Raw genomic sequence first — 137,465 nt, 5'->3', positions numbered from 1 at the left:
AACGACCTTTCTAGCAACAACTTTACAGATCCTTTACTTATTGTTAAAGGAATCATCAGAACAATTCTGATATGCCTGAATTTACGATAAGAGCTACTGTTATAGACCTAAAGACAAATGTAAAAATCTTCACATTAAAAATTGTAAAAAGAAAGTAATAAACAAGGATGACAACATTTATAAAGCAATTCTGACAAACATGGAATTTATATTGTATACAGAGGTTGATATGGTTTTATTACCACCTCCACCCCCCCCCCCCCCACATCTTTAGGTTATATAACCCAACCATCCCACCTCCCTCTCCCCAGATTTAGTTTTTATAATTATTTTTTATAATATTTAGCAACTCCTACTTTAATTATTCTTGTTTATGTTATAACATGTGATAGGAGAGAATGCAAAAACACACAGTATGTAGGAGAAACGGGGAAACAGCTTAAGGAAAGATTCAAACACAACATTCAGGTAAAAACTGAAACAAGGATAATAACTTCCATAGAAGCAAAGCAAGAAAAAAGCAAGACGGTCAGACAAACAATACAAATTGTAGAAGTTATTAATAAAGCTAAATATTTTTTAATGGAAAATTTTACAGATCCTTTACTAATTGTTAAAGGAATCATCAGAACAATTCTGACATGTCTGAATCTACGATAAGAGCTACTCAGACTGTCAAAAAACTTCACTTTTAAAAATCGCAGAAAGTAATAAACAAGAATGTTAACATTTATAAAAGCAAAGCCGACAAACATGGAAAGACAGCATTCATGTTTGTGTACAGAGGTTGATATGGTTTTATAACTCAACCACCACCCCCCCCCCTCCCCAAATTTAGTTTTCATAATTATTTTTTATAATATTTAGCAACTCCTCCTACTTTAATTGTTCTAAATCAATGATAAATGGGTGGAGTTAGAATTTAATATTTGAGGCAGGGGAGTAAAATGAGGGATTTCAAAGTTTAAACACACCTTTACCCCCATCCTAGGACGTATATGAGTTATGGCGGTAAATTTAAAAAATGCATTCATATAGAACTAGAAATAAATTGTTATCAAAGAAGAAAAATATTAATGACAACATCTATAAAAGCCAAGCTTAAATAAACCCAACTATCACAAAAATCAAGGAATCTAAAGGGATAAGACAATGGTCAATAAAATTAATGTACATTCCCTATGATAATGCACATAATTACTCCTTCTGTAGATTAAAATTAGTTTTTAAATGATTGAACACTCAACTTAAAGATTCGCTCAATCAAAATTAACTAATGTTGAGCAAACGAGTGAGAAAACATAAAACTTTGGGGACCACTGAGAAAAATCTACAATCTATATTATTTTCTTATCATTCATAAAAGCGAAGCTCTGAAACGGTAGGACAAACAAACATAAACGCAGAAGAATAATATTGTATGTAAATTTGTTGCAAATTAAAGAATACATATTTTTAGAACTTGATTTTAGAAATGCTTAAATAATGGTTGTTATATTATCTAAAAATAAAAAAAGATTCTGGCTTCAAATTATTTTTGATCATTCAGAATTACATGAAGCTACTCTATAATACCAAATGTCCGTCTGTTTAGATATAAAATTGGCAAGAAACATATGTAAAATTATGAATGTATAAATGATAGTGTTAGATGTATTTATGGCAGTTACTTTAAGCATAACTGTATTTTTTGGCATAAATTTGACAAAAGACCCATCTAGAAGTATTTTGCTGGTTGTAGAAACGACATGATATAAGATTTGTGAAAGATGGTGGCTCAAACAGGACAAATGTAACGTAGTCTGTACAATAGTTAACTCTTGTTTAATATAAAAACCTCACAAAAATCTCCGCCCATTTACTTAACCACAATGCTCAACGCTCCTAAGCACTAACCCAACTTACTTAAGTTAGGTTAGGTAATGTTAAGTAGCCCCACAGGGTTAAGGCCCCCGATATATGGATGTTGTCATTAGGTCTTTTGTAGCCACACCACATTTTAGCAACTTTGCAACATATACAATTTTATTTACACTTATACTACTAATATTCTGCTTATTAAGTTCTAACAAGAGTGATGTTCATTTGTTAATGTATCTGATTTGTTTTGTGGATGTTTTCAGACTTGTTATATGACATTTACAATAAAAGAAAGAATATTATAAAAGATTGTCACATTATGTACAGGGATACTAATATACATTTATCATATTACTAGAACCAGTCATTTAAATCCTATAAGGTGGAGTGCTTTTAGAAACCATATTAATAGGAAACTTGTTTTCTTTGTAACATTGCTATCTATACTTTATGCATTTTTATTTGTTATAAATTAATCTGAAAATAATACATCTACATTAGACAATTATTTTATTTACACTACAAGATAATTAAACAAATAAATGATTTTCTTCATACTGGAAAACAATAATATCAATCATGTAAAAAAATCATTTAACAGCAATTAAAATGTGGAGATACTGTAAATTAAAGTGTAAAGTAATACATTTTGAAAAATTAATAAAAAATTGCAACAAATAAAGATAAAATGCAGATTTTTATTTGTATTGCGCATTTGTATAATAATTATTTGTATCCTATGACAATTAAAACTTTATATTTCTATTTTATGATGAACAATATCAATAGTATCAATTCTATCTTCATCATAATTTTGTTCACAAGAAAGAGGATCTTCCATTTCTTGTTTGATATTTTCTTCAATATTGTCTGCTCTCATCTGGATAGAGAGAGGATCTTCATCAAATATTTCTTCTTCTTTAATTTCTTCTTTAACATCAACTTCTTCACATTTTATGAAACTAATAGAAACAGAGGGTGGAACTGTATCATTACAAGTTTTCATCATTTCTAAATGTCCGGGGGATTTTTTATGTCTTGCTAACTCTGAACTAGAGACATAATGCTTGTCACAAAGTTTACATGAGACTGGTTTCTCACCTGTATGGAATCTTTTGTGGTGAGTCAAATTACTACTAGTTGTAAAAGTCTTTTCACATTGATCACATGAGTATGGTTTCTCACCTGTATGCATTCTTTTGTGCTGAGTCAAATTACTACTAGTTGCAAATGTCTTTTCACACTGATCACATGAGAATGGCTTTACACCTGTATGAACTCTTTTATGGACAGTCAATTCACTATTTCGAAGAAATCTTTTTTCACATTGATTACATGAGTATGGCTTCTCACCTGTATGGATAATTTTGTGTTTAATCAAATCACTATTAACAGAAAATGACTTTTCACATTTATCACATGAGTATGGCTTCTCACCTGAATGAAGTCGTTTGTGATTAGTCATATCACTATTACGAGTGAAAGACTTTCCACATTGATCACACGTGTATGGTTTCTCACCGTTATGAATTTTCTGTCTAGTCAAATCAACTTTCCGTGCAAATGTTTTTTCACACTCATCACATGGGAATGGTTTCTCACCAGTGTGAATTCTTTTGTGATATGTCAAATTACTTTTTTGAGAAAAGGTCTTTTCACATTGATCACAAGAGTATGGCTTCTCATCATTATGAATCGTTTTATGAACTGTCAAGTTACCACTAGTTGTAAATGTCTTTTCACATTGATCACATGAGTAGGGTTTCTCACCAGTATGAACCCTCCTATGAACAACCAGGTTAGATTTATCTTTAAAATTCTTTTTACAAATATCACAGGTATTCATGCTGGGTTATCTTCTCTTAATCTCCTGAAATTATTTTTATGAATTAGTTTTATAATATTAATTAGTTTTATTAATATTTAATTAAAAATATTAACTGATAAAATTTTTTTACAAAAGGTAAAAACTTCCGTAGAATCTAGAAAAAAAATAGTAAATTCTAAACAAAATTGTAAGTAAATTTGTTGCCATATTGCTGAATTACAAGATACTATTTAAAAACATACTTACATATTTAGAACTTGATTATAGAGATTGTTCCTTGTTGTAATAGGAATCAGTATTCCAAAAATACGATGAATAGAATAATTTTACGCTTTCTAAATAGTACTACTACAGGAATCATCATGCCAAGTTTGAATTCAATAGGACAATTCGTATATGACAAAATTAATGAAAAGAGCAAACCGCTCCAGACGGACTGATCCTAATTATAGAAAAGATTTGCTTTTAAAAATCAGTATTGAATAGCATAAGAGAGTGGGTTTAAGAGAGATCTCAATTGCAACAAAAAATCCGCCATAAATTTATATTAAATATCTTCTAAAAATTTAATATAATTCAGAGCATTACAAACAGACAATGTAAATTAGATATTTGATGCTTATTGGAATAGGGAATCTTTACAAACAAAAATTCAACAATCTAACTTGAATATCATCTGATCATCTGAGAAATTCATATTTCCCACACTCCATTTCTTTCTAGCATATAGATGGACAAAAAGACGTCGAAAAATTAATTATTGAGTAATTAGCTTGGCATACTAAAATTCAGGAGAAATGTTTTTAAAAAAGAACTTAATTAGACCATAAACACACAAGAAAAAGGATGACATCATAAACATCCATAAAAGCGAAATTCTGTAATTGTTGGACAAATGAACACTTGTAGAGCGTCAGAACTGAATATGTAGAACATAAAAATGTATTTAAGTTTATTTTTAATTAAGTAAAATTGTTGCAAAACTGCGGAAATATAGGATACTGTTTAAGGATATACTTACATTTTTAGAACTTGATTATAGAGATGATTCCTTATAACATTGTACCTTGTTGTAATAAGAATCAGTATTCCAAAAATCATATGAACAGGATAATTATAACAAATAAAAATTTTAAATGAGCGTACGGACATTCTGGTAACGATTAAAGAGTTGCTAAGTCTAAATTGTACCTAACTGTTATAGGAATCATCATGCAAAGTTTGAAATCGATAGGACAGTTTTATCATGTATGAATCAACGAAAAGAGCTGACTGTTAAGGACGAACGGTCCGACCGTAAATGTAGAAAATCTTCACAATTAAATATATAAATACCTTATAATATAAAGTAAAGACGTTGATTAAATTATCAACCTAAATCATAAATAAAACAAAAACTAAATCTCCGCCCACTTACTTAAATATGATACTCAAATAGGACTCCTCCCACTTTTAATCAGGAACTGGACAAGCATTGTATTTGTTAAAAGGTTGTAATGTTAAATTATAATGAATAAAGATTCTGGCGGCAAATTAATATTCATCATATTCATGCATTATTTGATGATATATTATACATTTTTAAAATATAAATATGTTATTTTGTCAACATGTAATATAATTTAGCGACTCAAACAGAATAAATATGAACTTAATACGGACAGACGGTCAAAAGTGGAGAAAGGCTTTGTACGCAAAATATGATTTGAAATTAAAGTACCTTTCATGAGTTTATTCCACAATCAAAATTCCTCTATCTGTATAATGGATTTCTATCTGTTCACTGTGAATGTTAGTTGCTGACTGACAATGATACAATTGTCAACCTAAATCATAAACAATAGTTATATCTACATAAACTAAATCTCCGCCCATTTACTTAAATATGATGCTCAATGCGCGGACTCCTCCAACTTTTAATCAGAAACTGAACAAGAAAATATGATATGATGTTGTTTTAAATAAAGGGAGGGAGGAGACATTGAGCTGATTATTACACTAGTCCCTAAAGTTTTATAATTATGTTTTCTTATTCGTTTGACAACTCTAGGGACTATAAATGCATTCTGATTGGTGGATATATTAAGTTGAGTGTCCAAACGTTTCAAAAATTGATATCTACAGAAGGGATAATTTTGTGTCTTAACATTCGGGATGTGCATCAAATTATCGGCCATTTTCTTATCCATTTATATTCATGCGGGTAATTAGGAAGAAAAATATACTAATTTTTAAAATAGGGAAACTATTCTTCATTTACATGAAATAGTCTGTTTAGAAAGGTTATAAAGGTGTATAAACTGACAGATAACAATATTGTAGATTTGCTTTCCATATAAAATATGATATGAAATATAAACAAGATACCCTTACATTCTTTTAAAAAAGTAAAAGGATGTCTGTTTGTTCCAAAGTATCTCGCTAACCGCTGAACCGATGTGATTCTTCTTTACAGATAGCTTCTCCGACCGATGAAGGTGCGGCAAGGGGCCCGACTGTTAAGGGTTAATGAAATTAATCACATTTACCTGATTTATCTTAGTTATTTATTCAAATGAAGGCTGGAAAAATTCAAATTTCATTTCATTGTTATCCATTATCTGAAAAAAATTAAAAGGTACAAAAAATGATAAGTTTTGATTTGGAAAATAGAAAAAAATATTTTAAACCAAATAATCTTCAATAACCAGCAAAAATAGATAAATAATATTTACAGATTTTATAAAGATAAAGTGAGTGTTTGAAGGGGGGAAGTTTTGCCACTTCCATTTACTCCGTGATTATCAGGCTACGTAAGGGGGGGTTTTTTAATGCAACCATCTCGTAATCAATGTATAAATGGCACTTAGAATTCGAACAAAAAGTTGGAAAAGTAACGGCTGGCAGCTGGCGGCTCAGCCGCTTAGCCGTTTTTTGCCTATTTTCAGGGCAAATTCATCATTAATTACGTAGGAATCAACTTTTAAAAACATATTTTTGGTTTAATTCATGTTACATGATAACAATAACCATTTTTTAAATTTCTAGTACCAGCTGCTAAACGGCTAAAACCGGCTAAAAACGGCTGGGAGCCGCCAAGAGTATGAAGCGTAGATAGGGCATGTGACATGTCTCGGGGTAGGTTTTTATGGTTGCTGAGCTCAAAAATGCTACCAAAAATAGTGGCGGCCCATCCATATGGCAGCTGGGTAACAGCTGCAGCTCAGCTGGGAGCGGCCAAGAGTAGAATCAGTAGATAGGGCTTGTGACGTGTCTAGGGGTAGGTTTTTATGGGTGCTGAGCTCAATTCTACTACAAAAAATAGAAGCAGCCTATCTATATGGCAGCTTGGTAATGGCCGCAGCTCAGCTGGGAGTGGCCAATAGTAGAATGAGTAGGTTCAGCTTGTGACATGTCTAGGGGTAGGTTTTTAGGGGTGCTGAGCTCAAAAATACTGCTAAAAATAGTGGCCGCACATCCATATGAAAGCTGGGTAACGGCCGCAGCTCACTTTTAAGCGGCCAGGAGTAGAATGAGTAGATAGGGCTTGTGACATGTCTAGGGGTAGGTTTTTATGGGTGCTGAGCTCAATACTACTACCAAAAATAGAAGCAGCCCATCCATATGGCAGCTGGGTAACGGCCGCAGCTCACCTTAGAGCGGCCAAGAGTATGAAGAGTAGATAGGGCTTGTGACATGTTTAGGGGTAGGCTTGTGAAATGTCTATTGCCTAGGGGTAGGTTTTTATGGGTACTGAGCTCAAAAATGCTACCAAAATTAGTGGTGGCCCATCCATATGGCAGCTGGGTAAGAGCTGCAGCTCAGCTGGGAACGGCCAAGAGTAAATTGAGTAGATAGGGCTTGTGACGTGTCTAGGGGTAGGTTTTTATGGGTGCTGAGCTTAATACTACTACCAAAAATAGAAGCTGCCCATCAATATGGCAGCTGGGTAACGGCCGCAGCTCACCTAAGAGCGGCCAGGAGTATGAAGAGTAGATAGGGCTTGTGACATGTTTAGGGGTAGGCTTGTGAAATGTCTATTGCCTAGGGGTAGGTTTTTATGGGTACTGAGCTTAAAAATGCTACCAAAATTAGTGGTGGCCCATCCATATGGCAGCTGGGTAAGAGCTGCAGCTCAGCTGGGAACGGCCAAGAGTAAATTGAGTAGATAGGGCTTGTGACGTGTCTAGGGGTAGGTTTTTATGGGTGCTGAGCTTTATACTACTACCAAAAATAGAAGCTGCCCATCAATATGGCAGCTGGGTAACGGCCGCAGCTCACCTAAGAGCGGCCAGGAGTATGAAGAGTAGATAGGGCTTGTGACATGTTTAGGGGTAGGTTTTTATGGTTGCTGAGCTCAAAAATGCTTCCAAAAATAGTGGCAGCCCATCCCTATGGCAGCTGGGTAACAGCTGCAGCTCAGCTGGGAGCGGCCAAGAGTAGAATCAGTAGATAGGGCTTGTGACGTGTCTAGAGGTAGGTTTTTAGGGGTGCTGAGCTCAAAATACTACCAAAAATAGGGGCGGACCATCCATATGGCAGCTGGGTAACAGCTGCAGCTCAGCTGGAAGCGGCCAAGAGTAGAATCAGTAGATAGTGCTTGTGCCGTGTCTTGGGGTAGGTTTTTATGTTTGCTGAGCTCAATACTACTACAAAAATAGTGGCGACTAATCCACATGGCAGCTGAGTAACGGCTGAAGCTCAGCTGAGAGCGGCCAAGAGTAGAATGAGTAGATATGGCTTGTGACGTGTCTAGGGGTAGGTTTTTAGGGGTGCTGAGCTCAAAAATACTAACAAAAATAGGGGCGGCCCATCCACATGGCAGCTGGGTAACAGCTACAGCTCAGCTAGACACGTCACAAGCCCTATGTACTCATTATACTCTTGGCCGCTCCCAGCTGAGATGCAGCTGTTACCCAGCTGTCATATGGATAGGCCACCACTATTTTTGGTAGTGTTTTTGAGCTCAGCACCAATTAAAACCTAACCCTAGACGCCTCACAAGTCCTATGTACTCATTCTACTCTTGGCCGCACCCAGCTGAGCTGTAGCTGTTACCCAGCTGCCATGTGGATTGGTCGCCACTATTTTTGGTAGCAGTTTTGAGCTCAGCAACCATAAAAACCTACCCCTAAACATGTCACAAGCCCTATCTACTCATTCTACTCTTGGCCACTCCAAGGTGAGCTGCGGCCATTACCCAGCTGCCATATGGATGGGCGGCCACTAATTTTGGTAGTATTTTTGAGCTCAGCACCTATTAAAACCTAACCCTAGACACCTCACAAGCCCTATGTACTCATTCTACTCTTGGCCGCTCCCAGCTGAGCTGTAGCTGTTACCCAGCTGCCATGTGGATTGGTCGCCACTATTTTTGGTAGCAGTTTTGAGCTCAGCAACCATAAAAACCTACCCCTAAACATATCACAAGCCCTATCTACTCATTCTACTCTTGGCCACTCCAAGGTGAGCTGCGGCCGTTACCCAGCTGCCATATGGATGGGCGGCCACTATTTTTTGTAGTATTTTTGAGCTCAGCACCCCTAAAAACCTACCCCTAGACACGTCACAAGGCCCATCTACTCATTTTACTCTTAGCCGCTCCCAGCTGAGCAGCGGCCGTTACCCAGCTGCCATATGGATAGGCTGCCACTATTTTTGGTAGCATTTTTGAGCTCAGCAACTATAAAAACTTACCCCTAGACATGTCACATGCCCTATCTACTCATCATACTCTTGGCGGCTCCCAGCCGTTTTCAGCCGGTTTTAGCCGTTTAGCAGCTGGCACTAGAAATTTTCTAAATGGTTATTGCTATCATTTAACATGAATTAAACCAAAAATATGTTTTTAAAAGTTGTTTCCTACGTAATTAATGATGAATTTGCCCTGAAAATAGGCAAAATACGGCTGAGCCGCCAGCTGCCAGCCGTTACTTTTCCAACTTTTTGTTCGATTTAAGGAAAATAGACCTACCAAGGATTACTCATGCAAAATTTCAGATCAAAATTCGAATTCTAAGTGCCATTTATACATTGATTACGAGATGGTTGCATTAACCCCCCCCCCCCCCTTATGTTTGACAATATAACCTAAAAGTAAAGTTTTATCCCAAATAACCTATGGCCTGACATTAACATAAATAATGATGGGGTAAGTGAAAGTGGCAAAATTTTATATTAAAAATAATACAATATTTACAAAATTAGGTATTTCACATAAGAAAACCAATTGTTCATCATATTTCAATTTTATGTTCTACGATATCAATACAATCTTTATCCTCAATTTCTTCTCCTTCTATTTCCTGTTTTATAGTTTCTAAAACATTCTCAGCCTTTATGTTTATATAGAGAGGATCCTCATCAAGAGTTTCTTCTTCTTTTATTTCTAGTTTAATATTAGGTTCACCACAATCTACAAAACTGGAAGAAGCAGAAGGTGGAACTGTATTCTTAGCAGATTCTAACTTTTTGAGATGTTTAGCTGATTTATAATGTATTTTCAGATTTGTACTATTGGAAAAATATCTCTGACATAATTCACATGAGAATGGCTTCTCCCCTGTATGTGACCTCTTATGCACAGTTAAATTATATTGTCGTGAGAAAGTCTTATCACATATATCACAAGAGTATGGCTTCTCTCCTGTATGAATCCTCTTATGGACAGTTAATTCACTTTGTTGTCTGAAAGCTTTTTCACATGTATCACAAGAGTATGGTTTCTCTCTTGTATGTATCCTCTTATGGAAATTTAACTCATTATTTGTACGGAATTTTTTCTCACATGTATCACAAGAGTATGGCTTATCTCCTGAATGGATCCTACTATGCATAGTTAAAGCACCTTGTTGTGAGAAAGCTTTTTCACATGAATCACATCTGAATAGGTTATCTCCTGAATGGATTCTCATATGTCTTGTTAATTCCCATTGGAAGGAGAATTCCTTGTGGCAAATATCACACGGCAACATGATGGATTGTTTATTGTACTCGCACCTAAAATAAAAATTATTTGTCACAATTTATGAGTGGAATGGATTCATAAAGTTTTTTCATCAATTTCAACTTCAACTTAAACTATTCAATTTTACAAAAAATAGTAGGTGCATAAATTTCATAAAAAAAATATATATATATGTACATTGCAATGTAACAAAAAACAAGTTTTGATTTGAAAAATAAAAAAAATATTTTTAAATTGGTTTGGCTTTGCTCAATAGGTATATTGTGAAAAAAAAGATTAAGTACCTATTCTCATAAAGTAACAATTCATTAAATATTTGAGATAAGAATGGACGTTATGACTTTGGTACTTTTAGTTGGTTAGAGTAGAAACCAGGGGATGTTGACATTTCATTTCAAGATTAAAAAAATTGTTGAGTAAGTATTTAACTTTGTAATAAGAATCTTTCACACAAACAGCGTGCAATTTCTTTCTCATCATTTCTTGTTAATATAACTAAAGAATTTTTAATAATTTGAAAATTTGATTTTTTCTCAATAATTTTTCTCCTTGTAACTAAATCCTGTTGGAACTCTTTGGCTACTGCGAGACAGACGCTGTAGCTTATAAAGATAGTTGCACTGCAAAAAAGAGAAAAACCGAGTAAGCAAAAAGAGATATTTTGTTCAAATATCTTAAAATGAAGTGAGTAGCTCACTAATAAAATTAAGATTTAGCTTGCCTCGCTGGGGTTAGTTGTAAGGGGAAAATTAAAAATTTATCTTAGCTATTTATTCAAATGAGGGCTGCTAGAATTATACTTTTATTTTATTGTTATCCGTTATCTGAAAAAAATCCAAAGTTCCAAAAATAATTTTAATTTGCATAGAAAAAATATTAAAACCAAATAATCTTAAATAATCCTCAAAAGTAGAAACATAATATATATAGTAAGGGTTGGGAGGGGTTGTTTTATACCACTTTCACTTTCTCCGTGATTATTAGGCTAGGTATTAATGTTTGACATTATAACCAAAAAGTAAAGTTTTATCCCAAATAACCTATAGTCTAACATTAATATCAACTCTAATAATGACGGAGTAAGTGAAAGTGGCATAACTGCTTTTATTAAAGGAGTGGGGGGGGGGGGGGAGAAAGTAAAGTACCTTTCATGAGCTTATTCCAGAATCAAAATTCCTCTGTGGATTTCACTCTGTTTTCTGGAAATGCTAGTTGCTGACTGACATTCATTCAATTATAAACCTAAATCATAAACAATAAATCTCCGCCCATTTACTTAATCAAGATGCTCAACTCGTGCTCCTAAGCACTAACCCAACTTACTTAAGTTAGGTTAGGTAATGTTAAGTAGCCCCACAGGGTTAGGTCCCCCGATATATAGATGTTGTCTTTAGGTCTTTTGAAGCCACACCATATTTTAGCAACTTTGCAACAAATACAATTTTGTTTACACTTATACTACTAATATTCTGCTTATTAAGTTCTAACAAGAGTTATGTTCATTTGTCCATTTATCTGATTTCAGAACTTTGTTTTTATGAATGTTTTCAGCCTTTTTATATGATATTTACATTAAAAGAAAGAATATTATGCAAGATTTTCACAATATGAACATGGACACAAATATCTATTTATCATATTTCTAGAATCATACATTTAAATCCTATAAAACAACCGCTGCCACAGAAAACCTGTATAGTGTATATACCGCCGATCTTTTACTTTTTCTTGCTAAATTACACAAATTTGAATTATTTAAGAAAATTCTATTATTTCCTAATCAAGTTGACCTTTCATTTGCACTGGACACTTTTGATTTTTGGATTTAAATGTCAGGCGAAAATATATGGAAATTTTTAAAGAAAATAAAATTTGTCTCAAATCATTCAAAATTTGACGGTTTTCGGCAGGAGCGGCGGTTCGGCCGCAATTTTTCAAAAATACATGTTATACCCCAATTAAAGCAACTGTCTTACCAAATTTTACTCATCTACTCCTATATCAAAGTCTTAAAACACACACCTTTACGGAAAATACGCAAAAATAATGGCCTCCTTTGTCATGATATATGTAGGATGAATGTAAACTTAAACCAATGCATAACAAGAAATTAAATTACCTTTCATGAGTTTATTCCACAATCAAAATTCCTCTGCGGATTTCTCTCTGTTCACTGTGAATGTTAGATGCTGACTGACATTAATACAATTATCAATCTAAAATATAAACAATAGTTAACTATTATTTTAAATAAAACTAGCGGCTTCGCCCCTAGCCTCTAGGGGCTTTGCCCCAAGAGGTGATGAAAAAAATAAATATTTATTGTTTTTAGTGAGAGAATGTTGCTATTCTTTCTTTCAAAATAAATGATGGAATAAAAAAATAATAAAGGGCAGCCTGCGGCAGCCTGTAGCAGAGCAAAATAAAAAATAAGGGGGGGATTTTTTTGTTTTTGGGGGGGTTGGGGGTGTCCGACCCCCCAAGAAAATGGCCTAAAACCACCACAGGACCAGTAGGTATATTCCCTGAAGAGTAGAATCCGATCGGTTCAGTGGTTACCGAGTTCTTAAGGGACAGACAGACAGACGGACAGACGGTCAGACGGACAGATATCAAGCTACTTTGTATTATAGATAAAAAAAATCTCCGCCCATTTACTTAAATATGATACTCATACAGCACTCCTCCCAGTCCCTATTTTAATCAGAAACGGGACAAGTAAATACTTTTGTTAATGGTGTGATGTTAATTATATAAAAATTTTGTCGGAAATTATTGTTTATTATTCATTATTACATGAAAAGGTTTTTTAAATATATGTATGTCAATATTCGAACAATCCAAATATTAATATTGATGAAGCCCCTAGAGGATAAGGTGGAGCCTTAAGTATGATTAAAATTAAATGACCTGTGCATTTAGAAACAATATTGGTAGGAAATTTGGTTTCTTTGTAACATTGCTATCTATACTTGGTGCATTTTTATGTATTATAAATATTTATCTGAAAATAATATATTTACATTTGATAAAAATTCTATTACACAGAAGCTAATAAATTAATGATTGTCATTATGCTTAAAAACATCAAAACTATTCACAGAAAATTAAAGTAAAATAAATCATAGTTAAAAGGTAAGTTGTATACAAAATAAAAAAGAGAGATAGCATTAAACAAGAAAATTAACATATTCATTTTAATTCAAACAAAACATGGATTTTTGTCCAATAGTTAATTTGTAGTGTTTGACATATGAATATAAAATATTTTTAGGTTAGTTAGTAAAAAATATTTAAATACCGCCGCTCCCGCTGTTCACCGCCATTTTCCGCCGCCGCAAAGAAACAACTTGTTCTCAAATGATTTAAAAACATATAATTCGTCAAGAATTGTAAAAAACATGTGGCGGCGGCGGCTAAAAACGGCAGTGAACGGCGGCAAATCGCCATTTTTAAGTTAATCTTTTTTTAGTCCAAACGCAGTAAATAACGAGTCAGTACTTAAACAAATTAAGATATGATTGCGGATATTTAACGGTTAAATTTAGATTTTGATTTTATTTAAATTGGACTTTAATCCTGTCTCTTTAAATAAACATTTGTATCCTATGACAATTAAATCTTTATTTTTATGTCTTATGATGAACAATATCAATAGTATCAATTCTATCTTTATCATAATTCTGTTGACAAGAAAGAGGATCTTCTATTTCTTGTTTAATATTTTCATCAATATTGTCAGCTCTCATCTGGATAGACAGAGGATCCTCTTCAAATATTTCTTCTTCTTTAATTTCTTTCTTGAAATAAACTTCTTCACATTTAATAAAACTAATAGATACAGAAGTCGGATCTGTATTATTACAGCTTTTCATCATTTCTAAATGTCCATGACATTTATTATGATTTGATAGGGCTGAACTAGAGATATAATGTTTGTCACAAAGTTTACATGAATATGGCTTCTCACCAGTGTGGATCCGTTGGTGCTTAGTCAAATCACAACTTCTGCTAAAGGTCTTTTCACATTGATCACATGAGAATGGCTTCTCTCCTGTATGGATTCTTTTGTGGTGAGTCAAACTACTACTAGTTGTAAAAGTCTTTTCACATTGATCACATGAGAAAGGCTTCTCACCTGTATGAAACCTTTCATGTTTAGTCAAATAACTATTATCAGAAAAAGATTTTTCACATTGATCACATGAGTATGGTTTCTCTCCAGTATGAATTCTTTTGTGTTTAGTCAAGTGACTACTAGTTGTAAATGTCTTTTCACATTGATCACATAAGAATGGCTTCTCTCCTGTATGAACCCTCATATGAACAACCAAAGAAGATTTTCGTGTAAAATTCTTGTTACAAATATCACAGGTATTCATGCTGGTATATCCTCTCTCAATCTCCTAAATAAAATTGATATATTCAAACACAAAATTAATGTATTCAAAGACAAAATAATTGTAGCAATTAAAAACTACAACAAAGATGATAATTCCATAGAAGCAAAGCAAGAAAAAAAAAAGACGGCCAAACAAACAATAAAAATTGTAAAAGTCATATCTAATTCTGATATGCCTTAATTTACTATAAGAGCTATTGTTATAGACATACAGACAAAAGTAGAAGGAAAGTAATAAACAAGGATGTTAACATTTATAAAGGCAAAGCTGACAAACAGAGGTTGATTGGTTTTATCCCCCCCCCCCCCATCTTCAGGTTATATAACTTAACCTCTCCCCCCATCCCCCAGTTTTCGTTTTTATAATTTAAGAATATTTAGCAACTCATCTTACTTAATTGCAAAATTACAGTAAACTGTTTAAAGGACATACTTACAATATTAGGATTTGATTATATGATTTCTTATAATAATGTACCTTGCTGTAATAGGAATCTGTATTCCAAAAATCAGATGAATAGGATAAGTGTAACACATAAAATTTTAATGTCAGAAAAGGTTAAAAATCAACATGTTTTAAATGGACGTACAGACATGATTATACAGTTGCTACGCTTTCTGAATCTTACATAAATACTACAAGAATCACCACACCAAGTTTGAAATTGAAAGGACAATTCTAACATTACTAAATTAATGAAAAGAGCTGACCGTTACGGACTGACGGGCCGACCATAAATATAGAAAATCTTTGCAATTAAATAATAAATATACAAATACCTTATAATATAAAGTAGATCTGTATAATGGATTTCTCTCTGTTCACTGTAAATGTTAGTTACTGACTGACTTTGATTCGATTATCAACCTAAAATATATACAATACCTAGTTAACTCTTGTTTTAAAACCTCACAAAATCTCCGCCCATTTACTTAACTATGAACTCAATGCGCGGACTCCTCCCACTTTAAATCAGAAACTGGATAAGCAAATATGATATGGTGTTTTTTTCAATAAAGATAATGGCGGCAAATTCAGGGAGGGAGGAGACATGGAGCTGATTATTACACCAGTCCCCATGGTTTTATAATTACCTTTTCTTATTCGTTTGGCCAACAACTCTGGGGACCATAAATGCATTCCTATTGGTGGGTATATTAAGTTGAGTGTCATAACGTTTTAACTAAAAATTGATATCTAAAGAAGGGATAATTTTGTGTATTAACATTCGGGATGTACATCAAATTATGGCACAATTCAAAGGTTATTAGAAGTGTATAAACTGATTGATAACAATATTGTAGATTTTTTTTTTGCACATAAAATATGATATGAAAGCAATATACCTTTACATGAATTTTTATAGAAAGCTCTGAAACGGTAGGACAAGCGAAACTTGTAGAGAGTCTGAACTGATTATCAGAAAAAAATGTATTAAAGTCGTAACACAAATATAAAAGTTGGTAAAAACTTGTATAAGAGCAGTTTGACCGCCTTGGATATTTTATACTTAATTATGCTTCATATTGATGGGAATGTTGACAAGAAGTTTCAGTCTTTATAGGAGACAAGAAATTCACGCTTCAATAAAACGCTTCAGAGGGACATACAGATTTCAAATTATAGGAAATATAACTATTATACATATATAGACGGACTGATGTTCTAGCCCTACTATAGTCACAGTTAAGATTTTATTGTTTACTCACTTAGACGGACATACCAATAACAGGATGTTGACGTTCGTAGTGCCATAGATTGGTTAGAAGATTCTAAAACTAAAAGATCCATCCCTTATTTCTACTATAGCCAAAGTTAAGAAATTTATGCTAACTTACTTAGACATTGGAACGGATGTACCAACATATGTGTGTCTAAAAAGAATAACCTGTGTGTTTGTAAACAAAATAGAAGAAAACTTCTTTCTTATTGATATCTATACTCTGTGCATTTTTATTTGTTATTAATTAATCTGAAAATAATATATTTACATTAGACAGTTAAAATATTTAAACTACAAGATAAATAAACAAATAAATGATCTCTCTTTATACAAAAAAACAATAAAATAATTCACATAAAGAAAAACATTTAACAGTAATGTAATTAAAATAAAATGGAGACAGGATTAATGTGGAAATCCTGTAAAACCAAGTGTAAAGTAGTGTATTTATAATTTAGACACATTATAAAAAAAAATTAATATTTGCATATTAATTGAAATAAACACTTTAGCTACCTACTTATAAATGAATTACAAATTGCAACAAATAAGATAAAATGCAGATTTTTGATGTGAAAAAAAGATTTAGATTTTTATTTGAATTGAGTATTAATCCTGTCTCTCTAAATAAACATTTGTATCCTATGACAATTAAATGTTTATATTTTATGATGAACAATATCAATAGTATCAATTCTATCTTCATCATAATTTTGTTGACAAGAAAGAGGATCTTCTATTTCTTGTTTGATATTTTCTTCAATATTGTCAGCTCTCATCTGGATAGAGAGAGGATCTTCATCAAATATTTCTTCTTCTTTTATTTCTTCCTTTATATAAACTTCTTCACGTTTAATTAAACTAATAGATACAGAAGTTGGAACTGTATTATTACAGCTTTTCATCATTTCTAAATGTCCAGTGGATTTTTTATGATTTGATAAATCTGAACTACAAGCAAAATGTTTGTCACAAAGTTTACATGAGTATGGCTTCTCACCTGCATGGATCCTTTTGTGTTTAGTCAATTCACCACTTTGTTTAAATGTCTTTTCACATTGATCACAAGAGTATGGCTTCTCACCAGTATGGATTCTTTTATGGACAGTCAAGTTACTAGTAGTTGTAAATGTCTTTCCACATTGATCACATGAGAATGGCTTCTCACCTGTATGGATCCTTTTGTGACTAGTCAATAAACTATTACGTGTAAATGACTTTTCACAATGATCACATGAGTATGGCTTTTCACTAGTATGCATTCTTTTATGGACAGTCAAGCTGCTACTAGTTGTAAATGTCTTTTCACATTGATCACATGAGTATGGCTTTTCTCCTTTATGAATTCTTTTATGGGCAGTCAAGTTACTTCTAGTTGCAAAGGTCTTTCCACATTGATCACATGAGTATGGTTTCTCTCCAGTATGAATTCTTTTATGTACAGTCAAATTACTAATATTAGAGAAAGACTTTTCACATTGATCACATAAGTATGGCTTTTCTCCTGTATGAATTCTTTTATGGAGAGTCAAACTTTCATTACGAGAAAATGTCTTTTTACATTGATCACATGAGTATGGCTTCACACCATTATGAATTCTATTGTGCTTAGTCAAATTAGCAATTTGAGAAAATGTCTTTTCACATTGACCACATGAGAATGGCTTTTCTCCCGTATGGAGCCTCATATGATCAACCAAGTGAGATTTCTTTGTAAAATTCTTGTTGCAAAAATCACAGGTATTCATGATGGTATATCCTCTCTCAATTTCCTGAAATAATATTTTAATTAATAAAAACATATAATATAGTTTTTCCAATATTTTCAAATAAACACAATATTCAGGAAACTGAAACAAGGATGACAACTTCCATAGAAGCAAAGCAAGAAAAACAGACGGCCAAACACGCAATAAAAATTGTAAAAGTCATATCTAAGTTGTTGTCAATAAAGCTAAATAATTTTTAAAGAACAAACGACCTACTTTAACAATTTTACAAATCCTTTCCTAATTGTTAAAGGAATCGTCAGGAATTCTGATATGCCTAAATTTACGATAAGAGCTGTCATAGACATACAAACAAATGTAAGAAAGTAATAAAAAAGGATGTTAACCTTTATAAAAGCTAAGCCCACAAACAGAAGTTGATACGGTTTTATTACCCCCCACCCCCCATATTTGGGTTATATAACTCAACATCCCCCCCCCCCCCTCCCAGATTTATTTTTTATAATTATTTTTTATAATATTTAGCAACTCCTCCTACTTTAATTGTTTTAAATTAATGATAAATGGGCGGAGTTAGAATTTAATATTTGAGGTTGGGGAGTAAAATGAGGTATTATAGTTTGGGGTAAGCACCCCTTTACCCCCAACCTAATACGTCTATGATTGTTGTTGTTGTATTGGCTGCTCATAGTCCATTTTCGTGTCCAGGGTCGTCATCAGTAGGTGGGGGAGGGGAGGCTTATGGGGGGGGCTCTGGAGGGGGGCGTTGAAGAGGAGGGAGGCTGGTGAAACTTGGGTGTGATGACAGGAAGGCAGCTACAAGGGCGGGATTATGCCAGAGGTCAATGGGATTAAGGTTGGTGGGGTTATTAGGGCAGGAAAAGAGGTGTTGGACAGTTTCAGGGGTGGGATTGTTGGGGCAGGATGGGCAGTTGGGTGAAAGAGAAGCGTTGATGGAATGCAGGTAACTTTGGAGCTTAGGACAATAATTGGATCTCAATTGGGAGAGGATGGTTCTGTAGTGCCTAGGAAGTTGGATCTCAGAGGGGTTGATGTTGGGAGGGGCGTGGTTAAGGACAGGATTAGGGGGATAGGAATTGATTGCTTGGGTAACTGTAGAGGTGTGGAGTCGGGAGATGGTGGATTTGTAATTTGCAGGGAGGAGAGTGTTCTCAGGGGTGAGAAAAGGTTGGAGGGTCGGGAGGAACATGGATTGGAGGGTGGATTTCTTGGATCTAGGACCAGGAGGGGTTGTGACATTGGGGAAGGATGGGTGGGAAGGGCGGAGGGAGGAGGCCAGGTACTGGGAGCATAAAAGGGAAAGGTGGTTCCGTACTGGTAGGATTTTAGTTTCTTGGTGGAGGTGGCTAATGGGGGATTTTTTGGTGGAACCAGTACAGATGCGGAGGGCTTGGTTTTGGAGGACTTGGAGTTTATCAATGTTGTTTTTGGAGGTGTTGGGAAACCAGACAGGACAGGCATAGGTGGTGATGGGGCGGAGGAGGGTGTTGTAGGTGGTGAGGAGGGTCTCCTTCTGGTGGCCCCATTTGGTGCCAGCCAGACATTTAAGGATTCTGAGGCGGGAGGAAATTTTAGAGGAAATGGTGGAGACATGGGAACTGAAATTGAAAAAGGTGTCAAAGGTAACTCCAAGGATTTTAGGGGTTTTCTCAAGGGGGAATGTGGAGCCGTTAATTTGGACTTGAGGATGGAGGTTGGATTGGTGTTTGCGGTCAGGAGTGAAAAGGGTGACAGTGGATTTGTTGGGGGCGATGGAGAGGCCATTGGTGGAGGCCCAGTCAGCGATTAAGGAGAGGTGGGAGTTGATGGATTCAACTGACTGGGGGATGTCAGGAGATGAGTGGAAGGAGTTGAGGTCGTCGGCATAGGAGGAGGTGGTGGCGGGGGGGTTGTGGGGGGCATCTGCTATGTAAAAGTTGAAAAGGACGGGGGAAATAACAGAGCCTTGGGGGACACCAGTGTGGACAATTCTGGGGGAGGAGTTGGTGTTTTGGTAGGAGCAGAAGGCCATCCTGCCACGCAGGTAGCAGGATAGCCATCTGATGATGTTTGGATGGAGGTTTGAGGAGGAGATTTTTTGGAGAAGGAGGTGGATTGGGATGCAATCAAAGGCTTTGGAAAGGTCAATGGATGCTACGGTTGTGCGGCTGGGGGGGAGGTTTTGGTTGAAACCGTTAGCAATGGAGGTGGAAAGATTAAGGAGTGAGGATGTGGTAGAGTGGAGGGGTTTGAAGCCATGTTGAGAGGGGTGGGTGGAGAGGGATTGTTTAAGGTATGGGAGAAGGAGGCGTTCAAGGACTTTAGCTGCAGGACAGAGGAGGGAGATTGGGCGGTAGGAGGTGGAAAGGTCAGGGGGTTTACCAGGTTTGAGGAGGGCAATAATATGATTTAAGGCGGTAAATATAAATAAATACATTCACATAGATATTGTTATCCTACAAGAAAAAACATTGATGAAAATATCTATAAAAGCCAAGCTCAAATATGAAATGAAATGAAATATTTATTTTATGACACATACAAAAAAATATATATACATTACATGGTATAATCACAAACAAACAATAAAATTGATCATGATTACTTATAGTTTAATAATAAAGATAATAGTATTCACATTCAAAATTCGTGTCAAAGGACTAATTAATCTCTCTCGAGGTAATATTAAGTAGCCTTTGCAGATAAGAAAAAAATGATAAAAAAATATATTAGATAACATGAAGCTTAATTATTTAAAATAAGAACTTACGCATTATATATGATGGGGATTATAATGTGGAATTGTAAGGAAGGGAATTGGAGGGGAAAGTAACATGATGTGTGTTTGTAATATTGACTAAAAACATTTATAATTAATATGAGGGGTAAATCAGTGAAGACTTGTAGAACAGACAGAATAAATGTTTTACATTCTTAGGTGGCAAGAACGGCAAGGAAGTCTATAACATGTTATGTCTATTTTTGCTAGAAGGCATTTTTTTAGCTTACTCTTAAATTGATTTAGGTTTAAGGCATTTTTTATATTATCACGGTCTTCAAAACTGTTCCATATCTTTGGAAATGAACAAATAGGAAGCCTCTCTACTAAGTTAATTCGAGAAAAGGGGATAGTTAAATTATTATTGTTTCTCAAAACGAAGTTACCATTTAATTCACCTCGTCTAGGCCACATATTATTAAAAGACCTTGGCAACAAATTATTTTTGTACTCATACATAAATTTTAGTTTGAAGTAATGAGCTAGAGATTCAAAGGGTAAAATATTGAGATTTTTAAATAAAGGACTAGAATGGCTATAGTAGGTTGCTTGCTTAATACATCTCACAGCCATTTTTTGTTTAGTGATTATGCCAGTAAGATTTGTGGGTGATGCACATGAGTAGATAAGGATTCCATAAACTAAATGACAATGAAAAATAGAGTAATATAGAGCTTTGAGAGCTTTTTCAGTAAGTAGACCTTGACATTTTCGGAGACAAAATAATGATTTAGAGAGCTTTTTGTTTAATTCATTTATATGAACCTTAAAATTCAAGGCTGGATCCAAATAAATACCCAAGAATTTTATAGCTGGAATATCACTTTCATGGTTGACAAAGTCAATTCTATGTCTAAGTAAAGGGTTAGGGTTAAGGGTATTTGGATCATTATCATCAAAATATAGATTGATTTCATTCCATGGAATAAGGGAGGGAGTAGGATAAAATATAGTGAATTTTGTTTTGTTGGGATGTAAAGACATTTGATTAGCCCTAAACCACTGGGAAATATTTTTGAGTTCTGCATTAACAAATTCAACAAGCTCATTTAGGTTTTTACCAGAGGCTAATATAGTAGTGTCATCACAGAAAAGTAGGACTTTTAAAAGTGTTGACTTAGGCAAGTCATTAAAAAATATAAGAAACAAAATAGGACCTAATATGCTACCTTGAGGCACTCCACTATCTATCTCTAATGGATCAGAGTCAAAAAGGCCAAATTTAACAAATTGATTTCTATCTGTTAAATATGATTCAAACCAATTAAGCAAGTTCCCATTAATACCAAATTTCTGTAGCTTCATAAGAAGAGTATTTTTAGGCACACAATCAAATGCTTTGCGAATATCACAAAAAATTCCAATAGTATACTCCTTATTATTCATAGCTTTACTTACATGATTGAGTAAATGAATCATAGGATGATATGTTGAATTATTTGCCTGGAATCCAAATTGAAGTTCATCAATAAGATTATTATCAGAAAGATAAGCTTGCAAATTAATGGCAATGAACTTTTCTAGAATTTTTGAAAAAATAAGAAGTAGAGAAATTGGCCTGTAATCATTAAGATTGAAAGGATCTCCGCCTTTTTTGAAGACAGCTGTTACTTTAGCCATTTTGAATTGTTCAGGTACAGAGCCAAGTTCAATTGATTTATTGAAAATATGACATAAAGGATCTAGAATTTGTGAAACGACTTTTTTCAATAAAAAAGATGATATTCCAAGGTAGTCACAGGATTTTTTTAGGTCAAAATTATTAACAATTTCAGTTATAATTGCAGGTGTGATTGGGGGAATGTTAAATAGGTTGCCAGATTCTTCAAGATAAGAGTTAGGGGATCTCTCAGTAGGGGGTATAGCCTGTCGAATGTTAAAAGCAATGCTAGAAAAATGCCTATTAAATGCCTCTCCTATGTTCTTATCACCAATGATCTCATTACCATCAACAATAATCTTATTAGTTGAAAATTTTCTTTTTGAATTCAAACCAGCGACATCTTTAATAATTTGCCAACTCTTTTTAAGATTGTTTTGGTTGGAGACAAGTAGATTACTATAATATAACTTTTTTGCAGTTTTCAGAACTTTGTTATACACGTTTTTATATTTAGTATACAATTCCTTATTTTCAGTTGTTGGAACTTTTGCTAATCTAGATTGTAATTCAAATTTCTTATTCCTAGACCTTAATATGCCTTTGGTCATCCAATTTTGGATCATGTGGTAGTTTTTATTAAATCGAATTTCCTTAACAGGAATATTTCTCTCAAAAGAAGCTTGAAATAAATTTTGGAAGATAGCATAGCTTTCTGTGGGGTTATTTTTGGCATAGACTTCATTAAAAGACAAATTACTTAAGTCATCTTTAAAGCTTTCAATATTAACGTCAGAAAAATCTCTAGTGGAAATTACTTTTGGGTTTGTCTTATGTTTATTAGTGCTAATAAAATGAAAAGTTGAGAAATGGTCGCTCAAATAAGTAGTTATTACTCCAGAAACCATTTGATCCTTAATATCATTTGTCCAGATGTGGTCAATAAGCGTAGCTGTATTGTTATGGGCTGAGACTCTTGTAGGGTTAGAGATCAGCTGCAGGAAGCCAGCGCTAAAAAGCATGCTGACAAAATCAGCTGTATAATTATGTACATTATAAGCAAACAAATCTAAATTAAAGTCTCCACAAAGAATTGCTTTACATTTTCGCTCCGTGATAGAGTCTAAAATGCCTTGAAAATGTTCCAAAAATAACTCTATTTGCATATTAGGTGTAAGATTGTTTAACCCAGTGCTAGGGGGTCTGTAGAAATTACCAATAACAAGTTTTTTCCTGTTGCTAAACTCCAATTCTATGAACAAACTTTCAATAATTTTTTCATGAAAAATAGAATACTCATTTAGAACAGAAAAATTTAAAGATTTGTTAATATAGAAAGCTACGCCTCCACCCACAAAAGTTGTTCTTGTTTTAAATAGAATAGGATGATATAAAGATATTTCAAAAATGGATGGAATAACAATGGAATAACATTCTTGTAAACAAATGATGTCAAAAATAACCCCTTTCTCTTTCCAAAAATGAATTAGATCAGAAAGGCTAGAAAATTTAGAATTAATAGATTGAATATTCAAACTGAGGATAGAAATGTTTTTTGAATTTTTAAATTTTTCACAAAATTTATCAGGAGAATAGTATGAGCTCTGTATGTCTAATTCTCGATAAATATCAACCTCTTCATTTTCTTCAAAAAGCAATCTGTGAAAATTGTTGTTACTTAGATTGTCTGTCCCAAATCTATGAAATGATTCATTCATTTATAATAAATCCAATGTATGAAGAAACAATATACAAACACACAAACCAAAAGTAAGAAAGGATAGAGAGGGGGTGCAGGGAAAGGAGGGACTGGATAGGGGTGGGAAAAAGGGGGGGGGGGTGAAAGTCATAAATACATACAGGTGTACAAGGGGTGTAGGGGTTGTAAGAAGGGTAGGAGAATGGGAGGGGGTAGGTATAGATCTTACACTTCCGGTAATACGGACAATTTTTACTATTTTTCATATCCTATATTTGGGGTGTCCAACAAATTTTAAAATATTAAAATCATTAAAGAAAAACAAATGTTTTTTAGAAGAGGTATAAAAGATAGTTTGTATGGTACTGAATAAAATCCTAATTATTATAATAAAATATTTTTTTATCTAGAGCTAAAATTATTGTATATTGAGAAAAAAACAGAGGAATCAGATAAGAATTAATGCTAAATTTAGGAGATAAAAATAGGGTTTTTTTATTTAAAAGAAGATTCTTGTAGGAGTATGTTGATATATCTAATCTTTAAATGAATTTACATTAAAGGTAGAGCAGGCAAGATCATTATCATTTGGCAATAGACCTTCACCTTTTGTAGCTCCATTCTTTACCTCCTGCCAGCTGCTTTCCCCTGAATCCTTATGTTCTCCTTGGGCTCCACCAGCATGCTGTCCATCCCGACCAGAAAACTGTCCACCACGCCCTCTACCACGTCCTCCAGGAACACCTCCACGTCCACCAGGAACACCTCCACGTCCAGCTGGCACTCCACTACGTCCACCATGTCCAGATGATTGGCTCCAAGGCCCTCCATTGCCTCTAACTGGGCCCTTAGATCTCAGTTGGCGATTATTTGTAGGAAGATCTGCTCTACTTTTTCTGGAGGGTGATGAGTCATTGTGGGAGGCAACAGCTTTGTCAACCTCTGCTGTGGGATCTGTCCTTATATCCTCAACAAAGAATACCTCTGAGAACCCAGCTCCAGTTTCGTTAGACTCCTCACCTTTGCTGTCAGCCAGAGAGAATCTCAGGTTCCCATCAAATGCCCAAGCAGCCTTAACCCTAGGGTCTTGTTTCAAGGCCATCAGATATTTATGGTTCATTGCTGTAAGATCAGGAAATGCAGAATAAAATTTAACACCCATTGTTGTCTCTGCTGCCGTTGGATTTGGCATAAATTTTCTCTTATATTTGAGAAACAGATTTCTCATATACCTTGACATGAATCTTATGATGATAGTTCTTGGAAGATTATCTCGTTTTTTACCAACAAAATGACCATTTGAAAGGAGATCAAAAACTTTAGGAACAGAGTCAATCTTTGTAGGGCCCCATTCTGTGTTCACATCAGTGTCTTCAGGCTTTGGGGTAAGCTTTCTCAGCACAGGCTCAATGATAGCATTGTAGGCAGTAGTTATGCATGCCGCATCAGCTCCCACTTTCTTAACTAGCTCAGAAGAGACAGATAACCCATGAATTCTAATGGTCCAATTGCGATTATACTGCTCATTACTGTTGCAGTATAACTTTAAATCACTGCAACATTTTTTGAGGTTTGACTTATCCAGAGATATTTTTGAATCACTTTTGTTAGCATTGCATAACAGTTCTTTTAGTTTTTCTGGCGTCACTTTATTGTCAATGAGAATTTTAGTTAAATCCCCAATATTACTATCACTTTGTTGTTGTTCAACTTGATTTGTAGCCATTGTTAAAATAGAAAATTGTTGGACACCCTGTCACCAATAATTTCTATTTATAGGTCATACGGGATATGTTTATTACACGTCCGTTCAGTCTGGCGGTCAACTATCAACCAGACTAGTAGAAAAATGGCCAATAAATGTATGAGCATTCCCTATGATGATGCACATAATTACCCCTTCTATAGATTAAAATTAGTGGTTGAAACAATTGAACACTCAACTTAATGAATCAACTAATCAAAATTCTCTAGTGTCTCCAAAGTTGTTAACCAAACAAATAAGAAATCGTTATCATAAAACTTTGGGGACCATTGTAATAAAACAACTCTTTTTTGAAAAATTTTAATCAAAGCAGTAAATACAGACCAACACATCAATTGATATATAGAGTAGGTGCAAAATTAGGAAATTGACATCAAATTTTTACAAACATTAATAAAACAAAAATGACATCATTCATAAAGGCAAAGCTCTGAAATGGTAGGACAAACGCTAACATATAATAGACGTCAGAACTGAATAAGCCAAATATAAAAGTCTAAACAAAATTGTAATTAAATTTGTTGCAAAGCTGCTTAATAAGATAAGAACTTAATTATAGAAATGATGCCTTATAAATTTGTACCTTATTGTAATAGGAATCAGTATTCAAAATATCAGATGAATATGATAATTACAACACAAAGAAAATTTTGTCAGAAGGTTAAAATTCTACATGTTTCATATGGACGTACAGAAATTCTGGTAATGATTATACAGTTACTACGCTTTCTAAATAATACCTAACTACTACTGAAATAACAATATAAGTTTGAGATTGAAAGAACAATTCTAACATGACTAAAATAATGAAAAGATCTTACAATTTCGGACAGAGGTACAGACGGACTGACCTTAAACATAAGCATTGAATAGCATAAAAGAATGAGTCTGCAGTAATGACATAAGACACAAAAATATAAAAATACCTTAAAATATAAAGTAGATCTGTATGATGGATTTCTCTCTGTTCACTGTGAAAATTCGTTGCTGACTGACATTGATACAATTATCAACCTAAATTATAAAAAGTAGTTATATTCATTGAAATTAACTAAATCTCCGCGCACTTTTTATCTGAAACTGAACAAGCAAATATGATATGAGGTTATCTTAAATAATGATAATGGCGGCAAATTTAGGGGGGGAGACATTGAGGTGATTATTACACTAGTCCCTAAGGTTTTATAATTACGTTTTCTTTTTAGTTTGACCAACAATTTTGGACACAAAAAATGCATTCTGATTGGTGTGAATATTAAGTTGAGTGTCCAAACGTTTCAACTAAATATTTATACCTACAGAAGGGTATAAATAATAGGGGATGTAAATCAAATTATCTGCCATTGTCCCTTTATATCCCTGCGAGAAATTAGGAAGAAAAACAAACTAAATTAACTTTAAAATAGGGAAAATATTCTTTATTTATATGAAATCGGCTGTTTTAAAAAGAACATAATTCAAAGGTAATTTGATGCGTATAAACTGACAGATAACAATATTGTAGATTTGCTTTCCATATAAAACATAATATGAAATTAAAACAACATACCCTTACATCCTTATAATAAAGTAACTAGATGTCTGTCTGTTCCAAAGTATCTCGCTAACCGCAGAACCGATGTGATTCTCCTTTACAGGGTAGCTTGTCATAGGTCCTGGGAGGGTTAATAAATAATTTGAAGGAGGGTACAACCAACCTCCACCCCCTTTCCGATTAAGGGGGGGGAAGGGGGCCCAATTGTTCAGGGTTAATGAAAGTAATCAAATTTACCTGGTTTATCTTAGCTATTTATTCAAATGAAGGCTGCAAGAATTCTCTTTTCATTTCATTGTTATGCGTTATCTGAAAAAAAATCAAAAGGTACAAAAAAAGATTTTGATTTGCAAAATAAAAAAAAATATTTTTAACCAAATAATTTCAAATATCCAGCAAAAGTAAAAAATAATATATACAGAATTCATATAGATAAAGTAAGTGTTGGGAGAGGGGGGGGGGGGGGTTGCCACTTTCACTTACTGGGTGATTATTAGACTAGGTATTAATATTAGACAATATAACCTAAATTAAAAGTTAGTTTTATCCAAAATAACCTATAGTCTAACTTTAATATCAAGTCTAATAATGATGGATTAAGTGAAAGTGGCAAAACTCCCCTCCCCCCTCCCATTTTATTTACATTAAAAATAATACAATATTTACAAAAGGGGGGGGGGGGAATGTGGTGACTCGTGCCACGACATACCAGCAATTTTATTTTGGGTGCTACTCCCTTAGTTTTAGAGATAATTGGATGAAATCTTTTGGGCTGGGTCTGTAATCACCCCAACTACTGGTATCTTTCAAAAAAAAACGGCGGCGGGACCGCCGCTCCCGCCGTCCGCCGCCGTTTTCCGCCGCCACCAAAAAATTTTTTTTTTTTGCATTTCTCGCCGAATTAGGCAATTTGGAATCATTTGAGACCATGTTATTTTTTTCAAAAATTTTTCCCCTTACAAGCAGCCCTGCGGGGGGACATTTTTTTCAAATTCTCGTATATCAAGGTATATCTTAAATACAGTACTTCTCCTGTGATTTTGAAGATATTGAAACAAAATCTTTTTGGGTTGGTAAGTAAAAAATATTTGAATTTGAAGAAAATGGCGGCGGGACAGGCGGGACCATCGCTCCCGCCGTCCGCCGCCGTTTTCCGCCGCCAACAAAATTTTTTTTTTTGCAATTCTCGCCGAATTAGGCAATTTGGAATCATTTGAGACCATGTTATTTTTTTCAAAAATTTTTCCCCCTACAAGCAGCCCTGCGGGGGGACATTTTTTTCAAATTCTCGTATATCAAGGTATATCTTAAATTCAAGGTATGCGGCGGTTTAATATTCTTTGTTTTAATATTTTTTACTGAACCATAAAAAGATTTGTTATAATATCTCAAAAAGCAAATGAGAAGCCATTAATTTAAGATATACTATGATAAACGAGAATTTGAAAAAAATGTCCCCCCGCAGGGTTAGTTATAAGGGGAAAAATTCGGCGAGAAATAAAATAAAATTTTTTTTTGAGTGGTGGAAAACGACGTAGGACGGCGAGAGCGGCGGTCCCGCCGCTGTTTTCCGCAGCCGTACCTCTGCCATTAGTTACTGACCTACCTAAAAATATTTTGTTTCAATATCTTTTAAATCACAGGAGTACCTACCACTGAATTTAAGATATACCTTAATGTACAAAAATTGTACATTTGAAATAATGACAGTCTCCCCGCAGGGATGCTTGTAAGGGGAAAAATTTTTGAAAAAATAACATGGTCTCAAATGATTCCAAATTGCCTAATTCGGCGAGAAATGCAAAAAAAAAATTTTTTTTTGGCGGCGGAAAACGGCGGCGGACGGCGGGAGCGGCGGTCCCGCCGCCGTTTTCTTAATTCAAATATTTTTTACTTACCAACCTAAAAAGATTTTGTTTCAATATCTTCAAAATCACAGGAGAAGTACTGTATTTAAGATATACCTTGATATACGAGAATTTGAAAAAAATGACTTAAGTCCCCCCGCAGGGCTGCTTGTAAGGGGACAAATTTTTGAAAAAAATAACATGGTCTCAAATGATTCCAAATTGCCTAATTCGGCGAGAAATGCAAAAAAAAAAAATTTTTTGTTGGCGGCGGAAAACGGCGGCGGACGGCGGGAGCGGCGGTCCCGCCGCCGTTTTTTTTTTGAAAGATACCAGTAGTTGGGGTAATTACTGACCCAGCCCAAAAGATTTCATCCAATTATCTCTAAAACTAAGGGAGTAGCACCCAAAATAAAATTGCTGGTATGTCGTGGCACGAGTCACCACATTTCCCCCCCCCCCCCTTTGTTATTTTACACAACCAATTGTTCATTGTGTTTCAATTTTATGCTCTACGATATCAATACAATCTTTAACCTGACTTTCTCTTTCTATTTCCTGTTTTATGCTTTCTTCATTATTCTCAGCCTCCATGTTGATAGAGAGAGGATCCACATCTAGAGTTTCTTCTTCTTTTATCTCTGTTTTAATTTTTGGTTCCGGATGTAAATATTTGTGGATACTTAAGATTTCTTTGGATTTAAATATTTTAAAACAAACATCACATGAGAAAGATTTTTCATTTGGAACTTCACTACAAGCAACAAAAGCAGAAGTTTCAGCCATCATCTTAATAGTGAGAGGATCTTTTTCAAGAGTTTCTTCTTCTTTTATTTCAAGTTTAATATTAGCTTCACCACAATCAACAAAACTGTTAGAAGCAGAACGTGGAACTGTATTCTTAGTAGATTCCATCTTGTTAAGATGTTCGGCTGAATTTTTATGTCTTGTCAAGTTTACACTGTAAAAAAATTTCTGACATAAATCACAATAATCATGGTATGGTTTCTTTCCTGTATGGATCCTCTTGTGCTTAGTCATGTCACTACTGTCTGAAAATGCCTTTTCACAAAAATCACAATTGAATGGCTTCTCTCCTGTATGAATTCTCAGATGTCTTGTTAAATTATCACTTTCTGAAAATGTCTTTTCACAAAGATCACATTTAAATGGCTTCTCTCCTGAATGAATTCTCATGTGTTTTATTAAACTACTATGAACCTAAATACATGTTAAAGACAAAAATTACCCTGAAAATTATACAAAAATGTTTTTTGGTGTGTTAAAAATCTATTTTAAAATCCTGATTTCGAGGATGATGACCTTTAAGATGACCCTATTGGTAATGATAGTGAGCCAAATGTTATCAAAGTGCATGTATATGATGACAGCTTATATATTAAACTATGATCCAATTGTTGTAGTCATAGCAGCCTACAGCCAAGCAGTATCAAAAAAGAAAAAAATTGCAATTTTATTTACTTCAATTCATAAGGTAAATACTGCAGTTTTTAGAAGATGGTTATATTTCTTGTCGGAAGGCTCCATTGGAGGCTGCTATGACTACAAAAAATGGTACATAGGTTATTAGACAAGTTGTTGTAATGGGCATATACTTAGATAACATTTGGCTCACCATCACCACCAACAGGAGCATCTTAAAGGTCATCATACTCAAAATTAAGATTTTAAAATCAATTTTTTTAAAACATAAAAAAAACATTTTTGTATACTTTTCAGGGTAATTTTTATCTTTAACATGTATTTAGGTTCATCCATAAGACTGGGGATCAGCAGCTGTCCTCTAAAGTGATAGGGATCGAATTTATTTTTTTCAAACATTTCTTATTTAGAAAAATCATTAATTTCTACCTTATACTATATTTCATAATAATTAATGCATAAATCCCTTAAAAAATTATTATCTTTTTAGAATCAATCTTTAAAAGAGAAGAAAAGTGCCGAAAAACCTTTTTTTTATTGCTTTGTTTTGGATTTCCATATTATTTTTGTTCACCAGTATTTCCCCCAAATGCTGTTTTTGAGATCTTGTGCTATATTGGTGCTGATTATTAAAAAAATTACAGCGGAATTTTGTAACCAAAAGAGGCATCTACATTTCATATTTATTGTAAAATCATCCTAAATGAATAATAAAGCTGCTATTTTGAAAATTCAGATTTGCATATTATGTTTGTTCGGGGTTTAATAAAAAAAATGTGTTTGTTGATTGTGAAGCAGAAGTAAAAAAAAATAGAAAGAGAGAAAATTGCCTACCAGAAGCTTCACTATAAAAGAGGAATGTTTGTTATAGGTTATTAATGTTATAAGAGAAAAAAAACAACGGTATAAGAAATATATTATTTTCGGATCTTAGTCTTCACTTATTTTTATGACGAGAAAAAAGTTTCTAGATTTACCTGTTATATTATTTTATGTAAGCTACCATTCGCGCATTTTTGTTTTCATTTTGTATATCTGAAAAAAATAATAAAATTTAAGATATGAAAAAATGTGAAAATTTTAGTTTTTACTTTATTCAATTCAAAACAATTATTCATTTCTAACAATATAAATAGTATACATTTGAATCCTCACCAAGATTCTGAATTGTCTCTTTTAAGTTTCTGCAACATTCTTATCCAACGTGGTGATAAAAAGAGGATCTTCATCAAGAGTTTCTTCTTCTTTTATCTCTAGTTTAATATTAGCTTCACCTCAATCAACAAAACTTGTAGAAGCAGAAGCTGGAACTTTTTTCTTAGTAGATTCTAACTTCTTGAGATGTCCAGCTGATTTTTTATGTCTTTTCAGGTCTGAACTTAATTTATAAGATTTCTGACATAATTCACAAGAGTATGGCTTCTCTCCAGAAGGTGGAACTTTGTCTTTAGTAGATTTTAATTTTTGCTGATGTTTTACTGTTTTATTATGTTTTGATAATTGTGAACTTGTATTGCAAGATGTATTGCACATTGCACAAGAATATGGTTTCTCGCCTGTATGAATCCTCTTATGGACAGTTAAAAAACTTTGCTTTGAAAAAGCTTTTCTACATGTATCACAAGAGTATGGCTTTTCTCCTGTATGAATTCTCTTATGAAGAGTTAGCTCACCATTAGTACAGAAAGTCTTTCAACATGTATCACAAGAGTATGGCTTCTCTCCTGTGTGGATCCTCTTGTGTTTTATTAAATTACATTTCTGTGTAAATGCTTTTCCACAAAAATCACATTTGAATGGCTTCTTACCTGTATGAGTCCTCTTATGGACATTGAAAACACTTTGGTGTGAGAAAGCCTTTTCACATGTATCACACGAGAAAGGCTTCTCATCTGTATGGATCCTCTTGTGGTCAGATAGATGACTTTGTCTTGAGAAAGTCTTTTCACATGTATCACAAGAGTATGTTTTCTTTCTTGTATGAATCTTCTTATGGGCAGTTAATGTACCTTGTTGTGAGAAAACTTTTTCACAGGAATCGCATTTGAATGTCTTCTCTCCTGTATGAATTCGCATATGCACTGTTAAGTCTCTCTTTATAGAGAATTCCTTACAACAGATATGACACTTGTTCATGGTGGATTATTTATTGTTCTTGCACCTGTAATAAATAATATTTGTGTAGAATTTCAAATAATAATTCCAATCTTCATTATCTTTATAATCCACACATTTTATGAATTAAAGATTTATTAAAAACTCTCCTCCTTAAATCCATACCTTATTTAGTATAGCCACTCTATATGTTGGATGTGACTGCACAACTCTCTTACATCTAATTCTTATGTCACTTTCTCTTCTATCCACTCACATGTACATGACAATAGAATTATTACTTGATCTAGTTTTGATGTGTTATTACATGTTCATCTTTAGCTTTTATTCGCAGATATGGCTCAGTGGTTTAACGCCTGCTTATCTGTTGGGGAGGTGTCGGGTTCGAATCCCCAGACCGCATCAATACTAAAGATGTAAAAATTAGTACCTACTGCTGCTCTTTCAGGCGTTAGAGATTTGGAGTAAGAGTAGGGGGGAAGCCTTAGCCCTAAATCATGGCATGGTACACTAATGATCGAAAAACTTTGCTCAGTCATAGGTTGACTGAAAAGTCCCTGTGGACTAGCATTGTATAGTAGCTAGCTAGTGTGTTAGTGGCGTTTGTTAGTTCATCTACTGGGAGTCATCCTTGGATACTAGGTTGACTGAAAAGTCCCTAGAATTTGATGTGACTTCATTGTGTCGTTGTCAAAACAGCGCCACGTCCTGTGCCTAGGTTGCATTTAAAGTCGCAATAATATCGTGACAAAAATCACGAAACCTTAACTTACCATCCATAAGGTTGAAGTGTAAATTACCCACAAGCCCTAATTAAAGTGTCAAGGGAAAGGATGCAACTCGAATCCGCGTCATACCAAAGTCGTCAAAAATGGTACCTACCTGCTCTGTTCGGCACAGGACATCAAAGAGTTTGAGTAGGGGGAATGCCTTAGCCCCAAACAGGCGCAACTCACTACCATGCACAGTTAGGATCTCAAGACAAAGATCGTGCAATCAAAGGGTTGGTTGTCTTTAATGTACTGTACAACGGGTATGAGGTGAAGGACCAAGAGTCTGGCCTTGAGTTGACAAGTTGACTGTTCAGTCCAGGTACAACTCACCCACACGACATTAACATTAGCTTTTATTCATAATACTTACTATAGAAAAAAAACATCCCAAGCCCCAACTGTTTGAATATTTTGATTACTGAAAACTAATTCACTTCTATTACAGACGTACAGACAGACATCCTACATCATTATTACTAAGATTTCAAAGATTCAGCTACATATAATATTTATATTATGGAAAGCTATTTTACTTTTACTTTGTAAACTCACACGCGTTTTCTTTCTTTTTATAATCTTAGAGTCTCAATTCATTTTATATTCAGTCTGAAAAAAGATATAATAATAATTTTACAAGTAACACAATTCTAATAATGAGATCTGATTAATTAAATGTAAGAAAATGAGAAATAATAAGAATTAGAGATGGTAGACAGACCTTGCTCAATAGGATAAAAAAAAATGTTTAAAAAGAAACAATTTCTATACAATTTAGTTGAAATATATTCAATTTTTAAATTTTATCTCAATTAGTATTCCTCAATTTTAGGTTAGGGTAAATTGGGTATGTATATGTATAAGGTAGCCCAACAGGGTTAGGGCAACGGAGATTTATGTTTAAACAAGGATGACAACATCCATAAGTAGCGAAGCACAAAAAATAAAATCATAGTTGGTAATACGTACAAGTACAGACTGGCCAGCCAATTTTGAAAATAAAAAACGTACATAACGTACACAAAAAAATACGTTACATACATATAAAAAGTAAAAAACGTACAAAAAAAACGTACATTCCTAATAAAAATAAGTTAAATAATTTCCTAGTTACCTATTATCAATACATTTAAGTCTACTAGCAGCTACCTGTAAAGGAGAACCATAGCGAACTGACAGACACAAGATATCCTATTACTCTATTTAAAAGAACTAGCGTCTACGCTCCTAAAGGCCTCTAGGGGCACTTGAGAAGGGTAGAGTTGAATTCAATAAAAAAAACATGGATGACAACATACATAAGTAGCGAAGCTCAAAAGTTATTTATAGGCATCTGGAAAACAAGGATGATAACATCCATAAAAGCGAAGCTCTGAAACGACATGACAGACGAACATTAACTTTTGTTGAGTGTCCGAACTGAATATACAAAATATAAAAATATAAGGTTTGACAAAATTATACGTAAATTTGTTGCAAAACTTCTTAAATACAGAATTCTGTTTAAGGACATACTGACATTTTGATACTTGATTATAGAGATGCTTCGCTCATATTATTGTACCTTATTGTTCAGTAATCAAAAAATCAGATCAATCGGATGATTTTATCACATAAAAATTATTATTAAAAAAGTAAAAAAATCAACATGTTTAAAATGGACGTACGGACATTCTGGTAACGATTATAGAGTTGCTACGCTTTCTAAATCGTACCTTACTACTACAGGAATCACCATGCAAAGTTTGAAATCGAAAGGACAATTCTAACATGCCTAAATTAACGAATAAAAGCTAACTATCTCGGACGTACGGACGGACGGATGGACCGACCCTAATTATAGAAAAGCTTCGCTTTTAAAAATTAACTTAAAATCAGTGAGCAATTAAAATTCATTTTTGGGGGGGAGGAGGTAGTTTTTTTTCTAAAGTCAATTTATCTTGGGAGGGTGGATGGTGATACTCTTCCCCAAAATAGTTATAAAACTTCCAAAAACCTATGAGAAGCTATCCTGTTAAGGAGAACCATATCGGTTCTGTGGTTAGCGAGATTCTTTGGTTCAAACAAACAGACATCCTGTTATTATGTACAAAGTATATCCTATTATAAGGACCAGCGACTACGCCCTTAGAGGCCTCTAGAGGAACTTGATTAGGGGGGGGGGGGAGTTGAATTCAAAAACCCATTTTTTTATTTAAAAATAAAAAGTAAAAAACAAGGATGACAACAACAGTAGCGAAGCTCAAAAGTTATGGATGGAAATCTGGGAACTATATAAACTATAGAGTAGTGTCGTAAAAAATAAGCATTTAACTTATTTATATAAATCACAAAACCTTTTAAAAATATATAATAACGTGAAAATCTAGGAATAAATTCAGCCCCCCAATAAATAAGCAAATCTCAATGAAATTTAGTGGAAGTATTAAGAATGAAAACTAATTCAATCCCTGAAAATTACAACCCTCTATCAAGAATATGAGTAGAGAAAATCACAAAAACCTATACATCTAGGAATCGATCTAGCACTGCAACAAATAGAAAAACCTTAAAGAAACTTTTTGAAAATATGTAGAATGTGAATTTATTTATTCCCTGAAAATTTCAGCCGTCTATCTTGAATAGAAGTCGAGAAAACCATGAAAAAAAGAAAATCTAGGAATAGATCTAGCACCCCAACCAAAAGGCAAATCTCAATGAAAATATGTAGAATGTGAACTTATTCAATAAAAAAACAGGAGCCGAGAAAATCACGTTTCTCCGATAGCATAACGTTCTAACAAAGTGATTATAGAGTAGCTTCGCTAATAAATTTTTTAGTGAGGGAGGGGGGAGTAGACCACCCCCATTTCTGATTTCAATTTTAAAAAGAAAGAAAAAATAGGGGAAGGGTGGTAATTTTTTTCTAAGAGTAATTTCTCTTGGGAGGGTGGTTGTACCCTCTCCCAGGACCTATGAGAAGCTACCCTGTAAATAAGAACCATATCAGTTTAGCGGTTAGCGATAATTTTCGGTACAAATAAACTGACAGAGAGACATACATCCTGTTATTACGTACTAAGTATATTCTATTAAATAAAATAGTAAGTTTTTTGTCTGATGCTTAAGATTTTCATAACTACTTCACACAGTTACCGAGATGGCTTTAGGCCATTTTTCTACCATTTTGAATACAGGTTCTTGAAGGGATATGGTAGGACAGAGAAAATAGCCTACAACCTCACAAAGATCATGTCGGTTCAGCAGTTAGCGAGATTCTTCGTTACAGAAAAAAAGGATTTATAGGATAAACATATAATAGGATATAGGGTTATTTTGTCTATTGCTAAAGATCTCAGAAAATACTAGTCTTTAATACAAAGTAAATCAATGTCTGTCTGTCTAAAGCTTAAGATCTTGGTAACCGCTGAACAGATTGGGTTCTAATCTTCAGGGAATATATCTACTGGTTCTGTGGTAGTTTTAGGCTATTTTCTTGGAGTGTGAGAAACCCACCCCCCCCCCAAAAAAAAATTAACCACCCCTCAATTTATTTTTGTAAACTAATGCAAATCAGCAGGGTGGGGGAACCCCCACCGCACCCTGGGGCGAAGCCTAAATGAAAAAAATAATCACAATCTTTTTTTATTTTTTTTTTTTTTGACAAATTTCCAACAAACGATTCTATAAAAGAGGGGACGAAGCCTCTAGAGGCTAGGGGCGAAGCCTCTAATTATAGTAGAAAGTAAAAAGCTTTAAGTGTCCCTCCCCCAAAGAAAATAGCAAAAAAACATCACAGGACTATTAGGTATATTCCATGAAGAGTAGAGCCCAATAGGTTCAGTGGTTACTGAGATATTAAGCTTCTGATATACAGACGGACAAGCAGACGGACAGACATCATTCTACTTTGTATTATAGATAATATACTATTTTTGTAATAATTTTTGTACAAATACAAATAAATATATAAATACTTTTATACTTATATTTGATTCTTATTCTTTAAAAACTGAAGATACCAAAAAATAAGACTTCTTAATCCTAAACTGAGCACCATATGATACCTCGGAAAATTTACCCAAGTATATACCTAAAGAATTTGAAAAAAAATTTCGTAAAATCTATTAAAGGGGTAGTTGCATGAAATGCGTTTAAACTTGAATTTAGTCAACTGCATATCTCTTTCTGTTCAATAGTTTAAACTAAATCTATAGGACATATATTTCAAATCCATAAAGAGGACTATCCACGAACCAGAGCAAGTGATTCTATGCATCTTCCAGCATTGACCCATAGTATTTTTTTAGTAAACATACTAGGTTTATGTTTAATATTTGCTTTATCGACTTAAAGTTAGGTTTCACCATGGTTTTATATGGAAAAAACTTTGAAATGTTCACCATTGTTTGTTGCAATATTATCGAATGTTTTGATGTTTAAACTGTTATTTAAAAGCTTTGACACAAAATAAATTATTGTGATTAAAAATGTATATATTTAGAAAAAGGGTTGGTAACTTGTAAACAGTTTACTTAATGTACTTTTGCAATTTACAACATTTGACGCTTTTCTGCAGTGTTGTTATATTTTGTCCTTTGAACTCAACAAAGCATTTGATGATATTGCTTTATAGGGTGTCCCATAGTGTAGTGGTTAGCGCACTACGCTTTGGTTGGGAGAAACCGAGTTCAAGTCCCTCCATAGACTATGCACTTGGTTGACAAATGCTGTCGCAATTTGTCAAATTCACGCAACCTTCCCTGAGATGCCCTAAGGTTGTAAGGGGGGAGATTTGTAGAAAGTTAGGATTCTACATATCAAGCAAATTATATCATGCTTTCCCTCGTCCATGCTCCTCATTCATATGAGAGCGCCATTAATTAGGGTGGCTTAATATGGAACACCTGCCATAACTCTAGGCCAGGGTGATGTAATAATTGAGTAGCTTCCACGAGAATTGCGGGTCAGCTTATAACGTATCATAGAATACACCCAGCTGTGCGCGAAGCTTACCAATCTATGATTGGCCAAAGGATTCTCACCTCCAATCTCCATGTGCATCTGAATCCTAACTTCAGAGAATCATGGCTACAAACAACAACATGATATTGCTTTAAAAATTGCTTTACATTTCAAAGTTTTTTTCATATAAAACCATGGTGAAACCTAACTTTTTAGTCGATAAAGCAAATGTTACACATAAACCTAGTATATTCACTAAAAAAATACTATGGGTCAATGCTGGAAGATGCTTAGAATCACTTGCTCTGGTTCGTGGATAGTCCTCTTTAAACTGTAAGTTCTAATAACATATATGCATAATTTACCTACATATTTTTGTTCTATGAATATTGAAGATATTATTGAATTTATTTGATATAATACACCTATTGTTTTTGCAAAAATTTTCTTACAAAACATACAAATTACTTTTCTACTAATATTTGATTCTTATTCTTAAAAAAAACGTAAAACGTACAAAAATACAAAATATAAAATACGTTACGTACACATCTCAATATAACGTCCAGAAAGTACTCAGATTCGATACGTTACGTACAAAACGTACACTCTGGCCAGTCTGCAAGTAGATTTAAAGTGTAATTATTAATTGATTTATTGGAGAAAATAAACACGAAGCCCTGTTTTATTTTGTATAATGATGACAATCAAAGTAAATAACATAAAAGATGCTTATAACAATGGGAAAAATTATTTTGATACTAATATCCCAAAAAAAGTTTTAAAATTGGACTAAAAACACCAAGATATGCAGACTGGCCAGCCAATTTTGAAAATAAAAAACGTACAAAACGTACACAAAAAAAATACGTTACGTACGTTAAAAAAAGTAAAAAAACGTACAAAACGTACATTCCTAATAAAAATGATGTTTATATTTTCCTAGTTACCTATTATCAAAACATTTAAGTCTACTAGCGGAGAAACACCATAACGGACCATAGCGGACTGACAGACACAAGATATCCTATTACTTTATTAAAGAGAACTAGCGCCTACGCTCCTAAAGACCTCTAGGGGCACTTGAGAAGGGGAGGGTTGAATTCAATAACCCAATTTTTTTTATTTTAGATTTAAAAAGAAAAAGTAAAAAACATGGATAACAACATACATAAGTAGCGAAGCTCTAAAGTTTTATATAGACATCTGGAAAAATTTAACTATAAAAAAATCAGTGAGCAATTAAAGTTCTTTTTTGGGGGGAGGAGGTAATTTTTTTCTAAAGTCGATTTCTCTTGGAAGGGTGGATGGTGATACTCTTCCCCAAAATAGTTATAAAACTTCCAAGAACCTATGAGAAGCTATCCTGTTAAGGAGAACCATATCCGTTCAGCGGGTGGCGAGATCCTTTGGTACAAATAAACAGACATCCTGTTATCTATAATACAAAGTAGAACGATGTCTGTCCGTCTGTCCCTTAAGATCTCGGTAACCACAGAACCGATTGGATTCTACTCTTCAGGGTATATACCTATTGGTCCTGTGGTGGTTTTAAGCTATTTTTTGGGGGGGTGGGACACCCCCACCCCCCCAAAAAACAAAAAAATCAACCCCCCATTTTTTTTTTTTTTTTTGGAGATATCCTTGGTCCTTTTTTTTGTAGGAGATATCCTTAGTCCTTTGTAGAAGATTTCCTTTGTAGAAGATTTCCTTTGTGGAAGATTTCCTTTGTAGAAGATTTCCTTGGTCCTTATTTATTTTTTTTTTACGAATTTCACCTTACACTTTTTTTGATCACCTCTTGGGGCAAAGCCCCTAGAGGCTAGGGGCGAAGCCGCTAGTTATGTACAAAGTATATCCTATTATAAGGACCAGCGACTACGCCCTTAGAGGCCTCTAGAGAAACTTGATTAAGGGGGAGTTGAATTCAAACACCCAATTCTATATTTTTTATTTAAAAATAAAAAGTAAAACACAAGGATGACAACATCCTTAAGTAGCTAAGCTCAAAAGTTATGGATGGAAATCTGGGAAAATAAATAAACTAGGCATAGAGTAGTGTCATAAAAAAAAACATTTAACTTAACCAAATAAATCACAAAACCTTTTTAAAAATATATAATAACGTGAAAATCTAGGAATAAATTCAGCCCCCCAACCAATAATCAAATCTCAATGAAACAAAGTGGAAGTATTGAGAATAAAAACTTATACAATCCCTGAAAATTACAACCATCCATCAAGAAAATGAGTAGAGAAAATCATAAAAACCTATACATCTAGGAATCGATCTAGTACTGCAACAAATAGACAAACCTTAAAGAAACTTTTTGAAAATATGTAGAATGTGAATTTATCTATTTCCTGAAAATTTTAGCCGTCTATCTTGAATAGAAGTCGAGAAAATCACAAAAACTTGAAAATCTAGGAATAGATCTGGCACCCCAACCAAAAGGTAAATCTCAATGAAAATATGTAGGATGTGAACTTATTTAATCAAAAAACAAGAGCCAAGAAAATCACGTTTCTCCGATGGCATAACGGACTGAGAAAGTATTTATAGAGTAGCTTCGCTAATAATTTTTCTAGTGAGAAGGGGGGGGGGGGGTGGATTAGACCACCCCCATTTCTGTTTTCAATTTTAAAAAGAAAGAAAAAATAGGGGAAGGGTGGTTATTTTTTTCTAAGAGTGATTTCTCTTGGGAGGGTGGTTGTACCCTCTCCCAGAACCTATAAGAAGCTACCCTGTAAAGGAGAACCATATCGGTTGAGAGAGAGCCTTCGGTACAAACAAACAATTAGACAGACATACATCCTGTTATTACGTACTAAGTATATCCTATTATATAAAGTAGTAAGTTTTTTGTTTGATGCTTAAGATTTTCATTACTTCTGAACCGATTGATTTCAATTTCAGGGAAACTTCACTCAGTTACCGAGATGGTTTTAGGCTATTTTTCTACCATTTTGAATACAGGTTCTCGAAGGGATATGGAAGGACAGAGAAAATAGCCTACAACCTCTCCCAGATCATGTCGGTTCAGCAGTTAACGAGATTCTTCGCTACAGAAAAAAAAGGATTTAGAGGATGATACATATCCTAATATATAGTGTTTTATGCTTTTTTTGTCTGTAACGAAAGATCTAGCTAACCGCTGAACCGATATGGTTCTCCTTTACAGTAAAGCTTCTTACATACTCTGAGATGGTTTTAGGCTATTAGTTTTTAGAAATAAGTCTGGGTATGGTTTTAGGCTATTTTTCTGACATTTCATATTCCTTCGAATATATAGCCCCTAGATGCTAGGGGCGCAGCCGCTAGTAATAGGATATAGGGTTATTTTGTCTAATGCTAAAGATCTCAGAAAATACTAGTCTTTAATACAAAGTAAAACAATGTCTGTCTGTCTGAAGCTTAAGATCTTGGTAATAGCTGAACAGATTCGGTTCTACTCTTCAGGGAATATATCTACTGGTCCTGTGGTGGCTTTAGGCTATTTTCTTGGAGTGTGGAAAACCCAACCCCCCAAGAAAACAACCACCCCTTAATTTATTTTTGTAAACTAATGCAAATAAGCTGGGTGGGGCCGAAATGAAAAAAAAATCATCACAATATCTTTTTTTCGTTTTTTTTACTAATTACGAACAAACGATCCTATAAAGGAGGGAACGAATCCTCTAGAGGATAGGGGCGAAGCCGCTAATCCTAGTAGTAAGTAAAAAGCTTTAAGTGTCCCACCCCCCAAGAAAATAGCTTAAAAATATTCCCTAAAGAGTAGAACCTAATAGGTTCAGTGGTTACTGAGATCTCAAGCTTCTAAAAGACAGACGGACAAACAGACAGACAGACATCATTCTACTTTGTATTATAGATAATATACTATTTTCGTAATACTTTTTATACAAATACAAATACATATACAAATACTTTTATACTTATATTTGATTCTTATTCTTTAAAAACTGAAGATACCAAAAAAATAAGACTTCTTAATCCTAAACTGAACACCATATGATATCTCGGAAATTTTACCTAAGTAGATATATATAGAATTTGAAAAAAATTATTGTAAAATCTATTACAGGTTAGTTGCACAAAGTGCATTTAGACTTGAAATTAGTCAACTGCATATCATTTTCTGTTCAATTCTTTAAACTATATCTATAAAACATATATTTCAAATCCATAAATTTAAACTATAAGTTCTAAAAACATACATATATCACATATTTTACCTACATATTTTTGTTCTATGAAAATTTAAGATATTATTGAATTTATTTTTTATAATACACCTATAGTTTTTGTTAAAATTTTCGTACAAAACATACAAATTACTTTTCTGCTAATATTTGATTCTTATTATTTAAAAAAAAAAACGTAAAACGTACAAAAATACAAATTTCAAAATACGTTACGTACACATATCAAAATAACGTCCAGAACGTACACAGATTCGATGCGTAACGTACAAAACGTACAAAACGTACACTCTGGCCAGTCTGGATATGAGGAAATGTGTAAACCATATAAAAATAGCAAAAGCCTGCTAAAAAGGAGTCTGACCGCCATGCTTGTTTTCTTAAAACGACAGGAAATTTATTTTTTAAATCCTTAACTTAAAAAAATTTGGAAAATTGGACTATATACATCAAAGATATGGAAAAATTAAAAAAAAGCCAAAAACCTGCAAAAACGAAGCCTGACCGTCATGGATGTTTTCTTTAAACAACAGGAAATTGAATTTTGATATGTATAACTGAAAAAATTTTGGAAATCGTACCATAAACACCAAAGATATGGAGAAAAATGTGAAAAATAAAAAAAATTGCCTAAAACCTGCTGAAAGACAGTCTGACCGTCATAGTTGTTTTCTTAAAAGGACAGGAAATTTAATTTTGATATCTATAACTAAAAATTTTTTGAAAATCGCACTATAAACACAGAAGATATTGAGAAAAATGTGAAAAATACAAAAATACCTAGTCTAAAACCTGCTAAAGAGCGGTCCTACTGCCATCGATGTTTTATACTTAATTGTGCTCCTTATTGATGTGAATGTTGTCAAAAAATTTCAGCATTCTATCTTGTATAGGAGCTGAGTAAATCCCATTTCCCCCATAGCGTTACGGACTGACGGACGGACGGACAAAGTGAATTATAGAGTAGCTTCGCTACTAACAATAAAGCAAACAAAGTATATAAGATACTAGGTACTTATTTACACATTTTTACAGGGCGTTATCCTCTTAGAAATTTTTTTTTCAACTTTGTACCCCCCCCCCCCCCCCCCCCCCAACTACCGACTACCGACTACCGAAGAGGATAATACCACTTTTTCCACATGTATCACATAAGTATGGTTTCTCTCCAGTATGGGTCCTCTTGTGAACAGTTAACTCAGCATTTCTAACAAAAGTTTTGTTACATGTATCACAAGTGTATGGCTTCTCCCCTGTATGAATACGCTTATGTACAGTTAAATCACTTTTTGTAAGGAAAGCTTTTCTGCATGTATTCTGTTACAGCTACTACTCTTTGAGAATGTCATGTTACATATTTCACATTTAAATGTTTTTTTATCAGTCTGGTGAGTATTCATGGTCAGGACAGGTGATTTCACCTAAAACCTGAAATATTACAAAATTAAATACAGTTATTTAGGAGGTAATATATCTAAATTACATATAGATTAAGTTTAATATTAAACTTCGAATTTGCACTTTTTAAACCTCATAGAGATTGATTATTCTTTACAAAAATTGGAAAAAATAAGGAAGATTTTTTCTGTAGCTGCTTTGACTAAATGACTTGTCGCATATTTAAATTCCACCAAAAAAAAAGAAGATCTAATAAATACTGAATCTGATTTTACATGAGTTTTCTCTAGCCTCGCATTTCTTGTGCATTACAGAAATTTAATTTTTTGTGCGAGTAAGAATTTAAGCCGTGCAAACAAAAATTATCTTCCTTTACTTATCCCACTAGATCCATGATTTCCTCAAATTTTGGAGGTACCCTCCGCAAGTACTCTAGAGGAATCATTCATCTCTAGACTCTAATACCCTCATTTTAATGTCTAACCCAATAACTACGAAGTGTCCAAATACCTGTTTTTATTTGTGATGTTCTTATTATTCCATGTAATCAAATTTCATTTTCGTGTTCTGAAAATATAAAAAAAAATCAAGATATAAAAATGATGTGTACAGAAAACAAACAAGAATTACAGATTTACACAGAGAGATAACTTTAAAATCCTTATTTAATTAATTCAAAAATGAAGAAAATAAATTGAATGAAAAAAGTTCTTGTTTATATAACAAAGGAAAAAATAACTAAGTAGGTAGTTAATATATTGTCTTTTTATATACAACAATTTAATTTACTGAAAATAGATCTTTCAAATGAAATTTTATCAAAAATAAAATGTCCTAACATAGAGTTAATCATATTTCAATTTATGTTCAGCAATGTCATTACTGTTGACTATAACCTCATCAGAATAATGTTCACAAGAAAGAGAATCATTATCCTCAATTTCTTCTTCTATTTCCTGTTTCATAGTTTCTTCTACATTCTCAGCCTCCATGTTAATAGACAAAGTTCATCAAAAGTTTCTTCTTCTTTTATCTCAAGTTTAATATCAGCTTCACCACAATCAACAAAACTGGTAGAAGCTGAAGGTGGAACTATGTTCTTAATAGATTCTAACTTCTTGAGATGTCCAGTTTTTTTCCTATGCCTAGATAGGTTTGAATTATTATTATAAGATTTTTGGCTTGTATCACAAAAGTATGGTTTTTCTCTTGTATAAATCATATTATGAAGCGTTAGCTGAGGAATTGTACAAAAAGCCTTTCCACATTTATCACAAGAGTAAGGCTTTTCACCTGAATGAATTCTTCTGTGATTTCTTAAGTCACTACTGTTTGAAAACGCTTTTTCACATGTATCACATTTGAAAGGTTTCTTTCCTGAATGGATCATCTTATGATGGGTTGATACACTTTGTCGTGAGAAAAGCTTTTTCACATGTATCACAAGAGTATGGTTTCTCTCCTGTATGGGTCCTCTTATGGGTATCTGACACCACTTTTGAAAAAAAAACTTTTTCACAAAAATCACATTTAAATGGATTCTCTCCTGTATGAATTCTCATATGTGTTGTTAAACTACCCTTTGTAGAGAATTCCTTGTTGCAAATATGACATTTGTTCATGGTGGATTTTTTATTGTACTTGCACCTGAAATATTAGGAGAAGGTTAATAAAAAAAACGCATTTATGTATTTAGATAAATAGCCACAAATATTACAGCCTTTCATATATTTACTCATAAGATTTTTAAAGGGGGAAAATATTTTAATGTTTAGAGTTATGTGATATGGTTAAATATTAATTGAGCTCTAAATACCGTGGCAAAATAATCTACAAATATTTATCATAATAATTTTGAGATTTAAATGGAGTAATTGACCTTATTATGAATTTGCTCTGCTACACAGATTCAGAATATTATAACAGGGAAAAGAAAAGATCCAGATGATTACATTATGCTGAAAACTATAAAAATAGAGTTTTCTTACTAAATTGATTAGAACATTATTTGACAATAATTTACCTTTATTAGATCAATGAGATATTTAGTTCCTTCACCCAAAGCTTCTCTAAAATAAAAAGAACATATAAGTTACCATAATCCCTATAAAACCGATAAAGGTGCGGCATGGGGGACCGACTGTTAAGGGTTAATGAAAGTAATCACATTTACCTGGTTTGTCTTAGCTATTTATTCAAATGAAGGATGCAAGAATTCTTCTTTTATTTCATTGTTTTGCGTTATCTGAAAAAAAATCAAAAGTACAAAAAATGATAAGTTTTAATTTGCAAAATAGAAAATTTTTTTTTTAACCAAATTATCTTAAATAAACAGGAAAAGTAGAAAAATAATATATACATAATACATATTTTATAAAAAAATAAAGTAAGAGGGGGGGGGGGAGTTTTGCCACTTTCACTTACTCTGTGATTATTAGGCTAGGTATTAATGTTTGAAAATATAACATAAAGGTAAAGTTTTATCCCAAATAACCAAATGATAATATCAAGCCTAATAATGACGGAGTAAGCGAAACTGGCAACTCCCCACCCCTCCCTTTAATATTTATATTAAAAATAATACAATACTTACAAAATTTTGTATTTTAGATAAGAAAACCAATTGTTCATCATATTTCAATTTAATGTTCTATGATATCCATAGAAACTTTATCCTGACTTTTTTCTCCTTTTATTTCCTGTTTTATAGTATCTTCAACATTCTCAGCCTTCATGTTGATAGAGAGAGGATCCTCATCAAGAGTTTCTTCTTCTTTTATTTCTAGTTTAATATTAGCTTCACCACAATCAACAAAACTAGTTGAAGCAGAGGGTGAAACTGTATTTTTAGTAGATTCTATTTTCTTAAGATGTCCAGCTGATTTATTATGTATTGTCAATTGTGTACTAGTTTTATAAGATTTCTGGCAAAATGCACAAGAGTATGGCTTCGCTCCTGTATGGATCCTCTTATGTACAGTTAATGCACTTTGTTGTGCAAAAGCCGTATCACAAGTATCACATGAGTATGGCTTTTCTTTTGTATGAATCCTCTTATGAAGAATTAACTCATTGTTCGATCGGAAAGCTTTTACACATGTATCGCAAGAGTATGGCTTCTCTCCTGTATGGATCCTCTTATGGCTGTTTAAGTGATTATTTGTATAGAAAGCTTTTTCACATGTATCACATTTGAATGGCTTCTCACCTGTATGGGTTTTTTTGTGTGCTGTTAAACCATTACTTTGTGCAAATGTTTTTTCACATATATCACATTTGAAAGGTTTTTTGCCTGTATGAATTCTCATATGTGCTATTAAACTTTTCTGGAAGGAGAATTCCTTGTGGCAAATATCACAACATATTATCATGATGGATTTTTAATTGTTCTTTCACCTAAAATAAATATCTGTAATTAATGTAATTCCGCAGTAAAAGGAAGACAACAATATTTTTTTTTCTGCTAACAGAGATGATAAGCTCTTAGATATAAAAACAAAGAAATTGGAAAGAAATAACAAAGCACAACATAAAGATGCTCAGTGGTCATATGAATCTTCATAAAATATCTTAGTTAAAAGGTTGTGATGTTATTTAAATAAAAAAGATTCTGAGGGAAAATAATTATTTATAATTGATTATTACATTATATAAATTTTCATAATGTATAAATATCAATTTGTAAATAAAGAGGACAAAGGGGGTAATTTTTTTCGCGTATTTTCCGGAACTTTCGGCAGGAGCGGCGGTTCGGTCGCAATTTTTTCAGAAATACATGTTATACCCCATTAAAGCATTTAAAAAAAAATAGTGAACTGTAAGTTTTTTCTATTTTAAATAACGTAGTAGTGCATACTGCATAATATAAAATTATTGATTAAAATTAAAAGATTTGACCAGGGATTTTCCTTAAAAAATGAGTTTTCATTTTTATTTTCAACTTCGTTGCATGTTATATATAGCAAAAACTTTTTTGTCATAAATACAACTTTAGATAGCATTTAATAGTTAATAGAACTTTTTACACAACAAAATACACATAACAACAAAGAATGACCAATAAAATATTTAGTATAGTACTTAGAGTTTTGATCTTTTTATATTTCTTCGTCGAATATATTAGGCACTGGATAGATATGATTGTGATAAATAATTTTAACATTGACCTGACCGATTTTTTTTTATTTGACAATATCTAAAAAAGTTAGTGATTTGCAACATAAATTACATTAGAATGGTCTTTATATGAATATATATGTTGTATGGTTAGTTGGTATTTTCGCGTGAGATAATGTGTATATTGTAAGTAAACCGGACGGTTTTCTTTATTTTTTTTAAAAAGAATCTATGGAAAACCTGTCCTATAATGAACCTGACGATATTTTTTATGTTTTTTAAGTAACTTGTCCCAATGGGAACCCCTGTTAATTTTTTTTATAACTCTTGTGAAATATGTGGAAAATGATTCTCTGATATTGGTGCTTTGGCTAAACGTATTTGGAAAAAAATAGACCATTCTCATGTAATTTATGTGGCAAATCACTTTAACTTTTTTAGATATTGTCAAATAAAAAAAGTTTGGTCAGGTCAATGTTAAAAATTCTTTAACACATAATCATATCTATCCAATGCCAAATATATTCTACTAAGACATATAAGAGTTCACTACTCTAAGTACCTTAATTCTTTAAATACACTTCGTAGAACTATCCCTTTTAGAGTTCTACTCCTATTTTAAAGTCTTAAAACACTCACCTTTATGGAAAATACGCGAAAATAATGACCTCCTTTGTTATGATAATGTATATTAATATAATGTATCATCTCCAACAGGATGAGTGTAAACTTAGTGTGAAAACCAATGCAAACAATGAAATTAAAGTACCTTTCATGAGTTTATTCCACAATCAAAATTCCTCTGCAGATTTCTCTCTGTTTACTGTAAATGTTCGTTGCTGACATTAATACAATTACCAACCTAAAATACAAACAATATTTTAACTCTTGTTTCTGAATATTTAGCTAAACAAAATCTCCGCCCATTTACTCAACGCGGACTCCTCCTACTAATACCTAATCAGAAATTTATTAAGGCGGGAAATTATTTTTTATCTTTATGAAAAAAACATAGAATAAAAAAGACCAAATCTATCGTACCTACATACTTATGTTAGGTCAGGTAATTTAAAGTAGCCCCGCAGGGTTAGGGCCTCCCGATTTAGGGATGATGTTATCCTTGAATTTATTCTATATTTAATTTGGGCCTTTTGTAGGAATAGGTATTTGTGGCAACAGCATATTTTAGAAACTTTGCAACAAACACATAAAATTTTGTTAACACTTATACTATACATAAATATTTTGCTTATTAAGTTCTTACATGTGTTAATATTAATTTGTACAATTATCTGATTTTAGAACTTTGTTTTGTGGATGTTTTCAGCCTTGTTATATGATATTTACAATAAAAGAAAGAATATTAAAAAAAGATTGTCAGATTATGTACATGGATACTAATATCCATTTATCATATTACTAGAACCAGTCATTTAAATCCTATAAGGTGGAGCCTTCAGTATAAATAATTAATAACCTGTGCTTTTAGAAACCATATTAATAGGAAACTTGTTTTCTTGTAACACTGCTATCTTAATTATAAATTAAATATATAATATTAATATGTATAAGATGACTTGTTGTTAGTTAAAACTATTAAGAGCTTGTCCACAGCCCGAAATAGATTGATATCTACATAGATGGAACAAAATTAGAATAATCAAAAAAAATGTTATATTCCTCTGACAGATGACAGTAGTACATTATATTAAATGGTTGGAGGATTCTAAAACTGTAAGAACCTTTCATAAACCTTTAATAGAGCCATTCTTATAGAAACCTTTCATCTCAGATAACCTACGGGCTCACTACAATACTTAATAACTACAATGTGTCCAAATACCTCTTTTTATTTGTGATATTTCTATTATTCCATGTAATTAAATTTCATTTTCATGTTCTGAAAATAAAAAAATAATTAAGAAATGAAATGATATGTACAGAAAACAAACAAGAATTACAGGTTTTCACAGGGAGATAACTTTAAAATCCTTATGTAATCAATTTAAAAATGTAAGAAAATAAAAATAAAGTGACATAAATATTGTTTATTTAACAAAGAAAAAAATAACTTGGTAGGTACATTATGTATTGTCTTTTTATTACAACAATTTAATGGATTGAAAATTTATCTTTCTTATCAACTGACATTACATCATTTTGTTAATCATATTAAATTTTATGTTCGACTATGTCTATATTCTCTATAATTTTCTCTTCAGAATTCTGTTCACAAGAAAAAGAATCTTTATCATGAATTTCTCCTACTTCTATTTCCTGGTTTAAAGTTTCTTCGACATTCTCATCCTCAATGTTGATAGAGAGAGGATCCTCATTAAGAGTTTCTTCTTCTTTTATCTCTAGTTTTACATCAGCTTCACCATAATCAACAAAACTGGTAGAAGCAGAAAGTGAAACTTTGTCCTTAGTAGATTCTAACATCTTAAGATGTGCTGGGTTTTTTTTATGCTGTGTCAATTCTGAATTTGATTTAAAAGATTTATTGCATATTTCACAAGTGTATGGCTTCTCCCCTGTATGGATCCTCTCATGGCCAGTTAATTGATTTTGTTGAGAGAAAGTCTTTTCACATGTATCACAAGAGTATGGCTTCTCGCCTGTATGGATCCTCTTATGACGATTCAAATGAGTTTTTTGTGAGAAAGACTTTTCACATTTATCACAAGAGTATGGCCTCTCACCTGTATGGATCCTTTTATGGTCAGTTAGCTCTTTATTTGTACGGAAAGCTTTTTCACATGTATCACATTTGAATGGCTTCTCTCCTGTATGGATCCTCTTATGACGAGTCAAATGAGTTTGTTGTGAGAAAGACTTTTCACATTTATCACAAGAGTATGGCCTCTCACCTGAATGAATTCTCATATGTCTTGTCAAATCACTCTTCTTAGAGAATTCCTTAGAGCAGATATGACACTTTTTCATGATGGATTATTAATTGTTCTTGCACCTGAAATAAAAAAAGGATATTTGATGTAATCTTTGTGTAGAATTAAAAATAATCCATTTAGTATAGCAATCTTCTATATGTAGGGTGTGTCTGTCACTTTATAGGTATACTCGAAACTTTATAATATTTAACATTATTTTATTCAAGCAATTTTGCTTCATGTTTACATACAATTTTGTTTAAATAAAATTGTATTATGCTTAGGTATTTAGTTTTGACTCTCTACAGGTGTTAATGTTTGTATGTCTAACAATTTGATCTTAAATTGCATTGCTTTTATGGATGTTTTCAAACTTGTTTTTAAATATAAAAAAACTAACTTACTTTGATTTGCTAAACTCAATTTACACTTGGTTTCTTTTTCTTCATGTTTCTACTGACTTTAGTTTTATAATCTTTAGTCTTATTTCATTTTACATTCAATCTGAAAATAAATAAAATGAGTTATTTTCTAACACAATCTTTACTCAAATTTTCAAAATTGAAAAAAAAAGAGGAGAACGCCAAACTCACTAGATGAAGAGTTACAGCTCTGAGATTAGACATGGCAGTTGCTTTAAAGAGGTACAAAATAGAATTGTGTAGAAATGGCGGTGAAACCGCCGCTCTCGCCAAAAACCTCCGTTTCCAGCCCAATTTTTTGGCCATTACTCGCCAAATTAGACAATTTTCATCTGAGCTAGACTTTTGTTTTCATAAGAATTTCCCTAATAGCACTTGTAATTTTTCAAACATGTCAATATTTGAATATTTATTATTGCAATTATAGAAACCACTTTTAGAAGCTGGCTGGGAAAAGTAGAGATAAAAATATAATTGTAAATATAAATTGCAATTTATTATACCATTTGAAAAATAGCCTGAAATCACCTTGAGATTTTTACAGCTTCACTGAAAAGTTCAATAATTCAGATCATCAATTTCCAGGATATTTAACTTCAGACAAAAAAAGCCTTACTACTGTATAATTAAAGGATAACAACATGAAAATTGGATTAGCTGTACTCTATATATTTTGATAAAAAGATATGGTACCTACCTATTCTCAAAAGACTTATTGAAAATGACTTTGAGATTTTTAACTGGTAAGAGAAAGAAACCATATGATGTTGTCATCTTACCCCTACATCCACATTTCCCTAAACTAAAAAGAAGTCACACTCCCCTAACAATATTTTTCATCTTTTTCCTTAAAGAAAAAATATAATGTACTTATTCTGACTACCCAGCTACAGATAATATATATATATAATATTTATAAACAAAAAGGGCGTAGGTACCTAACTAATTAAACTTCTGAGAATGTATGAAAGGTGGTTAAACTTTTTATTATTATTTTTATTTAAATAGCAGATACTTATAGAGATGCTACGCTGTTTATTTCGTGATTTAAATAGCATACAGGATATAGTGATTTACACCTCCCCCCTCCCATGAACTGCATGTCTGTCTTACACCCCCACCCCCCCCAAATGATTATAACACACCCATGATTTAGATATTAGACTGGCAAAAACCTGTGCACCCAACTTAACAAGTTGTTTTGCCTGCATACCAATTGTTGGTAAAATATATGCTTTATTTCATAAAATTCAGATAATTCTTCCACAACTAAATCTCATATATAAGCCCTGATTATAGAAATATCTGGATGTTTAACATGAATACAAAAATTCACATGATTGGGAATTTTAACCACACTGCAGTTTTGTCATCACTGTAGGTTAGAAATTAGGGGCAGTGAAATAAAAATCATTATAACTCCTCCAAATTTTAAGATAGATTAATAAAAATTGAATTTTTATTTTCCCCATTGCCAAAAGTAGCTGAACAATGATTTAGAAAAAAATTTTATGCTAATACAAAGTCTAAAATAACAATTTTTTTACAAAATTTAAGCCCAAAAAGAGAACTTTTCGCAGAAAGGGGGGGGGGGGTTCAATGACATCTGAACAGTGAGTAAATTGGTCTTAATATTGAGCTAGATGGTTGAAACTTGGTACATAAGCCTAGTCCAATAGGTACTACATCTAAATGGCAAAAAAATCAAAAAAAATAATTTTAGATTTGGAAAACCATGTGGAAATGGGGTTTATAGGCTTATTTTACATTAAAATCCAGTGGACTTAGAGATGACTGATTTTAAATTTTCTTTTTTAAAAATGTTTATAAAGAATTCCTCTGTCCTAGCAATCGTTTTTCATACTTCTATTAAATTTGCAAGTCTAGTAATAAACAGATTTTTTTGTGATGTTTATGGTAATTTTCCAGGGGTAATTTTGTTTATCTGTGCTCAAAAATTTAAAAAAAAAAACATTTTCATTAAATTCAAAAATTCAAAAGTAGTTTTTTGAAAAAAAAAGTTCTAAGATTCTTAAATAAATCACTTTAAAGTAAGTTTTAAAAAGCCCTATTTTTGGTAAAAAAAAAGGGTTAGTCAAGTTGTGTCGGAGAAATTATCGGAGTTTTTGTCCTCTTGCGGAGCACGCCTCCTACAGTGCACACATTAAAGTTGACAAAACTGCAGTAACCTTTGGTGATATTCATTTAAAATATTATTATCATTTTAAAACTATAAAAAGTTTTACCATATTTAAACCGCATTTCTTATCTTTTTGCTGCTTATCATATAGGTTTAATTTACATATAAAGTTTAAATTTACAAGTTTCATTGATTTATTTGTGAACAATAACAGATGATAGTAATAACAGTTGCAAAGATTTAATTCAAAAGTATTTGTTTATAAACAATGCTCAAATGCCGCACATTATGCAGACTTTTAAATGTCGTCTTTGATTATACATAAAACTATGTTAAAAATTCCCTTTGAATTTTTTTAATAAAAAAATAACAAATCCAAATATTATTTATAGTTTGATTTTAAATTTGTAATTAAAGTATATACAGCTAAAGAAATTGATTTGTCTGCATAAAATATATAAAATTTTTATCAAAAAATAAATAATTTTTCTGGGGAAAACATGTCCTAGAATATTTCGACCAAACGATTTTTTAAAGACGACATTTAGTAATTAATAGAGAGTGCGGCATTCGTACAATGTAAATAAACAATAAACATAGCATTTTTCAAAACAATTCCAATAACAAAACAAATATTTGATTGTAGAATATATCTATACTTTATAACTTATCAATACTAATTAATTGGTAGAGACATTTATCTGGAATGAATATCTAAATTTAGAGCATTTTTTAACATCAAAAAGGTTTATTTTTCAATATTTATTACCTAATATATTATCATTTTTGAAAATATTTATTATAATTTTACAGGTCAAACACAACTTTAAGGCGCTATAGACAGAAACATTCACAATGTTTACAGATATTATTATTAGGATGAAAATTGTATGCATAATTGTAACCAAATAATAGAGAAAGAGATGTATTTTTTCTGGCATCAAACCATTGATAATGTAAAATTAGTAATAAGACTGACATGCAGTTTGAGACAAGAGACAGTAATTTTGACAAACAATTCTAAGTAAAAATTTCTTACAACCCAAATGCTTCTCCCCCCCCCCTCTTTATTACCTTAATATACAATTTTTAGGCCACAGAAATATCCAAATATTCAGCATTTTCATATGGAATTAATCATGGCCTTTCCACGCAGTATCTTTAGTATTAGAAACTATCAAAATATTCCCTACAATAATGATATGTAATTAAAATTCATTTTTGTGAATACTTTAAAATACTTAATATTTTATACCTAGGTAAGTAATTAAGTAAAATAAGATCAACATTTTCTTATTCTTTACATTTCATCTGTTTCTTGTGGAAGCTACTAAATTATTACATTACCATTATTGAGGATGGCAGGTGTTCCATTATGAATTGAATGTTTATAGGAATAAAGAGCAGAGATTAGGAAAATCCTAATTTAATTTGTTCCATTTGTAGAGTTGCATACTTCTTGCAAACCTCCATCTTTATACATGCATCATATATACACTAGCAAGAAACTATTATTGACAAATCATTAATGAATATGTCATTCATATTTATTGTCTGTGAAGAGAATTGAACTTATATTTAAGAAGTCAGTGTGTAATCCTCCCAAACCTCCTAATTATCAAAAGTATTATTAGCTTATTTTTTCTATGCACCTCTTAAAACACATTTATAATGTTTTATTACTCAGGTACCTATATATGCATAGACACTTCTCAAATCTCAATTTTAATATTATTATTAGCTACCTAGGTAACCCTAAGACTTTAGTAGACTCTAGTTTTCATTAAGTTTTATCCTTTTGGCTAGCTCAAGCTCCATGTTTAAACACATTCTTGATAAGTTTTCTTACAGAGCTGGTCTTCATTACCTCCCAACCAATCAATTACCAATCAATCGATGACCTCCCCTGTCAGGCAGTATGGCAGGTGTCCCAAATTTAATAACTAATAAATTATCATCTTTGCAGAGAAGCTAAGGCCAAGAGTTGTAAAATATTTTTTACATTTTTATCAAAACTAGGTACTCAATTATCAACCAAGAGTATGTAGACTCAGCTGAGGTGAGAATTAGCTAGGAAGAAATCTTTCAGTCAATCCCTTGAGTCACTAGCCTCAAATACATATTTTAACAGAAATATTTTTTTTTTCAGACAGAATATAAAATGAAATAAGACTCAAGATTGCAAAGCTAAAGTCAATTGAAACACAAGGAGAAAATTATCTTCAATTTTGAGTTCAGAAAAAAAGTAAGTTAGCTTATAACAAGTACAATGATAATTTTATCTATAAGTAGTTCAGAAAAAATAAACAACATTTTAAAGAAAAATTTAAGTAACTTAAGTACTTTGTTGTATAGAGAAGCTGTAAATATAAAGCCATACAATAAACAGATTTTAAAAATGATAAAGGATTAAAATTATAATTTTCAATTCTTCACAGGTATTCATTAAATATCTGTTTATTCCAGGTGCAAGAACAGATAATAATCCATCATGAACAAGTGTCATATCTGCTGCAAGGAATTCTCTACAAACGGTAGTTTAATAAGACACATGAGAATTCATACAGGAGAGAAGCCATTTAAATGTGATCTTTGTGAAAAGACATTTTCAGAAAGTGGTAACTTAACTAAGCATATAAGAATCCATACAGGAGAGAAGCCATACTCGGTGATACATGTGAAAAAGCTTTCCGTATAAAGTATGAGTTAAATTATCATTTTACTGAGCATAGTGAGAAGCCATACTCTAGTGAATTAACTCTACACAAGTGTCATATCTGCTTCAAGGAATTCTCTACAAAGAGTAGTTTAACAAGACACCTGAGAATTCATACAGGAGAGAAGCCATACTCTTGTGATACATGTGAAAAAGCTTTCCTATATCAATGGGAATTAAATAACCATAAGAGGATCCATACAGGAGAGACGCCATACTCTTGTGATACATGTGAAAAAGCTTTTTTATATCAATGGGAATTAAATAACCATAAGAGGATCCATACAGGAGAGACGCCATACGCCTGTGATACATGTGACAGGGCTTTCTCTCATCTAGGTTATTTAACTATGCATAAGAGGATCCATAAATCCAGTTGGAATTTTGTCACACCTTCTGCTTCTACCAGTTTTGTTGATTGTGGTGAAGCTAATATAAAGATGGAAATAAAAGATGAAGAAACTCTTGATGAGGATCCTTTATCTATAAAGATTGAGGCTGAGAGTGTGGAAGTAATTATATAAGAGGAAATAAAGGAGGAAGAAGGAATTGAGAGTGAAGATTTTGTTTAGAAATAAAAATGTTTGATGAATGCATGACCCTACATAGCGAATTTGTTGAAATTGCCATTTTGTTGTAAATGTCTTTTAAAAAGTGCTTAATTATGTTTATTAATGTTTGTATTTAAGATTTAATAATATGTGTAAATAATATTACTTCTCCAAAAATAATTTTTTTAAAAATCATAATTCTTTGAACAAACTGTGTAAATAGTTAGTATCTTATATATTTTGTTTGCTTTATTGATTAAACATAAACATGTGTCGTCCTAACCTTACAGGTTTACCTTGTACATACCCAAATCATCCTAACCTAAGTTTGAGGAATACTAATTGATAAAAAATTGTAATTTTTTTCTGTCCTTCTCCTGAATGCCAAAGCTTAATAACTTCTTTAATTTTTGTTATCCAATATATTTCTCGTTTTTTTCTCATATTTAGAATTGTGTTACATGTAAAATTATTATTATATTCAATTTCAGACTGAATATAAAATGAATTTGAGACTCTGAGGTTATGTAAAGAAAGAAAACACGAGAATTTGGGTAAAGCAAAGTAAATTAAGTTAGTTTTCTATATTACAAATATTATTTAGTAGAATCTTTAAAGTATTAATATTAAAGATGTAGATATCTATCTGTCTGTCATAAAAGTTTTCTGTTATTAAATTATCATTTAAACAGTTTAGGTTTGTGATGGTTTTTTATATAGTATGTATTTTAAATAAAAACTGAAGATGTAATTGTACAATAAGAGATATAAGTTTTCCGGAATTTTAATGTAGGGAGTAGATTTGAAATCTGCATCAAATTTTAAGGATTTTTTATAAAATTCGTTTTTTGTAAAATTCTTTATCTAAAAGCGAAAATACATTTTAAGTTAATTAATTTTGACCAATAGGATAGGTGGATTTTAAACTACCTGCGCTCTAATTGGTTGAATGATGTACGACATCCAATCAGAGCGCAGATTTTTTAAATCCACCAATCACAGATGCCAAAATTAATTAACTCAATTTGTATTTCCGCTTTTAGATAAAGAATTATACAAAAAACGAATTTTATAAAAAATCCTTAAAATTTGATGCAGATTTCAAATCTACTCCCTACATTACAATTCCGGAAAACTTATATCTCTTATTGTACAATGAATAAAACATCAAAAGTAGAGCATTTAATATCACTATATTCATGTACATGTAAGTGGATAGAAGGGAAAGTGGGATAAGGATTAGATGTGAGAGGAGAGTTTTCATAGAGTACATCTGGAATACTTTTACCTACATAGTGACGGACACACCCTACATATAGAGTAGGTATTCAAATTAAGGTATGGATGTAAGGAGATGAGTTCTAATAGAGTACTTTTACCTACATAGTGACAGACGTACGGACACACTTTGATCACAGAGTAACTGTAATAATAAAATCAGTATTTGAAATGATTATACAGTATGACACAAGAAAAAGTATCTTTTAGGGTTTACAGCCCTTATTTTTCAATGTCTCATCAAAAATAGCATATATACGTGTTCTCTGTACATTTCCACACAAGCATATATAAAAAATTAATTTTACTTCCATTAACACCGGAGATTTTTAGAGCTAAAGTTTTGAAAAAGTGACTGAGAAAAAGTTTTTTTTATGTTTCTCATAATTTTTGGGTGGTTTTATTATGTCTTTCTGATAACTGAAGTATGATATACAAAGAAAAACAAGTTAACTAATTATTTTTTTTTATTCCACCAAAAAATAAAAATTTTTAATGGCAAAATATACTACTGAATGAATTGATTATTTGAAAATTTCAGGCTATTTACATACCCTTGTTTATGAAAAGGATTAATTATGGCAGTTGCTATAGGATTTCTATCTTAATTTTTCTGAAAAAGTCATTTCATGTTAAAAGTTACTTTTTGCTCAGTCCTTCTTCAAAACTTTAGCTCTAAAAATCTCTGGTGTTAATGGAGGTAAATTTTTTTTTTATATATGCTTGTGTGGAAACAACATCAACAACATCAACATCAAATATTTATTTCAGTCAACATATTAAAATACAGTGATAATGACAGATTAAGAATATTTACATATAGCATAAGTTTAACGCAAACATAGAGTGCAAGCTAAATTATATAGTCAACAATTTTTAATTAGTAACCCTAGGAACATGTGGTGAAAGGATCAAGCCCTAAACAAAAAACTTAATATAAAATATACAGATGTACTGAAGTAAATGGAATTGAAGAAAATAAGAATTTAGTATTTTTTTATTAAACTCAGGAGCAAAAGAATAAGGTTTAAGGTTAAATGTTAAAATTTTTAATGATTACAACAAAACATAAAAAAGAAGTTGACGGCGATGTAGTACGTTTAAGACCTAGCAAATTTTGCTTTCTAATTAAAACAATTTTGATCACAGATAAATAAAATGACAAGAAATAAGTTAAGGTAATATTCTAACCAATAAGTTTAAATTGCATTTAAATGGCAAATATGACAAAGAAGTCTGTTGCAGTTTGTTTCAATGTTTTCAATCAATGTTTTTTTTCAAGTGTTTTTTAAATAAATTATAATTTGGCTTATTTTTTAGATCTTTTAAAATTTCTTCATATTTATTCCATGTTTTTGGTATAGAAATAAAAGGCAATCTAGAAATTAGTGCAAGTCTGGAAAATGGTATAGCAAAGTCAGCTTGAGTTCTCATAGCATAAGGAATTTTTCTATCTTGATTCAAAGCAGGGTTGGCATAAAAAAAACCAAGTAGGGTTTTATTGGGTTTTTTAACTCAAAAAAACCCCAAAAAAACCGGGTTTTTTTTTAAAATGTATCTTTTGTGGATAATGTTAACTCTATTTTGACTCGTAAGGACTAGTATTTTCAAACAAATCACGTATGGTCCCTCAGATGTCAAAACTTTATTTTAGTGTTTGGCCAAAATGACTTAGCAATTGTATCTGTAAGTACGTCTAATAACACCCTTTGCTATTTTTAAAATCCTAGAAAATTTTTTTTGCAAGAAAATTGCATAAATTCGCAACCTTTTTTAGAACCACTACATAACTCGAGTTTTAAAACTTTTTATATAAAATCCTTTTTACAAAAAATATCAATAATTACTTAAAATTAAACCTGAAAGAAAAAAATCTCATTACACGTGTTAATTTGCATGTTTTAGGTCTTTTTTTGAGGAAAGTATAACTTCCACATTTTTGACAATAATTATATTTTTTAACATTTCAAAGTAAAATATAATAAAACTTAAACGATTTTTCTTGAATTATCAGTTGAAAATTTCATCAAACATGCAATTTAAGTGATGAAAATTTAATAAAATCATTTTTTGAATGTTTAGAATTACCAATTTTCTACATTTAAAACAAAATGTTAACAAAATTTAAAAACATTCTAATATATAACTTTAAAAATCAATAACATTTTATAAAATGATGTTTTAAAAAATAAATCATTAAAAGGTATTAAAAAGCATTTTAAGTTGCTTAAAATTAAAACGAGAATATCTTTTTACACTTTATTCTTTGTAATAGAGATTAATCGTCATTTGCTGAAAATGAAACATTTAATAAACTAATTGAATCTTTTTGTGACCATATTTAAAATTTTTAATTTTTACACTAAGGTGTTTTTTAATAAAAATCTTTGTTAATTTCTGTTTTACGACAAAAAAAGAAAGGGACTTTTTTACTATTTCTAGGTTATCTTATGCAATTTAAACTATATAATATGAAATGAATTTTAATTGTCTTTCTTTTGAGCCACAAAACACTGTAAAATGTAACATATATGCAAAAATAACAATTTTTTTAATGAATATTATAATATCCTTACATGACATTGCGTCAGAGCTTATTCTTTAGATCATATGTTCATGAAAAGTAGCCATAACTTGGAGGGTTGCGCTATTTATTAGAATATTAAATAAACTTGAATGGTAAAAATATTAGCATATCCTTTGTTAATTCAAATGCTTTAGGTATATTATTCGGAAAGTTAGTTAAAAAAGAGAGAATTTGCTGTGTATACTGTTGAAAGACTTTCAAAAATGTGAATTACAAAGCAATCCTAAAAGATCGGGCCGTAGGCGAGTCTTAGTCGGTTGGGGGGGGGGGGGGGGGGGGTGGTTAATGATCACCTTTTCCAACCAATATTCAATCAACTTCTATTTAACCCTTATCAGTCGGGCGCCTGCCCCCCTATTATCTCAGCTCCTATTCGATCAGGGCTCAAAAATTTTGTGCATGTCCCCTGTTTCATAATGAATTTCCGACTATAAGTGAATCAGATTTTCGTTATTGGTATACGAGGTAAAAAAAAGAACATTTTTAAAAAATTATTTAAATAAAACCCAACGTGTATTGGCAGTACAAACATCTTAATGCTAGCAGACATATGTTTATCAACATTTGCAGAAAGCTATTTACACAAGAAAAATTATTCAGGTTTCTACCTCACAATTTTAAATATTTCTTTTTGATAAAATGTTTGACATATATCGTATAATCATTTACCAAAAAAAATATTTTGATAATTTAGATTTCAGAGAAGATTATCCTTTCAAAAAACTAAGACGACATTTTACATCTTCTGTCATGACATTTTAGAAAAAAATATAAAAAACCAAAATTTAGTATGAAAACTATTTTCATCGATTTTTCTGAAGGTATTATCGTATTCTGTGGCTTTGTTATTATCATTTACTTATATTGAAAGTGCAAAACATTGTACCCTAACTTATTCATTTAATAAAAAACAAACCGTGAAATAATAGAAATCATAAAAACATTTTATTTTTGTAACTATTGTATAACTGCATTTAAACTGCTTATTTTTATATATAAGTAACGGAATGTCTGTCTATATGTACCAAAATAAATCCCTAACCACTGAACCTATATGGTTCTCAATTACAATTAGCTTCTCACGGGTCCGTTGAAGATTTTTAACTACTTTGGGAGATTTGTGGTGCCCTCCCCCAAAATTGGAATAAACCTTCCCTGGACCTATGGAAAGCTACCCTGTACAGGAGAACCATACCAATTCACGGTTAGCGAGATCCTATGGTACAGACAAAAATCCTGTTACTTTATAAAAATGATTTAACCTTATATCTTAAAATTCCTAGGGAATAATCTTTAGAAAACAATAAAACCCAAAAAAAACCCGGATTTTATTAATAAAACCCGGGTTTTATTAATTAAACCCAATGGGTTGGGTTATTTTTAAAAAATCCGGGTTTTTACCAACCCTGCTTCAAAGTCCAATAATTGCTTATTTTAAATGATTTAGGCTGCAAATCCTGTATATAGAGATACTTAAAATTTAATTTAAAATAATGGGCAGAGAACACAGATAATAGTTATATGCTATTTTTGATGATACATTGAGTGATAAGGGCTGCAAACCCTAAAAAATACTTTTTCGTAGGTCATACTGCTGTAAAATTATACGGGCTTAGAATTATTATTTTCATTTCTACACAAGTACCTATTGCATTAAATATTATTTATTCCAGGTGCAAGAACAATTAATAATTCATCATGAACAAGTGTCATATCTGCTCCAAGGAATTCTCTAGAAAGAGTGATTTGACAAGGCATATGAGAATTCATACAGGAGAGAAGCCATTCAAATGTGATTTTTGTGATAAGGCATTTTCAGACAGTAGTGTCTTAACAAGACACAAAAGGATCCATACAGGCGAGAAGCCATACTCGTGTGATTCATGTGAAAAGGCTTTCTCACAAGAAGTTCATTTGGCTGTCCATAAGAGGATTCATACAGGGGAGAAACCATACTCTTGTGATACATGTAAAAAGTCATTCTCACAAGAAGTTCTTTTGGCTGTCCATAAGAGGATTCATACAGGGGAGAAGCTATACTCTTGTGATACATGTAAAAAGGCTTTCTCACAACAAAGTGCGTTAACTGTACATAAAAGGGCCCATACAGGAGAGAAGCCATACTCTTGTGATACATGTGATAAGGCTTTCTCACAAAAAGTTTATCTAATTGAACATAAAAGGATCCATACACGTCAGAAGCCATTCAAATGTGATACATGTGAAAAGTCTTTCTCACAACAAAGTTCATTAGCTGATCATAAGAGAATCCATACCGGAGAGAAGCCATACTCTTGTGTATTATGCCAGAAATCTTATTACTCTAGTTCAAACCTGGCAACACATAATAAATCAGCGGGACATCTCAAGAAATTAGAATCAACTAAGAATACAGTTCTACATTATGCTTCTACGAGTTTTGTTGATTGTGGTGAAGCTGATGTAAAAATTGAGGTTAAAGAAGTAGAAAATCTTGATGAGGATCCTCTCTCTATAAAGATGGAGGCTGAGAATTTGGAAGAAACTATAAAACAGGAAATAGATGAAGAAGAAATTCAGGATAAAGATTCTCTTTCTTGTGAACGGAATCCTGATGAGGATCATATAAATATTATTGACCAGGAATAAGGTATAACCAACAAGGGAATTAATTATTTAAGCCTATTTCACCATAGTTGCTAAAAACCTGTTTTTTGAAGCTACAACTTTTAGCATAAAAACACTCATACTATGGTGAAATAGCTGGCACCCTAACTTACTAAAAGCCTGGTGGTGAAATTCATGTTGTTACAATATTATGTTAGCAACCAATTTATTTTAGTCTGAAGCTTCGTCATACTCAGTGTATTTACACCAAAAAAATAAGCAATTTTGTTGTTATTTACTTTTTATTTTTATCTGTGATTAAATCACATCCCTTTAAATTAGGAAAAATCAATATATCACGATAAAACTAAGTTTTAACACATATTTTGACACCACCTAGCGGAGAAATAATAAACTACATATATAAGAAAATCGGATCATGGAAAGAAAACGAAGTTGCGGGTTTCGTTGTGTTATCACAGTAGCTTTTCTCCTATTTTTATCCTCTGCGGGAGACTATAGCCCTTAGGGGCCTATTTTTTAACACTGCGGGGCAATCATTAATATTTACTTAACCTAACCTAACCTAAATTAACCTCTCAAACGCTATTGTAAAAATACAATGAAACCCGCAACTTCGTTTTCTTTCCATGACCCAGAAAATCAAACTTGTAAACAAACATTTGGCTTTGTAGCAAATTAATATCTGCTGGATTAAAACAGGTTTTGAGCCATACTAAAAAATCATGTATTGTATCATATTACAGACAGGTTTAATGAATAATGAAACAAAAAACATAAAACCAATACCAGCTTAGTTAGCCCAATCCTTTGCCCCTAATTTTAATTATTTATATAATTTTTCTTTTTATTAGCATTGGAAAGCTGTCTAAAATACGCTGCAATAGTTAAAACTTAATGGTAATTAAATATGTATTGAAGATTTTCAATAATTAAATAGTATAAATAGTGTTCTATTAAGCAATGCATTTTTTAGATTTAGACAGTCAAAGTAAGATTTGTAGGTTAGCTTGATTAATAAAGTAAACGGAAATAAGTTTTTCATATTTATTCAACAATAAATCCAAATCTTAAACATACATAACAAATAAAAAAATGGTTATTCTTTTTACATTTAAACACTACAATCAATGATTGCAAAAGAAAATTAACAAATAACAGTGCAAGGATAACAACATCCATGAAAGCGAAGCTCTGAAACGGTAGGACAAACGAACATTTATACATCAGAACATGAATTATAAATGTTGAATCAAAATTTTAATTAATTTTGTTGTAAAACTGCTTAAATACAGGATAATATTTTAAGACATACCTACGTTTTTAGGACTTGATTATAGAGATGCATAGACGTCCAAGGGGGTAATTACCCCCCGCCCCAAACAATTTTTGGGGGATAAATTCCCCTCCCCCAAAAAAAAAATCTCTAACAAAAATTATTAAAAAAACTAAGCTCTGAAACAGTAGGACAAACTAACATTAGCACTTATACATAGTAAAGTAAATTTGTTTGTTGCTAAACTGCTATAGTGGAAACTGTTCAAGGAAATACTTACATTTTTAAAACTTGATTATAGTGATGATTTGCTTTTGATATTGTGTCTTGTTGTAATGGGAATCAGTATTTCAAAAATCAGATGAATAGAATAATTATCACATAAAAAATCTGTATTAAATATGTTTTAAATGAAATGTACATACGGACATTCTAGTTCTACGTTTTTTAAATAGTACCTAACTACTATTGGTATCACCATGCTAAGTTTAAAATTGAAAGGACAATTCTAACATGCATAAATCAATCAGTTACGGACGGACAGACTGAACCTAATTATACAAAAACTTTACTTTTAAAAATAACATAACAAATTATCATAATAAAAGCTGTCTGTGGAGTTATTTTAATTTTTTTTCAAAACTAGTAGCTACGCCCCTAGATGACTCTAGGGGCACTTTAAGAGAGTCAAATTGGATAACCAAATTTATTATTTTAGATTTAAAAAAAAGAAATTTTTATTTTAGTTTAAAAAGAATTATTTTAATTTTTCTAATTTTTCAGTGAGGGGTAATTTTTTTCTAGGGGCGATTTCTCTTGGGAGGGTGGTGATACCATCCCCCAAAATAGTTATAAACCTTCCCAGGACCTATGAGAGGCTACCATGTTAAGGAGAGCTTAATCGGTTCAGCAGTTCAGCGAGATCCATTGGTACACACAAACAGACAGACAAACAAACATCCTGTTACTTTATTATATGGAAATCCAAAATGAGGAATAGGATATTTCTCTAAAACATTCTTTTGAGATAGGTGCCATGGTTTTCTTCAAAGGTTTTATTTGCTTCTTTTCTGTTGAGTACACACCAGTTTACCAAGAGCTAACTGTCCAAAAATAAAGAGAATTGTTATAAAAATTAAGACTTATTTCAAATGTACCATTCACTTATGTATCATGTTCGTTCATTACCCCTAATGGAGAATTTAAAATACATATTTTTAAAGCAAAGCTTTTCTATAATTAGGGTCGGTCCGACCGTCAGTCAGTCCTTAAAACTTTAAAAACACATTTAAGTACACTGTTATAAGCTTAGCATCTCCAATGAAGTCTTAAAAATGTAGGTATGTCCTTAAACATTATCCTGTTTTAGCACAGTTTTTTAACAAATTTACTTAAAATTTTGTTTTGAATTTTATACATTTAAATTCTGACACTAAAAAATGTTAATGTTTGTTTATCTACTGTTTCAGAGCTTCGCTTTTATGGATGTTGTCCTCCTTGTTTTAATGAAATTATACATCTTATTTGTATTTTTTAAAGGTAATGGTTTCTGGAAATAAGTTCGGTCTGTCCGTATCATAGTGAATTCTAACCTGAAATGAACTTTTCCTCCACTCTTTTAAATGTTCAGTGAGATAAACCAGTGCAGTGTCTTCTTAAATTAGGTTCAAGATAAAAGCAGTGAAATCTTACATTTTTTCTTGGCATACTATACATGATTTAATCTCTGAAAAACATATAATTAGAGCAAAATAAATTATGAATAAAGAATGAAACACATGAATTAACTCAGACGATATGACAAAATCAATTGTTAAAAAATATATGTAAAACATTCTTATGCTGTAAATGTACGTAAGGACCTATTAGTAATGATTTTAGAGTTGCTATGCTTTTTAAATTGTACATTACTATAACATGAATCATAACTCCCCTCCCCCCTTGTTTTAACTATTCAAATTTTTTTTATTTAACTAGGTACTTTGAGGAAAGATGCCTGCTTATTGAATGTTATGATATTGAATTTCTTAATTAACAAAAATTATTACTAACCAAGGATCAGAACATCCATAAAATTGAATAAATACAGGATACTGTGAAAAGACATTTAATTTTAAAAATTTAATTATTGAGATGCTATGCTTATATTATTGGACCTTGTTGTCCTAGAAATCTAGAAGTCTAGTAATAAAGTTTTTGTCTGAAGCTTAAGATCTTGGAAAGCGGTAGTATGAATTAGTTATAATTTTTAGGGTAGCTTTATAAATTTGAGTTGGTGGTTTTAAGGAATATTTTCCTGACCCCTTTCCCCCTCCCTTAGATTCTAGGGGTGAGGTAACTTGTCTATAATGCAAAGTCGAACGATGTCTGTCTGTCTTAGTAACCGCTGAACCGATTGGGTTCTACTCTTCAGGGAACAAACCTGGTTGAGGGAACGTCGAACGCACCTTGGGGCGAAGTCCCTAGAGGCTAAAGACGAAGCTGCTAGTTTAACATAAAGTACAAAAATCAGCAAGTTTTAAATGAACGTAAACTTTCTGGTAACGAACATAGAGTTGCCACGCTTCCTAATTCGTTATAGGTATCTCACTGCAAAGCTTTCTAACATGTATAAATTACTGAAAAGAGCTATTCGTCTTGGACGGAAGAAATGGGACCTATCTTAATTATATAAAAGCTTTGCTTTTTTGCATTTAGAAACTGAAAATTTTATGTTTAACATGTTAAAAATAATGTTTTTCACTTTATTTTCTATAAATATCTCACATGCAATAAATCTATGTACTGAAAAACAGCTGACAATCAGATGTCTCATTTCTCCCCTTTCCAAATAATGATAATAATCAGGGCTCGGCAGCCAATCGTCTGCCGTGTGTATGCCGTAGTGAAATAGTTTAATAAGACTTTAAAATTCAGCTATTTATCTAACCTGTTTCTAAACAGACAATCAATCTTGTCGGAATTTTTGCACATAAGATTTATCAAATTTTTGACGAATACAAGGCTGCCGAGCCCTGATATAAATTATACACAGTACATTTATGTGTACTTTAATAACCTTAGGTTTTTTTCCCTAAATAAATTTTGAAATGTGTTTTTATGTAGAAATGCACTAAATGTTTTTATGTGAAGCATTTACTTATCAATTTGTTGTGAGTATCTGATATTATTTGAAAAAAACACACTTTTTGTTTTTGTAGCTGCCATTTTGTTGTCTGCTTCCATTGGTATATCTTTGTTTACAAACAAAGCGCGACAAATATAAAATGCCGCAATTCTAATAATTTTGTCTATAGTGAAATACAAAATTTACCCCCCAACGACAGCTGAAAACGGCAAATTAATAAAGATTGCGTTAATTTGCCCCCCAAATGGATTTTCGAATTTATTTCCTTGTTGGTTATACCTTATTCCTGATTATTGACATAGTCGAACATAAAGTTGAATATGATTAAGTCTATGATAGTATTAATTTTATCAAAAAAAGAATTTAATAAGAAAGATCCATTTTCAGTAAATGAAATTGTTGCATATAAATAATACTTACCTACAAAGTTATTTTATTTCTTTGTTATATATACAAGACTTTTTTTATTTGCTTATACATTTTTAAATTTAAGTTATCTCTCAGTGTAAACCTGTAATTCTTGTTCGTTTTCTGTATATAATTTTTTTTTATTTATTTATTAATAAAATTAATAAATGAAATTTTCTTACATGGTACATAAAAAATATCACGAATAAAAACAGGTACATAGTTATTGCTTCAGGCATTGAAGTAAGGCCATAGGTTATTAAGTAGAGATAAAGGATTTCTTTTTAGATGTATTTTGGATATAAAGATGTAGATTCACGACATGCATTTAATGAACTACATATTTTTTTTCTTATATTACATGTATTTTATATAGGTGTCTTATTTTCACAAAACCAACTTAATTTAAAGGTTCCTAATTTTGCTGTATGAAATACACTAGATGTTAATCATTACTTTTGTAATCTATGCCTTCAATCATTTCACTGAAATGTTATTTTTAACTACAACAAATTGTACAAATTTGGGTGTACCTCAAACACTGCCAGATAAAAGTTAATTTTTCATTCAAATATCTTTTTTGTCAACACATAATTATCATATTCTATAAAAACATTTTATGTTTCCCTACTCCAAGTACCTAAACTCGTTAAATGCTCTTCATACAACTGTCCCCTCCAAATAGAAACAGGATTTAGACTTGGATAGAATAATTAAGATTAAGTGAAAAAAGATAGAAAGTTTGTTACTGGATATTTCTTTTTATACTTTTAATATCATAGACGAAATGTTTTTAGAAAGAAAATTAACTTTTATTTGACAGTTTTGAAGATACACATAAAAATGGTTAATTTGTGATTTTTAAGTTTCCCATTTTATAAAGATGATTGCAAAAATAATATTTTACATTGGTATTTTATAGGGAAATATTTAATGAACAATATGGCATCACTTATATTAAGTTAGATCTCATTATTAGATTTGTACTACATATGAAATAATGATTTTTTTTATTTTCAGACAACATAAAGTCAACATAAAGAGAAACAAACCTCGCATAGTCTCAGTTCAGAAAATTAAAGTAAGTTAGATTGTAACAAGTACAAGGATAGATTTATCCACAACATTAAATAACATTGACAGACACACCCAACATATAGAGTAGCTATAACAAATAAGATGTAGAGAGAATATTTTTTATAAAGTACATCTGGATTGCTTTTATATACATAGTGACGGACACTCCCTACATATAGCTAAACTTATTAATTTCCATTCTACACAAGTATTATATTAGATATTTATTCCAGGTGCAAAAAAAATTAATAATCCATCATGAACAAGTGTCATATCTGTGCTAAGAAATTTTCTACAAAAAGCAATTTAACAGTACATAAGAGAATTCATACAGGAGAGAAGCCATTCAAATGTGATACATGTGAAAAGGCTTTCTCACAACAAAGTGCATTAATTACTCATAAGAAGATCCATAAAAGGGAAAATCGATACTCTTGTGATACTTGTGGAAAGACTTTCCGTGTCAGTAAAGAGTTGACATTACATAAAAGGATGCATACAGGAGAGAAGCCATACTCGTGTGATATATGTGACAAAGCTTTCCGTACAAAGTATGAGTTTAATTATCATTTTACTGAGCATGAGAAGCCATACTCTAGTAAATTAACTCTACACAAGTGTCATATCTGCAGCAAGGAATTTTCTATGAAGAGTAGTTTAATTAGTCATATGAGAATTCATACAGAAGATAAGCCATACTCTTGTGATACATGTGAAAAAGCTTTCCTATATCAATGGGAATTAAATAACCATAAGAGGATCCATACAGGAGAGAAACCATACGCTTGTGATACATGTGACAGGGCTTTCTCTCATATAGGTAATTTAGATATGCATAAGAGGATCCATAATTGGAATTTTGTCACACCTTCTGCTTCTACCAGTTTTGTTGATTGTGGTGAAGCTAATATAAAGATGGAAATAAAAGATGAAAAAACTCTTGATGATGATCCTATATCTATAAAGATTGAGGCTGAGAGTGTGGAAGTAATTATAAAAGAGGAAATAAAGGAGGAAGAAGGAATTGAGAGTGAAGAATTTGTTTAAGTAAATAGAAATAAAAATGTTTGATGAATGCATGACCCTAAATAGCGAATTTGTTGTAAATGTCTTTTAAAAAGTGCTTAATTATGTTTATTTATGTTTGTATTTAAGATTTAATAATATGTGTAAATAATATTACTTTTCCAAAAATAATTTTTTTTAAAATCATAATTTTTTGAAAAAAATGTGTAAATAGTTAGAATCTTATATATTTTGTTTGCTTTATTGATTAAACATAAACATGTGTCGTCCTAAGATTTGATGTAATGTGTAAATGATATTACTTCTCCAAAAATTATTTTAAAGAAAAAAATCATAATTCTTTGAAAAAAAAACATTATTTGTAAAAATGTGTAAATAAGTACCTAGTATCTTATATACTTTGTTTGCTTTATTGATTAAGCATATATCTGTGTTGCCCTAACCCTGTGGGGCTACCTTGTACATATACATACCCAATTTACCCTAACCTAAAATTGAATACTAATTGATATAATATTGTAAATATTAATTGCATTTCCACTAAATCATTTATTTACCGTTTCTGTTTATACATTTTTCTATCCTATTGAGCAAGGTTTATGTTTATGTTTATGTTGATAATACTCTTGAGAGCCCAAACATAGGGCTATAATAAGAGGTTTACTGGGCAGCAGTCATCAGTTTTGGTTGGCTAAATATTCAGCAACTCTTTTCTTGAATGATGACAGTTTAGGCAGCATTTTTATATCATTTGGCAGTTCGTTCCATTTCTTTGCAGCTCTGGTACTGTAAAAGTTATTTCCAAGCTCAGTCCTCCTGTGTTCTATGTGTAAAGAGTTCACGTTGTTTATATTTCTGGTAGTGGGTCGGGAAGGGTCAACATATTTAAACCAGGTGGCCGGGTCTACTTTGTCCAAGCCATTTAAAATTTTGTAAGTTTGAACAAGATCAGCTTTAACTCTTCTGTCCTGTAGGCTGAGAAGCTTTAACTCCTTTAGTTTTCCTTCATATGAATTTGCAGATAGACCTGAAATCATAGATACAGCTTTTTGTTGGACTTTTTCAAGGCAGTTAATGTCTCCTATTTGCCATGGGTTCCAGGCTGGGGTGGCAAATTCCATATGAACACGAACATAACGTTTATAGAGATTTAAAAATGTTACTTTGTCTCTATAGTGAAATGCTTGGCAAATTTGTTTTAAAACACCATTAGCGATGCGTGCAGCTTCTTTACATTGTAAACCTGGCTTCAAATTTTTATCAAATAAAACTCCAACATCTTTTTCACTTTCAGCTTTTAACAGAGTTTGACCATTTATGGTGTAATCAAATTTTTTATTTGTTCTTCCAAAATGCATTATTTTACACTTGTCCACATTAAATGGCATTCCCCAGGATACTGACCAGTCAAAAAGAGCGTCTAATTGAGACTGTAACAATTTTCTATCATCATCATTTTTGACAGGATGGCCAAGTTTGGTATCGTCGGCAAACTTTCTCAATATTGCAATCAGAATAGCATTTTCATCAATATCATCTATAAATAATAAAAACAGGAGCGGGCCAAGCACTGAGCCCTGTGGGACTCCTGATTTCACCTCAATCCAGTCAGATTCCTTGCCATTTATAACAACTCTTTGTTTTCTTCCAGTTAGCCAATTTTGTATCCAGGTAAATATTTCCCCTTGAATTCCAAAACTTTGGACTTTTTTCATGAGTTTGTTTCTTGAGACTTTATCGAATGCTTTGGCAAAGTCAAGGTAAACAACATCTACAGGTATGCTCTCATCCAGGCTTTTCATAATGTGCTCCGTGAATTCTAGAAGGTTGGTGGTGCATGATTTGCCTTTCAGGAATCCATGTTGGCTGCTTTTCATCAGGTTGTATCTAATAATATGGTCATTAATAGCATCTTTAATTATGGACTCCAGTAATTTACAAACAATACTAGTTAAAGATATTGGTCTATAGTTACAAGATTTTCCTTTGCTGCCTTTTTTAAAAATGGGTGTTATATTCGCATCTTTCCAATCAGAAGGTACAGTGCCAGATCTTAAGGATTTGTTGAATAAAACTGCCAATGGACCAGTTATATAATCCTTAAATTTTTTCAATATTGGTGTGGGAATATTGTCAGGTCCGCAACTGTTGGTGTTCTTCAAATTGTCAATTTTTTCAGCAATCATCAATTTTGTAACAATAATAAGATTTAACGGAATTTCATAATCTTTTTCAGTGGTGGGAGGTGTATTTCCATTAGCATCATCAGAAACGAACACAGAAGCAAAATAGGAATTAAGGATGTCAGACATCTCCTTGGCATCTGTAACAACTTTTTTGTCACTTATGAGAGGACCAACACCAGTTTTTGTTTTAGTTTTTGATTTGAGGTAGGAATTGAATTGCTTTTTATTTGAACTGGTGGCTATTTTTCTTTCAAATTTGCGTTTTGCATTCCTAACTGCTTTCCTGCAATTTTTTTCAACCTTTTTGTAAATCTTCAGGTTTTCTTCTGTTCTGTCATGGCAATAAATAGCAAACCTTCTACTTTTTTGTCTGCTAAGGCTTATCACTTTTTTTGTAATCCAGGCAGGTCTTTTTAAATTGTCACTTCTTTTTTTCAGCGGGACATATTTTTTTATACCATCTAACATCACGGATTTAAAATATTCCCATCCATTTTCTGTATCTAAATTTTTGATGTTGTTTTCAAGCTTACTGTTCATTATATGTTCACAAAATTCTGCATACTTCAAATTGTTCCAATCAGGTATGTCATTAGATGACTCGTTGGTTTTTAGGTCACATAAAATATCTATGCTGATGATGGCATGGTCACTATTGGCTAAATTTCCAATGTTCTCTATATTAAGAACTCTATTTGGAACATTAGTAAACACGAGATCTAAAATATTACCTCTATTATGAGTAGGAAAATTTACAAGTTGTTCCAATGATTTTTCACAAGTTGTATCAACAAATCTTTGGTATTTATTGCAGGAGTTCAGAGTTTGCCAGTTTATGTCAGTCATATTAAAATCACCAATAATGAGGTGATTTTCGTCTTCACTTATTGCACTAAAATGCTCACATAAATTGTCAAGGTTTTCTTGGTTGGAGTTTGGAGATCTATAAATTAAAGTCACAACAAAATCCGTTGTCTGGTCATCATTTAAAACTTTGAAACTACACAATTGATTAAAATTTGAGTCTATGTCACAGGATAAAATTTTGAGTCCATTTCTCACATAAATTAGTAGACCACCTCCAATTCCATTGAGTGTGTCATTACGGTCAACACGTAGTTTTTCATCAATAAAAAAGCCTGGAATATTTAACACATTATTTGAAGTTTCACTGTAACACCATGATTCAGTTATAAGTATTATATCGTGGTTTTTTTAACTTGAAATAACCTCTAAGTCTTTAACTTTGCTCACAATACTGCGTGCATTACAATACAAAACATTTAGCACCGTTTTTTGACTCTGGGTCTTTCCTCCCTTGTTTCCAGGAGGTCGTCGTCCTCCTCCATCTCCTCCCTGGTCCTTCTCGTGCTGTTGGTCCTGGTTCGGTAGTCCAGACGTGTTGTAGCCTCCCTTATCCTTTCTTTTCTCATTTGCCGTTGACCTTTTATTCCCACCAGCTTCCAAACAAAGTTTTTTGCTTCTTCTGTTGAAAGAGAATCATTTTTTGCTTCTACTTCTTCACGGAGCTTTTTGTCATTTGCCAACTGTATTTTAGTGAGATCTGGGGAAATAGATATTTGCCTATTTGTTCTGCTTTTACCTAATTTCCATGCTGAAGAGAGCACTTTATCACGTGTATTTGTTTCTCTAAATCCAATAGTGATTGGTCTAGTTTTGTTATTTTTGAACTCACCAACTCTAGCAAGAAACTTGACATCATTTTTCATATCTATTTTGACAGAGATATCAGTGAAGATTTCAGAGACAAGGGATGAATCTTTACTTTTTTTAACACTTGGCTGCTCATTCTCGTCTTGTTCAGGTACACCATATATGATAATGTTGAACTTTTTGTGCTCTCTAAGGTATTTCTACCATTTCTAATTTTTATTATTTCTTATTTTCAATTAGTTCTTATAATTAAAATTGTGTTACTTGTAAAATTATTATTATATTTATTTTCAGACTGTACAAAAAATAAATTGAGACTCAATGATTATAAATAGAAAGAACAAACGAAATATTTGAGTTTACAAAGTAAAGTAAGTCAGCTTATATATAATACAAATATTATGTAGCAGAATCTTTAAAATCTTAATATTTAAGATAAAGTATGTATCATAAAAGTGAATTAGTTTGCTGTAACAAAAATATCATGAAAAAAACAGTTGGGGTTTGGGATGATTGTTTTTTATAGTATGTATTTAAAATTAAAGCTAAAGATAGTAATTAAATAAAACATCAGAAGTAGATTGGGTAATAAGACAAGTACTTAGTACATGTAAGTGGATAGAAGAGAAAGTGGGATAATAATTAGATATCAGAGGAGAGTTTTTATAGAGTACATCTGGAATACTTTTACTTACATAGTGACGGACACACCCTACATATAGAGTAGCTATTAAAAATGATGTTGCTTTAATTTTTTATTTTCAACTCTACACAAGTATTACATTATATATTATTTATTCCAGGTGCAAGAACAACTAAGAATCCATCATGAACAAGTGTCATATCTGCTGCAAGGAATTTTCTATAAACAGAGACTTAACAAGACATATGAGAATTCATACAGGAGAGAAGCCATTCAAATGCGATACATGTGATAAGGCTTTCGGGGCAAGATATAAGTTAACTGCCCATAAGAGGATTCATACAGGAGAGAAGCCATACTCTTGTGACACATGTGAAAAGGCATTCCGTACAAAATGTGAGTTAACTGCCCATGAGAGGATTCGTACAGGAGAGAAGCCATTCTCTTGTGATACATGTGAAAAAACTTACTGTACAAATACTGAATTGACAAGACATAAAAAGATTCATACAGGAGAGAAGCCATACTCTTGTACATTATGCAAGAAATCTTATTGCTCCGTTTCAAAACTGTCAAAACATAAAAAATCAGTTAAACATTTTCTCAACTTAGAATTTAAGAATACAGTGCAACCTTCTGCTTCTACCAGTTCTGGTAATTGTGGTGAAGCTGATGTAAAACTAGAGATAAAAGAAGAAGAAACTCTTGATGAAGATCCTCTCTCTATCAACATGGAGGCTGAGAATGGTGAAGAAACTATAAAACAGGAAATAGAAGAAGAAGAAATTCAGGATAAAGATTCTATCGATATCGTAGAAATAAAATTGAATTATGATGAATAATTGGTTTTCTTGAATAAATTACCCAATTTTGTAAATATTGTATTATTTTTAATGTAAATATTATGGGGGGGGGGGTGCCTCTTTCACTTATTCCATCATTATTAGACTTGATATTAAAGTTAGACTATAGGTTATTTTGGATAAAACTAACTTTTCTTTTAATTTATACTTTCAAACAATAATAACTTTTAGTCTAATAATCATGAATTACGTGAAAGTTGTAACCTCCCTCCCCCTCCCAACACTTACTTTATCGTTATAAAATCGGTATATATTATTTTTCTACTATTGCGGGTTATTTAAGATTATTTGGTGAAAAATATTTTTTTTCTCTTTTGCATTTCGCCCATTTCAGACAATTTGAAATCACTTGAGATTTTGGTTTATTTTTCCCCTTACTACTAACCCCTGCGAGACAAGCTAAATCTTTATTTTATTGCTGAACTTCTCAAATATTAACATTTTTGAACAAATTTTTTTTTGCTAAATCATTATTTTTTTTACAGTATTTATGATGATCTGTCTTTCAATCATTTAATACTTTTAACAGTTATAAATCTATCTCAACCATAAGATTTATAAATTAGTAACTACTGCTGCTTCATAACGAAATATATTTCAAAGAAAAAAATCTTCATTATCAATCGCATCTGTAATAGAAAACAACAACATAGATAAATGAAAAAAATCATTAAGAATTATACAAAAATAGTCAAAATGTTAAAATCATTTAATAGTATAGTAAATATTGTGTTAGTAAATAACTCATTGTATTTATTTTCAGACTGAATGTAAAATTAAAGAAGACTCAAGATTATAAAACTAAAGTCAGTACAAACATAAAGATAAAGCAAAGAAAAGTAAATTAAGTTTAGCAAATCAAAGTAAGTTAATTTTTATATATAAAAACAAGTTTGAAAACATCCATAAAAGCAATGCAATTTAAAATTTAGTGTAAATTTGAAGCAAATTTGCTTGAATACAGGGTAATGTTTTAAGGATATGTTTACGATTTAAGGACTAGACAATAGTTTATTAGTTTACCTTGTTGTCCTAGGAATTATTATTTTTTCAGCATTTTTTGATGAACATACAAACATTCTGTAGAAGATAATAAAGTTGCTACACTTTCTAAATCGTAACTAAATGTTACAGGAACCATCCTTCAAAGTTTCAAATTAATAGAACAATTCTAACATGCCTTAATTACTATAAAGACTATAGATTAGATAGAGTTTACGTCGAGTATAAAGTGACAGACACACTCTACATATAGAAGATGGCTATACTAAATAATACTAATAATAAACTTACACTAGATAATGTAATTAGATAGTTTTCATAGTAATAGACGTACAAGAATACCTTGATTATAAAATAACTAAAATTATTATTTTTTTTATTTTAACAAGTATCACATCAAATAATTTTTTTTATTTCAAGTGCAAGAACAATTAATAATCCACCATGAACAAGTGTCATATCTGTAACAAGGAATTCTCTACAAAAAGCAATTTAACAGTACATATGAGAATTCATACAGGAGAGAAGCCATTCAAATGTAATACGTGTGATAAGGCTTTCTCCCAACGAGGTAATTTAACTGAACACAAGAGGATCCATACAGGTGAGAAGCTATTCAAATGTGATACATGTGAAAAACCTTTCTCACAACAAAGTGCATTAATTACTCATAAGAAGATTCATACAGGAGAGAAGCGATATTCATGTGAAATATGTGAGAAAACTTTTGCAAAACAAAATAATTTAACTGTACATATGAGGATCCATACAGGAGAGAAGCCATACTCTTGTGATACATGTGAAAAGTCTTTCCATACAAATTATGAATTGACTGTTCATAAGAGGATTCATACAGTAGAGAAGCCATTCAAATGTGAAACATGTAAAAAAAGCGTTTTCACAGCAAAATGCATTAACTCTTCATAAGAGAATCCATACAGGAGAGAAGCCATCTTGTGATATATGTAAAAAAGCTTTCTCACAACAAAGTGCATTAACTCTTCATAAAAAGATTCATAAAGGGGAGATACCATACTCTTGCGCTGTATGTGAAAAGACTTTCTCACAACAAAGTGCATTATTTCTTCAGAGGAGAAGTCATACAGGAGAGAAACCATACTCTTGTGATACATGTGATAAGTCATTCTCACAAGAAGTTCATTTGACTGTCCATAAGAGGATCCATACAGGTGAGAAGCCATACTCTTGTGATACATGTAAAAACGGTTTCTCACGAAAAGATGCATTAACTCGTCATAAGAGGATCCATACTGGTGAGAAGCCATACTCTTGTGATACATGTGAGAAAGATTTCGGTACTAATGGTGATTTAAATGTCCATAACAGGATACATACAGGAGAGAAGCCATACTCTTGTGTGATATGTCAGAAATCTTTTAAATCAAGCTCAGAATTATCAAATCATAAAAAGTCAACTAAACATCTAAAGAAGTTAGAATCTACTAAGAATACAGTTCCACCTTCTACTTCTACTAGTTTTGTTGATTGTGGTGAAGCTGATATTAAACTAGAAATAAAAGAAGAAGAAACTCTTGATGAGGATCCTCTCTCTATCAGCATGGAAACAGAAGGAGAAAAAATTCATGATAAAGATTATCTTTCTTCTGTTCATAATTCTGGTGATGATAATTGAATTTAATTGACATCGTTAAACATGAGATTGAAATATGATAAACTAAATGCTTTTACGAGAGTATTCAATTTTGGTAGATTTAATGTATATAACAAATATTTTTAACTTATGATATCATGTATATCTAACTCACCCTGTTTAAAATGTTCTATTTTTTGTACTTTTCCATCATTCAATGTAGATTAATTGGATCAAAGTAATTCTTGTATTTTATTTTGCTTTGGTACTATTTCTATAAAATTAAACTTGTTATCAATGCTTGTTATTTTACTATATTGTTTCTTCTCCCATTGAATGGAAAACATTATATTTGTTTATTATGTCTTACATTATACTTATTATTTTTCAGAAAAAAAACAAATGAACTGAAGAAAAAAATAAAATTCTTGCAGACTCCATTAAACCAATAAATAAAAAAAATCAGGTAAATATGATTTCTTCATTAAGTTAGTCCACAAAGAAATATGTTCAGATTACTTAAAAGTAATAACTAGTTTGTCTATTGTAATCTTGCTAGTCAGTAAACCATTTGAGTTATCTACTTATATTAGGCCCTTAAGTGGTTTTCGGCTAAATTGTTTTTGGATTTAAGTTTTTTCCCTCGCTATGTTGAATGTGTTATACATTTATACTGTGTTATACATTTTATTTGTTAAAATTTCATTTGCCTTCTTCATATTAAAACATTATAGTTAGAAATACAACTTTTATTTTACTACCAAACTTTATTCATGGAATACACTTTTTTCTCTAATTTGTTTAAGATACCAAAATTAATTTGAATTTAGCTAGAAAAAGCAAACAAAATCGCGGGATTTGTGGTTTTCAGCATCAGCGGTGGTTTCAACCTTTTACTTCATATTTAGTTCTATATTTTACCCCATTCAAACAACTGCCATGCCCGATTTCAGCCTTCTACTCCTTTTTTAAACATACCTTTATGGAAAATAAGCAAAAAAATTATCTCTTTGTCCACCATTTTTTTGTGAAGATACCACTTTCCAAAGAGCATCCAGTGTACAACTTACTTTGTCTGTTGGTCCGTAAGTCATGCTTCAACAAAAACTCCAAAATATATTTTATGAAAGTTTCATGGATGTTATAAATCATAAGTTTTCTTCCTCTCCTATTTTTTGATCGCTGAATATTTGCTTGATAATTCAATTGTCCATTTGTCCTCCCATAATTTTTGTGCGACGCTACTAATGGAATTGGTCATCCCGGCTTTCAATTTTAAAAAGCAAAAGAAACACAGAGTATACCTGGAATACTTTTACCTAGATAGTGATGGACACACCCAACATATAGAGTATCTATTCTAAATAACATATAGATGTAAGGAGAAGTTTTCATAGAGTACATCTGGAATACTTTTACCTACATAGTGCCAGCGCACGAACACACCTTAATAATAAACTAACTTTTATACTTAAAGAAGTATTTAAAATAACTTATTAGAAATATGAACGCTTGAAATTACTATTTATACTTCTACATAGGTATAACATTCAATATTATTCATTTTAGGTGTAAGGACAATTAAGAATCCATCATGAACAAGTGTCATATCTGCTGCAAGGAATTCTCTACAAAGGGTAGTTTAACAAGACATGTGAGAATTCATACAGGTGAGAAGCCATTCAAATGTGACTTATGTGAAAAAGCATTTATACAGAAACCGCATTTAACAGCACATAAGATGTCCCACACAGGAGAGAAACCATTTAAATGTGATACATGTGAAAAAGCTTTCTCACAACTTAGTGCTTTAAAGCTTCATAAGACATTCTATACAGGAGAGAAACAATTCAATTGTGATACATGTGAAAAGGCTTTTACAACAAATGGTCAGTTAACTGTCCATAACAGAAACCATACAGGAGATAGACCATACTCTTGTGATACATGTGAAAAGGCTTTCTCACAACAAAGTCATTTAACTCTTCATAAGAGGACCCATAAAAGAGAGAAGCCATACTCTTGTGATACTTGTGAAAAGGCTTTCTCACAACCAAGTGATTTAACTTATCATAAGGTGATCCACACAGGAGAGAAGCCATACTCTTGTGATACTTGTAAAAAGACTTTCTCACATCTAAGTAATTTAACACTTCATAAGAGGACCCATAAAGGAGAGAAGCCATACTCTTGTGATATTTGTGAAAAGGCTTTCTCACAACCAAGTGATTTAACTTATCATAAGAGGATCCATCTTAAGAAATTAGAATTTACCAATTTTGTTGATTTTGCTGAAGCTGATATTAAACTTGAGATAAAAGAAGAAGAATCTCTTGATGAGGATCCTCTGTCTATCAACATAGAGGCTGAGAATGTTGAAGAAACTATAAAACAGGAAATAGAAAATGAAAGTCTGGATAAAGATTCTCTTTCTTGTGAACAAAATTCTGATTAGGATAGTTTGAACAGTATTGATTTTACGGAACACAAGATTGAAATATGATAATCTAATTGCTAATATGAAGATATCTTTTCTTAGTAGATTTACTATTTATAACAAATATTTTTAACTAATGATATCAATGTATATACAGTTTTTTTGCTTTTCAATATTCAATTTAAATTATTATAGAATTATTTCAATTATATAATTTTTTATTTAATTTGCTCTGGTACAATTTGTGTAAAATCAAAATTTGTATCAATATTTATTGTTTTATGATTTTCATTCTTCTCCTATTGAAAGGGGAACATTATATTAATCTTAAATTGTGTCTCACATTATTCTTATTATTTTTCAGATAAAACAAATGGACAGAGAAAATTATAATTCTTGTATTCTTCATTGAAACCAATAAGTCCCTAGGATAAAAAAATAAAGGTGAACAAGATAATATTTTAGATACTGTATACCATAAATTTATATTTTTCTTGCAAAAAAAACATTCTAAAATGATAACCAGTCATTCAATGAAGAAATTGAGTGTTCATGTCCAAAGTAATATAGAATATATGTTCTTCTGTCTATGTCTGCATAATTTGGCATTTTTTGAGGTTTGTGTCTCTGTAAAGGAAAGGAAAGTGATCTTTTCTCATTAAAACTAATGTTGTTAATTTAGTTATAAAGAAGTTGACAAGGTTGTTATGCTATTCATTTCATTTCTGATTTTAAAATTAAACTTGTTTTATTTCCAGGTGCAAGAACATTAAGGAAATCATCATGAACAAGAGTCATATCTGCGGCAAGGAATTCTCTATGAAAAGTAGTTTATTAATGCGCTTGAAGATTAACGCATGTGAGGAGCCATTCAAATGTAATACATGTGGACAATCTTTCCGTACTAGTAAAGATATAACTGTCCATAAAAGATTTCATGATAGACAGAAACTGTACTCTTGTGATATATGTGAAAAGATTTTTCCATTCCAAAGTGCATTAATTCTTCAATCTTTCCGTACTAGTAAAGATATAACTGTCCATAAAAGATTTCATGATAGACAGAAACTGTACTCTTGTGATATATGTGAAAAGCTTTCCCATTCCAAAGTGCATTAACTGACCATCATCCATACAGGAGAAAAACTATAATCTTGTAATATATGGGAAAAGTCTTTCACACACCAGAGTACATTAAGTGTCCATAAGAGAATTCATACAGGAGAGAGGCCATACTCTTGTGATAAGGCTTTCTTACATCAAAGTGCATTAACTGTACACAAGAGGACACACACTGATGAGAAGTTATATACATGTGAATTATGCAAGAAATCTTATTACTCCAGTTCAAGCTTGACAATACATAATAAATCAGCAGGACATCTCAAGAATTTAGAATCTGCTAAGGACAAAGTGCTTCTACCAGTTTTGTTGATTGTTGTGAAGCAAATATAAAACTAGAGATAAAAGAAGAAGAAACTCTTGATGAGAATCCTCTCTCTATCAACATGACCACTGAGAATATTGAGGAAACTATTAAACAGGAAATAGAAGAAGAAATTGAGGGTAATGATTATATTGATATCATAGAACATAAAATTGAAATATGATGAATAATTGGTTTTCTTATATAAAATACCAAATTTTGTAAATATTGTATTATTTTTAATGTAAATATTAAAGTTAGGGGGGGGGGGGGAGTTTGCCACTTTCACTTACTCCGTCATTTTTAGGCTTGATATTAATGTTAGACTATAGGTTATTTGGGATACAACTTTATCTTTAAGTGGTATTGTCTAACATTAATACCTAGCCAAATAATCATGGAGTAAGTGAAAGAGGCAAAACTCCCCCCTTCCCCTGCCAACCAATATTTGTATATATTATTTTTCTAATTTTGCTGGTTATTTATGATTATTTGTTAGGTAAAAAATATTTTTTTCTATTTTGCAAATCAAAATCATTTTTTGATTTTTTTCAGATAACAATGAAATGAAAGTGCAATATTTCCAGTCTTTATTTGAATAAATAGCTAAGATAAATTAGGTAAATGTGATTACTTTAATTAACCCTTAACAGTCGGGCCCCTTGCTTCTTTATCGGTCGGGGGCGGGGGGGCATACAACGCCCCCCCCCCCCTATTATCTCAGCTCCCATTAGATCTAGAGGGCTAAAAATTGTTTTGCATGTCTCGTGTTTGATGAATTTCCGAATATAAGTGAGTCAAAGTCAGTTTTCGCTTCCTTCACCCTTTTATTTAGCAACATTTGTTTTTAGGTCCTTTTTTACTTAAACATAATAACTTGCATAAATTCTCTCATAGTTAATAATAAAAAAACTATTATGGTAAGATCAATATGTCTCTTTCTAGAATATAACTCTTTTTTAACTTCTAGCGGCTACTACCCTAGAGGCCTCTAGCGACGCGTAAAATTGTTAGTTTGGTTTTTAGCTAATTATCAAAAATATCTGCAGAGCGGCGGTTTATTTTTATTTTTGGCAATTTCTCTGGGGATAGTGGTTGTACCCTCCTTCAAATTAGCTATAAACCTTCGCAGGACCTATGAAAAGCTACCCTGTAAAGGAGAATCACACCGGTTCAGCGGTTAGCGAGATCCTTTGGAACAGACAGATAAATAGACATCCTGTTACTTTATTATGAGGATGTAAAGGTATTTTGTTTTAATTTCATATTATGTTTTATTTGCAAAGCAAATCTACAATATTGTTATCTGTCAGTTTACACACATCAAATAACCTTTGTATTGTGCTCTTTCTAAACAGACTATTTCATATAAATAAAGAATATTTTCCCTGTTTTAAAGTTAAGTTAGTATGTTATCGTCCTAATTTACCGCAGGATTATAAAGGGATAAGACAATAGCTGATAATCTGATGTACATCCCGAATTTTAATACACAAAATTACCCCTTTTGTAGATATGAAGAGAGGGGTAGGTTTCAGGTAAAATCCGTAAAGGTGTGTTTTTTAAGGCTTAAAAATAGTAATAGTATTACTAAATATATGTATTTCTGATTGAAAAGAACTATAGACAAAAAAAATTTAAAAAGTTAAAATAAATTTTTAGTCCCCAAAGTTGTTGGTCAAACGAAAAAGAAAACTTGATTATAAAACCTTGGGGACTAGTGTAATAATCATCTCAATGTCTCCTCCCTCCCTAAATTTGCCGCCATTATCTTTATTTAAAATAACACCATATCATATTTGCTTGTCCAGTTTCTCATTAAAAGTGGGAGGAGTTTGCCTTAAGCATCATATTTAAGTAAATGGGCGGAGATTTTGGAAGGAATTATTAATAAACAAGAGTTAAATATTTTTTATGATTTAGGTTGATAATTGTATCATTGTCAGTCAGCAACTAACTTTCAAAGTGAACAGAGAGAAATCCATTATACAGATCTACTTTATATTATAAGGTATTTTTATAATTTTTTGCTTTATGTCATTACTCAAGTTTCATTCTCTTATGCTATTCAATGTTGTTGTTTAAAAGCAAAGCTTTTCTATAAATAAGTTCGGTTCGTCCGTACCTCTGTCCGGAATGGTAAGCTCTTTTCATTATTTTAGTCATGTCAGAATTTGTTCTTTAAATTTCAAACTTGGTATGGTTATTCCTGAAGTAGTTAGGTTTACCTTTTTGGCAAATATTTTTATATTATATAATTATCCTATTCATCTGATTTTTGGTATACTGATTCCTATTATATCAAGGTACAATGTTTTAGGGAATCATCTCTATAATCAAGTCCTAAAATTGTAAGTATGTCCTTTCAACAGTATACTGTAATTAAGCAGTTTTTCAACAAATTTACTTATAATTTTTTCTTAGACATAAACATTTATATTTTAGTTATTCAGTTCGTTTGCCAGTTCCTTTGCTTTTATAGATGTTGTCATTCTTATTTTGTAAATAATTTGCCGACCTTTTCTGAATACTCTATATACTGATATACTCTATATATCACTTGATGTGTTGGTCTGCTCTGATGTAAATTTTAATAAGAAATATGCATTTTCTCATCTTTTATCAAAGATAAATTGCATATTTTTCTCAGAGAGAAAGAGGACAACCATATTCATGTGATCAATGTGAAAAATATTTCTCTACAAATAGAGAATTAACTGTACACAAAAGGATCCATACTGGTGAGAAGCCATACTCATGTAAACTTTGTGACAAACATTATGCCTCTAGTTCAAATTTATTAAAACATAAAAAATCTCCTGGACATTTAGAAATGGTGAAAAGCTATAATAATACAGTTCCGTCTACTGTATCTATTAGTTTGATTAAATGTGAAGAAGTTTATATCAAGGAAGAAATTAAAGAAGAAGAAATATTTTATGAAGATCCTCTCTCTGTCCAAATGAGAGCTGACAATATTGAAGAAAATATTAAACAAGAAATAAAAGATCCTCTTTCTTGTGAACAGAATTATGATAAAGATTTTCACTTCCAATCTCCTGGTGCATCTGAATCCTAACTTCAGAGAATCAAGGCTACATACATACATACATGATAAAGATAGAATTAATACTATTGATATTGTTCATCATAAAATATAAACCTTTAATTATCATAGGATACAAATGTTTATTTAGAGAGACAAGATTAATGCTCAATTCAAGTAAAAATCAAAATCTTATTTTTCACATTAAAAATCTGCATTTTATCTTTATTTGTTGCCATTTTTTAATTCATTTATAAATAGGTAGCTATTGTGTTTATTTCAATTAGTATGCGATATAATTTTTTTATGTTGTGTCTAAATTATAAATATACTTACTTTACACTTGGTTTTACAGGATCTCCACATTAATCCTGTCTCCATTTTATTTGAATTAGAACTTTAAATGTTCATAAATGATTCTTTACATGAATGATTTATTGTTTTCCAGTATATAGACTTTAATAAATTTTTGTCCAAGCTTTTGTGTTTATTTCAATTGATATGTGAATATTGATTATTTTATGGTGTTCTAAATTCTAAATATACTTACTTCACACTCAGTTTTACATTATCTCCACATTAATCCTGTCTCCATTTTATTTGAATTACAACTTGATGTTTAAAAAACCTTTTTATACATAAATGATATTAATGTTTTCCAGTATAAAGAAAATCATTAATTTGTTTATTTATATTGTAGTGTAAATAAAATAATTGTCAAATGTAAATATAATATTTTCAGACTAATTTATAATAAAATAAAAATGCACAGAGTGTAGATATCAATAAGAAACAAGTTTTAAAGTAAATCTGTTTACAAACACACAGGTTATTCACTTTATTACTAAATATTTCTATAATTAGGGTCGGTCAGTCTGTACCTCCGTTCGTCCGTCCGTACTTATGTCCGTAATGCTAAACTCTTTTATTAATACATGTTAGAATTGTTTTTTTTAACTTTGCTTGATGGTTGCTATAAAGGTTAGGTAAGATTCAGGAATCGTAGTAACTCTATAATCGTTACAAGAAAGTCCCTGCGTCCATTGAAAAATTGCTGAGTTTTAATTTTTGATAAAAAATTTTTGTGTGATAATTTTGATGTATTCTTTTTGGAAGAATGATTCCTAGGACAAAAAATTACAATATTGTAAGCAAGGCATCTTTATAATCAAATCCAAAAAAAATCAAGTATGTCCTCTAGTGTATCCTGTTTTTCGGCAATATTGCAACAAAATGTTAAATTTTTTTGTACTTACAAATTAATGTTCTCACACTCAAAAAAGTTGTAGCTCGTTTGTCCTTTCTTTTGACTTTAGAGCTTTGCTTTTATGGATGTTGTCATCCTTATTTTATTACTAAATGTTGTATCCCAATATAGAGGGTCATATCTCTTAGGTAGAGCCACAACCCCCTTCACCTTCCTAAGGGCTTAAAAGCGTTTTTTTAGGGGGGCATTGCTTAACTTCCCCAATTGTTGTAGCTGTTTACAAGATTTTTGTGAACATTAATATTCACTATTTAGCCAAATAAGGGGCTGTTGATCTTCGCAGATAAAAACAAGCTAAAATCTTGTTAGATGCTTGTCAAGGACCTCCAAGCTTTTTTTTAAGGGTGTTGGGGTAATTTTTTGTAACAGGTTATAACCCGCATTTTAGGTGTGAAATTGTACCTTATTTGTAAAAACCAAGTGTTTTTAACTATGGTAAGAAGCACTTGCAAATGTTTTTAGAGGTTTCAAAGGGTTTAGTTGGAGATGTGGGGGGCGAGGGGTAAAATCTAATATAATCCCAAACATTATACAGAGCTTTTTGGGGGGGGAGGTGGGGTGAGTGGCAGGAATTTCACTCCTTAACTAACTTACCTATAATATCCATTCAATTTAGATGACAATATTTCATTTCACTTTTATTAATCCAAATCTTTTCTTGATTCTATTCAAGTTTCTCATTTATCTAAACAATAATTTGTCGCCAGAATTTTCTTTAAAATAACTCCACACCCTTTATAAATAAAACATTTGCTTGTCCAGTTTCTGATTGAAAAGGGGAGGAGTCCGCGTTAAGCATCTTGATTAAGTAAATGGGCGGAGATTTTGTGAGGTTTTATTATTAGACAAGAGTTAACTATTGTTTTTATTTTAGATTGATAATTGAATGAATGTCAGTCAGCAACTAACATTTCCAGAAAACAGAGAGAAATCCACAGAGGAATATTGATTGTGGAATAAACTCACAAAAGGTACTTTAATTTCTTATCATATTTTATGTGCAAAGCCTTTTTCCAATTTTGACCGTGTCTGTCCGTAATAAGTTCACATTTATTCTGTTTGAGCCGCTAAATTACATTAATATTAAATAATGACAAAATGATATATGTACAGTACAATGTTAAACAATTTATAAAACTTCATATAAAATATCATGTAATAATGCATGATAATAAATAATGGGGAGGAGTCTGCCTTGATCATAATATTTAAGTAAATGGGCGGAGATTTAGTTTAGCTTTTCTTTATAAACAAGATTGTTTATGATTTTGGTTGACAAAAGTATCATTGTCAGTCAGCAACTAACATTCACAGAGAGAAATCCATTATACAGATCTACTTTCTATCATAAGGTATTTATATTATTTATGCTTTATGTCATTACTCCAGACGCATTATCTTATGCTATTCAATGCTTAAGTTTAAAAGCAAAGTTTACCTATAATTAAGGTCGGTCCGACCGTACCTATGTCCGGAATGGTAAGCTCTTTTCATTAATTTAGTCATGTTAGAATTTTTCTTTTAATTTCAAACTTGGTATGGTTATTCCTGTAGTAGTTAGGTACGATTCAGAAAGCGTAGCAACTATATAATCATTAAAAAAATGTATGTCTTATAATTATCCTATTCATCATATTTTTGGAATACTAATTCCTATTACAATAAGGTACAATATTATAAGGAATCATCTCCATAATCAAGTTCTAAAAATGTAGACATGACCTTAATTAAGCAGTTTTGCAACAAATTAATTTTCTTTAGACATATACATTATATTCTGATTATTCAGTTCTGACACTCGTGTTAATTTTTGTTTGTCCTACCATTTCATAGATATGCCGTTATATATGTGGTCATTCATGTTTTGGAAATAAATCGCACCTATTCTATTTATCACTTGATGTGTTGGTCTGTCTGTACTGCTCTGTTTCAAATTTTTATAAGAAATATGCCTTTCCCACCTTTTATCAAAGATAGATTGCAGATTTTTCTCAGTGGTCCCCAAAGTTTTATAATAACGTTTTATTATTCGTTTGCTTAACAACATTGGGGACACTCTATGACAACAACTTGAATATGACTTTTACAATTTGTATTTCTTGTCTGACCGCCTGTTTTTCTTGCTTTGCTTCTATGGAAGTTGTTATCCTAGTTTCAGTTTTACGTGAATGTTGTATTTATTTAAAATGTTGGAAAAACTGTAATTTATGTTTTTATCAATAAAAATAATATTTTAGGAGATTGAGAGAGGATATACCAGTATGAATACCTGTGATATTTGTAAAAAGAATTTTACATGCAAATCTGCTTTGGTTCTTCATATGAGGATTCATACAGGAGAGAAACCATTCTCATGTGATCAATGTGAAAAGACATTTTCTCAAAATAGTGATTTGACTAAACATAAAAGAGTTCATACCGGCGAGAAGCCATATTCTTGTGATCAATGTGAAAAGGCATTTTCTGATAATAGTGATTTGAGTAGACACAAAAGGATCCATACAGGTGAGAAGCCATACTCATGTGATCAATGTGAAAAGACATTCAGACAAAGTAGTGAATTGACTTACCACAAAAGAATCCATACTAGTGATAAACCATACTCATGTGATCAATGTGAAAAGACCTTTTACAGAAGTAGTCATTTGACTGAACACAAAAGGGTTCATACAGGAGAGAAGCCATACTCATGTAAACTATGTGCCAAACATTATGCCTCTAGTTCAGAGTTATCAAAACACAAAAAATCTGTTAAACATTTAGTAATGATGAAAAACTGTAATAATAAAGTTCCACCTTTTGAAACTATTGATTTAAATAAATGTGAAGAAGTTTATATCAAGGAGGAAATTAAGGAAGAAGAAATATTTGATGAAGATCCTCTCTCTTTCCAGATGAGAGCTGACAATATTGAAGAAAATATTAAACAAGAAATAGAAGATCCTCTTTCTTGTCAACAGAATTATGATGAAGATAGAATTGATACTATTGATATTGTTCATCATAAAATATAAACCTTTAATTGTAATTCAATACAAATGTTTATTTAGAGAGACAGGATTAATGCTAATTGCTCAGTTCAAATCAAACTCTAAATCTTTAATTTTCTGTGAATAATTTTGTTGTTTTAAAACATAATGACAATCATTAATTTAATTGTTTCTGTGTGAATAGGATATTTATCAAATATATTATTTTCAGATAGATATTTATAATACATAAAAATGCACCAAGTATAGATAGCAATGTTACAAAGAAAACAAGTTTCCTACCAATATTGTTTCTAAATGCACAGGTCATTTATTTTTATTCATACTTAAGGCTCCACATTATTCTCTAACGGGTCCAACTTAATATAATTTACATGGCTGGTTCTAGAAATATGATTCCTCCTCGAGAGCCAGCACCGCTGGTACGTCTAGCGATAACTTTCTCCTTGTTCTTGTTCACTATTGTTCATTGTTAAAAAGTTTTATGAGATTTAGAAATTTTAATCATAGACAATTAAACCCTTTAATCTCGGTGTAGAGGGAAAAGACATAGACGAAAGATAGAAATTTGCTAGAAGAAAAGACAAGAGTTATATACCTTTTTGTTTTATTAAGCCATATGCCCCCGTGCCAACTTCAAGGCTTTTTGTATTTATGACACCCTCTTAAACCACCTAGTAGTCTAATGCACCCTTTCGAGCAGCAAATTAAGGGGGAATGGACTTAAAAGGCCATATGGTACAAAAGACCTAATCCTACAAAAGGCCTAAATTAAATATAGAATAAATTCAAGGAATACAGCATCCATAAACCTGCGGGGCTACTTAACATTACCTAACCCAACTTAAGAATGTAGGGTGGGTGGGTTAGGTCTTTATTTATTCGATGTTTTTTTTCATAAAGATGAAAATAATTTCCCGCCAGAATAAGTTTCTGATTAGGTATTAGTAGGAGGAGTCTGCGATGAGCATCATTATTAAGTAAATGGGCATAGATTTAGTTTAGCTTTATTATAAATAAAACAAGAATAAACTATTGTTTATGTTTTAGGTTGATAATAGAATCAATGTCAGTCAGCAAACAACATCCATAATGAACAGAGAGAAATCTGCAAAGGAATTTTGAAATAAACTCATGAAAGGTACTTTAATTTATTTTCATATTTTATGTGTGGAGCAAATCTATAATATTGTTGTCCGTTGTATTGGTCTATACGTACACAATCAGATCAACATTTTAAAAATCTATATCATCAAATGATGATTGATAAATAATATTATTCGCCAGAATATTTTTTATTTCAAAATAACATTACAACCTTTTAACAAAAACAATTGCTTGTCCAGTTTCTGATTACAGGTGGGAGGAGTCCTATTTGAGTATCATATTTAAGTAAATGGGCAGAGATTTTGTTGCACCTTAATTTAATGCATATAACTATTGTTTATGATTTAAGTTGATAAATGTATCATTATCAGTCAGTAACTAATAATTACAGTGAACAGAGAGAAATTCATTATACAGATCTACTTTATATTATTTGTGCCAGACTCATTCTCTTATGCTATTCAATGCTGATGTTTAAAAGCAAAGCTTTTCAATAATTAAGGTCGATCCGTCCGTACCTCTGTCTGGAATGGTAAGCTCTTTTCATTAATTTAGTCATGTTAGAATTTTTCTTTCAACTTCGAACTTGGTATGGTTATTCCTGTAGTAGTTAGGTACAATTCAGAAAGCGTAGCAACTATATGATAATTTTAAAAAGTGTATGTGTTATAATTATCCTATTCATTGGATTTTTTGGAATACTGATTCCTGTTACTACTAAGTACAATGTTAGAAGGAAGCATATATCTCTATGATCAAGTTCTTATCTTGTAATTAAGCAGCTTTGCAACAAATTAACTTACAAATTTGTATAGACTTTATATTATGCTTATTCAGTTCTGACATTCTTAATGTGTTAATGTTCATTTGTCCTACCATTTCAGAGCTTCGCTGTTATGAATGGTGTCGTTCTTGTTTTTTTTTAATTTGCTGTCAATTTCGCACCTATTCTATATATTACTTGATGTGTTGGTCTGTCTGTACTGCTTTGATTCATAAGAAATATGGGGTATAGTCCTTTCCACGACATCCCTCCATAAGGGGCGATTAGTCGTATTTTTAAAATGGCTTTTTATAGGTTATTTTAGGTTAGGTTAGGTTATATTGTGTTAGGTGATTGCCCCACAGGGTTAGGTAATTGGCCCCGCAGGGTTAGAGCCCCCCGCAGGGGCTAGAAATAGGAGAAAAGCTACTGTGAAAAATACGACGAATTGCCTCTTATGGAGGGATGTCGTGAATATGCCTTTCCTTAGCTTTTATCAAAAATAGATTGCAGATTTTTCTCAGAGGTCCACAAAGTTTTATATAATAATGTTTCCTTATTCATTTGCTGAACAACTGCGGGAATAATAGTGAATTTTAATTGTTTGATTCATTAACTAGAGTGTTCAATCGTTTTAAAAACTAATTTTTATCTACAGAAGGGGTAATTATATGCATTATCATAAGGAATGCTTATCAATATTATTGGCCATTGTCTTTAGATACCTGGATTTTTCTGCTAGTCTGATTTTGTTGAGCTTGGATTTTTATAGATATTGCCATTAATGTTTTTCTTATATAATAACAATTTAGTTCTATGTGAATTTATTATTTATATTTACCGCCCTAAATCATATACCTCCTTGGATGGGGGTAAAGGGGTGTTTACAAACCTCAAACTTTGAAATCCCTTATTTCACTCCCCTGACTCAAATATTAAATTCTAACTCCGCCCATTTATCATTGATTTTTTAGAACAATAGTAGTAGGAGGAGTTGTTTATTAAATATTATAAACATCAATTATAATAACAAAACCAAGGGGCGGGGTTGGTTGGGTTATAAAACAAAAATGTTGTTATTTCAAGTTTGTCAGCTTCGCTTTTTATAAATATTGTCATCCTTGTTTATTACTTTCTTTCTACAATTTTAAAGCGAAGCTTTTTTACATTGTCTGTACGTCTGTAACAGAAGCTCTTCATGTCATAATTGTCCTGAAAATTTCTTTTACAATAAGTATAGGATCTGTAAAATTGTCTATTAAAAAATATTTAGCTTTATTGACAACAACTTTTATAATTTGCTTGTCTGTCCGTCTGTTTCTTCTTGCTTTGCTTCTATGGAAGTTGTCATCCTTGTTTCAGTTTTAACCTGAATGTTGTGTTTATTTGAAAATATTGGAAAAACTATATAATATGTTTCTATTAATTAAAATAATATTTTAGGAGATTGAGAGAGGATATACCAGCATGAATACCTGTGATCTTTGTAACAAGAATTTTAAAGAGAAATCTAAATTGGTTGTTCATATGAGAGTTCATACGGGAGAGAAGCCATACTCGTGTAATCAATGTGAAAAGACATTTTCTCAGAATAGTCATTTGACTAAGCACAATAGAATCCATACAGGGGAGAAACCATTCTCATGTGACCAATGTGGAAAGACATTTTCTCAAACTAGCCATTTGACTCAGCACAAAAGGGCCCATTCGGGTGAGAAGCCATTCTCATGTGATCAATGTGAAAAGACCTTTGCAACTGGTAGTCACTTGACTTTACACAAAAGAGTTCATACTGGTGAGAAGCCATACTCGTGTGATCAATGTGAAAAGACATTTAGAACTGCTGGTGAATTGACTGTCCATAAGAGAAGCCATACAGGTGAGAAGCCATTCTCATGTGATCAATGTGAAAAGACCTTTGCAACTGGTAGTCACTTGACTTTACACAAAAGAGTTCATACTGGTGAGAAGCCATACTCATGTAAACTTTGTGACAAACATTATATCTCTAGTTCACATTTATCAAGCCATCAAAAATCTGTTAAACATTTAGAAATGATGAAAAGCTGTAATGATGCAGTTCAACCTTCTGTATCTATTAGTTTCATAAAATGTGAAGAAGTTTATATCAAGGAAGAAATTAAAGAAGAAGAAATATTTGATGAAGATCCTCTCTCTATCCAGATGAGAGCTGACAATATTGAAGAAAATATTAAACAAGAAATAGAAGATCCTCTTTCTTGTAAACAAAATTATGATGAAGATAGAATTAATACTATTGATATTGTTCATCATAAAATAGAAATATAAACATTTAATTGTCATAGGATACAAAAGTTTATTCAGAGAGACAGGATTAATGCTCAATTCAAATAAAAATCTAAATTTTTTTTTTTTCATTAAAAATCTGCATTTTATTTTTATTTGTTGAAATTTTTCAAAATGTATTACTTTACACTTTAATTTACAGGATCTTCACATTAATCCTGTCTTCATTTAATTTGAACTAAAACTTGTATTTAAATGATTTTTTACCTGAATGATATTATTGTTGTCCAGTATAAAGACAAACCATTTATTTTTTTATTTATCTTGTAGTGTAAATAAAGTAGTCCAATGTAAATACAGTGTGTTTTTTTATGAGAACTTTTTTAAAAGCAATTTTACCCCACTTATAACTATTAGAATTTAATGATTAACGGCTTATTTTCTTCGTTTTTTATAACCATTTTTAGAACATCAAAAAAATATTTCAGTTTTTATTTAAAAAGTACAGTAAAATAAAAAATTCAAATCTTAGGTGTCAACATCTAAAAAAGGTTTTAGCGCATTTTTCTTAAGCTCAAATCTTCTACCCTTTGCAAGAAAAAAATTGGATTTATGTTCTATAAATGGTTATAAGAAACGAAGAAAATAAGGCATTAATCATTAAATTCTGTTAACTATAAGTTGGGTAAAATTGCTTTCAAAAAAGTTCTCATAAAAAAAACACACTGTATATTATTTTCAGAGTAATTTATAACAAATAAAAATGCACAGCATATAGATATCAACAAGGAAGAAGTTTTCTACTATTTTTGTTTACAAAAACACAGGTTATTCTTTTTTAATAATCCTGACATGCGTATGTTGGTACGTCCGTTCAAATGTTTAAGTAAATTAACAATAAACTTTTAACTTTGACTAAGTATAGTAGGGTTAGAAGAATGGTTCTTTTAGTTTAAAAATAGTCTAAGTGAGCCGGTCATTCATATGTTGGTATGTCCATCTTGTACACTATGACCGTCTGAATTCTGCCATTTGTATGTCCATCAGTCCGTCTAATAGGTATACGTTATGTGCAAAGTAAATATTATTGTCTGTCACCCTGTAATCATTAAAATAAACTTTGAATTGGTGAAACAGCAATATTACAACATAAATTGACATGTGTACATTTTAAAAGCTATTTCTTATATATATAGACAATAATTTGCCGCCAGAATTATTAAAAGTAGGAGGAGTCTTCGTTGAGTCTCATGTTTTAGTAAATGGGCGGAGATTACTCTATTTTATATAAAACAAGAGTTAACTATTGAATATATTTTAGGTTGATTATAGAATTATTGTCAGTCAGTAATTAACTTTCACAGTGAACAGAGATAAATCTGCAGAGGCATAAACTCATGAAAGGTAATTTAATTTCTTATGTTTTATGTGCAAAGCAAATCCATAATGCATTGTGTCGTACGTACGTACACAATAAGATTACATTTGTTCTGTTTTAGCCTCTATAATCTAATATAATAACAAATTACCATTTTTACATTTAAAAACCTACTCATGTAATAATGAATAATAAACAATAATTTGCCGCCAAAATTTTTATTTAAATAATATCACCACCCTCTAACAAGAGTATTTACTTGTCTAGTTTCTGATTAAAAGTAGGAGGAGTCTATGTTGAGCAACAAAATTAAGTAAATGGGCGGAGATTTAGTTTACGTAGAGTTAACTATTATTTATGATTTAGGTTATTAACGTCAGTCAGCAACTAACATTCACAGTGAACAGAGAGAAATCCATTATACAGATCTACTTTGTATCATATGGTATTTATAGTTTTTTGGGCTTTACGTCATTAATTCAGAGATTGTTAGGGTTACATCTGTTCTCTGATCTATAAATTTATTAGTAAAGAAGTATAATCATACAACTATCTGGTTCCAGTGGTGGGGACCATTCAATTCTGCTAGCATATTTCGTTTTCCTCTTTTATAGCGACTTAGCTGTTTTAACATTTCAGATGGTAGAGGCTGATTTTTAAAGACCCAATTAAAAGTCCCCACCCCATGAACGTTGAACATACATTTTTTAACCCCAGACCTTTCTATTCTTTTACTTAAATATCGAACTCATTATGCATTAGTTAAAGTATTTTCAAAAACATATAAAAATATTTTACCGGTTTTCAACCAGTATGACTTATGACGATTCTAACGGTATGCATAACATTTTTCTGCTATACACAGGCACAAGGCACAATGTTATAAGTAAGCATGTCTATAATCAAGTTCTTATCCTGTAATTAAGCAGCTTTGCAACAAATTTATTTATAATTTAACCTTAGACATAAACATTTTTATTCTTTCATCCTTATTTTGTAAATAATTTGCCGACCATACCGGAATATCGCACCTATAAATCACTTGATGTGTTGGTCTGTCTGTACTGCTATGATTCAAATTTTTATAAGAAATGTGCATCTTCTCATCTTTTATCAGATAGATTGCAAATTTTTCTCTGAGGTCCCCAAAGTTTTATAATAACGTTTTCTTATTAGTTTATTTAACAACTTTGGGGACACTAGTGAATTTTGATTGAGAGATTCATTAAGTTGATTGTTCAATTGTTTAAAAACTAATTTTAATCTACAGAAGGAAATTATGTGCATTATCATTTATTCTATTCTGGTTTATTTGAGCTTGGCTTTAATAGATGTTGTCATCAATGTTTTTCTTGTATAAAAAAAATGTCCAGTGAATGTATTATTTATATTTACCGCCTTAAATCATAGACATTCTAGGTTACCGCCCTAACTCATATACGTCCTGGGATGTGTGTAAAGGGTGCTCAAATTGTTCTAATGATTCATTTAATAATATTTAAGGGATCTGTAAAATTGTTAAAGAAAGGTCTTTTGTTCTTTTAAAATTATTTAGCTTTATTGACAACAACTTTAATATGACTTTTACAATTTTTATTGCTTCTTTGACCTTCTGTTTTTACTTCCTTTGCTTCTGTGGATGTTGTTATTCTTGTTTCAGTTTTTACCTGAATTTTGTGTTTATTTGAAAATATTGGAAAAACTATATTTTATGTTTTTCTTAATAAAATTAATATTTCATGAGATTGAGAGAAGGTATACCGGCATGAATACCTGTAATGTTTGTAACAAGAATTTTACAAAGAAATCTAAATTTGTTGTTCATAGGAGGGTTCATACTGGTGAGAGACCATACTCATGTGATCAATGTGAAAAGACATTTTCTAAAAATAGTGATTTGACTAGACACATAAGGATACATTCTGGTGAGAAGCCATACTCATGTGATCAATGTGAAAAGACTTTTTCTCAGAATAATGCTTTGACTTTACATAAAAGACTACATAATGGTGAAAAGCCATACTCATGTGATCAATGTAAAAAGACATTTTCTCAAATTAGTAATTTGACTGTACATAAAAAGACCATACAGGTGAAAAGCCATTCTCATGTGATCAATGTAAAATACATTTACATCTGGTGGTGACTTGACTAAACACAAAATGATCCATACAGGTGAGAATCCATTCTCTTGTGATCAATGTGAAAAGACCTTTGTAACTGGTAGTCACTTGACTGTCCATAAAAGATCCCATACGGGTGAGAAACCATACTCATGTGATCAATGTGTAAAGACTTTTGCAACTGGTAGTCACTTGACTGCCCATAAAAGAGTTCATACTGGAGGGAAGCCATACTCATGTGATCAATGTACAAAAACATTTTCTCACAATGAAAGTTTGACTTACCACAAAAGAGTTCACACAGGAGATAAGCCATACTCATGTAAACTTTGTGACAAATATTATACCTTTAGTTCCTTGTTATCAACGCATAATAAAACCACTAAACATTTAGAAATGATGAAAAGCTGTAATAATACAGTTCAACCTTCTGTATCTATTAGTTTAATTAAATGTGAAGAAGTTTATATCAAGGAAGAAATTAAAGAAGAAGAAATATTTGAAGAGGATCCTCTCTCTATCCAGATGAGAGCTGACAATATTGAAGAAAATATTAAACAAGAAATAGAAGATCCTCTTTCTTGTCAACAGAATTATGATGAAGATAGAATTGACACTATTGATATTGTTCATCATAAAATAGAAATGTAAAAATCATATTTGTTAAGAAATAAAATGCTTATAGGTATTAATGTTTTAGACTTTTAACATGCTATTTTCATGACTTTAATTAATTTTTGTACATTCTTTTACATAATTTTGTTGTGTAAATAAAGTATTTTTCTAATTAAAATATTTTATTTGTAAATAAAGTATTTTTTTAATTAAAATATTTTATTTTCAGAATATTATTTAACAAGAAAATGAACAAAGTATAGATATCAATGATGAAGAGCTTTTCTACAATTAAAAATTTTAGGTTTTTGTTTTTATAAAAAAATCGTCTCAATATCTCTGAAAATAGGCTCAGAACTTAAAATTTTAGTGTTTGGGGGTCTTTTGCTCCACTAGCCCCTTTAAGGGAAAGTCCCAGAATGAAATTTGTAATGGCTACTTAGTTCGGTTTTGTAAAAAAAAATTTCATAAAAAAAAATCATCTCAATATCTCTGAAAATAGGCTCAGAACTTAAAATTTTAGTATTTGGGGGGCCTTTTGCTCCACTAGCCCCTAGAAGGAAAGTCCCAAAATGAAATTTGTATTGGCTACTTAGTTCGGTTTTGTTAAAAAGTGTTTTCAGTAAAAAAAATCGTCTCAATATCTCAGAAAATAGACTCAGAACTTAAAATTTTAGTGTTTGGGGGTCTTTTGCTCCACTAGCCCCTTTAGGGGAAAGTCCCAAATTTCAATTTTTAAAGTTTTACAGGTCCAATCATATAAGAGCGCTTACAAAAAGAATTAGGTTGATAACTATAAAAACAAGCCCAAACGGCCAGGGCAAAATTTGGTATTGAATTTCATTTCCTATAACTGTACAAACTCCCCCCCCCCCCCCTTAATAATCCATCCATCATGAACAAGTGTCATATCTGCTGCAAGGAATTCTCTACAAAGAGTAGTTTAACAAGACACATGAGAATTCATACAGGAGAGAAGCCATTCAAATGTGATTTTTGTGAAAAGGCATTTGCTGACAGTAGTGACATGACTAAGCACAAGATGATCCATACAGGTGAGAAGCCATACTCTTGTGACACATGTAAAAAAACTTTCTGTACAAATAGTGAGTTAACTGTCCATAAGAGGATCCATACAGGTGAGAAGCCATACTCATGTGATATATGTAAAAAAGCTTTCTCAAACCAAAGTTATTTAATTGTCCATAAAAGGATTCATACAGGAGAGAAACCATACTCTTGTGATTCATGTGAAAAAGCTTTCAGTTCGAACGGTGAGTTAACTAAACATAAAAGGTTCCATATAAAAGAGTTAACAGAAGATAAAGCAGGTAAAAAGACATACGCCTGCGATTTATGTGAAAAATCATTCATACAGCTAAACCATTTGACTGCACATAAAATATTTCACATAGGAGAGAAACAATTCCAGTGTAAATTGTGCAAAAAATCATTTTGCTCTAATTCAGACTTGTCTCTGCACAACAGAACTGCTTCACATCTTGATATGTCACACGCATCTATGAATACAGTGAAATCTACTGCATCTACCAGTTTTGTTGATAGTGGTGAAGCTGATATTAAACTAGAGATAAAAGAAGAAGCAACTCTTGATGAAGATCCTCTCTCTATCAACATAGAGGCTGAGAGTGTGGAAGAAACTATAAAACAGGAAATGGAAGAAGAAATTGAGGATAAAGATTATCTTTCTTGTGAACAGAATTCTGATGAGAAAATGATAAACAACATTGACATAGTCGAACATAAAATTGAATATGATTAACTAAATGATAGATTGTGACTTGATGAGAAAGATAAATTTTTGATAAATAAAATTGCTATATATAAAAAGACAATATATTACTTACCTAATAAGTTATTTATTTTCTTTGTTACATAAACAACTTTTTTCACTTTTTTTATTTTCTTACCTACACAATTTTAGATTGATTGAATACGGATTTTAAAATTATCTCTCTGTGTAAATCTGTAATTCTTGTAGTTATTAGGTTTGGCATTAAAGTGAGGCCTTAGGTTATTAAGTAGATATAAAGGATGTCTTTTGGGATGTATTTTGAATTCAGCACATGTATGAAATACTAGATGTTAATCAGTACTCTTGTAACTTATGCTTTTAATCATTTTACTGAAATGTTATATTTTACTGTCACAAAAATATACTTTTTTGGGTGTACCTCAAAAACTGCCAGATAAAAATTAATTTTTCATTTAAATATCTTTATTGCCAATTATCATATTATATTATATATTTATATTTATTATTTATATAATTATCATATTCTATAAAAATAGTTCATGGTTCACTACTCCAAGTACCTAACTCGTTAAATGCTCTTCATACAACTGTCCATACCAAAAAAAAGAAACCATCTTGTATACAGAACTTTTTCAAGGAAAGAATATAAAAGATTGAGTTACAAAAGATAAAAGTTATTCATAGGAGATTTTATGTTTTTATACTTTTAATATATATACTTATATTCATTTAGATCTCATTATTAGACTTCTACTACTTATAAATTAATAAATTTGTTTATTTTCAGACAAAAAAATAAAAAGAAATAGGATTTGAAACTGAAGTCAACAGAAAGCTAAACAAACCAGGCATAGTCTCTGTTCAATAAATTAAAGTAAGTTAAAAGGTACAAGGATATGGATTTTAGAAGGGGAGTTTTCATAGAGTATATCTGGAATAGTTTTACCATATACATATTAACGGACACACACTACATACATAGCTATACTAAATTAGATGTGGATGTTAGGAGGAAAATTTTCATATAGTACTAAATACATAGTGACAGACCTTCGAAACAACCTTAAATAAAGAGAAGCTGTAATAAGAAAGTCATACAAATACAAAAAAATAATAAAAGTGGAATTATCATTCCAATTCTACAATAGTATTACATTAAATATAATTTATTCCAGGTGCAAGAACAATTAATAATTCATCATGAACAAGTGTCATTTCTGTTGCAAGGAATTCTCTACAAAAAGCAATTTAACAGCACATATGAGAATTCATACAGGAGAGAAGCCATTCAAATGTGATACATGTAATAAAGCTTTCCTAACAAGTAATAGTTTAACTGTCCACAAGAGGATCCATACAGGAGAGAAGCCATACTCTTGTGATATATGTGAAAAGGCTTTCTCGCGACAAGTTGCAGTAGCTGAACGTAAGAGGATCCATACAGGAGAAAAACCATATTCATGTGATATATGTGAGAAAGAATTCCGTATAAATGGTGATTTAACTGTTCATAAGATGACCCACACAGGTGAGAAACCTTTCTCTTGTTATATATGTGAAAAAGCTTTCCGTACAAATTCTCAATTAAATGTCCATAAAAGGATCCATATAGGAGAGAAACCATTCTTTTGTGGTACCTGTAATAAGGCTTTCTCACAACAAAGTGCATTAGCTGAACATAAGAAGATTCATACTGGAGAGAAGCCATACTCTTGTGATGCCTGTGATAAGGCTTTCTCAAAACAAAGCAACTTAATTGTACATAAGAGGATCCACACAGGTGAGAAACCATACTCTTGTGAATTATGTCAGAAATCTTTTAATTTAAGTTCTGACCTGACAAGACATAAAAGATCAGCTGGACATCTCATAAAGGTAGAATCTGCTAAGAAAACAGTTCCACCAACAGCTTCTACCAGTTTTGTTGATTGTGGTGAATCTGGTGTAAAACTAGAGATAAAAGAAGAAGAAACTCTTGATGAGGATCCTATATCTATAAAGATGGAGGCTGAGAGTGTGGAAGTAATTATAAAAGAGGAAATAAAGGAGAAAAAAGGAATTGAAAGTGAAGAATCTTTATAAGTAGATTAAAAAAAAATGTTTGTTAAATGAATGAACTTAAATTGCGAATTTGTTGTCTTTTAGCAAGAGCTGTACTATGTTTGTATTTAGGATTTAAAGTAATGTGTAAATAATATTGCTTTTCCAAAATCAATTCTAAAGAAAAAATCATGATACTTTGAAAAAATGTTATTTATAATTATATACATTTTAAATAGGTGGTTTTAAATATATTTTTTGTCTGTCTGTCCATATAAAAAGACTTCTTTTACGACTGAAATGATTCAGTTCTCTTTTGAAGGAATCTTTATAAAAGACTAGGTATGTTTTTTTTGTTGGAATGTAGTTGGAACCTATCAAATATAAGAATTGTTTATGTATTGTCTATGAATGAACCTAGTTTGGGAATTTGTTGTAAATGTATTTTATCAAGAGGTATTGGGAAGTTTTCATCCTATATAGAATCATTCCATTGTAATTTTTTTTAAATCAGGGAGGAGGGGATTTTTATCACAGGGGTGTAGTGGGGTTTTCCACCCTATTCTAATAGTTTGAGGAATACTAATTGATATAATATTGTAAAAAATCATTATATTTCAACTAAATCATGTAAATACTGTTTCTATTAATACATTATTTCTGTCCTTATCTCAATATCGTAGAACATAAATTATTAATTTTATGAACAATTGGTTTTTCTTATAATTTAAGAATCAGTATCATATATATCATATGTTTATAATGTTTTTTTTTACTTTTTATTATTGAATTTAAATTATTTAAATACCTATATGAGTTCTTGTATTTTATAATGCTCTTGTACAATTTCTGTAAAATCTAACTTTGTATCAACTTTATTTTACTATTTTGATTCTTACATTATATATTCATCTTATTGTGTCTTACATTATGCTTATTATTTTTCAGATAAAAAAATGAACTGAAAAAGTAGATTTCTTGTAATCTTCATTGAACCAATAAGTCCCTAGGATAAAAAAGGTGACTAAGATTTTATTTTGAAAACTGTATACTCATAAATTTTAATTTATTTTGCAAAAAAAAGCATCCTAAAATGATATTCAGTCATTCAATGAAGAAATTGAGTGTTCATTGCCAAAGTAATAAAGAATATATATCTTTCTGTTAAGATCAAATTTTGCGTTATTTGGCCAATATGAATTGTTAGGTTAAAAGCATATGAAAACAAAGAGAGGGGTAGGTTTTTGGTAAAATCTGTAAAGGTGTGTTTTTAAGGCTTAAAAATAGTAGTAGAACGGTAATATTCACTAAATATGTGTATTTCTTATTGAAAAGAACTATAGACAAATTTTAAAAAAAGTAAACATAAATTTTTATCGTTCTACTACTGATTTTAACTTATAACACATAACCTTTACGGATTTTACCAGAAACCTACCCCTCTCTTTTATTGAAAGTTGGCGCCCTCCTCCACCTCCCATAAATCCAAATTTGTATAGGCATGAGGTTTGTGTTTCTGTAAATGTAAATTTCATATTTTTAAAATTAAACTTTTTTATTTCCAGGTGCAAGAACAATAAAGAGTACACATGAGAATTCATACAGAAGAGAAGCCATTCAAATGTGATACATGTGGTAAGGCATTTTCAGACAAAAGTGACTTAACTAAGCACAAGAGGATCCATACAGGAGTGAAGCCATACTCTTGTGATACATGTGAAAAAGCTTTCTGTAGAAATCCTCAGCAAGCACTTCATAAAAGGATCCATACAGATAAAAAGCCATACTCTTGTGACACATGTGAAAAAACTTTCTCACAACTAAGTGAATTAACTCGTCACAAGAGGATCCATACAGGTGAAAAACCATTCAAATGTGATACATGCGAAAAATCTTTCCGTGCAAATGGTGACTTAACTGTTTATAAAAGAATTCATGCAGGAAATAGACCATACTCTTGTGATACATGTAAAAAGTCTTTCTCACAACCAAGTAATTTAACTGCACATAAAAGGATTCATACAGGGGAGAAGCCATATCCTTGTGATACATGTGAAAAATTTGAACTGAAGAAATTTCGCAAAAATAGTGATTTGACTTTTCATAAGAGGATTCATACTGGTGAGAATCTATACTATTGTGAAATGTGCAAAAAATCTCTTAAATCAAGTTCTGATTTGTCAAAGCACAACAAATCAGTAGGACATCTCAGGAAGTTAGAATCTATTAAGAATTCAGTTCCACCTTCTGCTTCTACCAGTTTTGTTGATTGTGTTGAAGCTGATGTTAAACTAGAGATAAAAGAAAAAAACAATCTCCTGATGAGGATCCTCTCTTTATAAAGCTGGAGGCTGAGAGTGTGGAAGTAATTATAAAAGAGGAAATAAAGAAGGAAGAAGGAATTGAGAGTGAAGAATTTGTTTAAGAAGATAAAAATAAAAATGTTTAATAAATAAGTGAACCCAAATTGCAAATTTATTGTAAATGTACTTTGACATTTGCTTTGTTATAAATTTATGTTTGTATTTAAGAATTGATAATATGTGTAAATACTACTGAGATGGGTTTTTATAAAAATGCCGCGTTTTATCGACAATTTTTTAGACATGTCGAAACAATCACGGCATTCACGAATTCTTAACAGCGTATACAACTATTTATTTAATTATTCCGCTTTTGTTGGTACGGCCTTCATAGAAGAAAAACAAATTTTCATCCATTTTTGCAGCATATTAATTATTGCATCTTTTAGAGCAGTATTAGACATTATACAAATGGCTAAAATAATAATTTTAAAATTTTGAATTCTTAAGTTGTATACTCTATTTAGATTTCGCGAATGCCGCGCTTGTTATTCATAGCGTAAAAATGTCGAAAAAAAGCGGCATTATCTTTTAAGAACCCATCTCTGTTGAAATGATATCGTCTTCATTCAATCAATCAATATCTAAAAGAATATCGAAAAACGCGGCAATTAAAAAAAAAACATCTCTGCTTCTCCAAAATTTATTGTTTAAACATCTGTTTTGTTGTGAAAAGACTTTCTCAAGACAAATTCATTTAAAAGGCCATAAGAGGATCCATACAGTTAAGAAGCCATACTCTTGTGATTTATGCAAGAAATTTTTTATTAAAAGTTCAAAACTGTCAAAGCACAACAAAACTGCCTACCATCTCAGTTAGTTAGAATCTACTAAGAATACAGTCCAAACTTCAACATCTACCAGTTTTGTTGATTGTGGTGAGGCTAATATTAAACTAGAAATAAAAGAAGAAGAAACTCTTGATGAGGATCCTCTCTCTATCAACATGGAGGCTGAGAATGTTGAAGAAATTATAAAACAGGAAATAGAAGAAGAAAGAATTTAGGAAAAAGATTTTCTTTCTTGTGAACATAATTCTAACGTGGATACAGCAGACTCAATTGATATTGTGGAACACAAAATTGAAATATGATGAACAATATTAAGCTTTTGTTCTAACATGAAACCTGAGTTTGTAAATATTCTTTATTTTTAATGTGAATATTGATTACTTTATTTTTTTCAAAGATATTTCCATATGCTTTTTTTTTCACCTTAACTTTTAATTTAAGATTATTTTGTTAAGAAGCTATAGGTATATGTTTTGTGAAAAATATTTTTTTTTGTTACATTGTACTATTTTTTTCAGATAAAGCAAAACAATGAAAATGAAATGATATGAAAGAAGTGTAATTCTTCCAACCTTCACTAAAACAAATAACTAATATAAAATCAGGTAAAAATGATTTCTTGTATCAATTCTGTCAAAGTCAACCTACCTCTCTCTTTCTAGAATATAAATCTTTGTTATTATATCTAACTATTATAGAAAGATCAACCTACCTCTCTCTTTCTAGAATATGAATCTTTGATATTATATCTAACAATTATAGAAAGATCAACCTACCTCTCTCTTTCTAGAATATGAATCTTTGATATTATATCTAACAATTATAGAAAGATCAACCTACCTCTCTCTTTCTAGAATATAAATCTTTGTTTTTATATCTAACTACTAGCGGCTACTACCCTAGAGGCCTTTAGGGACACGTAAAATTGTTTCTTTTCAATCTTCATTAAAATCAGCTGTTTACCAAAAATATTTTTTTGCCGCTTTATGGTGTTAATTATGTTTTAAGCTTATTTTCAAATTTTATGGTCAAACGAAAAAGAAAACGTAATTATAAAACCGTGGGGACTAGTGTAATAATCAGTTCCATGTCTCCTCTCTCCCTGAATTTACCGCCATTATTTTTATTAAAAATAACACCATATCATATTTGCTTGTCCAGTTTCTAATTCAAAGTGGAAGGAGTTCGCGCATTGAGCATCATATTTAAGTAAATGGGCGGAGATTTAGCTAATTCTAATGAATATAACTATTGTTTATGATTTAGGTTGATAATTGAATCATAGTGAGTCAGCAACTAACATTCATAGTGAACAGAGAGAAATCTATTATACAGATCTACTTTATATTATAATGTATTTATATTTTTTTTGAACAGGAAGTTTTTCTATATTTACGGTCGGCCCGTCTGTCCGTAACGGTCAGCTCTTTTCCTTAATTTCAACATTTTATAAATGTCTAATAATTTCGAACTTTGCATGATGATTCCTGTAACAGTTAGGTACAATTTAGAAAGCGTAGCAACTGTATAATCTTTACCATAACTTCTGTGCGTCCATTTAATGTTCATTTTTATCCTTTCTGACAACAAATTTTACATGTGTTATAATTATCTTATTCATCTGTTTTTTTTTTAAATACTGGTTCCCATTATAACAAGGTACAATTGAATAAGGAGGCATGTCTATAATCAAGTTCTTAAAATGTAAGTGTGTCCTGTAATTAAGCAGTTTTGCTGCAAATTTACTTTAAATCTTCCTTAGACATATAAATACATTTATTTTCTGCTTATTCAGTTCTGACATTCTTAATGTGTTAATGTCATTTGTTTTTAATCTTCGCTTTTATGAATGCTGTCATTCTTATTTTTAAAAAAATTGCCGTCAATTTCCAAATATCACACCTACTCTATATATCACTTGATGTGTTGGTCTATCTGAACTGCTCTGGTGCAAATTTTTATAAGAAATATGCCTTTACTCAGCTTTTATCACAGATAGATTGCATTTTTTCTCAGAGGTCCCCGAAGTTTTCTTTTTCGTTTGCTTAACAACTTTGGGGACACTAGGGAATTTTGATTGGTTGATTCATTTAAGTTGGGTGTTCAATCGTTTCAACCACCAATTTTTATCTAAAAAAGGGGTAATTATGTGCATTATCATAAGGAATGCTCATCAATTTTATTGGCCATAGTCTTATCCCTTTAGATCCCTGGATTTTGCTGCTAGTCTGGTTTATTTGAGCTCGGGTTTTATAGATATTGTCATCAATGTTTTACTTCTATAATAACAATTTATTTCCAGTTCTATGTGAATGTAATTATTTATATTTACCGCCCTAACTCATATACTTCCTGGGATGGGGGTAAAGGGGTGTTTACCCCAAACTTTGAAATCCCTCATTTTACTCCCCTACCTCAAATATTTAATTCTAACTTCGCCCATTTATCATTGATTTAGAACAATTTAAGTAGGAGGAGTAATAAAGAATATTCTTTTAATGAAAAAAAACTAAAACTGGGGAGATGGGGGGGGGGGTTATAAAACCTTATCAATTCTATACACAAATATAAATGCCGTCATTCCATGTTTGTCAGCTTCGCTTTTATAAATGTTTTCATCCTTGTTTATTACTGTAGGTCTGTAACAGTAGCTCTTATCATAAATTCAGGCATATCAGAACTGTTCTGATGATTCCTTTAACAATAAGTAATGGATCTGTAAAATTGTTATTAGAAAGGTCATTTGTTATTTTAAAATTATTTAGTTTTATCGACAACAATTTGAATATGACTTTAACAATTTGTCTGACCACCTGTTTTTCTTGCTTTGCTTCTATGGAAGTTTTTATCCTAGTTTCAATTTTTACCTGAATGTTGTGTTTATTTGAAAATATTGGAAAAACGATATTTTGGGTTTTTATTAATAAAATAATATTTCAGGAGATTGAGAGAGGATATACCAGCATGAATACCTGTGATATTTGTAATAAGAATTTTACAAGAAAATCTAGGTTGGTTGTTCATATGAGGTTTCATACTGGTGAAAAACCATACTCATGTGATCAATGTGAAAAGTCATTTACAACTGGTAGTCACTTGAACAGACATAAAATAATTCATACAGGTGAGAAGCCATATTCATGTGATCAATGTGAAAAGACATATTCTGATAGTAGTGATTTAACCAAACACAAAAGGATCCATACAGGTGAAAAGCCATACTCATGTGATCAATGTGAAAAATATTTTTCTCAGAAAAGTTCATTGACCTCTCACAAAAGAATTCATACAGGTGAGAAGCCATACTCATGTGATCAATGTGAAAAGACTTTCTCTGAAAATAGTAAATTGACTGTCCATAAAAGGATCCATACAGGCGAGAAGCCATTTTCATGTGATCTATGTGAAAAGTCTTTTTCTATTAAAAGTGCTTTTATTAAACATAAAAGAGCCCATACGGGTGAGAAGCCATTCTCATGTGATCAATGTGAAAGGGCATTTACAACTAGTAGTAGTTTGATCAGACACAAAGGAGTTCATACAGGAGAGAAACCATTCTCATGTCATCAATGTGAAAAGGCATTTTCTCAAAATAGTGATTTGACTGTCCATAAAAGAATTCATACTGGTGAGAAGCCATACTCTTGTGGTCAATGTGAAAAGACATTTTCTCAAATTGGTCATTTGAGACATCACAAAATAATCCATACAGGTGAGAAACCATTCTTATGTGATCAATGTGAAAAGACATTTACATCTGGTAGTGAATTGACTCGACACAAAAAGATCCATACAGGTGAGAAGCCATACTCGTGTGATCAATGTGAAAAGACATTTACAACTAGTAGTCACTTGACTCGACACAAAAAGATCCATACAGGTGAAAAGCCATACTCATGTGATCAATGTGAAAAGACATTTACAATTAGTAGTCACTTGACTCAACACAAAAGGATCCATACAGGTGAAAAGCCATACTCATGTAAACTTTGTGACAAACATTATACCTTTAGTTCAGACTTATCAAGACATAATAAATCCCCTGGACATTTAGAAATGATGAAAAGCTGTAATGATACAGTTCCATCTCCTGTATCTATTAGTTTCATTAAATGTGAAGAAGTTGATGTCAAGGAAGAAATAAAAGAAGAAGAAATATTTGATGAAGATCCTCTCTCTATCCAGATGAGAGCTGACAATATTGAAGAAAATATTAAACATGAAATAGAAGATCCTCTTTCTTGTGAACAAAATTATGATGAAGATAGAATTGATACTATTGATATTGTTCATCATAAAATATAAATATAAACATTTAATTGTCATAGGATACAAATGTCTATTTTGCATGGAAGACAGGATTATTTCTCAATTGAAATAAAAATCTAAATTTTATTTTTCACATTAAAAATCTGCATTTTATCTTTATTTTTTGCAATTTTTTATTAATTTTTCAAAATGTATTACTTTACACTTTAATTTACAGGATCTCCACATTAATCCTGTCTTCATTTAATTTTAATTACAACTTGCTGTTTAAATGACTTTTTTTACGTGATTGATAATAATGTTTTCCAGTATTAAGACATATCATTAATTTGTCTATTTATCTTGTAGTGTAAATAAAATAATTGTCAAATGTAAAAATATTATTTTCAGATTAATTTATAACAAACACAAAAATGCAGAGTAGATTTCAATAAAAAAGAAGTTTTCTACTAATTTTGTTTACAAAGAAACAGGTTATTCACTTTATTATTACAAAAGATTTTATGCCGAGAGAAAATAAAGAGGGCCATATCTCTTAGGTAAAGTTACGACTCCCTTATTTGTGGCCAATGCTAAACTTTCCTGATTATTGTTTGCAAGATCGAGTATATTTATATATCTATATATATCTACTCAAAGTATATAAAAGTGAAATATGATAAACAATTGTTTTTCTTAATGAAGTACCAAATTTTGTAAATATTGTATTATTTTTGATGTAAGTATTAAAGTGAGGGGTTGGGTTGGGGTTACTTGGTCATTTTTAGGCAATATATTGATATTAGACTATAGGTTATTTGGGATAAAACTTTACTTTATGTTATATTGTCAAACATTAATACCTAGCCTATTAATCACCCAGTATGTGAAAGTGGCAAAACTTGGGTTGGTTGTACCCTCCCTAAAATTAGCTATAACCCTTCCCAGGACCTATGACAAGCTACCCTGTAAAGGAGAATCACATCGGTTCAGCGCTTAGCGAGATACTTTGGAACAGACAGACATCCAGTTATTTTATTATAAGGATGTAAGGGTATGTTGTTTTATTTATATCATGTTTTATATGGAAAGCAAATCTAAAATATTGTTAACTATCAGTTTATACACATCAAATAACCTTTGTATTGTGCTCTTTCTAAACAGACTATTTCATATAATTAAAGAATATTTTCCCCATTTTAAAGTTAGTACATTTTTCATTCTAATTTCCCGCAGGGATATAAAGGGATAAGACAATTGCCAATAATTTGATGTACATCCCCAATGTTAATACACAAAATTACCCCTTCTGTAGATATCAGTTTTTCTGTTGAAATGTTTGGACACTCAACTTAATATACCCACCAATCAGAATACATTTATAGTCCCCAAAGTTGTTGGTCAAACGAAAAAGAAAACGTAATTATAAAACCTTGGGGACTAGCGTAATAATCAGCTCAATGTCTCCTCCCTCCCTGAATTTGCTGCCATTATCTTTATTTAAAATAACACCATATCATATTTGCTTGTTCAGTTTCTGATTAAAAGTGGGAGGAGTCCGCGCATTGAGCATCATATTTAAGTAAATGGGCGGAGATTTAGTCTTTGTAGATATAACTATTGTTTATGATTTAGGTTGATAATCGAATCAAAGTCAGTCAGTAACTATTTATATTTTGCTTTACTTCAGAAATAGTTAGGGTTAAATCTGTTACTTAACCAATAAATGTATAATTATAGATATAGACCCCAGTGGTGGGGACTTTTTTATTTTGCTAGCAAATTTCCGATGTTATTGGCTGATATTCAATTAAAAATCACCACAGGGTTTTCACCCATTTGAACATACTGTTATTTAACCCCTTACTTTTACCATTCTGATCTACATGAAATTCTGCATTAGTTAAACTATTTTCAAAATACACACAAAAAATATTTTATAAATTTTCAACAATTATCACTCATGACGATTCTAACGGTATGCATAACATTTTTCTGCTATACACATAACTATAAGCTGCGCAATTCCAATTCTCTAAATATGCGCATTTTCTTCACAACCTTTCAATATAATAAATCTTCAAAAAATAAGGCCTTAGGAAAAACCGGTGTGATTTGTTGGAATAATCCTTATTAAATATTTCAACATAAATATACTTTAACAGGTTTTCCAAATATATAAACCTTTTATATATTTTTTTTCAATGCATAATTAGTTTTTTAAAAACATTTCTCCTGAAAGCCACTGTAATTTTAGTATGCCAAGCTAATTACTCAATAATTCTATTTTCAACGTCTTTTTGACCACCTTTCTGATAGAAAGAAATGGAGAGGGGGAAATATGAATTTCTCGGTTGCTATTCAAGTTAGACTGTTGATATTTTTGTTTGTAAAGATTTCCTATTTCAATGAGCATCAAATATTTAATTTACATGGTCCATTTGTCAGTCAGTTATGCTCTGAGATATATTGTGAATTTTTTTGTGTAGATGAGGAATCTAGAGGATGTTTACAAGAGTAAAGTCTACAAGAGAAACGTTATTCTTAAAATCTTAATTTTACAAAGAAAATAAAACAATTATATAAAATGCTTTATATATTTGGAAAACATGTTGTAGGACGTTTAAAAATGATTTTTTCTACAAATTATGCCTTAAAACGGTTTTCCAAATGCCTTATATTTGAACATTTATGAATTTAAAGGTTGTGGAAAAATCGCGCACATTTCTAAAATTCAAATTGTGCGGCTTGTATTAATAGTAAAAAGTTTTATGCATACCGTTAGAATCGTTATAAGCTCTTGTCTTTGGACATTTTCTTATTCTTTTGCTTAACAACTTTGGGGATACTAGTGAATTTGAATTGTTTGATTCATTGTTTGAATATTAAGTATCCAAACCACTCAATAATCTCCCTTCTTACACAACCAGGGGAAGCTGCGTGAATGTATAACGACTGAGAAATTCGAGTTTGCCACATGGGGACTTGAACTCGAACTCTCACCACTGTAACTCTATTTATTGGCCATTGTCCCTTTAGAAACCTGGATTTTTCTGCTAGTCTGGTTTATTTCAGCTTGGCTTTTAAAGATATTGTCATCAATGTTTTTTTTATAATAACAATTTATTTCCAGTTCCATGTTAATATATTATTTATATTTACCGCCCTAACATATATACTTAATCATATACGTCCTGGGATGGGGGTAAAGGGGTTATACTACAAACTTTGAAATCCCTCATTTTACTGCCCTGCCTCAAATATTAAATTCTAACTCCGCCCATTTATCATTGAATTAGAACAATTTAAGTAGGAGGAGTTGCTAAATATTATAAAAAATAATTATAAAAACTAAATATTAAGGGGGGGTTGGGGGGTGGTTGGGTTATAAAACCATATCAACCTCTGTACACAAATATATATGCTGTCATTCCATGTTTATCAGCTTCGCTTTTTTTAATGTTGTCATCCTTGTTTATTACTTTCTTTCTACAATTTTTAAAAGCTAAGAATTCTTACGTCTGTTTGTATATACGTACATAACACTAGCTCTTATCGTAATTTGTTAGAGAAAGGAAGTTTGTTCTTTTAAAATTAATTAGCTTTATTGACAACAACTTGGATATGACTTTTACAATTTGTATTGCTTGTCTGACTGCCTGTTTTTTCTTGAAAAGAAAAGGATCTGTAATATTGTTCCGAGAAAGACTATTTGCACTTATAAATATTTAGTTATTAAGAAGACAACAATTTTTATGTAATGTAATCATTGGATTTATACTATTTTTTTTTTTAGTTTTACTTCCATGAAAGTTGTCATCCTTTATTTTACCTTTTTTTTCTCGATTTTGTGTAAATAATTTTTTACCTAGAAATATCTGTACAACAATATTTTATGTTTTAATACTGATCCATAAAAATATTTCAGGAGATTAAGAGAGGATAAACCAGCATGAATACCTGTGATATTTGTAATAAGAATTTTAAACATAAACCTAACTTGGTTGTTCATAGGAGGGTTCATACTGGTGAGAGACCATACTCATGTGATCAATGTGAAAAGACATTCAGACAAAGTAGTGACTTGAACAGACATAAAAGAATTCATACTAGTGAGAAGCCATACTCGTGTGATCAATGTGAAAAGACATTCAGACAAAGTAGTGAATTAACTGTTCACAAAAGAACTCATACAGGTGAGAAGCCATACTCGTGTGATCAATGTGAAAAGACATTTTCTCAAATTAGCCATTTGACTGTCCATAAAAGAATCCATACAGGAGATAAACCATTCTCATGCAAACTTTGTGACAAACATTATACCTTTAGTTCAGATTTATCAAGACATAACAGATCCCCTGGACATTTAGAAAAGATGAAAACCTTTAATAATACAGTCCCAACTTCTGTATCTATTAGTTTAATTGAATGTGAAGAAGTTTATGTTAAAGAAGAAATTAAAGAAGAAGAAATATTTGATGAAGATCCTCTAACTACCCAGATGAGAGCTGACAATATTGATCCTCTCTCTATTGATATGTAAATGAATGAGAGTGTTGTAAATAATTTCACAAGAGAATTAAAAATATTATTTTACTTTCTGACACAAAATCTAATTTTGATTAATATCCAGAAAATCTCTAATTTATCATATTACTAAATACATCGCCCCTTGCGCACAGACTTTCTTTTTAGTGTAATATAAACTCTCTAAATTATTGAACAGTTTGTCCAGCCGTTTATGAGATAGTATTGACCATGCATACATACATACATACATACATTCTATTAGTTCATGTAATATAGGATAGTTCTACAAAGAGTATTTAAAGAGTTAAGGTACTTAAAGTAGTGAACTTTTATATGTCTCAGTAGAATATATTAGGCATTGGATAGATATGATTATGTGTTAAAGAATTTTTAACATTGACCAGACCAAACTTTTTTTATTTGGCAAAAACTAAAAGTTAAAGTGATTTGCCACATAAATTACATGAGAATGGTCTATTTTTTTTCCAAATATGAATAGCCAAAACACCAATATCAGAGAATCTTTTTCCACATATTTCACAAGAGTTATAAAAAAATTAACAGGGGTTCCCCTTGGGACAAGTTACTTAAAAAACATAAAAAATAACGTCCGGTTCATTATAGGACAGGTTTTCTATAGATTCTTTTTTTAAAAATAAAGAAAACCGTCCGGTTTACTTACAATATCCACATTATCTCACGCGGAAATACCAACTAACCATACAACATATATATATATATAAAGACCATTCTCATGTAATTTATGTTGCAAATCACTAACTTTTTTAGATATTGTCAAATAAAAAAAGTTCGGTCAGGTCAATGTTAAAATTCTTTATCACTATCATATCTATCCAAAGCCTAATATATTCTACTAAGACATATAAAAAGATAACTACTCTAAGTACTATACTAAATATTTTATTGGTCATTCTTTGTTGTTATGTGTATTTTGTTGTATAAAAAGTTTGAAGTTCTATTAACTAGTAAATGTTATCTAAAGTTGTATTTATGACAAAAAAAGTTTTCGCCATATATAACATCCAACGAAGTTGAAAATAAAAAACTCATTTTTTAAGGAAAATCCCTGGTCAAATCTTTTAATTTTAATCAATAACTTTATATTATGCACTACTACGTTATTTAAAATAGAAAAAACTTACAGTTCACTATTTTTTTTAAATGCACTTCGTGAAACTATCCCTTGATTTCAATTATCTTAATTGCCAACCCATAATTATCATATTCTATAAAAAAATATTTCAAGGTTCACTACTTCAGGTACCTAAACTCGTTAAATGCTCTTCATGCAACTGTTCCTTCCAAATAGAAACAATCTTGTAGACAGAATTTAGACTTGGATAGAATAATTAAGATTGAGTAATAAAAGATAAAAGTTAGTCATATACTTTTAATATCATAGACAAAATGATGACCAAACATCTAAGATTTTTTCTTTATTTTTGCTTATTTCAAAATCTTTTAAATTTAACTTATGAACTTATGGCTATGATTTTACAAATAAAGAGATATATTATGATATTTTTTTGTTTGTTTGTTTTCTGTCTAAATATTTGATAAGAGTTAATGTTAACAAGAATAGTTGCATGAAGTGTATTTAACGGTTGAGATAGTTGGAGTAGTAAACCTAAAAATATTTTTTTCGTGATATGAAGATTATGTGTTAGTAAGAAGGATTTTGGAAAGGAAATTAAATTTTTTTTGACAGTTTTGAAGATACACATAAAAATGGTTAATTTGTGATTTTGAATGTTCCCATTTTATAAAGATGATTGCAAGCATACAATAGAAGAATATTATTTTACATTGGTATTTTATAGGGAAGTATTTAATGAACAATATGGCACCACTTAGATCTTATTATTAGACTTGTGCTACTTAAGAAAAAATAATTTTGTTTATTTTCAGACAAAAAATAAAATAGAATAGATTTGGAACTGAAGTTATTAGATTATTACCTACCTACCAAGTATTTTTTTCTTTGTTATATAAACAAGAACTTTTTTCACTCTATTTATTTTCTTACACATTTTTAAATTGATTAAATAAGGATTTCAAAGCTATAACTCTTTGTAAATTTATGATTATGTTTATTCTGTACATATCGTTTTTTTTATTTCTTGGTTATTTCTTATATTTTCAGAACATGAAAATGAACTTTGGTTACATGGAATAATAAATATCAGAAATAGAAACAGGTATTTGGACGCTCCGTAGGAATAAAGTTAGGCATTAGATGGAGGCCATAATGCCTAACCTTAAAAGTAAATTAGTTTTCTGTAATCAAAATATTATTCAAACAGTTTTGGATGCTTTTTTCTTAAGTATGTATTTCAAATAAAAGCTGAAGATGGAATAAAACATCAAAAGTAGACCAAGTAATAATACTATTGTCATTTACATGTGAATGGATAGAAGAGAAAGTGGGATAAGAATTAGATGTAAGAGAAGTTTTCATATAGAAGGTATATAAGATTCTGGAATGATTTTACCTGCAGATTGTTACAGATGTATGGCACACTTAAAATATAGAGTAACAACTCTAAATAAGATGAATGTAGTTAGTTTTCATGAACAGACATGCAAACACACTTAAATTATTTTAAAAAGGGTGGTGAATCAAAAAGAAATATAATCTTAGATTATTCTAATATTATAGAGGAAGGATTTCCGTCTGTCTTTAAAAAAAGACTTTGTTAACCAAAAAATATTTCAGATTTTAAATTTAATTTTGTTTTTGGTACAGCAAAAAACTTTTGAAGGAGGAGGAATAACCCCTTTACCCCCCACCCCGACTTGGACGTCCCTGGGTTTCAGCTAAAAGTTATTGACAATATGACAACAAATTATTATTTTATTATCTACATTTTGATTAAATAATATTTATTCTAGGTGCTAGGATAGTTCTCTATCCATCATGTTGTTGTTGTGTAATATTTGCAAAAAGAAATTCTTCTGCCATAGTAATTTAACTAGACATTTGAGAATTCATACAGGCGAGAAGCCATTCAAATGTGATATTTGTGGAAAGACTTTCTCACAACAAGGTAATTTAACTGGCCATAAGAGGATCCATACAGGTAAGAAGCTATACTTTTGTGATACATGTGAAATTCCCTTCTCGCAAAAACATTCATTAACTATACATAAGAAGATCCATACAGGAGAGATGCCATACTCTTGTGAAGAAAACTTACAATAATAGATACAACCTGTCAAAACATGAAAAATCAGCTGGACATCTCAAACAGTTAGATTTAACTACAAGCACAGTTCCAACTTCTACTTCTACCAGTTTTGTTGATTGTGGTGAAGCCAATGTTAAATTAGAAATAAAAGAAGAAGAAACTCTAGATGAGGATCCTCTTTCTATCAACATTGAGGCTGAAAATGTAGACGAAACTATAAAACAGGAAATAGAAGAAGAAGAAATTGAGGATAAAGATTCTATAGATATCATAGAACATAAAATTGAAATATGATGAACAATTGGTTTTCTTACATAAAATACAAATTTTGTACCTAAATATTGTATTATTTTTAATAAAAAATATTAAAGGGGGGGGGGGGATGTTTTGCAACTTTTACTCCGTCATTATTAGACTTGATATTAATGTTAGACTATGAGTTATTTGGGATAAAACTGTACCTTTTAGGTTATATTATCTAATATTAATACCTAGCCTAATAATCACGGAGTAAGTGAAATTGGCAAACCTCAGCCCCCCCCCCCCTCTTACTCCCGACCATTACTTTGTCTTTATAAAATCTGTAACTGTATTGATTTCGACTTTTGCTGGTTATTTAAGATTATTTGGTTTAAAATATTTTTTTCTATTTAACAAATCAAAACTTTTTTTTCAGATAACGGATAACAATGAAATGATAGTAGAATTCTTCCAGTCTTTATTTAAATGAATAGCTAAGATAAATCAGGTAAATGTGATTACTTTCACTAACCCCTAACAGTCGGGCCCCTTGCCGTACCTTTATCGGTCGGTGGAGGGGGGGGGGGGGCATACAACGCTCCTACCCCTATTATCTCAGCTCCTATTAGATCTAGAGGGCTAAAAATTGTGGCTGTCCCCTGTTTGATTAATTTTCGAATGTAAGTGAGTCAAAGTCAATTTTCGCTTCCTTCACCCTTTTATTTAGCAACATTTGTTTTTAGATCCTTTTTTACTTAAACATAATAACTTGCATAATTTCTGTCATAGTAGATAATAAAAAAAAACTAATATGGTAAAATCAATCTCTCTCTTTCTAGAATATAAATCTTTTTTATTATATCTATCTACTAGCGGCTACTCCCTTAGAGGCCTCTAGGGACACGTAAAATTGTTTCTTTTCAATCTTTTTTAAAATCAGCTGTTTACCTACCAAAAATATTTTTTTTGCCAATATATGGTGTTAGATATGTTTTAGGCTAATTATTAAAAATATCTGCAGGCCGGCGTTATTTTTTAAATTACTCTGGGGAGGATGGTTGTACTTTCTTTTTTTAAATTAGCTATAAACCTTCCCAGGACCTATGAGAAGCTATCCTGTAAAGGAGAATCAAATCGGTTCAGCGGTTAGCGAGATCGGATCATGGAAAGAAAACAAAGTTGCCGGTTTCATCGTATTTTCACAGTAGCTTTTGAAGGGTTATTTTAGGTTAGGTTAGGTTAGGTTAAGTAATGACCCGCAGGGTTAGAAAATATGCCCCGCAGGGCTAGAGCCCCCCGCAGGGGCTAGAAATAGGAGAAAGGCTACTGTGAAAAAACGACGAAACCGGCAACTTCGTTTTCTTTCCATGATCCGCGGGATCCTTCATAATAAGGATGTAATGGTATCTTGTTTTAATTTGATATTATATTTTATGTGCAAAGTAAATCTACAATATTGTTATCTGTCAGTTTATACACTTCAAATAACCTTTGTATTGTGCTCTTTCTAAACAGACTATTTCATATAAATAAAGAATATTTTTCCCATTTTAAAGTTAAGTTAGTATGTTATCGTCCTAATTTACCGCAGGATTATAAAGGGATAAGACAATGGCTGATAATCTGATGTACATCCCGAATTTTAATACACAAAATTACCCCTTTTGTAGATATGAAGAGAGGGGTAGGTTTCGGGTAAAATCCGTAAAGGTGTGTTTTTTAAGGCTTAAAAATAGTAATAGTATTACTAAATATATGTATTTCTGATTGAAAAGAACTATAGACAAAAAAAATTTAAAAAGTTAAAATAAATTTTTAGTCCCCAAAGTTGTTGGTCAAACGAAAAAGAAAACTTGATTATAAAACCTTGGGGACTAGTGTAATAATCATCTCAATGTCTCCTCCCTCCCTAAATTTGCCGCCATTATCTTTATTTAAAATAACACCATATCATATTTGCTTCTTTCTAATTAAAAATGGGAGGAGTCCGTGTTGAGCATCATATTTAAGTAAATGGGCGGAGATTTTGGGAGGTTCTATTAAAAAAAAAAACAAGAGTTAATTATTGTTTGTGATTTAGGTTGATAATCGAATCAAAGTCAGTCAGTAACTAATTTTCACAGAAAACAGTTTGAAATCCATCATACAGATCTACTTTATGTTATAAGGTATTTATAGTTTTTTTTGTTATTTATTACAGAAATAGTTAGGTTTAGATTTGTTATCTGATCAATAAATGTATATGTTAAGATGTATAACTGGTAACTTTCTGGTTCAAGTGGTGGGGACATATTTATTCTGATAGCAAAAATCTATTTCCTCTTTTATAGGAACTTAGCTGTGTTATTATTCCCGATGCTATTGGCTGATATTCAAAGACTTTATTGAAAGTCGCAATAGGGTCGACACCCTATGAACATTGAACATACAGTTATTTAAACCCTTTCTTTTACTATTCTGATCTATATGAAACTAGTTAAACTATTATTTCTGATTAAAAGTGGGAGGAGTCCGCGCATTGAGCATCATATTTAAGTAAATGGGCGGAGATTTTGTGCAGTTTTATTTTTAAAGCAAGACTATTGTTTATGATTTAGGTTGATAATTGAATCATAATCAGTCAGCAACTAACAATCAAAGAAAACAGAGAGAAATTCGTTTTACAGATCTACTTTATATTATAAGGTATTTATATAAGGTAGGTTTTGCTAAAATTCCGTAAAGGCTTAAAAACAGTAGTAGAACGATAATATTCACTAAAAATGTGTATTCCTTATTGAATAGAACCATAGACAAAAAAAAATATATATTTATATTTAGTGAATATTACCATTTCTTGTACTGTTTTTAAGCCTTAAAACTCACACCTTTACAGAATTTTAGCACAATCTACCTATCCCTGTATTAGTTTAGATGCCCACTTACTATTCTGATCTACATGAAACTCTGCAATAGTTAAACTATTATAAAAAAATTGCAAAGAATATATCCCGGTTTTTAATAATTTAACTCTGAATTTCTCGGCTGCTATTCATGTTAGACTGTTGATTTTTTGTTTGTTTGCAAAGATTCCCTATTTTAATGCGCATCAAATATTTAATTTTCATGGTCCGTATGTCTGTTGTTAATGCTCTGAGATATATTAAATTTCTAGAAGAAAAATTTATTGCGTATTTTTTTGTGGCGATAGATACCTAATCTATCTCAAACCTTTAAAACATGTTGATTTTAAACCGTCTGACAATTTTTTATGTGTTGTAATTATCCTATTCATCTGATTTTTAAATACTGATTCCTATTACAATTAGGTACAATATTATAAGGAATCATCTCTATAATCAAGTTCTTATCTTGTAATTTTACAGCTTTGCAACAAATTTACTTACAATTTTATTTACACTTATACATTTATATTCTGCTTATTTAGTTCTGACATTCTTGATATCACACCTACTCCATATATCACTTGATGTGTTGGTCTGTCTGTACTGCTCTGGTGCAAATTTTTATAAGAATTATATCTTTTCTTATTCGTTTGCATAACAACTTTGGAGATACTAATGAATTTTGATTGGTTGATTCATTAAGTTGAATGTTCAATCGTTTCAACCACTAATTTTAATCTACAGAAGGGGTAATTATGTGCATTATCATAGGGAATGTACATCAACTTATTGGCCATTGTTTTATCCCTTTAGATCCATGAATTTTTCTGCTAGTCTGGTTTATTTGAGCTTGGATTTTATAGATGTTGTCATCAATGTTTTTCTTCTAAAATAACAATTTATTTCCAGTTCTATATGAATGTACAATTCATATTTACCGCCCTAACTCCTATACGTCCTAGGATGGGGGTAAAGGTGTGTTTACCCCAAACTTTGAAATCCCTCATTTTACTCCCCTGCCTCTAATATTAAATTCTAGCTCCGCCCATTTATCATTTATTTAGAACAAGTAAAGTAGTCGCTAAATATTTTGAAAAATAATTATAAAAACTAAATCTGGGTAGAGGGGGGGAGGTTGGGTTATAAAACCATGCTTGTCAGCTTCGCTTTTATAACTTTCCTTCTACAATTCTGAAAGCTTTCTTACATTTGTCTGTATATAAATACGTATATAACACTTAGCGTAAATTTAGGCATATCAGAATTGTTCTGATGATTCATGTATCAATAATTAAAGGATCTGTAAAATTGTTGCTAGAAATATAGTTTCAAAAAATATTAAGCTTTTTTGACAAAAACTTGAGTATGGCTTTTACAATTTGTATTGCTTGTTTATATGGAAGTTGGTATTCTTGTTTCAGTTTTATCTGAATGTTGGAAAAACAATATTTTATCTTTTTAGTAATAAAAATAATATTTCAGGAGAATGAGAGAGGATATACCAACATGTATACGTGTAATATTTGTAACAAGAATTTTACACATAAATCTTTTTTTGTTATTCATATGAGGGTGCATACAGGTGAGAAGCCATTCTCATGTAAACAATGTGAAAAGACCTTTGCAAATAGTAGTAACTTGACTGTCCACACAAGGGTTCATACTGGTGAGAAGCCATACTCGTGTGATCAATGTGAAAAGACATTTAGAACTGCTGGTGAATTGACTGTCCATAAGAGAAGCCATACTGGTGAGAAACCATACTCTTGTGATCAATGTGAAAAGACATTTACAACTATTAGTATTTTGACCCAACACAAAAGAATCCATACAGGAGAGAAGCCATACTCATGTGATCAATGTGGAAAGTCATTTTCTCTGAATAGGTATTTGACTGTCCATAAGAGAATCCATACTGGTGAGAAGCCATACTCGTGTGATCAATGTAAAAAGACATTTACAACTGCTGGTGAATTGACCGTCCATAAAAGAATCCACACTGGTGAGAAACCATACTCTTGTGATCAATGTGAAAAGACATTTACAACTATAAGTAGTTTGACTCAACACAAAATAATCCATACAGGAGAGAAGCCATTCTCATGTGTTCAATGTAAAAAGACTTTTGCACGGAAAAATAAGTTGATCCTTCATGAAAGAATCCATTCTGGCGAGAGACCATACTCATGTGACCAATGTGGAAAGACATTTTCTCAAATCTACCATTTGACTGTCCACAAAAGGGTCCATACAGGCAAGAAACCATACTCATGTGATCAATGTGAAAAGTCATTCAAACATAGTGGTGCTTTTACTGATCACAAAAGAATTCATACAGGTGAAAAGCCATACTCATGTAAACTTTGTGACAAACAATATCCCTCTAGTTCATCGCTATCAAAGCATAAAAAATCCCCTGGACATTTGGAAATGATGAAAAGCTGTAATAATACAGTTCCAACTTCTGTATCTATTAGTTTCATTGAATGTGAAGAAGTTAATGTTAAAGAAGAAATTAAAGAAGAAGAAATATTTGATGGAGATCCTCTCTCCATCCAGATGAGAGCTGACAATATTGAAGAAAATATTAAACAAGAAATAGAAGATCCTCTTTCTTGTACACAAAATTATGATGAAGATAGAATGGATACTATTGATATTGTTAGAAATATAAATATTTAATTGTCATAGGATACAAATGTTAATTTAAAGAGACAGGATTAATGCCAACTGCTCAGTTCAAATCAAACTCTAAATCTTTAATTTTCTGTGAATAATTTTGTTGTTTTAAAACATAATGACAATTATTAATTTAATTGTTTCTGTGTGAATAGAATATTTATCAAATGTAAATATATTATTTTCAGATAAATATTTATAATACATAAAAATGTCCCAAGTATAGATAGCAATGTTATAAAGAAAACAAGTTTCCTACCAATATTGTTTCTAAATGCACAGGTTATTTATTTTTATTCATACTGAAGGATCCACATTATTCTCTAAGGGGTCTAACTTAATAGGATTTGCATGGATGGTTCTAGTAATATGATTCCTCCTCGAGAGCCAGCACCGCTGGTATGTCCAGCGATGACTCTTTCTCCTTGTTCTTGTTTAGGATTGTTCATTGTTAAAAAGTTGAAAATTTAGAAATTTTAATCATAGGCAATCTTTAATTTCGGTGTAGAGGAGAAAAGACATAGAGGAAAGATTTAAATTTGGTAGAAGAAAAGACAAGAGTTCTACACCTCTTTGTTTTGCTAAGCCGTAAGCCCCCGTGCCAACTTCAAGGCTTGGTGTATCTATGACCAACTCTTAACCTACCTTGTCTAATGCTCCCTTTAGTAAGGGGGAATGGACTTAAAAGGCCATATAGTACAAAAAACCTCACCCTACAAAAGGCCTAAATTAAATATAGAATAATCAAGGAATACAGCATCCATAAATCTGGAGGCCCTAACCCTGCGGGGCTACTTAACATTACCTAACCTAATTTAATTATGTAGGTAGGATAGATTAGGTATTTATTTATTCTATGTTTTTTTTTTTCATAAAGATAAAAAATAATAAGAATAAATTTCTGATTAGGTATTAGTAGGAGGAGTCCGCGTTGAGTAAATGGGCGGAGATTTTCAGAAACAAGAGTTAAAATATTGTTTGTATTTTAGGTTGATAATTGTATTAATGTCAGCAACGAACAATTACAGTAAACAAAGAGAAATCTGCAGAGGAATTTTGATTGTTGAATAAACTCATGAAAGGTACTTTAATTTCATTGTTTGCATTGGTTTTCACACTAAGTTTACACTCATCCTGTTGGAGATGATACATTATATTAATATACATTATCATAACAAAGGAGGTCATTATTTTCGCGTATTTTCCATAAAGGTGAGTGTTTTAAGACTTTAAAATAGGAGTAGAACTCTAAAAGGGATAGTTCTACGAAGTGTATTTAAAGAATTAAGGTACTTAGAGTAGTGAACTCTTATATGTATTAGTAGAATATTTTTGGCATTAAATAGATATGATTATATGTTAAAGAATTTTTAACATTGACCTGACCAAACTTTTTTTATTTGACAATATCTAAAAATGTTAAAGTGATTTGCTACATAAATTACATGAGAATGGTCTATTTTTTTCCAAATATGTATAGCCAAAACACCAATATCAGAATCATTTTCCACATATTTCACAAGAGTTATAAAAAAAATTAACAGGGGTTCCCATTGGGACAAGTTATTTAAAAAACATAAAAAAAATATCGTCTCCTCCCTCTGCTTAAAATTAATGATTGAATCTGTCATGTTTATTATGGTTAACTGTATTCTTAATTCTCCCCCACCCTTTTCAGGGATGGGGGATCATTATTGCCCAAACTGACCATTGTATATGTATTATGATGCTTTTATGTTATGATTATTTATTCCTATCCATGTAATTATTGTTTGTTGTATATATCTTCAGTATCCTTTAAACCTTCAATAAAGTGACAACTGAAATAGATGTTGATTATTGTCTAGTGAATGCTAGAGAAGCGTAGCTTCTCTATAGTAAGGTGTCCACGTCTGTTCACACTGCCGTAGTCTTTATTCGAACTCTGGTGTCTGCCATTTACCCTAGGCGGATACCACAACTTTTGGTGACAGCTGTGTGAGATTACGGCGAACCACAAGTGTAGAGCAGACGCGCATCTGAGGCTAAGGTACTCCCAGCAGTGAAACTGGCAAAACTGACACAAGCAACCTGAATTACCCACCCTGGACAGCAAGTCTAACTCTGCATCCGGCAGTTGTGGAAGTGAAACTTGACGAAGAACCGCGAGAAGCGCCGACATCTAACGGAGAATTGAGCGCTCAAAAGGCTGAAACAGGCCTGCGGACCGGCTGAAACAAGCCAAATAAGTGTAAACGGCTGAAAATAGGCCAATTTTACTGCAAGAGATAGCAGGACGGGACATTCCCTGCCGCCATCAGCTGGATTTGGATAAGCGGCGCTAGCAGGACGGGACATTCCCTGCCGCCGATAGGCTGAAACACGCCACATAGCTGCAAGCGGCGCTAGCAGGACGGGACATTCCCTGCCGCCGATAGGCTGAAACACGCCACATAGCTGCAAGCTGCGAGCCAACATACGAGTGTAGTGCACCAGAACAGAGAAAAACTACGTCAACTCCAAGTATCCTGAGAGGCTACAACGCAGCCACCCATCTAGAAAAACAGATATTATGTCACATTGCAGGGATTACCACCCTGGTGTGATGGCTAAACAATAGATTTATGAGCAAAGCTTGGCAAACAAATTGTTGTGTTGTGATAAATCTAAAAATAGAACAGGCTTGGATTTATTGTGTATTGTGATAACAGCTAAAAATAGAACAGGGTTAGTAAACAAATCTGTCATGCAATTGTGATAAGGACAAAAATAGAAGCTAGATGTAATATAATAAAGACCCTGATATACAATCAAATCACCTCAAGCCTACAACACAACAACAATACACCCCTTATTCCAAGGGAAAGGGAGGAGCCCCTCTCCATTGAAGGCAAATACAATCAGGGTGATATAATAGATAAGCCTAGGATTAAGAAGAAAAGGCACTATTACACCAGCACACAGTTACCCCCCTCCCTCACAGGGGGAACGGACGGAGTTACCCCCGTCCCCTCACGCGCTCCCCCCCCCCTTCCTACCCACACTAGACTAAGTCCGTCTGTAGTGTGGGGCTAGCGACCGGAAACACAGAGCGCCATTCACGGGTAGCGCAACATAGTGAGGAAAATATCATAAATTCAACGGACAAAGCGGACCAACGAGAGAGCGAGTTGAGGGACAAGTGCGCGTTTTATCTGTGTGCGCGGATTGACGGTGCGTAAGCGCGCTGCACGGAAAGGAGATTTCACGCACACACACACCCACACAGGAGAGGGGCCACTCTATAGCATACAACAGAGATATTTTTTTAGGAGAAAAACTTGCAAGCTCCTCCCCCCCTGTCTACAGTGTGATAAGGAAAACTAAACCAGTTCCTGACAGCAGTTCAGACCCTCAACATCTATCTACCCCTACCAGCCTACTCTACAACCTCAGCACCTAACCAGTGATAAGTACAGCTAAGTTATATCTTTGCAACTAAACTACCAACCTAGTGATACAAACAGTGTTGGCTGTTAGGCTAGAAAGCCTCAAGTGACAAACCATTCATTTTAGTACTGTATAACTTTGTGCCCGCCGTTGAACCGTTGACCCAATGGACCAGCAGCAAGCCCCAGGAGGTGACCAAGCCCCAGGATGGCTCCAGGATGACCCTCAGCCGGCCCCAGCCGAGTACCGCAAGCTGATGCTGAGCAATCTGCCGGAGTATAGAGGGCCGCCCAAGCAATCCTGGTCGGCACATATCCGCAGACTCGAGATGTCATGGGCGGCTTACCGCGTGCCACCTCATGATTCCCTCAACCGCCGCAACGCCCTCCTACTGTCACTGGTAGGGCAAGCGGCGGAAATGGCGTCCCATCTGTTTGGCGAGGCAGGCCAAGCCTTGACCTACGAACAGGTCAAGGCCGAGTGTGAATTGTTATTTCGCCCTGCTTTTGAATCCCAAACGCTTAAACAAGCGTTTAGGGATTACAAGCAACACTCGACAGAACCTATACAAGCGTACATATCAACTAAGTGCGCCTTGTATAGGGACGCCTACAACCATGAGGATCTTGAGTTGTTGGTGGACGAATTAAATCGTGGAATTCGTAACGCCAATGTAAAACGCCTCATGATGAACCATGAAATTACGAGTGTACCTGAGTACACTCGTAAGGCCATGTTTACCGTCACCATGGTTACTAAGCAACTGAAGGAAGGTGTGTGCTTAGTGGACTCGACCGAAGGGCTGACTGGATCTGCTTGCATCCAGTTGCCCCAATATGACGAGTCGGAGCCAATGGAGATTGGCTCCTTGGCTCCGGGTCTCCACCAGATGGGGAAGGTCGCTCCAGATGACAAGGTCCCAGGTCGCTGCTTCCGCTGCCAGGGGAGAGGCCACCGAGCTCGAGACTGCCCAACGCCTGTGGAAGTTAGCCTAGAGGAGAGACGCACCCAGCCACGCCGTGACCGTTCTGCCAAGTGTGAGCGCTGCCACTATGACGGTCACACGGCGGCCGATTGTAGAGCTGACTGGGCCCAGGTAGCCAGCCGCAGGCGCACCGCCGATAAGGGTGCCCCTCCAGGGAAGCCCAGCAGAGTGGCCCACATGGAAGGGAGCGCGCCCCCAGCACCACAGCAGCAAGCAGCCGCCCCCAGAGCTGCGGACCGAGCCGATGGGATGCCGCAGTTTGGGACTGTCCCAGCTAGGATCAACGTACTGGGCGGCGCGGCTGAACCCAACCGGGTTGGCCTAGGCTTCAGTCTTAACCATCTGGGGCCAGAGCTGATACAATCCAACAACATAGCCGAGCCAGAGGTGCTGAGGCCCCAGCCTTTTAGCCTCAACATGATGGAACCTGCCCGACTGAGCCTACCCAGCAAGAGTGGAGGGGCGCTGCCCAGCGTCCCTGAGACGGTGTATGGGGAGGCCCTGGCAGCCGCCGAACGAGAGAGGCAGGAGGTGCTAGCCAGCGCCTCTGCATCGATGTATGGGACGCCACCCGGCGTCGCCACCTGGGATGATGGGGGGGTGCTATCCAGCGCCTCCCACCTGGTGCCTGGGGCGACAACCGTCGCCGCCACCGAGATACCTGGATCCTGGAACGAGCCAGCCTCCAACCTGATGTCTGGGGCGACAACCGTCGCCGCCACCGAGAGACCTGAGTCCTGGAACGAGCCAGCGGTCCCAGAGGAAGGGGTGACACCCGTCACCCCCAGTCAGCCAGCGCCACCAGCCTGCAGGGAGAGCCCAGCTACATGCCATCCAGAGCCCCCTGCCAGCCAAGGGAACCCAGCTGCTCAACATCAGGATAAGTTGAATTTGTTAAATGTGTTGTATCCAAGATATTGTAAAAACCCAGCCTTGCCTGTGCCCCCTGCACCAGAGGCTGGGGAGATTGAAATTCGGGAAAATAAGGACTTGCCTGTGCCACATGCACCTGAGTTCCTAGGGCAGGGGAGGGAAGTGAGTAAGGGCGAGCCTGTGCCACATGCACTTCAGCCCCATGCCACTGGGCATGCTTTGGACAAGGGAAGGGAGCACTTGGGGCTAGGGGAGCCGACACCCAGGCAAGTGCCAGTCGCTTGCCAGTCTGTCATTGGGGAGGGTATCGGGGTGCCTCGGCCGCATACAGATAACGCTCAATGGAAACTTGTATCTAGCCAGGAGCAGCCCAGCCGTGTCCAGTCCCAAGAAGCAGCCGTGACCAGAGCTGAAGATCCCCAGCCGCGTGTACGAGGAAGATGGTTGCCTGGAAGCCTCTCCCATTGGTGGATGGTCCTGTGGGGCCTCCTGCTGGCAGCCGTGTGGCCTACAACCAGCTACGTCCTGGTGGGATGGGACTGTGCCAACCCCACCCATGTCACATCCTACAATAAAGAAAAGATGTGTAACACGGAGCCCCTACACCAGGAGGTGCCCCTGGGCCATGAAATACACGTCCTGCAGCAAGTCAAGGTGAGGGAAACCACCGGGTACAGTTGTCAGCTCACCGTGTCCCAGTGGACATTCAGGTGTGGAGTATGGGGTCACCTCAAGGTGACCTCGGTCCCCACCCTCATGAGGCCAACCAAGATAGACCCAGAAGCGTGCCGAGACCTGGCCAGGAACCGAGTCTACACGTTGCCAGGCAAGACCCAGCCACTGACGTTCCAGCTGAACCATCCCCTGTTCTTCACCATCGATATGGTGGGCGCCCTCGTCAACAGCCCCGAGGGGGTGGGTTGTGAAGGGGAGGACGTCCACTTCGAGGGCCAGCTATACCGCAACGAATTAGTGCTCCAGGAGCGACGGCTGCTGGTCAAGGAGGAGACCTATGTGGTGGAGGATGGACGGGTGGAGTCCCAGTCTGACCACCTGACCCTAGAGTGTCCCCATTCTGAGCTGTCCTGCATCACTGGGGAAGCAACCTACGTGTGGGACCACCTGGGAAGAGATTGCCCCTTGAGGCTGATCCGCAGCCTCCAGCCCAGCCTGGTGATGGATGCATATCTGGTTGACCATCAGGCCCAGTTTTTCATCAACATGACCAACCCCACCTCGATTGTGAACTGCGACTTCGAGGCCCATGCCACAAACCATCCAGCGTTGTTCGTGGCAGCTGACCCAGCCGCGGCAGCGCTGCCCAGAGTGTAGGCCAGGGATGTTGACATCCCCCTTCAAGCACAAATACATGCAGGGTATATTGGGTTTACCCTGGAAACGCGCATGAAAAGCACCGCAGCAGAAGAAGTAGCGGCCAACTGCTGGAAGCTCCAGCAACTAGACCCGGCCCACCCGGTGCGTGTCCAGGGGAGCACGTTCTCGGTACTGAGGGGAGACATCCTGCTGCAGCTGACCTGCCAACGTCATAAATACGTTGTCCGCGAACACAAGGAGTGTTGGGACAAAGTGCCAGTAGAGCCCACAGGTTTTGTAGACGCTGTGACACGGGTATATAGTGAACACGCCACCAAGATTCCCTGCTCCTCCACCTACCCCCTGACTGTGCACGCGGAGGAAGGCTGGATAGAGTTAACCCCCGCTCCCAAGAAAAGGCCACCCCCGCTGGATACGCCTAAGCAATTGTTGACAGAACCCTTAGATGACTTCAGTTCAGGTGGCTTGTATTCGCAGGCTGAGTTGAACGACTGGCAACAACTGCTGGCGTTCCCAGCATACAAGAGTGCCATGCTGACCGGCCTATCCTATGGCTCCTGCGTTCAGCAAGGCAGCTGTTTGGCCACAGGAGACCATGGGATAGTGTCCTACAACATTGACCGACTGGCGGAGGAAGGAGAGGCAGCCCTGGATGTCTGGGCTGGATTTAGACAAGCCATCCACGAGTGGGGAGATGGCGCAGCCATACTGTGTTTGCTGTTGTTGATCCTCAAACTGCTGGGGGACCTAACCATCATTTCCCTGGCAGCAGCACAAGGAGGAGTCCGGGCAGCCCTGAATGCGATATCACAAGTGTTCCTGTACCATCCAGCTTTGTATAGGAAAGCGCTGGCTAGAGCCAGGCTCAACCATGCCAAGTCCCGGGACTTTTCAGTGGACTGGGATGCCATTCCCATCGGCAGGGAAGCAGCCGAGGAAATGGTGTCTATGAAATCAACTGACAGCGGGCATGACCGCCCAGGTAGGCCAGGACCGCCCTCTGGCCGACCCCGCGGCCCCTCAGGGGGACAGGCCGCTGCTCAGACGATTAACCTGGCAGCCAGCGCCCCAGCCGCTGCCAACAACAACCAGCAGGCCCCGCTGCTGACCGTTCCAGCAACAACTGTGCCACCAGCAAACCTGATACCTGCCGGCGCTGACCAACGTGTCCAACCCAAGCCAGCCTCTGCCTTCTACCCCACATTGGGAGCCCATCAACCCTAAGAAGACACTCACCACTAGGATTCCATTGAATCATTATCGTTTGTATATATATATCTTAGCCCTAAGGAGCGGACCGAAGGCCTCAACCACTGTCGGAAGTCTGGTAGGGAAATCATCTCCCAGCCTTCCCAGGGGAGAGTTGTGGTATTCGGCAACCGTGAGCCATGCCTATGGCACCCCTGATCTAGGGTTCGGTGGAGGGTCAATGGCCCTCCCCCGAGTCCTGGGGAAGGGGTCTAGCGACCCCCTCCCTCTGCTTAAAATTAATGATTGAATCTGTCATGTTTATTATGGTTAACTGTATTCTTAATTCTCCCCCACCCTTTTCAGGGATGGGGGATCATTATTGCCCAAACTGACCATTGTATATGTATTATGATGCTTTTATGTTATGATTATTTATTCCTATCCATGTAATTATTGTTTGTTGTATATATCTTCAGTATCCTTTAAACCTTCAATAAAGTGACAACTGAAATAGATGTTGATTATTGTCTAGTGAATGCTAGAGAAGCGTAGCTTCTCTATAGTAAGGTGTCCACGTCTGTTCACACTGCCGTAGTCTTTATTCGAACTCTGGTGTCTGCCATTTACCCTAGGCGGATACCACAATATAAAAAGATCACTACTCTAAGTACTATACTAAATATTTTATTGGTCATTCTTTGTTGTTATGTGTATTTTGTTGTATAAAAAGTTGAAGTTCTATTAACTAGTAAATGCTATCTAAAGTTGTATTTATGACAAAAAAAGTTTTTGCTATATATAACATGCAACGAAGTTGAAAATAAAAATGAAAACTCATTTTTTAAGGAAAATCCCTGGTCAAATCTTTTAATTTTTATCAATATAATATAAATAGAAAAAAACTTACAGTTCACTATTTTTTTTAAAATGCTTTAATGGGGTATAACATGTATTTCTGAAAAAATTGCGACCGAACCGCCGCTCCTGCCGAAAGTTCTACTCCTATTTTAAAGTCTTAAATAAAAAACACACCTTTCCGGAAAATACGCGAAAAAAATTACCCCCTTTGTCCTCTTTATTTACAAATTGATATTTATACATTATGAAAATTTGTATAATGTAATAATCAATTATAAATAATTATTTTCCCTCAGAATCTTTTTTATTTAAATAACATCACAACCTTTTAACTAAGATATTTTATGAAGATTCATATGACCACTGAGCATCTTTATGTTGTGCTTTGTTATTTCTTTCCAATTTCTTTGTTTTTATATCTAAGAGCTTATCATCTCTGTTAGCAGAAAAAAAATATTGTTGTCTTCCTTTCACTGCGGAATTACATTAATTACAGATATTTATTCCAGGTGAAAGAACAATTAAAAATCCATCATGATAATATGTTGTGATATTTGCCACAAGGAATTCTCCTTCCAGAAAAGTTTAATAGCACATATGAGAATTCATACAGGCAAAAAAACTTTCAAATGTGATATATGTGAAAAAACATTTGCACAAAGTAATGGTTTAACAGCACACAAAAAAAACCCATACAGGTGAGAAGCCATTCAAATGTGATACATGTGAAAAATCTTTCTATACAAATAGTCACTTAAACAGCCATAAGAGGATCCATACAGGAGAGAAGCCATACTCTTGCGATACATGTGTAAAAGCTTTCCGATCGAACAATGAGTTAATTCTTCATAGGAGGATTCATACAAAAGAAAAGCCATACTCATGTGATACTTGTGATACGGCTTTTGCACAACAAAGTGCATTAACTGTACATAAGAGGATCCATACAGGAGAGAAGCCATACTCTTGTGCATTATGCCAGAAATCTTATTACTCCAGTTCAGAACTGTCAAGACATATTAAATCAGCTGGACATCTCAAGAAGTTAGAATCTACTTATAATTCAGCTCCACCTTCTGCTTCAACCAGTTTTGTTGATTGTGTTGAATCTGATATAAAACTAGAGATAAAAGAAGAAGAAACTATTGATGAGGACCCTCTCTCTATCAACATGAAGGCTGAGAATGTTGAAGAAACTATAAAACAGGAAATAGAAGTAGGAGAAATTCAGGATAAAGATTCTTTTTATTGTGAACAGAATTCTGATGAGAAAATGATAGACAATATAGACATAGTCGAACATAAAATGGAATTTGATTAACTAAATTATATAAATAATGTAAGTTGAAAAGAAAAATCAATTTTCAGTAAATTAAATTGTTGTATATAAAAAGACAATGTATATTACGTACCTACCAAGTTATTTTTTCTTTGTCATATAAACAAAAACTTTTTTTTTACACATTTTTTAGTTAATTAGATAAGGATTTTAAAGTAATCTCTGTGTGTAAATCTGTAATTCTTGTTTGTTTTCTGTACATTTTGTTTTATTTCTTGATTATTTTTTATATTTTCAGTACAGGAAATTTGATTATATCACAAATTAAAACAGGTCTTTGGACACTCTTTAGTTATTGGGTTAGAAATTGAAGTGAGGCCATAGTTTATTGAGTAGAGAAAAGACTTTCTATTGGGATGTATTTTGAATTTAAAGATGTAGATTCAGGACATGCATTTTAACTTTTATTCAACAATGATTTCAGACAATGCCTAGGCTTCGAAAATGTGCGGTCTTTGGATGTGGAAAGACTACAGGAGATGGTGTAATATTACATAACTTTCCTGCTAATTACACATACAGGTGGATAGAGGCTGTGAATAGAGGACCAGAGTGGAAACCTAACACTAATTCATTTCTATGTAGTGACCATTTCTCATGGGTAATTATTTTAAAAGCAAAGCTTTTTTTGTAATTAGAGTTGGTCCATCCGTAATGGATAGCTGTTTTTGTCAATTTATACGTGTTAGAATTGTCCTATTTTTTCAAACTTTGCATGGTGATTCTTATATCAGTTAAGTTCGTACTTCCATGTTGATTTTTAACTCTTTTACCACTTTTTTATGATATGACAATTCTATCACTATATTTAAATTGAAATGCATTTTGTGAAACTCCCCCTTTTTAATGCATATGGAACTGTGAAGAAACGGCGGCGGAACCGACGCTCTCGCCGAAAACCGCCGTTTCTCGCCGAATTTGTTTTTTTGCCTTTATTCGTCAAATTAGACCATTTTCAATCATCTGAGATACAAAAAAAAATTATACAAATTTCCCTTATATTTTCACATGACACTTTCAAACATTTTAATATTAAAATAAATTGTAAGTGTCAAATATTACGTGTCAAGTGAAAGTATATGGGAAATTTTTATGAAAAAAAAAGTTTCTCTCAGATGATTGAAAATTGTGAAAAAAGGCAGAAAAAAATTCGGCGGGAAACGGCAACAGCCATGCCAAATCTCTGAGTTGTAACTTTTTATTTGACTGATTTTCTTTGACTTTTAGTTTTGGTTTTAAAAAGTGTCACTTCCGCCTCCCCCCTTACTGTTAAATTGCCTTTTAAACAATTTACTCAATATATAACATATGCTATATCTAGATATTTTTAAAAGTGTTGCGTCATTTCAAGCCATGGAGTTATTTTTGATTTAGGCATCTGTAGAGAATCAAACCTACGATGGTAAACAACTTTGTGTTGTAAGCGAACCTGTGGCAGTTTTTGCCACTACTACCCAGATTGAAATCGTGCCACATACATGTGAGAAGCCATTCAAATGTGATTTTTGTGAAAAGGCATTTTCAGTTAATAGTTCCTTAACAAAACACAAAAGAATCCATACAGGTGATACATGTGAAAAGGCTTTCCGTTCAAAGGGTGACTTAACTCAACATAAGAGGACCCACAAATGGGTTAAGCCATACTCTTGTGATACATGTAAAAAAGGTTTTCGTACAACTAGTTCATTAATTGTCAAGCAAAGAAGTCAAACAGGAAAGAAGATATACACTTGTTTTACATGTGAAAAGATGTTACTACAAAATGATTTAAACCATAAATCAAGTTGGAATATAGTCACGCCTTCTGCTTCTACCAGTTTTGTTGATTGTGGTGAAGCTGATATTAAACTTGAGATAAAAGAAGAAGAAAGGCTTGATGAGGATCCTATATCTATAAACATGGAGGCTGAGAGTGTGGAAGTAATTATAAAAGAGGAAATAAAGGAAGAAGAAGGAATTGAGAGTGAAGAATTTGTTTAAGTGGACAGAAATAAAAATGTTTTATAAATGAATGAACCAAAATTTCGAATTTGTTGTAATTATTCATTCAATTAATTAGATCTTATCATTAGAATTGTGTTACTTGTAAATTATTATTATATTTATTTTCAGACTGAATATAAAATGAATTGAGACAATTTAATAAAAATAAAGAAAAAGACAAAGAAAAAATACTAGCAATTTGAGTTTAGCAAAGTAAAGTAAGTAATGTTTCTATATAACAAATATTATGTTAGAATCTTGAGAATCTCAGTATTAATGATGTAGGATGTCTGTCTGTCTGTAATAAAAGTGAATGAGTTTTCTATAGTAAAAATATTATTTTATATCATAATATTTAAGAGGTAGGAAAGTGCCATAATGAAAAATGTAGTGTCTAGGTACTTAGTTGAGGTATGTGAAAAAAGTTTTCATTGAAAAATCAGCTCAATGTCTTTAAAAATGTTTTGGGAGAACAGATATATTTGTCTGTCAGTAATAAAAGACCTTATGTATTAGCTATCGCAATAATATGTTTTTACTTTTTAAGAAATTTTGGAAGAAAATTAACTTTTATTAGACAGTTTTGAAGATACACATAAAAATGGTTAATTTGTGATTTTGAATGTTCCCATTTTATAAAGATGATTGCAAGCATACAATACAAGAATATTATTTTACATTGGTATTTTATAGGGAAGTATTTAATGAACAATATGGCACCACTTAGATCTTATTATTAGACTTGTGCTACTTAAGAAAAAATAATTTTTTTTATTTTCAGACAAAAAATAAAATAGAATAGATTTGGAACTGAAGTCAACATCAAGAGAAACAAACCTCGCATAGTCTCAGTTCAGAAAATTAAAGTAATTTAGATTGTAACAAGTACAAGGATAGATTTATCCACAACATTAAATAACATTGACAGACACACCCAACATATAGAGTAGCTATAACAAATAAGATAAGGATGTAGAGAGAATATTTTTTATAAAGTACATCTGGATTGCTTTTATATACATAGTGACGGACACTCCCTACATATAGCTAAACTTATTAATTTCCATTCTACACAAGTATTATATTAGATATTTATTCCAGGTGCAAAAAAAATTAATAATCCATCATGAACAAGTGTCATATCTGTGCTAAGAAATTTTCTACAAAAAGCAATTTAACAGTACATAAGAGAATTCATACAGGAGAGAAGCCATTCAAATGTGATACATGTGAAAAGGCTTTCTCACAACAAAGTGCATTAATTACTCATAAGAAGATCCATAAAAGGGAAAATCGATACTCTTGTGATACTTGTGGAAAGACTTTCCGTGTCAGTAAAGAGTTGACATTACATAAAAGGATGCATACAGGAGAGAAGCCATACTCGTGTGATATATGTGACAAAGCTTTCCGTACAAAGTATGAGTTTAATTATCATTTTACTGAGCATGAGAAGCCATACTCTAGTAAATTAACTCTACACAAGTGTCATATCTGCAGCAAGGAATTTTCTATGAAGAGTAGTTTAATAAGTCATATGAGAATTCATACAGAAGATAAGCCATACTCTTGTGATACATGTGAAAAAGCTTTCCTATATCAATGGGAATTAAATAACCATAAGAGGATCCATACAGGAGAGACGCCATACGCTTGTGATACATGTGACAGGGCTTTCTCTCATATAGGTAATTTAGATATTGTTTATTGTTTATTGTGATTTTACTCTTAAGAACCCAAGTAGGGTCATAGTAAGAGGTCTGAATAACTAGGCCAAAGTCTGAATATGATTATCAAGTCTTTTCTTGAATGTAGATAAAGTCACGGCCTTTTTCACATTAACAGGAAGATCATTCCAGAATTTAGCTGCTCTATCACTGAATACATTTCTGGACAGATCTGTTCTTTTCACTGGAATTTGAAAGCTTATCACTCCATGGTCAGAATTTATGGCTCTTGTGTTTGGTCTATTTTCGTTCACTATCTGAAACCATGTCCTTGCTTCTACAGAGTCAATGTCATTCAAAATTTTAAATAGTTGAATCAAATCTGCTCTGTACCTCCTTTTCTCAAGTGTAGGTAGATTAAGTTCTTTCAATTTCTCCTCGTATGTTTTACCTTTCAGTCCAGATATCATACCAACTGCTTTTTGCTGAACTTTTTCAAGTGTGGCAATATCTCCAACTTGCCATGGTGACCATACTGGTGTAGCAAATTCTAGGTGAACTCTGACATATCTTTTATATAGGTTTAAAAACACATGTCTGTCACGATAGTGGAAGGATCTGGATATCTGGAACAGGACTCCTCTGGCAATTCTGGCAGCTTCTTTGCAGTACAGGCCTGGTTTCAGGGATTCATTAAATGTTATTCCAATGTCTTTTTCATGATCGACGACATTTAAGATTTCTCCCTTCATAGTGTAGGTAAAATTATTATTTCTGGAACCTAAGTGCATAACTTTGCATTTAGACACATTAAATTCCATTCCCCATTTATCTGCCCATTTAGTTAAAGAATCA

General features: G+C 32.4%; 10 protein-coding genes and 6 long non-coding RNA genes across 18 annotated transcripts; 12 read left to right on the top strand and 4 right to left on the bottom strand.

The window, feature by feature from the left end:
- Nucleotides 1-2,566: 2,566 nt before the first annotated feature.
- On the bottom strand, nt 2,567-6,290 carry LOC145328808 (uncharacterized). Its single transcript, XM_080172726.1, has 3 exons — nt 6,217-6,290; nt 5,409-5,514; nt 2,567-3,730 (listed from the first exon to the last, which is right to left on the bottom strand). Exon 3 carries the CDS (start codon nt 3,704-3,706, stop codon nt 2,615-2,617), a length of 1,092 nt encoding a protein of 363 aa, XP_080028852.1. The 5' UTR covers nt 3,707-3,730; nt 5,409-5,514; nt 6,217-6,290; the 3' UTR covers nt 2,567-2,614.
- Nucleotides 6,291-9,844: 3,554 nt separating this feature from the next.
- On the bottom strand, nt 9,845-13,640 carry LOC145328755 (uncharacterized). Its single transcript, XM_080172617.1, has 4 exons — nt 13,545-13,640; nt 12,754-12,850; nt 11,780-11,876; nt 9,845-10,666 (listed from the first exon to the last, which is right to left on the bottom strand). The coding sequence occupies exon 4, from the start codon at nt 10,639-10,641 to the stop codon at nt 9,904-9,906; it is 738 nt and encodes a 245-aa protein (XP_080028743.1). The 5' UTR covers nt 10,642-10,666; nt 11,780-11,876; nt 12,754-12,850; nt 13,545-13,640; the 3' UTR covers nt 9,845-9,903.
- A 2,171-nt stretch (nt 13,641-15,811) lies between these two features.
- Nucleotides 15,812-50,605, bottom strand: LOC145328704 (uncharacterized). Its single transcript, XR_013882576.1, has 4 exons — nt 50,547-50,605; nt 50,181-50,235; nt 49,473-49,565; nt 15,812-15,904 (listed from the first exon to the last, which is right to left on the bottom strand). It is a non-coding gene; the product is annotated as an uncharacterized LOC145328704 (long non-coding RNA).
- On the bottom strand, nt 45,234-46,834 carry LOC145331944 (uncharacterized). Its single transcript, XR_013883966.1, has 3 exons — nt 46,761-46,834; nt 46,611-46,656; nt 45,234-46,234 (listed from the first exon to the last, which is right to left on the bottom strand). It is a non-coding gene; the product is annotated as an uncharacterized LOC145331944 (long non-coding RNA).
- Nucleotides 50,606-56,302: 5,697 nt separating the features above from the next.
- LOC145328630 (uncharacterized) lies at nt 56,303-63,922 on the top strand. Its single transcript, XM_080172427.1, has 3 exons — nt 56,303-56,401; nt 56,623-57,987; nt 62,962-63,922. Exon 3 carries the CDS (start codon nt 62,987-62,989, stop codon nt 63,914-63,916), a length of 930 nt encoding a protein of 309 aa, XP_080028553.1. The 5' UTR covers nt 56,303-56,401; nt 56,623-57,987; nt 62,962-62,986; the 3' UTR covers nt 63,917-63,922.
- An 11,039-nt stretch (nt 63,923-74,961) lies between these two features.
- Nucleotides 74,962-76,298, top strand: LOC145331934 (uncharacterized). Its single transcript, XM_080176811.1, has 2 exons — nt 74,962-75,040; nt 75,473-76,298. Exon 2 carries the CDS (start codon nt 75,498-75,500, stop codon nt 76,152-76,154), a length of 657 nt encoding a protein of 218 aa, XP_080032937.1. The 5' UTR covers nt 74,962-75,040; nt 75,473-75,497; the 3' UTR covers nt 76,155-76,298.
- Nucleotides 76,299-86,438: 10,140 nt separating this feature from the next.
- Nucleotides 86,439-90,049, top strand: LOC145328573 (uncharacterized). The gene is made up of 3 exons (XR_013882523.1): nt 86,439-86,526; nt 87,840-87,936; nt 89,203-90,049. It is a non-coding gene; the product is annotated as an uncharacterized LOC145328573 (long non-coding RNA).
- Nucleotides 90,050-90,164: 115 nt separating this feature from the next.
- Nucleotides 90,165-94,420, top strand: LOC145328446 (uncharacterized). Its single transcript, XM_080172174.1, has 3 exons — nt 90,165-90,260; nt 91,006-91,096; nt 93,269-94,420. The coding sequence occupies exon 3, from the start codon at nt 93,293-93,295 to the stop codon at nt 94,133-94,135; it is 843 nt and encodes a 280-aa protein (XP_080028300.1). The 5' UTR covers nt 90,165-90,260; nt 91,006-91,096; nt 93,269-93,292; the 3' UTR covers nt 94,136-94,420.
- Nucleotides 94,421-94,833: 413 nt separating this feature from the next.
- On the top strand, nt 94,834-96,044 carry LOC145328526 (uncharacterized). The gene is made up of 3 exons (XR_013882499.1): nt 94,834-94,920; nt 95,415-95,497; nt 95,838-96,044. It is a non-coding gene; the product is annotated as an uncharacterized LOC145328526 (long non-coding RNA).
- Nucleotides 96,045-100,771: 4,727 nt separating this feature from the next.
- LOC145331917 (uncharacterized) lies at nt 100,772-102,703 on the top strand. 2 transcript variants are annotated; one of them, XM_080176794.1, is made up of 2 exons: nt 100,772-100,860; nt 101,162-102,703. In XM_080176794.1, exon 2 carries the CDS (start codon nt 101,187-101,189, stop codon nt 102,066-102,068), a length of 882 nt encoding a protein of 293 aa, XP_080032920.1. In that variant the 5' UTR covers nt 100,772-100,860; nt 101,162-101,186; the 3' UTR covers nt 102,069-102,703. The 2 variants fall into 2 exon arrangements, with proteins under 2 accessions (XP_080032920.1, XP_080032928.1); XM_080176802.1 differs by having other exon boundaries at nt 100,772-100,872.
- Nucleotides 102,704-105,696: 2,993 nt separating this feature from the next.
- On the top strand, nt 105,697-109,714 carry LOC145328045 (uncharacterized). Of its 2 annotated transcripts, XM_080171634.1 has the most exons (3): nt 105,697-105,785; nt 106,447-106,534; nt 108,121-109,714. In XM_080171634.1, exon 3 carries the CDS (start codon nt 108,145-108,147, stop codon nt 109,483-109,485), a length of 1,341 nt encoding a protein of 446 aa, XP_080027760.1. In that variant the 5' UTR covers nt 105,697-105,785; nt 106,447-106,534; nt 108,121-108,144; the 3' UTR covers nt 109,486-109,714. The 2 variants fall into 2 exon arrangements, with proteins under 2 accessions (XP_080027760.1, XP_080027831.1); XM_080171705.1 differs by lacking the exon at nt 106,447-106,534 and having other exon boundaries at nt 105,703-105,785.
- Nucleotides 109,715-109,837: 123 nt separating this feature from the next.
- Nucleotides 109,838-114,201, top strand: LOC145328413 (uncharacterized). The gene is made up of 2 exons (XR_013882441.1): nt 109,838-109,922; nt 113,357-114,201. It is a non-coding gene; the product is annotated as an uncharacterized LOC145328413 (long non-coding RNA).
- Nucleotides 114,202-121,775: 7,574 nt separating this feature from the next.
- On the top strand, nt 121,776-123,091 carry LOC145328179 (uncharacterized). Its single transcript, XM_080171803.1, has one exon. The coding sequence runs from the start codon at nt 121,799-121,801 to the stop codon at nt 122,972-122,974; it is 1,176 nt and encodes a 391-aa protein (XP_080027929.1). The 5' UTR covers nt 121,776-121,798; the 3' UTR covers nt 122,975-123,091.
- Nucleotides 123,092-127,613: 4,522 nt separating this feature from the next.
- Nucleotides 127,614-129,584, top strand: LOC145316526 (uncharacterized). Its single transcript, XM_080157131.1, has one exon. It carries the CDS (start codon nt 127,614-127,616, stop codon nt 129,567-129,569), a length of 1,956 nt encoding a protein of 651 aa, XP_080013257.1. The 3' UTR covers nt 129,570-129,584.
- Nucleotides 129,585-133,111: 3,527 nt separating this feature from the next.
- Nucleotides 133,112-135,043, top strand: LOC145328261 (uncharacterized). Its single transcript, XM_080171912.1, has 2 exons — nt 133,112-133,561; nt 134,335-135,043. Exons 1-2 carry the CDS (start codon nt 133,388-133,390, stop codon nt 134,938-134,940), a joined length of 780 nt encoding a protein of 259 aa, XP_080028038.1. The 5' UTR covers nt 133,112-133,387; the 3' UTR covers nt 134,941-135,043.
- Nucleotides 135,044-135,070: 27 nt separating this feature from the next.
- On the top strand, nt 135,071-136,638 carry LOC145328354 (uncharacterized). Its single transcript, XR_013882430.1, has 3 exons — nt 135,071-135,161; nt 135,725-135,809; nt 136,045-136,638. It is a non-coding gene; the product is annotated as an uncharacterized LOC145328354 (long non-coding RNA).
- Nucleotides 136,639-137,465: the final 827 nt, after the last annotated feature.

This window comes from Acartia tonsa, chromosome 1 (genome assembly GCF_053477335.1).
Source record: "Acartia tonsa isolate MP-2025a chromosome 1, ASM5347733v1, whole genome shotgun sequence".
NCBI classification, from domain to species: domain Eukaryota; kingdom Metazoa; phylum Arthropoda; class Copepoda; order Calanoida; family Acartiidae; genus Acartia; species Acartia tonsa.
This window is presented reverse-complemented; position numbering and strand designations above follow the sequence as displayed.

Bases quoted from the DNA above. Each gene is read 5' to 3' on its own strand.
- LOC145328808 (XM_080172726.1), bottom strand. From the start codon at position 3,706: ATGAATACCTGTGATATTTGTAAAAAGAATTTTAAAGATAAATCTAAC.
- LOC145328755 (XM_080172617.1), bottom strand. From the start codon at position 10,641: ATGTTGCCGTGTGATATTTGCCACAAGGAATTCTCCTTCCAATGGGAA.
- LOC145328630 (XM_080172427.1), top strand. From the start codon at position 62,987: ATGAACAAGTGTCATATCTGCTCCAAGGAATTCTCTAGAAAGAGTGAT.
- LOC145331934 (XM_080176811.1), top strand. From the start codon at position 75,498: ATGAACAAGTGTCATATCTGCTGCAAGGAATTTTCTATAAACAGAGAC.
- LOC145328446 (XM_080172174.1), top strand. From the start codon at position 93,293: ATGAATACCTGTGATCTTTGTAACAAGAATTTTAAAGAGAAATCTAAA.
- LOC145331917 (XM_080176794.1), top strand. From the start codon at position 101,187: ATGAACAAGTGTCATTTCTGTTGCAAGGAATTCTCTACAAAAAGCAAT.
- LOC145328045 (XM_080171634.1), top strand. From the start codon at position 108,145: ATGAATACCTGTGATATTTGTAATAAGAATTTTACAAGAAAATCTAGG.
- LOC145328179 (XM_080171803.1), top strand. From the start codon at position 121,799: ATGTATACGTGTAATATTTGTAACAAGAATTTTACACATAAATCTTTT.
- LOC145316526 (XM_080157131.1), top strand. From the start codon at position 127,614: ATGCCGCAGTTTGGGACTGTCCCAGCTAGGATCAACGTACTGGGCGGC.
- LOC145328261 (XM_080171912.1), top strand. From the start codon at position 133,388: ATGCCTAGGCTTCGAAAATGTGCGGTCTTTGGATGTGGAAAGACTACA. The intron at 133,562-134,334 runs GTAATTATTTTA...TTTTTGATTTAG, and splicing joins GTAGTGACCATTTCTCATGG to GCATCTGTAGAGAATCAAAC.